Here is a 144179-nt window from a genome sequence, read left to right as displayed (position 1 = left end):
TGCAGTCAGGGCACAGACAACAACCACTACACAGCAGCAAGATAGGAAATCAGCCAAAAACGATTGGTGTGTACTGTGTTGAAGGTACACAGAACACCCACTGCTTCAGATGCTAAGTAACACACTACACGAAGCCGCCTCAAAGGCGGCCTTATATAGTGTGGGGCGTGCACTACACAGCCTGAGCTATGATTGGCCACAGGCAGGATGCCTGTGGCCAATCATGGCTCTCCTCGCTGCGATTGGCCAAGCATGCGGGGTCACAGCGCATGCTTGGCCAATCATGGGGCAGCAATGCACTGCGCCACCGCAGTGCATTGTGGTCCGCGCGCGCGTCACTCGAATTTTGACGCGAACGGCCCAAACGTTCGGAATTCGCCGAACGCCCGAACAGCCAATGTTCGAGTCGAACGTGCGTTCGACTCGAACACGAAGCTCATCCCTAGTTCCCATAAATTAGACTTTGCATGCCTTTAGGTATCTTGCTAAAGGCTGTAGCTGCACACAGGATCAGCAGGAATCTCCAGTTGTAGTGCATTCTCTATTATTGGAATTTATGGCAGAGTGTTGGATAAACAGGTACCATGAGTCTTTCCCATGGAGGTGGGTGGCACTGAGTCTAAAGTCTCTATTCCACAGATATTCCATCCCCCAGTGCACCCTTCTAATGAGAAAGACAAATTTTTAATCCATTTATATAATATACACTCACCTGCCACTTCATTAAGTATAGCTGTTCAATTGCTTGGTAACCTAAATTGCTAATTAGCCAATCACATAGCAGCAACTCAATGCCTTTAGGGTCGGTTCACACAGGGGCAACACGACTTTTAACATGACTTTTGGAGGCAACTTGGAAACGACTTCAACACAACTTGCACGCGACTTACAACACGACTTTAAGTCTCCCCATGCCAGGCGACTTTTGCCGTGGCCAATCAGAGAATGAGCTCTCAAGGGGGATTTCCACGCCAAATAAAAAAATAAATAAAATGGCGTGGGTTCCCCCTCCGAGAGCATACCAGGCCCTTAGGTCTGGTATGGATTCTAAGGGGAACCCCCTACGCCAAAAAAACGGCATGGGGGTCCTCCCCAGATCCATACCAGACCCTTATTTGAGCATGCTACCTGGCTGGCCAGGAAAGGGGGTGGGGACGAGCGAGCGCCCGCCCCCCCTCCTGAGCCGTACAAGGCCGCGTGCCCTCAACATGGGGGGTGCCTTGGGGAAGGGGGGGGCGCGCGGCCCCCCACCCCAAAGCACCTTGTCCCCATGTTGATGAGGACAAGGATAAGCCCCCCGCCCGCAGACCCCGACAACAAACGGCCAGGGTTGTCGGGAAGAGGCCCTTGTCCTCATCAACATAGGGACAACATGGGGACAAGGTGCTTTGGGGTGGGGGGGCCGCGCGGCCCCCCCTTCCCCAAGGCACCCCCCATGTTGAGGGCACGCGGCCTGGTACGGCTCAGGAGGGGGGGCGCTCGCTCGTCCCCACCCCCATTCCTGGCTGGCCGGGTAGCGTGCTCGGATAAGGGTCTGGTATGGATCTGGGAAGGACCCCCACACCATTTTTTTCGGCGTATGGGGTTCCCCTTAAAATCCATACCAGACCTAAGGGCCTGGTATGCTCTCGGAGGGGGAACCCACGCCAATTTTTTTAAAATAAATTTGGTGTGGAGTTCCCTCTTGAGAGCTGATAATTCTGTGAGAGTCGCCTCCGTATAGATGGAGATCCGACTTGTAGGCGACCTCCATTGAAATCAATGGGTCGCCTACAAGTCGGATTGAAGTAGGAGCGACTTCAGTAGTGTACATTAAGACGGTTCTCATTCTCTTACATTGATTTTTACATGTTGTCCGACCTGAGGCAACTAGGGGCGACCTGAAGTCGGATCTGAGTCGCCCCTGTGTGAACCGGCTCTTAGGCATCTAAACATGGTGAAGTTGATTTGCTGAAGTGCAAACTGAGCATCAGAATGGGGAGGAAAGGGGATTTAAGTGTCTTTAATTGTGGCATGGTTGTTGGTGTCAGACGGGCTGGTCTGAGTGTTTATAAAACTGCTGATTTACTGGGATTTTCACACACAACCATCTCTCGGGTTTACAGAGAATGGTCCGAAATATATAAAATATTCAGTGAGCGGCAGTTGTGTGGAGGAAAATGCCTTGTTGAGGTCAGGGGTCAGAGGAGAATGGGCAGACAGGTTCAATATGATAGAAAGGCAACAGTAACTCAAATAACCACAATACATCGAAACTTAAAGCAGATGGGCTACAGCAGCAGAAGATCTCCCCTGTGCAACCTCTGTCAGCGAAGAACAGGAAACCGAGGCTACAATTTGCACAGGCTCACCAAAATTGGACAATAGAAGATTGAAAAAATGTTGCCTGATCTGATGAGTCTCGATTTCAGCTGAGACATTCAGATGGTAAGGTCGGAATTTAGCATAACAACATGAAAGCATGTATCCTTCCTTAGTCCCCTTAGTACCAATTGAGCATCACTTAAATGCCATGGCCTACCTGAATATTTTTGCTGACCATGTCCATCCCCTTATGATGACAATGTTCCCATCTACTTCCAGCAGGATAATGCACCATATCACATGAAAATTAGGTCTATGTACTCCAATGGCCTCCACAGTCACCAGATCTCAATCAAATAGAACACGTTTGGGATGTGGTGGAACGGGAGATTTGCATCATGGATGTGCAGGCGAAAAATCGACAGCAACTGCGTGATGCTATCATGTCGAAGTAGCACCCTGCTGTTTAGGCAGGGTTGCTAGTATTTGCCAAGTGATAGTTGCCTTGGCCAATTGATAGGAGGTCAATTGATTTCCCCCCAATTCTGAAACTGCTGCACTTCTCTCTTCTGTCACTAGGTGGCCGGTTATCTGGTGGCATTAGATAAGACAAGGGTGTTGCAAGGACAGATTAGGGATGAATGCGGTGTCTCAGCCAATGGGCAGGGATTTTCTTAGGTCCCTTGGCCTGCTGGGAGAGCCTATTTATTTGGGTGAAGTCAGTTGATCGGGTTCTGTGCCACCTGGACGGCTGTCTGGGTGGACATGTCTTGTGCTGCCCGGGCTGCAGTGGCGGCCCCTGCATTAAGGGCGCGGCCCCCTCTCTCCTGCCACCCACCTCTAGCACCAATAGATTGCCACCCCCACTGCCACCCCCTATTCAGGTGCCCGGCCCCTTTTTGGGCACCTGAATTCCAGCAGCAGGGGATGGTTTTGAATCACCTGATTAGAGCCATAGGCTATAATAGGCATCAGAAAAGCAAGTGAATATTCACTTTCCTGACACTAAACCGCCTCTCCGCCAATCAGGTGCTCGGATCTGTTACCCATCACCTGAATGGCTGAAACGACAGGCACTGTGATTGGACACCAGGCATCCAATCATAGCAGAGGACGGGTGTAGAGGATGGAAGAAGACATCAACGAGCATTGAGGAGCTGTCCAATCGAGAAAAGTAAATGCAGACATCGGGCCGGTGGGCGGCACACTGGCAACATTGATATGGCACAGTGGCAGAAATTGATGGGCACAGTGGCTGCGTTTGATGGGCACAGTGAGGCTGCAATTGATGGGGTCTTTTCAGAATTTTTCAGTTTGTTTGCACTCCCCCAAAACAATTTTGAGTACCAGTCGCCACTGCTAGGCTGCTAGGCCAGAGCCTGAGGCCTATCCTAGGGACATCTAGCTGCTAAGCTGTTAGGCCTATCCAGAAGTAGGGAACGGTTCGGCCTGAGCATAAGTTTGGGTCCAACTTTGGTTTTTCAACGAACATTATGCGGTTTTTGCTGCAAATGCGAAAGCTGTGGAACATTGTTAAAGTTTATGGGAAGCTAAGATGAAAAAACAAAAGTGCTAATTTTAAAGGCTTATATGCAAGTTATGGTCATAAAAAGTGTTTGGGGAGCTGGGTCTTGCCCAGGGGACATTCAAATAAAAAAAATGATGTTTTTTCGGGATTCGTGATTTTTTTAATGCTTACAGTGAAGCAATAAAAATTAAATATTCCTTTAAATATCATGCCTTGGGGGGTGTCTATAGTATGCCTGTAAAGTGGCGCATTTTTCCCCCGTGTTTAGAACAGCAACGCAGCAAAATGAAATTTCTAAAGGAAAAAATTGTCATTTAAAACTGATGGCAGCTGTAATGAATTGTCAGGTCTCGGCAATATAGATTAAACTAATTGAAAAAAAAACGGCATGGGTAAGCCCCCCCCCCCCCCCCCCCCCCCAGTTAATTACCAGGCCCTTTGGGTCTGGTATGAATATTAAGGGAAACCCCGAACCAAAAATGTAGAAAAAAAATTGCGTGGAAGTACCCCCAAAATCCAAAATGTCTTGATGGGGACAAGGGCCTCATCCCCACAACCATTGCCCGGTGGTTGTGGGAGTATGCGGGAGGGGGCTTATCGGAATCTGGAAGCCCCCTTTAACAAGGGGATCCCCAGATTCTGGCACCCCCCTATGTGGATTGGTAACGGGGTACATTGTACCCCTACCATTTCACCCAAAAAAAAATTGTCAAGAATGGTAAAAAAAAAAAAAAAAAAAAAAGACAAGAGACAGCTTGGAACAAGTCCCTTATTAAAAAATAAAAAATATCCAGCGATGTAAATTCACATCACCCGACGGACCGAAAACGAAAAAAAAATCGACAACAATTCCGCCTCCATAGGAGGCTCCCGCCGAGTGACGCTTCTTTTTGGTGACAGCTGTTATATAGCTGAGGGTGGGGCCACCCGGTGACGTAAACGGGTGTCCCCGCCCCTCTGACGCCACAGGGAACCCAGTTACCAATTCACATGGGGGGTATGGATCTTGAATGGGAACCCCACGCCAAAATAATAAAAAAAAAAACAACAGCATGGAGTCCCCTCAAAACCTCATACCAGACTCTTATCCGAGCATGCAGCCTGGCAGGTCAGGAAAGGGGGGGTCAAGCGAGTGCCCATCCGTCATGAACCATATCAGGCCATATGTCCTCAACATGGGGGGGTTTGACGACAAGGGCCTCTTCGCCACAACCTGAACTGTAGTTGTGGGTGTCTGTGGGTGGGGGGCTTATCAGAATCTGGTTCCCCCCCAGGTGAATGAGTATGGGGTATATGGTACTAGCAGCAGAAGACATCGTGATTGACATTGGATCTATATCAGGGACATTAGTCATTTTTAATTCACATGGGGGGGGGGCGGGCTCGCTCACCCCCTCCTTTCGTGGCCTGCCAGGCTGCATACTCAGATAAGCGTCTGTTAAGGATTTTGGGGGGGAACCCCTGTGCTGTTTTTTTTGGCAAAGGCAAAGCATAATGGACTACTATGCATCGCATAGTAGTCCATTATGTGTCACTTACCTGACACAGGAGCCAGCGATGTCACTGCTGTCCCCTGTAGTCCGGCGCATCCATCTTTTCGGTGGGGGTCTCGCAGCTCCGCAGCTGTCATTCGGCGGAGTCGCGATGACGTCACTCCCGCGCATGCGCACGGGAGCCGACACGCGCGGCAGCTCCATTGTTGGAAATGCCGCGCTCAGTGCGCCTGCGTGCCGCTGTCTACGGCGCATGCGCCGTAGATAGCGGTGCCTGTCTTCGGGCAAATATCTCCTAAACCGTATAGGTTTAGGAGATATTTCTTGGACCAACAGGTAAGCCTTAAACTAGGCTTACCTGTAGGTCAAAGTGGTTTGTAAGGGTTTACAACCACTTTAAGCTTTGACAATAAAACATAGAAGCTGATTGGTTACTATGCACAGCTGCACTAGATTCTATGTGCACCAGTTTTAGTAAATCTCCCCCATTATGTTTCAAGCTCATAAAAAATGTGCAGTAGTTGCATGACAACTAAAGCTTGATCTCTACTTATAAAATACCTTTTTTCCCCGTAAAATCAGGGGAAAATCGTGGGTGCGTGTTATAAGCTGATCCCCCGATTGTGAGCCTCTCGGCCGTTCTTGGCGGCTTTCGGCTGCTCTCGCAGTCCCGCGTGAGCCACCGAAAGCTGCAGAGAGCAGCTGAGTGTGGCCAAAAGGCGCTGAGAGAACCCGAGAGCCTGCAAGAATGGCTGAAAGCTGCCGAGATGAGGCGAGAGCCATCGAGATCGGCCGAGAGCCGCTGAGAGAGTCCGAGAGCCGCCAAGAATGGCCGAAAGCCACCAAGAATGGGCGAAAGCTGCCGCGATCGGTCAAGAGCCGTCAAGATCAGCCAAGAGCCGATGAAAGAGGCCGAGAGCGCCAAGATCGATCAAGAGCCGCCAAGATTGGTCGAGAGCTACCAAGCTCTGCACAGATACACAGGACATCTGGCTCTTTATCTAGGCGGCACCATTTTTAAATGGCAAAGCTGGAAATGACACTGACAAGGCTGCAGATGGACACTGACAAGGCTGCATTGATGGGCATTTAAATAAAGGAAAATGTATTGTCAAATACTTACCGTAATTTTCCTTTCCTGATGGACTCCATGGCAGCCTACGTGTGGGTTGACCCCGCCTCCACTCCAATGCTATAGGACCCCATTCAAATAAAAGAGCACTCACCACGCCACACGGTGTTCCGTAACTAGCCTCCTCATAAGACTTATGGGTGGGAACTCCGCCTGCCATGGAGTCCATCAGGAATGGAAAATTACGGTAAGTATTTGACAATAAATTTTCCTTTTTCCCCTGACAGACTGCATGGCAGCCTATGTGTGGGAAATAACTAGCCGACCACACGGGTGGGTATGCTTTAAACAGAAAACATTTAATTTGCTTTATCAACCGATAAAATCTTTAAACCAAAATTTACAGAGGATAGAGAAGCAGGCTCAACACAGTAATGTGATATGAACGTATTAATAGAAGACCAAGAGGCCGCCTTGCAGATTGTGTCAGGAGCCACATGCCGAGCCGCTGCCCATGAGGCTGCCATTCCCCTGGTAGAGTGAGCCCTCACCGTCTCTGGAGGAGCCAAGCCCTTCGCCCTATATGCCCGTTGTATAGTTCTTACAATCCAGCTGGCCAGCATCCTAGTTGAAGCTTTCTTGCCCTTGTTGCTACCTGAAGGTAGGATAAAGAGATGCTCCGAGCGTCTGAAGTGGGAAGTGATAAGAAGATATTCTTTCAAGGCTTCTCCAACATCCAAAGGGTGAACGTCATTAGAATCTGAAGTCCTAAAAGTAGGCAAGACGATTTCCTGGTTCTGGCGAAACACAGAAGTAACCTTTGGATTAGATCCCAACATGGGAATAAGGACTACTCGGTCCGGAAAGAACGTCAAAAAAGGCTCTTTGAAGCCCAAGGATCCAATTTCCCAAACCCTTTTGGCTGCGGTGACTGCAACTAAGAAAACAACTTTTGCTGAGAAATCCTTAATAGAGAGCGGGGATGGCCCCGTCATACTTAGACCTGAGATTGAGTCCAGGACCAGAGGAAGATCCCACTTGGGGAATCTAGGCTTTCTTTGGGGTTTGAGTCTTGAAGCTCCCCGGAAGAACTGACGAATCAGTGGATGCACTGCCCAAGATGTACCTGAGAAAGCCGATAGAGCCGACACCTGCACCCTGAGGGAGCTTACCGATAAAGGAAGATCGAGGCCGGACTGCAAGAAGCTAAGAATGTCCTGTACTCCTGGATGTTCAAAAGGTCTATTCGAAGAAGAGCAGAACTTAACTAATTTGTCCCAGATTCTGCCATACACTTTGTTTGTACTTGATCTCCTTGTACTCATCAGAGTGGAAAATCACACTTGATGCACAACCAATGGATTCCAGCCTCTTCCTCTCAAGAACCAGACCATCAGTCCCAGAACTGCTGGGCAAGGGTGCAGAACTGTACCCTGAGAAAGAAGGTCCTGCCTGAGAGGGAGAGGTATGGGATCTCGAACACTGAGTTGGACCAGGAGGGGAAACCAAGGCCTGTTGGGCCAATAGGGAGCTATCATCACAACTTCTACTGCTTCCACTCATGGGAAGTGGAGGGAAAGCATATGCCCTCCTGAACCTCCACTGGTCCGTCAGAGCGTCCGTCCCGCAGGCCTGACTGCAACGACTTCGCGTGTAAAATCTCTTTATTTTGAAATTGCAGGGAGAGGCAAAAAGATCCACTTCTGGACTGACCCCTAATGACAGGATCCACTTGAAGGTTTGAACATGAAGAGACCATTCGTTGTTGTCCAGTAGAGACCGGGATAGAAAATCCGCCTGAGAGTTCTGAACTCCTGGCACAAAGACCGCTGAGATGTTCATCAGGTTTTTCTGTGCCCATGATAGGATGGGTTCGACCTCCCTTAGAAGAGTAGAGCTCCGAGTACCCCCATGCCTTTTTACGTAAAAGACACTGCCGTGTTGTTATCCATCCGTAATAACACTGACTTCCCCTTCAGAAGGTGAGAGAATTGCTGGAGAGCACACCAGGCTGCCCGAAGTTCCAGGACATTCGACCCTGGTAAGGGGAGATGAGCGTCCCACTTGCCTTGTGCAAGATTTGATCCGTAGAGAGCCCCCCAACCTGTCCCACTGGCGTCGGTCGTGACCGTGACCCAGGAGATGGAATGACAGTTCAGCAGATTCTTGCGCTGTAGCCACCAAAAGAGGCTCTCTCTCATGGTTGAGGTTATACGAATACTCTGATTTTTGTCCCCTGACTTCCACTGCTTGAGAAAACCTGCTTGGAAGGGGCAAAGCCTCCACAAAGCCCATTTCACCATCGGGGCTGTCGAGACCATCGTACCAATGATCTTGAGACACTGAGAAGCTTTTAGGTGCTGAGTGTATAGGGCCCGAGAGACTCTCTCGTATTGTCTTTTTTCGTCCGGGAGAGAGATAGTACTCTGCAGAGTGTCGAATTGGGCTCCTAGATATATTAGCCGTTGGACCGGCTCTAGATGACTTTTTGCCAGATTTAGAAGCCACCCGAAGCTGGACAGAGAAGAGATTACTTGTTCCCGGTGATTCAGCAGTTCTCTGCTTTGGGACAGAACCAGCAGGTCGTCCAGGTAATGGTACAGTCGAATACCTTTTAACCTGATAAAGGCCACTACAGCCAGGAGGACCTTTGAAAAAACTCGGGGAGAGGTCGTCAACCCGAAGGGGAGGCAAATAAATTGGAGATGGTCTTGACCTACGTGAAATCTTAGGAATTTTTGAAAATCCTTTTCTACTGGGACATGGAAATAGGCGTCCTTTAAGTCGATCGAAATCAACCAGTCTCCCGTCTGTACGGCTTGTTGAATGGTCAAAAGAGTTTCCATCTTGAATTTCCCATACTCTATGTATTTGTTTAGATAGGTGAGATCTATCACTGGGCGCCAGGAACCGCTTTTCTTTCGAACCAGGAAAAGAGGAGAATAGACTCCTTGAAACCACTCTTCCTTTGGCACCTGAATTACCGCTCCTTGAGCCTTCAGCAGATCCACATAAGAAGACAGTACTTGACTTTGTTCCTCCGAGCGAGGGAGGAGGGTGGGCACGAATCTGGGAGGAGGGGAGCTGGAGAAGGTCCATCTGTGGCCCACCGAGACCGTTCTGACTACCCAGTAATCTGAGATCGAGGCCACCCAAACGTGCCGAAAGAGGGATAGCCGAGCCCCCACCCGACCTGTCTGGGCGGGCGCAACCTCAGAAAGACTTAGCCTGCTCGCGGCCACTGGATGACTGGTTCTTGCTGGGCTTACGAAAGGAAGTCTGACCTCTGTACCAATTCCTTCTGAAGTCCCGACCCGGTTTGTAGGAACGTGCGTCCCTTGTCCACTCTGGGCTGCGTTTTTTATACTGTGGTCTCTTCCGACCTAAAAGTCTTCTGACCTGGGGAAGGAAGCCAGACTTGCCACCTGTAGCACGTGTAATGGCGTCATCCAACTTGTTACCAAATAACGTAGAGCCCTCGAAGGGGATCTTACTCCACGCCTGCTTAGAAACCGGGTCCGCTTGCCAGGGACGAAACCACAAGGCCCGCTTAGCCGTAACCGAAGACAGCATCACGCGTGCCAACAGACGGATTAGATCAATGGACGCCTCCCCCAGAAAGACTGCCGCCAGCTTCAGTTCTGCTGCTGCTGAATTCTTAGCCAGATCCTCGGAAACGCCCTTAAGGAAGGATTCCACATTTTCAGACCAAGCTTCCATGGCCTTAGACATAGCTGCTAGTGCCAGGGCAGGTTTGCAGGCCATCCCAGCCAGACCATAAATCTTCTTAAGGTCTTGGTCAACTTTCCTCTCCAGGCTGTCCTTAAAGGACACTGAATCCTCCAATGGGAGGGTAACGTGTTTGGCCAAACGCATCAAAGCCGCATCCACAAGGGGGGCATTTTCCAGATGCTTTACATCTTCTAATTTGAAGGGATACAACCTGGAAGTTTTATTAGTCATAGAGGACTTCCTGTCCACTTTACTCCACTCTTCCTCAAAAATATCTTTGAGTTCAGTAAGAAAAGGAAAGTTTGGACGTTCCTTCCCCAGCTGTTTGAAGAATTTCTTCTGCTTGGCTGGAGGAGTAGATGAGTCTTCCCACTTAAGGGCTTCCTTAACTGCCTTAATCAGAGGGGAGACCATAGAAAAGTCGAAACCCCCGATATCTTCCTCACCTAGGAACTCGTCTTCCAAAGTCGCATCAGATGCTGCATAAAGCTGGGAAGTGCCCGGATCATCACGGGCCTCATCAGCCTGAGGACCAGACAAGGAAGTAGATTGACTCAGCGTGTGAGAGGTGTCCATGTCTCTCAGAGACTGCTGCACCACACGTTTCACCAGGGATTCCATACGCTGGCTTTCTGATTCTTTTTCTCCAACCGCCTGGGCATAGCATTGATTACACAGCGATTTGCCCTCCGGGACTCGAGTCCCACATCCCCAGCAGGCTCTGCGATCAGAGCGACTATCATGGCGGTGAGAGCGGTGTCTGGAGGAGGAATGTGAACTTCTCCTCTGATGATGAGATCCATGCGGGGATTCCCTTCTGGATCTAGACGAATGGTGATGTGGCCTGGCAAGTTCTTTATCCTGAGGATCCAACCTGAAAGGGCTAACACAAGACAGGAAAGGGGGAAAAAAATGGCATCAAAAAGAAAACGCAAACAAATGCGACTGTTAATTCCACCCCTCTCCTTATCAGCACATACCTAGTGCGTAAGGGCTGGCCACTTAAAGACGGTGATTTGTCCATAATTTTAGGACAAAGAGCGTCACGATACAAGATAGTCTGCAAAGAAAAGATGAGGTCCCAAGGGAAAGCACATAAATATATCTCACTTAACCACTTGCCGACCGCCGCACGACGATATACGTCGGCAGAATGGCACGGGCAGGCATAAGGGCGTATATGCAAGTCCCTGCCTTCCCGCGGGTGGGGGGCCCGACCGAGGAGAGAGCATCGGTGAGTTGCACCAACACACCACACATACAGTAGAACATGCCAGGCACACTCACACCCCCCCTTTACCCCCCCAATTACCCCTGCCCCCCCAGTCACAGTGACACCAATTGCATTTTTTTTTTTTTTTTTTTTTTGCATTGGTGTCATTTGTGACTGTAATAACTGTTAGGGCAGTTAGGGTTAGCCCCCTTTAGTTCTAATGTGCCACCCTAACCCCCCCAATAAAGGTTTAACCCCGTGATCACCCCCCGTCGCCAGTGTCACTAAGGCTGGGTTCACATTGCAGCGGTTTATGAGAACGGATGTGATTCGCACCGCACTGCAGTGCAAATCACATCCGATCTCTGTGCGATTCGAGTTCAGCCATACAGATAGTATGGCTGAATTCGCATCACACCCGCCGCACATTCGCACGGGACCCTTTTTTTGGTCCGCAGCAGAATCGGATCGCATGGGTGTTCACACCATGCGATCCGAGTTTGCAGATTGCACTGCGATATGCGAACTGATCTGGGGGTGTCATTAACATTTCACTGACACTCCCAGCAGTTCGCATAGGGCAGTGTGAACTGCCGCCGGGAGGCATGCGATGTGGGAACCCGCCGCGGATTCGTGGCGTTCCCGCATCGCTCCAGTGTGAACCCAGCCTAATAAGCGGTCATTTTTCTGATCGCTGTATTAGTGTCAGAGGTGACGCTAGTTAGGCAGGTAGGTATTTAGGTTCGCCGCAACTTTTTATAGCGCCAGGGACCCCCATATACTACTACCCCTGATTGTCCCCTAGTTAACCCTTTCACCAGTGATCACCATATAACTGTTACAGGTGACGCTGGTTGGTTAGTTATTTTTTTATAGTTTCAGGGCACCCGCCATTTATTACCTAATAAAGGTTTAACCCCTTGATCACCCGGCGGGTGTCATTTGTGACTGTAATAACTGTTAGGGCAGTTAGGGTTAGCCCCCTTTAGTTCTAAGGTACCCCCCTAACCCCCCCAATAAAGGTTTAACCCCGTGATCACCCCCCGTCGCCAGTGTCACGAAGGCTGGGTTCACATTGCAGCGGTTTGAGAACGGATGTGATTCGCACCGCACTGCAGTGCAAATCACATCCGATCTCTGTGCGATTCGAGTTCAGCCATACAGATAGTATGGCTGAATTTGTGTCGCACCCGCCGCAAACTCGCACGGGACCCTTTTTTTGGTCCGCAGCAGAATCGGATCGCATGGGTGTTCACACCATGCGATCCGAGTTTGCAGATCGCACTGCGATATGCGAACTGATCTGGGGGTGTCATTAACATTTTACTGACACTCCCAGCAGTTCGCATAGGGCAGTGTGAACTGCCGCCGGGAGGCATGCGATGCGGGAACCCGCCGTGGATTCGTGGCGTTCCTGCATCGCTCCAGTGTGAACCCAGCCTAATAAGCGATCATTTTTCTGATCGCTGTATTAGTGTCACAGGTGACGCTAGTTAGGCAGGTAGGTATTTAGGTTCGCCGCAGCTTTTTATAGCGCCAGGGACCCCCATATACTACCGCATAAAGCCCCCTGATTGCCCCCTAGTTAACCCTTTCACCAGTGATCACCATATAACGGTTACAGGTGACGCTGGTTGGTTAGTTATTTTTTTATAGTTTCAGGGCACCCGCCATTTATTACCTAGTCCCACTAGTGTACCCCTAAATTTAGGGGTGTCTACTTTCCAAAATGGGGTCATTTGGGGGGGGGTTTGTGCCATCTTGGCATTTTATGGCCTTCAAAACTGTAACGCCCTTAGAAAGCCTGAAGGCGGTGCTTGGTTTTCGGGGCCCCGTATGCGGCTAGGCTCCCAAAAAGTCCCACATATGTGGTATCCCCGTACTCAGGAGAAGCAGCAGAATTTATTTTGGGGTGTCATTTCACATATGCCCATGGCATGCGTGAGCAATATATCATTTAGTGACAACTTTGTGAAAAAAATAAATAAAAAAAAAAAGTTTGTAATTTTCCCGCAACTTGGGGCAAAATATAAAATATTCCATGGACTCAACATGCCTCTCAGCAAATAGCTTGGGGTGTCTACTTTCTAAAATGGGGTCATTTGTGGGGGTTTTGTGCCATCTTGGCATTTTATGGCCTTCAAAACTGTAATAGGTAGTGAGGAGTGAAGTCAAATATTTACGCCCTTAGAAAACCTGAAGGCGGTTCTTGGCTTTCGGGGCCCCGTACGCGGCTAGGCTCCCAAAAAATCCCACACATGTGGTATCCCCGTACTCAGGAGAAGCAGCAGAATTTATTTTGGGGTGTCATTTCACATATGCCCATGGCATGTGTGAGCAATATATCATTTAGTGACAACTTTGTGAAAAAAAAAATAATAATTTTTTTTTTGTCATTATTCAATCGCTTAAGGCAAAAAAAAAAAAATATTCAATGGGCTCAACATGCCACTTATCAATTTCCTTAGGGGGTCTACTTTCCAAAATGGGGTCATTTGGGGGGGTTTTGTACTGCCCTGCCATTTTAGCACCTCAAGAAATGAGATAGGCAGTCGTAAACTAAAAGCTGCGTAAATTCCAGAAAACGTACCTTAGTTTGTAGATGTGACAACTTTTGCGCAAACCAATAAATATACAGTTATTGACTTTTTTTTTACCAAAGACATGTGGCTGAATACATTTTGGCCTAAATGTATGACTAAAATTGAGTTTATTGGATTTTCTAATAACAAAAAGTAGAAAATATCATTTTTTTTTCAAAATTTGCGGTCTTTTTCCATTTATATCGCAAAAAATAAAAATCGCAGAGGCAATCAAATACCATCAAAAGAAAGCTCTATTTCTGGGAAGAAAAGGACGCAAATTTTGTTTGGGTACAACATTGCATGACCGCGCAATTACCAGTTAAAGCAGCGCAGTGCCAAATTGTAAAAAGACCTCTGGTCATTTACCAGCAAAATGGTCCGGTCTGAAAGTCGTTAATAATATTTAGAAAGAATTCATTAAATATATATTATATATATTTTTTTATTTTTATTTTTTTAAACAAGATTACCAAATTAAAACTCTCTTTTTTTTTTTTTAAATACATGTATTCCAACATGCACACACTGCATCTAATTATCCATAGTAACGATGCTCACCTTTGCAGACTGGGGCTGGAGAAAACAGGCTTGCTGCTTCCGATGCACTGACATACCCAGTGAGACTGAGGCAGCAGTCTGGTTTTTAAAATCCCCGCCCATGACGTCACCGCCCCCTCACCTCGCACTTGCATAGTAGAGGGATGGCCAAACTGCGCCTGTGCGGCCGCTTTAGCTCGGTCGAACTGCGCACACGCACACCAAGCCTCCATATCGAAAGAGGCTACTGCGCAGGCGCGTCCAGAACGCGGAAGACAATGCGGTGACCTGGAATGCAAAGCGCTCCAGCCGCCATACAGGGGGAATAAACAAATGCCAGGGAATAGCCACAAACATATACAAATATATGACTGCCATGGAGAAAGAAAAAAATCTTCAGACCTTGCCAGCCGTAGTGATTCCTCCTGAACGTTTGTCCGGGGCATACCGAGGCAACCACCCTCATACAGGGGACCGTCCAGCCTCAAAGCTACTCGCCCGCCCATGGCTGGGTACTGAGCTTGCACCGCATAGGTATGCAAAGAGAGAAATCCGAAATCCAACAGAACAGCAAGTGTAGGTCCAAATGGAGGAGGACAAAAAAAAAAAAAAGGAATACCGTGTGGAGTGGTGAGTGCTCTTTTATTTGAATGGGGTCCTATAGCATTGGAGTGGAGGCGGGGTCAACCCACACGTAGGCTGCCATGGAGTCTGTCAGGGAAATATGTTTTTTTCCTTAAACTTCCCTCCTAAAAGTTTTTTTCCTTAAAATTCCCTCCTAAACTTGGGAGGCGTGTTATATACGCCAGCGCATGTTATATGCCGATAAATACGGTAAATTAAAAGCTTGTATTACTTATATGAACACAAATTGTATTATTTCCACAAAATTCCTTATTGTAAGTTTAGGATTACTCTACTTCTTACAAATAATGGTAGCATTTCAAGAAGTTCTGGTCACTTTGGTTTCCTCCTATGTTAGCTAAACACTTGATGGTTCCCATAAATTATACTTTGCATGCCTTTAGGTATCTTGCTAAAGGCTGTAGCTGCACACAGGATCAGCAGGAATCTCCAGTTGTAGTGCATTCTCTATTATTGGAATTTATGGCAGAGTGTTGGATGGCACTGAGTCTATAGTGTCTATTCCACAGATATTCCATCCCCAGTGCATGTTTAAACCCTTCTAACAAGAAAGAAATTTATATATATATATATATATATATATATATATATATATATATATATATATATATATATACCACTTCATTAAGTACACCTGATCAAGTGCTTGGTAACCCAAATTGCTAATCAGCCAATCACATAGCAGCAACTCAATGCCTTTAGGCATCTAGACATGGTGAAGTTGACTTGCTGAAGTACAAACTGAGCATCAGAATGGGGAGGAAAGGGGATTTAAGTGTCTTTAATTGTGGCATGGTTGTTGGTGCCAGACGGGCTGGTCTGAGTATTTAAAAAACTGCTGATTTACTGGGATTTTCACACACAACCATCTCTCGGGTTTACAGAGAATGGTCCGAAAGAGATAAAATATTCAGTGGGCGGCAGTTGTGTGGAGGAAAATGCCTTGTTGAGGTCAGGGGTCAGAGGAGAATGGGCAGACTGGTTCAAGATGATAGAAAGGCAACAGTAACTCAAATAACCACTCGTCACAACCACAATACATTTAAACTTAAAGCAGATGGGCTACAGCAGCAGAAGACCACACCTGTGCAACCTCTGTCACTGAAAATTGTACAATAGATGATTGGAAAAATGTTGCCTGACCTGATGAGTCTTGAGACATTCAGATGGTAGGGTCGAAATTTGGCATAACTACATGAAAGCATGTATCCTTCCTTAGTCCCCTTAGTACCAATTGAGCATCACTTAAATGCCACGGCCTACCTAAATAGTTTTACTGACCATGTCCATCCCTTTATGACTACAGTGTACCCATCTACTTCCAGCAGGATAATGCACCATGTCACAAAGCTCAGATCATCTCACCACTGATTTCTTGAACATGACAATGAGATCACTGTACTCCAATGGCTTCCGCAGTCACCAGATCTCAATCCAATAGAGCACGTTTTGGATGTGGTGGAACGGGAGATTCGCATCATGGATGTGCAGCCGAAAAATCTACAGCAACTACATGATGCTATCATGTCGATGTATCACCCTGATGTTTAGGCAGTGTTGCTAGTATTTGCCAAGTGATAGTTGCCTTGGCCAATTGATAGGAGGTCAATTGATTTACCCCTAATTCTGAAACTGCTGCACTTCTCTCTTCTGTCACTAGGTGGCCGGGTATCTGGTGGCATTAGATAAGACAAGGGTGTTGCAAGGACAGAGTAGGAATGAATGGGGTGTCTCAGCCAATGGGCAGGAATTTTCTTAGGTCCCTTGGCCTGCTGGGAGAGCCTATTTATTTGGGTGAAGTCAGGTGATCGGGGTTCTGTGCCACCTAGACGGCTGTCTGGGTGGACATGTGTTGTGCTGCCCGGGCTGCAGTGGCAGCCCCTGCATTAAGGGCGCCACCCCCTCTCTCCTGCCACCTCCCTCTAGCACCAATAGATAGATTGCCACCCCCTATTCAGGTGCCCGGCCCCTTTTTGGGCGCCGGGCACCTGAATTCCAGCGGCGGGGGGTGGTTTTGAATCACCCATAGGCTATAATAGGCATAAAAAAGTGACCTGCTAGCGCCACGTCACTCAGTTGTGTTAGAAAAGCGAGTGAATATTCGCTTTCCTGACACTAAACCGCCTCTCCGCCAATCAGGTGCTCGGATCTGTTACCCATCACCTGATTGGCTGAAACGACAGGCGCTGTGATTGGACACCAGGCGTCCAATCACAGCAGAGGACGGGTGGAGAGGACGGAAGAAGACATCAAGGAGCATGGAGGAGCTGTCCCATCGTACAAGCAAGTGCAGATGGCGGGCGGGCTGGCAACATTGATATGACACAGTGGCGGCAATTGATGGGGGCACAGTGGCAGCAATTGATCGGCACAGTGGCTGCATTTGATGGCACAGTGGTGGCAATTGATGGAACAGTGGCTGCATTTGATGGGCACATTGGCGGCAATTGATGGGCACAGTGGTGGCAATTGAGGGGCACAGTGGCGGCAATTTATAGCAATGGGGCTGAATTTGATGGGCACAGTGGCTGCGTTTGATGGCACAGTGGCTGCGTCTGATGGCACAGTGGCTGCGTTTGGTGGCACAGTGGCTGCGTTTGATGGGCACAGTGGCTGCATTTGATGGCACAGTGGCTGCGTTTGATGGCACAGTGGCTGCGTTTGATGGGCACAGTGGCTGCGTTTGATGGGCACAGTGGCCGCGTTTGATGGGCACAGTGGCCGCGTTTGATGGGCACAGTGGCCGCGATTGATAGGCACAGTGGCCGCGATTGATAGGCACAGTGGCAGCGTTTGATAAGCACAGTGGCTGCGTTTGATGGGCACAGTGGCTGCGTTTGATGGGCACAGTGATTGCGTTTGATGGGCACAGTGATTGCGTTTGATGGGTACAGTGACTGCGATTGATGGCACAGTAGCTGCGATTGATGGCACAGTGGCTGCGATTGATGGCACAGTGGCTGCGATTGATGGCACAGTGAGGCTGCAATTGATGGGGTTTTTTCTGAATTTTTCAGTTTGTTTGCACTCCCCCAACAATTTTGAGCACCAGTCCCCACTGCTAGGCTGCTAGGCCGCTTCCATCGGTGAGTCGGTGACAGGATCCGCCGGCCCCCGCCAGTTACCATAGAGATTTCCGGCAGTCTCTATGATCGTTCGGAGGCCGGGCACGATGTTATGACGTCACGCCCGGCCTCGGTATTCAAATTAATGGCGCCGATTTGGCAGGGAAGCCAGGATAGTTTTTTTTTATTTTTTTATTATTCTTCCCAGCCTACAGGTGAGATATGGGGTCTTATTGACCCCATATCTCACTGTAAATATGTCCGATCGTGCCATATTCCTATTACAAGGGATGTTTACATTCCTTGTAATAGGAATAAATGTCATCAATTTTTTTTTTTTAAGTGTCAAACTAAAAAATAAAAAATTAAATTAACAATAAAAAAAAAAAAAGTAAAGCGCCCCTGTCCCCGTGAGCTCGCACACAGAAGCGAACACATACGTAAGTCCCGCCCACATATGAAAACGGTGTTCAAACCACACATGTGAGGTATCGCCGCGAACGTTAGAGCGAGAGCAATAATTCTAGCTCTAGACCGCCTCTGTACCCCAAAACATGTAACCAGTAAAATAATTGAAAGCGTCACCTATGGGGATTTTTAAATACCAAAGTTTGGCGCCATTCCACGAGCGCGTGCAATTTTGAAGCGTGACATGTTGGCTATCTATTTACTCGGCGTATCCTCCTCTTTCACATTATGCAAAAAAATTGGGCTAACTTTACTGTTTTTTTTTTTTAAGCATGAAACATTTTTTTTTCTGAAAAAAACGTGTTCGAAAAATTGCTGCGCAAATACCGTGTGAGATAAAAAGTTGCAATGACCGCCATTGTATTTTATAGGGTCTTTGCTAAAAAAAAAACAAATATAATGTTTGGGGGTTCTATGTAATTTTCTATCAAAAAAAATTATGAATTTACATGTAGGAGAGAAATGTCAGAATTGGCCTGGGCGCGAAGTGGTTAAATTACACTTCACACTAGTCAAATATGTTTTTGTTATCTCAGCTTTACTGGAGTAAACAGGGAGATATACAGTATCTCACAAAAGTGAGTACACCCCTCACATTTTTGTAAATATTTTAGTTTATCTTTTTATGTCACAACACTGAAGAAATGACACTTTGCTACAATGTAAAGTAGTGAGTGTACAGCTTGTATAAGTGCCCGTTCACACAGGGGCGACGTGACTTGCAGCGCGTCTCACAGACGCGACCTGCACACGATTTCAGCGGCGACTTGCAAAATGACTTCTGTATAGAAGTCAATGCAAGTCGCCTGAAGTCGCCCCGAAAATACTACAGGAACCTTTTTCTAAGTCGAAGCGACTTGAGTCGCTCCTATTAGAACGGTTCCGTAGTACAGAACGGAGCGCGACTTGTCAGGCGGCTAAGTCGCCTGACAAGTCGCGGTAATGTGAACGGGCACTAACAGTGTAAATTTGCTGTCCCCTCAAAACAACACACAGCCATTAAAGAAGAAGTAAACCCTCGCTACAAAGCATACAATACTACCTCATTATGAATTACTTACCTGAGACCGAAGCGACCCTCATTCACCTCCTCCGTCGCCGCCATGATACCCAGAGTGACTTCCGGGTATCGCTGCTCCAGTGCTGGGACTGGTCGGACATATTTACAGTGATATATAGGGTCAGTAAGACCCCATATCTCACCTCTAGGCTGGGAAGAATAAAATAAAAAAAATAAAAAACGATCCTGGCTTCCCTGCCAAATCGGCGCTGTTAATTTGAATACCGAGGCCGGGCCTGACGTCATAACATCGCGCCCAGCCTCCGAACGATCATAGAGACTCCGGGGACGGTCTGGTCCGCCGGAAATCTCTATGGTAACTGGCGGGGGCCGGCAGATCCTGTCACTGACTCACCGATGGAAGCAGTGAGTCGGTACAAGCAACGGAGGGGGGGCCCGTAAGAACGATCAAGCGGTGGAACAGCCGCTATGATTGTTCTTATGGTGCAGGGAATCGCCGGCTGAAAAGGCCGATATCTGAATGATGTCTGTGGCCTCAAGCATCATTCAGATATAACCACCGAAAGCCCATGACGTCAATAGACGTAGTATGGGCGCCAAGTTTTAATGATGCTATTGCAGATTTATTATTTTTTCTTTAAACTCTGCCCTAACATAAAGAATAAGTTAACCTTTGGAACATATTATTGTAGCACAGCCCCCTTGAGGGTTGCTTGGATTTACCTGTTTGCATCGTCCTGACCCTGTGAACATTCCAACCCACCTGGCACTCTGGGTTCAGACATCTTTTGCAAGCACCTTTAACCACAATTGTACACATTGCTTGTGTGATTTATTTTTTTACTCTAACTATGGTTATTGACAATGGCTTGATTACTTTTTTTTGTTATACCACATGCTGACCGGGCCATAGCCAAAAAACGGCTACAGCCCGATCGGCTTATACTGGGAGGGCGTCCATGGACATCCTCACAGAATCCTGCTCTTGGGGTGTGCACCCGGGAACATGCGTTGATAGCGGCTGCTTACCACGTGATCACTCTGTCAAATGACGGAGCATGACTTATAAACAAACCGGCATCATGTCATGATGCCGGTTCCTCCCCTCTTTGTACCGATCTGTACAATGAGAGAGGGAGAGATTGTTTGCAGCGTTGTGGGCACTACAGATCCAGCCCACAGCGCTGCTCAGTGCCCATATTCTGCCACTGCCAGTACTGCCATACTCTGCAGTACTCTGCAGCAATACTCTGCAATACTCTGCCAACACTATGCAATAATCTACCAACACTCTGCCAATACTCTGCCAATACTCGCCAATACTCTGCAATAAATTTTAACAGAAACAAAAAATGTATATTTTTATTTTTTTTACATAATTTTCATTGATAGCGCAAAAAATAAAAAACCCAGCGGTTATTAAATACCACCAAAAGAAAGCTCAATTTGTGTGAAAAAAGGACAAACATTTCATATAGGTACAGTGTTGCATGACTGAGTAATTGTCATTCAAAGTGTGAGAGCAGCGAAAGCTGAAAATTGGTCTGGTTAGGAAGGGGGTTTAAGTGCCCAGTGGGTAAGTGGTTAAAGCTAAATGCTGTTGTCCTTTACAGTGTTGATCATTTTCTGTGATGCACCCCCAAAACAATCTACATTTGTCAGGATGGTAAACTGTTCCTCTCTTACCATGGGATGTGATGAATGGTAATGACTCTCCAGCATATGAAGGGTAAATAATAGCTACACCAAATATGCAAGTCTTCTCATTACACTATTGTAGGAGGGAGGGTGTCAGCATCGGGTTTCACTGTAAATTCACTTATAACCTCCACAGTAATTCACAGGTACAGTAGGACGCCTTCAGCTGAGCAGTGGGCACCAAATTGAGGTAAGGAAGCCATTGTGGAGCCAACATCAAAGGAAATTGTTTAGAATCCTATCAGCATCTGAATTGCATCAGTCCACCCAGAAATTGCACTTGCTTTACTGTTTACAGTTTTGCAACATTTACCTTATTAAGTGGTAACTGATGCATCTGTAGTGATGGGTTGTGATTTATTTTTTTGTAATGCAGACTTAAAGTAGAACTATAGGCAAAACGTTTTTTTTTTTACATTTTGGATAGAGCAAGGGAGGGTCAGATTTTTTGTCCACCATCTGTGTCCCATTTCAGAGATTTCCCTTTATTTCCTGTCCCATAGCCAACCAGGAAGTGAGAGGGAATTCCTTGGTGATCCCCAGGTCACCAGAACTAGTGTCCCCATTGGAAGACAATTATTACTTTTCTGGGGGAAGCCCAAAATTTGGGATTTTCTTTTACTTTCACTTTCAATGAAATTGTCTCCTCTGTCCTTGTTGGAAGCGGAGATGTGACATTTGAGTGGAGATCGCTGATCGATTCATCCCACCATAAGGAGATCCTTAGGAAATCCGTGTTGGTTTACCATTTTCACACCCCGTGGGGGAAGGTGTGATAGACCCTCTATAATTAAAGGGTCCATTCGGTGAGGTGAGCCGCCATCTTTACCATTGGTGGAGGTTGAATTTTCCACAAAGTCACCTGCATGCAATTATGCAATATGTGTAGTTCATCACTGAAGACACCATGGGTTGTTTTTAATTGATTTATGGATTTTTATAGTTTTCATATATTTCTTTCTTCTGCACTTTTCTTTATATGTTTTCTGCTTAGAGATTTGAATTTTTACCTTTGGTGTTCAGCAGCTATATCTTAAAGTGGAAGTAAACCCCCCTATCGTTTTCATCCAAGGAAGCTGCCATCTTGGCCTCTGTTTCATCTACAACTGCCATGATGCTGCATCTGTGATCAGCTATGACACCAGCCATTGGATGATTGACAGTTTGGTTGAGAGAACAACCAATGGGAGTGTTACATTCCCGGAAATGTAACTGTTTTTTGTTAAATGGATGAGTTTACTTTCACTTTAAATATGTTTATATTATTGCACTGATTTGTCCTCTATACAGCTCTAGAGGAGATCATGTACTAACTATCTGATGTTAGTACAGCAATCTCCCCACTGAGCTATTGTGTTCTGACAGGGGTTTGCCCCCCCACCGTCAGCACTCGCAGCCACATAGGCCAAATGTCGAACGATTTCTGTTGAACTGGCCAAAACCAATATGTGTCCTGTGTGTAATAGGTTTAAAAGAGAAGTATGTTTTTTTTTTCTTTTGTTTTTTGCCCATTAATACTTACCTAGGTGGATGCTGCATCTGTCCCCGGCACCTCTGCACTGAGAACCAAGCGATCGAACACCACCGATGGCTCAGTTCTCACAGCTCGCCGAGCAGAGAGCCGCTGCCTGTCAATCAGCAGCTCTCCTCTCTGCTCCTCCACGCTCATTGGAGTGCTGAGCTGTGGAGGGGCGGGGAGCATCCATCTCAGGCTCCCAGTGGCTCGCTGAGAGGCTGAGACAGGTATCAATCCTGGTGGATCCTGACATTATTGTTGCGATGACGTGGTGCCTGGATCGATTCCTGTGACGTCAGCAGAGAGCAAAACGAATTGCACTCCTGTGACCCATAGGAGAAGCCCAGCCAAACGAGCTCAGGCTGGACTTCTCCTTTAAGGCAGCCATACATGATTTATTTTCTTTTTTTCAACCAGCGAGTTTAATAAAAGAAAATGAATCAATTCCACTTGATCTGGATGGGGGGGATCACTCCTGTTGAGCCCTTATATTCTGACAGCAGGGAGATTCCCTAAACAGCACCACCAGCTATAGCAGGTGACACTGAGGCTGGGTTTACATTGCAGCACGCTTGGCTCACAGCAAGAGTCCCGTCCGTCCCCATTCACTATCCAAAACAAAAAAAAAGTTTTGCCTTTGGTTATAGTTTAAGTTATCACCAGGCTTTTTACTCTATCATAAGAAAATACAAAAATGAACATTTTAGGAGCAGAAGTTGCAATCCTAACGTATCTGCAAACAGACACAGATTCACAGCCTGATTTTAAAGTGGTTGTAATTGATAACCTTGTAAAACAACCCATTCAGTTTAAAACAGAAATGAAAGAGAAAACATTTGTGTATAGATTAAAAAAAAAACATTATAAATACTTTTTTCCCCCCTTTTTTAAGTGATCACATTCCCTCTGTGCTCAGCTACATAAGAGCTGGGGGAGGAGAAACAGCAGCACACTGAGATTTCCAGTGAAAGGCTGTGCAGAGGAGGCATCAGGACAAGTCTGATCATTGGAAGAGAGCAGGCTGAGTTCTCGGCATAGCTAGAGAACTGACCACGGTGTGCTCTCCTGCATTGTGTGGTCAGTTATTAATAGGAAAGCATAAGCACTGGCAGGAACACCAGGGATTTCACACAAAGGAAGGAATACAAAGCGAACAGGATACTTTCTCATACAAGTACATGGTACAGCAGGCACATATCAGGAATATGAAATGTTGGGGTAACTGTTTGCCGCCTGCCCACAGTAGTTGTGCTGTGAGCTGGCAGCAGCTACAGGCCGGGCGACGTACTGGTACATCGCAGCCTTTCTTCTGGGTTTAGGCACGCACAGGCATGTTCCCCCTGCCAACCGATGTTGTGTTTTGACACAGCATGAGTTTGGCAGCTGATTTCAGCCAGCTGATTGGCTTTGGTCCATCACACACAGAGTTCTGTTTACCAAAAAGCAAAGAAGTGAGAAAAAATAAAATAAAACAGACAGTAAAGTATAAGCAGCACATATTACACACATTACACGTTGTTAGGCACACAATTAACCCTTTGATTGCCCCTAGATGTTAACCCCTTCCCAGCCAGTGTCATTAGTACAGTGACCGTGTATAGTATTATCACTGATTATTGTATTAGAGTCACTATTGATGTCAGTGTCAGTTAGTTAGTGTACCCCCAGCCAGCATCATCTAATGCCAGATTGTCTGCCACACTATCTCAGTCCCACTATAAGTCACTGATCACTGACATTAAAGCGGGATTCCACCCTAAAGTGGAACCTCCGCTGATCGGACCCCCCCCTCCGGTGTCACAATTGACACCTTTCAGGGGGGAGGGGGGTGGAGATACCTGTCAGGTATTTTCACCCACTTCTGGGCATAGACTCCCACGGGAGTCTACGCCATTTCCTGCCCTGCCACGCTGTCTGCTGGGACACACACGGTTTCCAGTGACAGTGCAGAGATTTCCTATTGCGCGGCACGGCTCGCGCATGCGCAGTAGGGAACCGGGAAGTGAAGCCGATTCGCTTCACTTCCTGATTCCCTCACCTAGAATGGCGGCGGCAGCAGCCGAGGCCCGAGCGGTCGATCGGCCTCGGCTGCCGGCATCGCTGGAACCCGGGACAGGTGAGTGTCCATTTATTAAAAGTCAGCAGCTGTAGTATTTATAGCTGCTGGCTTTTAATATTTTTTTTTTTGGCGGAATCCCTCTTTAACAGTATAGTGTCATAGCTGCATAAATTCCAGTATATATACCATAGTTTGTAGATGCTATAACATTCGCATAAACCAATTAATATACACCTATTGGGATTTCTTTTCTTTACCAAAGACATGTAGCAGAAAACATTTTGGCCTAAATATATAAAGAAATTAGATTTTTTCAGTTTTTTTTATTGGATATGTTTTATAACAGAAAGTAGAAAATATTGGGTTTTTTCAAAATATTTTTTTTTTTCATTTATATAGCAAAAAATAATAAAAAATACCAAATAAAATACCACCAAATGCAATCTCTATTTGTGTGAAAAAATGAAAAATATACAGTGTTGCATGGCCATGCAATTGGCAGTTAAAATAGTGCAGAGCTGAATAGCAAACAATGCTTTGCTCATGAAGGAGGTAAAACCTTCTGGAACTTAAAGTGGTGTTGCCGCCAAAAAATAAAAAATTGTTTAAAATTCTTAAAAAAAATAAAAAATAAATAATTGGAAAAAAAAAATTACTCAGCTCTAAATACCTGTTGCTAGGGGGTCCCTCGTAGTCTGCCTTCTTCCTTGCCCGGGCTGGTGACATTACTTCCCCTCTCGCCGCACAGTCACCTGGGAACTGTCACGTGTCCCGGATGACTGTGCGGCGTATCACGGCGCCCTGCTCCGCTCGCGCATGCGCAGTGGGTGCCCAGCTGTGAAGCCACAGCCGGGTGCCCGCAGTACGAATGACGGTGCAGCGAGCGGAGCGGGGAACGAGGGGGGGCTTCGTTCCCCCGCATCGTTGGACCCTGTGACAGGTAAGTGTCCGATTTATTAAAAGTATTTCTAGCTGCTGACTTTTAATTTTTTTTTTTAGGGGGCACTCCACTTTAAGTGGTTAATCTAAAGATACCTTATAATGCATATTGCATTAAAGTGGACATGAAAAAAATAATAATCTTAAAAAAAAAAAAAATTCACTTGCCTTCTGGGACATGTGTGGGTCCCAGAAAACAATGGGGCCATTCACAAAGTGTCGCGCATGCGGAGTAGGAAATGGGCAGTGAAGCCGCAAGGCTCAACTGCCCATTTCCCTTCGTTAAGATGGAGGCGCCATCAGCTGATCCGATGGATCCGACATCGCGGGAATCGCTGGACAGGCAAGTGTCCTTATTAAAAGTCAGCAGCTACAGTGTTTGTAGCTGCTGACTTAAAAAAAAAAAAAAATGTATTGGTCGGAACGCCCCTTTAAGTATGTATACACTAAGGGGGGATTTACCAAAACTGGTTTCACACAGAATCTGCTGCAGGAGTGCATAGTAACCAATCAGCTTCTAACTTCTGCTTGTTCAATTAAGGTTTGACAACGATTTAGAGCCCTTTCACACTGAAAGCACCCGCGCATCGGCGTTAAAGCGGCGCTTTTTTTAGTGCCGCTTTACTGTTGTTTTAGCGGAGCTATTCGGTTAAAACTGCCCCATTAAAAAAGGGTTAAAATGCCCGCAAAATGGCCCCGCATCGGTGGTTTGCCGGCAGTATGGCGGCGCTGCCCATTGATTTCAATGGGCAGGGGCACTATAGGTGTATTCACTGCTCCTATAGTACTGCAAAGAAGCTGCTTGCAGGACTTTTGTGAAGCCCTGCCAGCACAGCGCCCCAGTTTCACACTGGATTTGCAGCTGAGGCTTTTTTCCAGGCCCTATTTTTAACACTAAAGAGCCTGAAAAATGCCTCCAGTGTGAAAGGGATCTTAGGCTACTTTCAAGGTGTTTTTCAAGGGTTTTAGCGCTAAAAATAGCGCATGTAAAGCTCCCATGCCACCCCAGTGTGAAAGCTTGAGTGCTTTCACACTGGAGCGGTGCACTTGCGGGACAGGAAAAAAAGTCCTGCAAGCAGCATCTGTGGGGCAGTGTAGGAGCGCTGTATACAGCGCTCCTACACCACCCCTGCCCATTGGAATGCATGGGCAGTGGTTCCGAAGCACCTGAAAAGTGATTTGGAAACGCTGCAACACTGGCGGTTTTAACCCTTTCTTTGGCCGCTAGCGGGGGTTAAAAGCCCCCCGCTAGCGGCCAAAAAGCGGCACTAAAACGATGGTAAAACACAGTTAAACTAGCTCGCTTTATCGCTTGCTGTATAGCACCACCTCCTGTTACAGGTGGAGTGATACCAAATGCACTGCAACAGCAACAACTGGTGATACCCGAATTGAAGACTGTTATTAACCAGTTGCCGACCGCCGCACGCCGATGTACGTCGGTAGAATGGCACGGGCAGGCATAAGGACATACATGTACGTCCCTTGCCTCCCGCGGGTCGGGGGCCCGATCGGGCCCCCGCCCGGTGCCTGCGGCGGTCGGTATTCGTTCGGGAGCGATCCCGGACGAGGGGACGGCCATTCATTCATGGCCACCCCCTCGCGATCGCTCCCGACGAATACAAATCCCCGGTGACATCACTTCCTCTCCTGTAATGTAAACACAGGAGAGGAAGTGATGTATTCTCTCCTCCGTGTCGGTATTTTTCGTTCCGACACGGAGGAGAGCGGATCAGTGAGTTGCACCAACACTCTACACACACAGTAGAACATGCCAGGCACACTCACACCCCCCCTTTACCCCCCGATCACCCCCCCAATTACCCCTGCCCCCCAGTCACAGTGACACCAATGTCATTTTTTTTTTTTTTTTTTTTGCATTGGTGTCATTTGTGACTGTAATAACTGTTAGGGCAGTTAGAGTTAGCCCCCTTTAGTTCTAATGTACCCCCCTAACCCCCCCAATAAAGGTTTAACCCCGTGCAGTGCAAATCACATCCGATCTCTGTGCGATTCGAGTTCAGCCATTCGCCGCACCCGCCGCACCCGCCACACCCGCCGCACCCGCCGCAAATTCGCACGGGACCCTTTTTTTGGCCCGCAGCAGAATCGGATCGCATGGGTGTTCACACCATGCGATCCGAGTTTGCAGATCGCACTGCGATATGCGAACTGATCTGGGGGTGTCAGTAACATTTCACTGACACTCCCAGCAGTTCGCATAGGGCAGTGTGAACTGCCGCCGGGAGGCATGCGATGCGGGAACCCGCCGCGGATTCGCAGCGTTTCCGCATCGCTCCAGTGTGAACCCAGCCTAATAAGCGATCATTTTTCTGATCGCCGTATTAGTGTCACAGGTGACGCTAGTTAGGCAGGTAGGTATTTAGGTTCGCCGCAGCTTTTTATAGCGCCAGGGACCCCCATATACTACCGCATAAAGCCCCCTGATTGCCCCCTAGTTAACCCTTTCACCAGTGATCACCATATAACTGTTACAGGTGACGCTGGTTGGTTAGTTATTTTTTTATAGTTTCAGGGCACCCGCCATTTATTACCTAATAAAGGTTTAACCCCCTGATCACCCGGCGGGTGTCATTTGTGACTAATAACTGTTAGGGCAGTTAGGGTTAGCCCCCTTTAGTTCTAAGGTACCCCCCTAACCCCCCCAATAAAGGTTTAACCCCGTGATCACCCCCCGTCGCCAGTGTCACTAAGGCTGGGTTCACATTGCAGCGGTTTATGAGAACGGATGTGATTCGCACCGCACTGCAGTGCAAATCACATCCGATCTCTGTGCGATTCGAGTTCAGCCATTCGCCGCACCCGCCGCAAATTCGCACGGGACCCTTTTTTTGGCCCGCAGCAGAATCGGATCGCATGGGTGTTCACACCATGCGATCCGAGTTTGCAGATCGCACTGCGATATGCGAACTGATCTGGGGGTGTCAGTAACATTTCACTGACACTCCCAGCAGTTCGCATAGGGCAGTGTGAACTGCCGCCGGGAGGCATGCGATGCGGGAACCCGCCGCGCATTCGTGGCGTTCCCGCATCGCTCCAGTGTGAACCCAGCCTAATAAGCGATCGTTTTTCTGATCGCTGTATTAGTGTCACAGGTGACGCTAGTTAGGCAGGTAGGTATTTAGGTTCGCTGCAGCTTTTTATAGCGCCAGGGACCCCCATATACTACCGCATAAAGCCCCCTAATTGCCCCCTAGTTAACCCTTTCACCAGTGATCACCATATAACTGTTACAGGTGACGCTGGTTGGTTAGTTATTTTTTTATAGTTTCAGGGCACCCGCCATTTATTACCTAGTCTCACTAGTGTACCCCTAAATTTAGGGGTGTCTACTTTCCAAAATGGGGTCATTTGGGGGGGGTTTGTGCCATCTTGGCATTTTATGGCCTTCAAAACTGTAACGCCCTTAGAAAGCCTGAAGGCGGTGCTTGGTTTTCGGGGCCCCGTACGCGGCTAGGCTCCCAAAAAGTCCCACATATGTGGTATCCCCATACTCAGGAGAAGCAGCAGAATTTATTTTGGGGTGTCATTTCACATATGCCCATGGCATGCGTGAGCAATATATCATTTAGTGACAACTTTGTGAAAAAAAAAAAAAAAAAGTTTGTAATTTTCCCGCAACTTGTGGCAAAATATAAAATATTCCATGGACTCAACATGCCTCTCAGCAAATAGCTTGGGGTGTCTACTTTCTAAAATGGGGTCATTTGTGGGGGTTTTGTGCCATCTTGGCATTTTATGGCCTTCAAAACTGTAATAGGTAGTGAGAAGTGAACTCAAAAATTTACGCCCTTAGAAAGCCTGAAGGCGGTGCTTGGTTTTCGGGGCCCCGTACGCGGCTAGGCTCCCAAAAAGTCCCACATATGTGGTATCCCCATACTCAGGAGAAGCAGCAGAATTTATTTTGGGGTGTCATTTCACATACGCCCATAGCATGTGTGAGCAATATATCATTTAGTGACAACTTTGTGTAAAAAAAAAAAAAAAATTTTTTTTTTTGTCATTATTCAATCGCTTGAGGCAAAAAAATAAAATATTCAATGGGCTCAACATGCCTCTTATCAATTTCCTTAGGGGGTCTACTTTCCAAAATGGGGTCATTTGGGGGGGTTTTGTACTGCCCTGCCATTTTAGCACCTCAAGAAATGAGATAGGCAGTCGTAAACTAAAAGCTGCGTAAATTCCAGAAAACGTACCTTAGTTTGTAGATGTGACAACTTTTGCGCAAACCAATAAATATACAATTATTGACTTTTTTTTTACCAAAGACATGTGGCTGAATACATTTTGGCCTAAATGTATGACTAAAATTGAGTTTATTGGATTTTTCTAATAACAAAAAGTAGAAAATATCATTTTTTTTCAAAATTTGCGGTCTTTTTACGTTTATATCGCAAAAAATAAAAATCGCAGAGGCAATCAAATACCATCAAAAGAAAGCTCTATTTGTGGGAAGAAAAGGACGCAAATTTTGTTTGGGTACAACATTGCATGACCGCGCAATTACCAGTTAAAGCAGCGCAGTGCCAAAGTGTAAAAAGACCTCTGGTCATTTACCAGCAAAATGGTCCGGTCTGAAAGTGGTTAAAGGTATATTTAATACTATAATCACAGTGTATATATGGGTATATCTGTTCTGCAGTGATTACCAGGCTGCTTTCAAACTGCACTGAGCCATAAACTGTTATTACCTACGGGTTTGGGTGCGCTTTCAGAAAGTACAACCTGCAAGATATAATAGAATTCTATGGCAACGTGCAGCTAACCCACAGAAAAGCCAGAGGTGCACTGCTCTAAGTAGACCACAGCTCATCAGTGTAAAAGCAGCCTTAGGCCCTTTTCACATGATTGGTCCCACCCAATCAGACCCTCCATTCACCTCTATGGAGCAGCAAATGTGTCCGTTTACACCTGCATACCTTCAATCCGATCCACTAAAAGAAAAAAAACAGAGGAGGATCTGTCCCCTTCCACCTGGGCGGATCGGAGGGCCCATAGAGTAGAGTGGACTGTGTCTGTGTCTGCTCTGCATATGCGGAGTGTACACGGATCTGTCATTCGCCCACTCCGCTCATTGTGGCCCGTGACTGGTTACTAAGTCACTTAAGAGGCCTTTGCTCTTCAAAGGGTTGGGCACCCCTGCTTTACACATTAGAGAATTGGCAAAGTTTGGCATATTTGTTACTTGGGTGTAATTTAAAGCAAATTTGATACATGATATATGTATGTAGCATTACAGAAGGTTAAGATACAGCATAAATCTTTTACTTTTTAGATTTAGGCTGCATTCACCCTTCAGCCTTTTGAATTGCGCACAGATTGGCCACAATTCTACCCGTGATTTGAAAGCGCCGATGTGTGAATGACGCGGGACTCGTATTTGAGAGTGCATTCATTTGAATGACACCTAAAATCGCTGTGTCATAGTTACATAGTTAGTCAGGTTGAAAAAAGACAAATCCATCCAGTTCAACCAAAAAAAAAAAAAAAATTATATAATAAATATCATACCAACCCATATACCCAATTCTATACCCACAGTTGATCCAGAGGAAGGCAAAAAAAAACCAGCAGAGCATGATCTAATTTGCTAAAGCAGGGGAAAAAATTCCTTCCTGATCCCCCGAGAGGCAATCGGACTTTCCCCGGATCAACTTTACCTATAAATTTTAGTACCCAGTTATATTACGTACACTTAGGAAATAATCCAGGCCTTTCTTAAAGCAATCCACTGAGCTGGTCAGAACCACCTCTGCAGGGAGTCTATTCCACATTTTCACAGCTCTTACTGTGATGAAACCTTTCCGTATTTGGAGATGAAATCTCTTCTCCTCTAGACGTAAAGAGTGCCCCCTTGTCCTCTTTGTTGACTGTAAAGTGAATAACTCGACATCAAGTTCCCTATATGGACCCCTTATATATTTGTACATGTTGATCAAATCCCCCCTTAATCTCCTCTTATCAAGAGTGAATAAATTCAGTTCCTCTAATCTTTCCTCATAGCTGAGTTCCTCCATGCCTCTTATCAGTTTGGTTGCCCTTCTCTGCACTTTCTCCAGTTCCCCGATATCCTTTTTGAGAACTGGTGCCCAAAACTGAACGGCATATTCCAGATGAGTTCTTACTAATGATTTGTACAGGGGCAAAATGATATCTCTCTCTCTGGAGTCCATACCTCTCTTAATACAGGAAAGGACTTTGCTCGCTTTGGAAACCGCAGCTTGGCATTGCATGCCATTATTGAGCTTATGATCTACCAAAACCCCCAGATCCTTCTCCACTATGGATTCCCCCAGTTGTACTCCCCCTAGCATGTATGATGCATGCATATTCTTAGCCCCCAAGTGCATAACCTTACATTTCTCAACATTAAACCTCATTTGTCACATAGTCGCCCAATTAGACAGAGCATTGAGGTCGGCTTGTAAATTGGTGACATCCTGTAAGGACGTTACTGCACTGCATAGCTTGGTGTCATCTGCAAAGACGGAAATGTTACTTTTGATCCCAGACCCAATATCATTTATTTTATAAAGATATTAAAAAGCAAAGGTCCCAGCACTGAACCTTGGGGTACACCACTGATAACCTTAGACCATTCAGAGTAAGAATCATTAACCACTACTCTCTGAATTCTGTCTTTTAGCCAGTTTTCTATCCATTTACAAACTGATATTCCTAAGCCTGTAGACTTTACCTTACACATGAGCCGTGTGTGCGGAACTGTATCGAACGCTTTTGCAAAATCCAAATATATCACGTCCACCGCCACCCCTCTGTCCAAGGTTTTACTTACCACCTCATAAAAAGAAATCAGGTTTGTCTGACAACTTCTGTCTTTCATGAATCCATGCTGTCTGTTGCTCAAAATATTTTTTTCCTGCAAGAACTCGTCTATGTGGTCTTTTATTAACCTCCAGTATCTTCCCAACTATAGAAGTTAAACTAACGGGTCTATAATTACTTGGTAAAGACTTTGTTCCCTTTTTAAATATAGGCAACACATTGGCCCTGCGCCAATCCAGTGGTACTATTCCCGTCATTAATGAGTCCCTAAAAATTAGATACAATGGCTTTGAAATTACAGAGCTCAATTCTTTTAGGATCCGTGGGTGGATGCCATCAGGTCCAGGTGCTTTATCCACCTTTATTCTGTCCAAATATTTCTGGACCATATCACTTATGTCGCGAGAAGCATGTTGCCCAAAAGTAGCTCCTGAACATTTTTCAGGAGTAATGCAATGTGGGTTGCAGCTATTGCAGCGAGATTTATCGCGGCAGACCTGCACTGCGATTTTAAGTGTCATTCAAATGAATAGAATCTTAAATGCGAGTCCCGCAATTTGTCATTAACACATTGGTGCTTTCAAGTCGTGGGCAGAAACGCAGCAAATCTACCTGCGATTTAAAACACCGAAGTGTGAATGCAACCTTAGATTGTCACTTCCGAGTATTTATTAGAAACTCTTTTCTAATAAAAGATAAATGTGCAACACTTTTCTTCTGCCGATCACTGCAAATAATTCTTGAACATTGCTGCACCCTGGGTGAACTTGTTGCACTGATAGAACCTGATGTACTAACACATAATGTGAGTGTTTACATTGAATTCAATGAAGGTATGTGTTGTGACAGGGCTGTTTTTATGCTTAAAACCCCTATGCGGGTACACCTGTGTGAGTTTTTGAACTTTACTTATAAATAAGTGCTCATGCACATGGACAGGGCCGGTGCTACCACTAGGCGGACTAGGCAACCGCCTAGGGCGCACTGCCGCCTAGGGCGCAGCCAGGACCGCTGGTTTCCCTACTTTGTGCTGGGAGCTTGTCAGTGCCTCGTTCTCCATAGTCCAGCATGCAGAGGGCGTGCACAATGACAGCACAATAGCAAAGCCGGCCGCATCAGCTCCACTCACACACACAGAGAGCGGCATGTTTGTGGGCTCTCCGCTCCCCCTCCCGCCTGCCTTCTCTTCGGGCCGTTTCTCATTGTTTACTGAATGGGAGGAGCGTGAGAAGTGTGGGAATCCCATCCCAATAACGGGGAAGGCCGTCCTGTCCCGCCCCGGGGCAGGAACCCTTAACAGGTGATAATACATTCGCCGCCACCCTCCTGCCTCTACTCGACGCTGACTTGAGCCCTGGGACAGAAAAGTACACTGGTAGCTATTGGCCACGCCCACCACCACACGGAACGCCCGCCCCTGCTATCGATTGGTTGTGTATTCACAAGCATATGACTCCATGATTGGCTGCTCTGACGGGCTGTTTATTGCTGAGCTAGGATTCCATGCAACGTGACTGCCTCTTGAGAAGCTGGCACTAACATCCAATACAGTGAGTGAAGTTCTTGTACCTGTCACACTGCCCTCCACCATCACCTGTCACACTGCCCTCCACCATCACCTGTCACACTGCCCTCCACCATCACCTGTCACACTGCCCTCCACCATCACCTGTCACATTGCCCTCCACCATCACCTGTCACACTGCCCTCCACCATCACCTGTCACACTGCCCCCCACCATCACCTGTCACACTGCCCCCCACCACCATCACCTGTCACACTGCCCCCCACCACCATCACCTGTCACACTGCCCCCCACCATCACCTGTCACACTGCCCTCCACCACCACCATCACCTGTCACACTGCCCTCCACCATCACCTGTCACACTGCCCTCCACCATCACCTGTCACACTGCCCCCCACCATCACCTGTCACACTGCCCCCCACCATCACCTGTCACACTGCCCCCCACCACCACCTGTCACACTGCCCTCCACCACCACCTGTCACACTGCCCTCCACCATCACCTGTCACTCTGCCCCCCACCACCACCTGTCACTCTGCCCCCCACCACCACCTGTCACACTGCCCCCCACCACCACCTGTCACACTGCCCCCCACCACCACCTGTCACACTGCCCCCCACCACCACCTGTCACACTGCCCCCCACCACCACCTGTCACACTGCCCCCCACCATCACCTGTCACACTGCCCTCCACCATCACCTGTCACACTGCCCCCCACCACCACCTGTCACACTGCCCTCCACCACCACCTGTCACACTGCCCCCCACCACCACCTGTCTTACTGCCCCCCACCACCACCTGTCACACTGCCCCCCACCACCACCTGTCACACTGCCCCCCACCACCACCTGTCACACTGCCCTCCACCATCACCTGTCACACGAACCCCCCCCACCACCTGTCACACGAGCCCCCCCCCACCACCTGTCACACGGCCCCCCTCACCACCTGTCACACGGCCCCCCCCACCACCTGTCACATGAGCCCCCCCACCACCACCTGTCACACAGGCCCCCCACCATTGGGCTGTCTGAATGAAAAAAAGTAGCAGTTTTATATTTAGATGTTTTAATATTTTCTACTGTTTTTAAAATTGTAGTTTTCATTTTTTATATTTGGAGTGTGGGGGGGGGGGGGGCGCAAGTAGCTGGTCTTGCCTAGGGTGCAAAATAGCCCAGCACCGGCCCTGCACACGGACGTTTTAAAAAACTGGCTGCAAAGCTAGCTCTGACACCTGGAAAAATCGGCGTTAAAAATTAGATTTTTACCGTGTTTTGCATTGGCGTTTTTGCACGTTAGCGTTAAGTAACGTTTTTTAAAGAAACACATCTCTTGGCTATAGCACTCCCAAATTTCCCACAATGCCACAGAAAACAAAGAAAATATGTTACACGTTTATGCGTGTTTTTGCGCGGTTCGCATTTTTACAGCTCTAGCCACGGAACGCACTGGTTTTTTACAGCTTAGAAACACCTATGCCATTTGCAGCTCAAAAACGCCTAGGTGGGCATGAAGCCATAGACTAACATGGACAGCCATTTTTAAGCTGCAAAAAAAGCTCAAAAAAGCGGCTGTGAAAATGTCCGTGTGCATGAGGCCTTAAAGTGGGGAAAAAGTCCTGAAATTTACTTCACTGACTGGACTGAAGTTGATAAAGTGCTACATATAAGTGAACTCCCCACAGTATATAATGTTCTCTGGTTATAGAGGTGCTACATAATCCATGGTGAGCAGTTGCCTATGTTCTGTGGTACACACCTTTTCCACTTGGGATGATAAGCTATCCAAAATGCTTACCTAAAATCTACCGTATGTGTACATTTTTTTGTTGGGAGGTCAGAATGGAGTTTAGGCCTTGTACACAGGCAGGGGCATTGCTAGGACTGTGAAAAATCTGCTCCGCTCTTGAGCATTATAGCGAAAGCACTCTTACGATGTGTAAGTGTACTGCAGAGTAAGGTGGGTGTGGCCATAATGAACTAACAGTAGGAGGAGGGGCCTAAATTGGGGCAGTGGTTAACCAGTACCAGCTAGCCTTTCGTCATTCTGGGTGGACGTCATATGACATCCTCCTGGGACCTGCTGCGATGCGTTTTGTCACTGGCTGTATCCAATGGATGATGACTGATCAGTGTACCAGCTCACTGCCAGTACCATCTGACCGCTGTGACCAATCACAGCAGGTCACATGACAGCTGTAAACAATAGATGGCTTCCTTTCATGCCATTCATTGTGCACAATTGTGTTAGCTGTGATTATTCAGTGTGATCACATGGCACAGACAGGGCCAATCACAAGCTAATAAAGACAAAACAAACTGAATCAGTTTAATTTACTAAAATGCTTGCTTATAGCAATGAAATACACTGCTATAATCGATCATAATGTGTAAAAAAAAAAGAATCCTAATCACCTCCCCAGAGTAGTACACTAATCACCTCCCCAGAGTAGTACACTAATCAGTTCCCCAGAGTAGTACACTAATCAGTTCCCCAGAGTAGTACACTCTTACTACAGCAACATTTTATTGCTCTAGTCACAGTTTTTAAAAAAAAATCAAAAAAAAAAAAAAAGAAAACATGACTGTCACCAGTCAGTGTCCCTGATCACCGGCACACCAGTTATATGATGATGCTGTACTGCACTGGTGACAGTATGTATAAAAAAAAATGTTGAAAAAATTTATGGGGGTTATTTTCACCAAAGAAATGTAGCATAATACATTTGGCCTAAATTTATTAAGAACAATTATTTATTTCAAAATTTTACAGCAGAAACGAAGAAAAATGCATTTTTTTTTTCAATATTTTCAGTCTATTTTGTTCATTTAGCCAAATATAAAAAAACACAGTGGTGATTAAATGCCATCAAAATAAAGCTCTAGCTGTGTGAACAAAATGATAAAAAGTTAGTTAGGGTACAGCGTTGTATGACTGGCAATTGCCATTTAAAATGTGACAGCGCTGAAAGCTGAAAATTGGCCTGGGTGGGAAGGGGGGTAAAAGTGCCCAGTATTGAACCTTGGCCTGCTTACTGTATACATGGCACACATTTTTCACAGTCCTTTTACTTAAGATTGGACAGTAAAGGAACGGCATCACCCTTTTCAGATCACTGCTTATATTTGCCATGTCAGGATGTTGGTTGCATTTTAATGCACATTTTATAATGACAACATAACTCCATTAAATAGTGTTTTTATGTGAATTTGGATTTCAACTTGAGAGTTAAGAATCAAGCCATGCAGGGAATTTTTATTTTTCATATTTTCTAGTACTGATACCCCCAGGCTGAATATTACTGGTTACTACTACTTTTGGCACTGGAAGGTATTCGTCTGCAAAAAACTGACCCACAAAACTACAATAAAGACCCATACATGGTACATATTGACTCATTTTCACTTTTGTACACACAGGGTGGTTGACGGATACCATGGAGATTTCATCAGTGGCAGAAAATCATGCAATTTACGATAATTTTGACCCAAAAAAATACCTAGATACGTTTTATGCAATAGATGAAGGCGAGGAGATGACAAAAGAGTCAAGTTTCCTGCTCACATTTCTGAAAAATGTGTTTTCATCAGGTATGTAATACTGTTGATGCCAATATATTCCCCTGGCGTCTATTCAGCTCTGGGTGGGAATGAATAAGCACTACAGCTAGTGCAAAACGTCAGCAATTTTTCCTTGTTCGCTGTGTTTGTTGAGCTGTGATGTGATTTTCTAATAAAAGAAAGTCTTCTGAAGAGTGCGGCAGTACAAAGCTTGTTCTTCGTCTGTTGCTAGTAGTAATAGCCAGTACCTGTGGCTTCCCAGCCAAAGAGACATTTAACAGCCTGTATGTGTGCCCTGGAGCGGTGAGATCCCTTCCCCTTCCCTGTTCTGTCTATGACAGGTGCGGGATCAGGAGGAGGCAGGGCTGTGTATGACGGTGAGCAGAGCAGAAGCAATTGTAATGTAAGCTGTTACAGCAGGCTTTCCGCGCTCTGCCACCCATTCAGCTCTCCTCTTCCTCCATGCTCTCTTCCCCCGGACGATCCCTGGGAGAATGGCTCCCGATCAACCCCACCTGCCGGCAGTGCTCGCCCCACCGCTCTCAGGAAGCCCAGCTCCTCGCCAGCCCTCATTTTCCACTCGCAAAATGTGAGTGGAAAATTTGAGGGCTGTCTTGCAATATACCTGCCTACACTAAGTGCACAGGAACTTACACAAGACCATTTTTATAGCATGTTTCTTTGTCCAAAATTATAAGAATAAAGCAGAGGCAGAGAGCACAGAAAGTTATCAGCTGACATACATATACCTACATACATATACATACATATAGATGTGGCAACCTGGGGTTTAAGCAGGGTTGCTCCTCACAAATTTACTTGCCAGGAGTAGTTATCCTGGTTGATTGCTAGAGATTCGTTGATTTCTCCCTAAGTTTTTTTTTTTCTGCACTTTTCTCTTCTACCACTAAGTGGCCAGGTACTTGGTGGTGCTAGATATGAGAAGGGTAACCCAGGGTCAGGTTATGGGTATATGGGGTATCTCAGCCAATGGGCAGGGGTATTCTTGAATCCCTTGGCCTGCTGGGAGAGACCATATATTCGGGTGAGGTCAGATGATCTATGTTCTGTGCCACCTAGACGGCCGTCTGGGTGGATGTGTGTCCTATTGACCGGGCTGCTAGGCCAGAGTTTGGGCCTATCCCCAACACATCTGGCTGCTAGGCTGTCTGAGGGCCTATCCAGAAGCAGGAGAGTACCGCAGGGTTGAGATTGCGGGTTGCAGTGCAACCAGAAGTGACGGTTCTGCCGGTCGGAGAACCTATCCTGATCAGAGGTAGAGGGGAAGCTGTCGCCAGGAAGGGACTATCCGCCTTATTACCAGAGACTACAGTAAGTAACTGAAGCAAGTACCGGAGCAGAATTCTCACCAACCGGGCACCGTGAAGAATCGGGAAACTTCAGTGGGCATCAAGCCAGGGACCCAGCCAGTGCAGGTGATGCTTGCAGAGCTGCCCTGTGTGTCAAGCCAGGGACCAAGCAGGCCAGTGTGGGTGAAGCTTGAGAGGTATCTAGAGTGCTAAGCTAGGGACCCAGCAGAGAAGCAGGCGTGAAGCTTGAGGAAGATACCACCGTGAAGATTGGAGGAGCTCAAGGGATTCAGTGATAGTGAATGAGTGGGTCTAGTGAGAAACTGGGAGCTCAGTGTATTGGAAAAATAAAAGGAGCGATTGTAGTGAAAGCGAAGGAACTGTTAATTCTTGTGTTTGGAACTGTTATAGACTGTTGCCATAGGAGACAGCATTCCTGCACATGCAGATGTGTCTTGCTGGATGACTTTCCCTGCATGGCTGTCCTCCTATTGAAGTCTTAAAGTTTGCCAAATAATCTTACAACTACCTAAGGGTGTCCTGGCCCTAACCCCCCAAAAATACAAAAAAGAACTGTTAAGAGAAATAAAAACTCTTTTGCATCCAAGAAGTGTCTGGTGCCCAATAACTTTAAGCATCTTACACCCACTATGCTTCACAACCCATCATATACAGAAGGATGTCGGCTATCCCTGACCCTAGAGGTTCTCATCAGACCAAAGGAGTCCTGGGACCCTGCTACACATACATTGTACATTTATTTTATTTTTCTCTTAGGAGCCTGCATAGCAGGGCACCTGTAATCAGCAGATCGCGGATGTAATGCCAAGCTCCAGCAGATTCTCAGTAAAGCTGTCTGCCCATACCTCTCATTTGGATAGACAGTTAATGGAGAGCAAGAAGAACAATTACCTACGAGAGTGCTCATCAGCATCCTTGCAGTTCATTGGGAACTACAAGCCACCTGGAAGACGGAACTTGTTGTTCAGTCATTCACAGAACTCTTTGAATGAATGACACGGCCTTGTGGGTGGAGCCCCGTAATTGCTGTGCTGTTTTCAAATTGTGACAGCAGGTGCAGGGAGAGGATCCCCTGTCCACTGTCACAATGGGGGGGGGGAGTTGCTGAACATGTTACATGTTACACCCTAACATGTTCAGAAAGGTGAACTTAACCTTTATTGGTACATTTAGCAGACCAAAATTAACCAAATAAGATAAGTTCATTGTTGACTTTTACATGCCCTTTAAAACTGTGAACATATTTAATTTTTTTTTAGGTCGTGTGGAAGGCAATAGTCTTATAGATATTGGTTCTGGTCCCTCCATTTATAATATTCTGTCCGCCTGTGAAAATTTCAAGCAGATATACCTTACTGATTATTCTGAAGGCAACCTGCGGGAAGTAGAAAAATGGCTAAAAGGTGATAGTGAGGCCTATGATTGGTCCCGATATATAAAATATATCTGTAAAATTGAAAACCACAGGTATGTACTAAACATCTATTATTGTGCTTTGAATATGGAAGAGTTCATGTGAGTTGTTCATTTCTGCTAAATTGCTGAAAAATTTAGAAAAATGTATTTGTGTTAAAATAATTTAAAAATATTCCCTCAAAAGGCATTTTCTTTTTTCCTTACAATAGAAATCAAGGGCTCTCCAATCCTATCCTGCTGCTCCCTCTTTATTTTGCCTACATACATTTTATCACATGGATGGCTGGTATAATAAATTATATACTGTACATTGTGGTACAATTAATCACCTAACTACAGTAATATCATACATTTTACCAGCTGAGGCAGCAGTATTTAAGCATACATGGACTAGGTTTTCATGATTTTAACTTGTTTTGGAAATAGTAATGAATCCTGAATCAGAAATATGTCACAACAACAAATACCATAAAATTAGCAGCGTTAAAATATTCTAAACATTTAGGATTTGTTAAAAGTTCACTAAAATAGTGAAGTATAAAGTCCACTTTATATATAAATTGAGGCAGATGTAAATGTAGGATTGTCCATCACAGGAAAAACATTGCAGATAATAATTCATAACAATCGCCTCCTCCACACTGCACGTGTCACAATCCCCCTGGGAAATACACTCACCAGATAATACTGGGTTATATGCCTATCTGTCCATGGATGATGTCTGCTCACTGCATACACGCTGTCAGAATACTGGGTTATACTTTTGACTTGCAATGGGTGTTGTCAGCTCTCTGCATGTAATCCATCTAGATGTTTGCTCATCACAAGCAGAGAACAAAGATACACATAAGCATAATCCAGTACTAAAAAGGTATTTATTATAGGTTTCCTTAAGATTGCACACGTACAATGTTATTCAAAATAAAGAGCATGTAACAACAATGTATCACAAGTCGATATCACCTGACTACCTCTCACCGCTCCTGCGGTGTTCCCAGGTAAGGCAAGCAGGAAAGCTGACAATGTAGGTTACTGCGTGTTCAAGCACTGAGTAATGAATCCTGCTTTTTTTTTAATTTTTTTATGGTTTTTCATGACATACACTATATTAATAAAAAAGTTTGGGACGCCTGCCTTTACACGCTCATGAACTTTAATGGCATCCCAGTCTTAGTCCTCCACCATAAGATTTTGAGTACTCACTCACAAATCTTAGCATTAAATGGGTCATTCTTATTATACAATGCTGCTGTAATCAGCTATTCTTCCAGCAATCCACACTAGTATCAATCAATGGGTAGTTCATCCTCTCTAGCATGTAACGGGTTACACCAGTGCTTCACAAATCTCCATCGCCATACATGAAAGAGCTGCATAAAATCCCTAAACATTTATTCAGCCTACAATAGTATAATACTTACATAATCCTGTGTCATACTAAAGCCTCGTACACACGATCAGACTTTCCGACAACAAAACCATGGAATTTTGTTTGAAGGGTGTTGGCTCCAACTTGTCTTGCATACACACGGTCACACACATGTTGATCAACAATTACAAACATAGTGACGTAAAAGACTTGTCCTTGATTCCGAGCATGCGTGTTTGTACTTTGGACTTTTGTCCAACGGACTTGTGTACACACGATTAGAAAGTCGAACAACACACATTTGTTGGCAGAAAATTTGAGAGCATGCAAGCCAACATTTGTTGGCGGAAATTCTGCCAACAAATGTTCGATGGAGCATACAAACGGTCGGACTTTCCGCCAACAAGCTCACATCCAATAGTTCCTGTCAGAAAATCCAATCATGTGTACGCAGCATAAGGATGACAGTGCATTTGTTTGTTAGCATCGCTGGTTCCAGCTGCAAACAATGACTGCGAGTGGATGGGCTTGTGTGGGTGATGTCACTCAACGTAGCTCCGCTCTACATGTTTCAAAGCGATGTCGTCATCAGGAGCAGCATCCATTAGATTAAAATACATTTTAAAAAAAATGAACCAGACTTGAAGAACCGATTGATCTATTTTTCTGACGTCACTTTTCCTCTTTCTATGTTTACTTTATACTAATATATATGTATGTGTGTATGCTGTTTTCAGATTAATTAGACCTCTTACAAAAAATATTTCCTGTATATATATATATATATATATATATATATATATATATATATATATAAATAAATACATATGAAAAAAAAAAATATATATAGACATATATAGACCCCCAGATCCTGGCCCCCCCCCCCGTGTGAAATGGTAAGGGGGGTACAAAACTACCCTTACCATTTCGCAGAAAAAGTGTCAAAAATTGTAAAAATGACAAGAGCCAGTTTTTGACAATTCTTTTATTAAAGTCTTCTTCTTTCCATCTTCTTCGGGTCTTCTTCCTTCATCCTTCGGTTTCTTCCTCCATCTTCTTCTTCCTCTGCTTCTTGCTCTGGTGTTCTCGTCCGGCATCTTACTCCACGGCTCCTGCTGTGTGATGCTTCTCTTCTTCTGACAGTTCTTATATAACCAACCCAGTGACCCCGCCCCCCTCTGATGCACAGTTCCGTTATATAAGTGTCAGAAGAAGAGAAGCGTCACACAGCGGGAGCCTCCCATTGAGCGGAGCGGCCCGAGAACGAAGTGGGGAAGAAGAGACGCCATGGAGGAAGATGCCGGATGAGAATACCGGAGCAAGAAGCAGAGGAAGAAGAAGATGGAGGAAGAAACCGAAGGATGAAGGAAGGAAGAAGGAAAAAGACCCGAAGAAGATGGAAAGAAGAAGACTTTAATAAAGGAATTGTCAAAAACTGTCTCTTGTAATTTTTAACATTTTTGACACTTTTTTGTACCCCCTTACCATTTCACACAGGGGGGCCTGGGATCTGGGGTCCTGGAGTCCCCTTGTTAAAGGGGGCTTCCAGATTCCGATAAGCCCCCCGCCCACAGACCCCCACAACCAATGGCCAGGGTTGTGGGGATGAGGCCCTTGTTCTCATCAACATGGGGGCAAGGTGCTTTGGGGGGCTACCCCCAAAGCACCCTCCCAATGTTGAGGGCATGTGGCCTGGTACGGTTCAGGGGGGGTGCTCTCTCGTCCCCCCTCTTTTCCTGCGGCCTGCCAGGTTGCATGCTCAGATAAAGGTCTGGTATGGATTTTGAGGGGGACCCTCACGTCATTTTTTTGGTGCGGGGTCCCCTTAAAATCCATACCAGACCTGAAGGGCCTGGTATGGATTTTGAGGGGGACCCCCCATCCCCTTTTTTGGCGCGAGGTACCCCTTAAAATCCATACCTGACCTGAAGGGCCTGGTATGGATTTTGAGGGGGACCTCCATGCCATTTTTGTTTTTTTTTTGGCACGGAGTTCCCCTTAATATCCATACCAGACCTGAAGGGACTGGTATGCTCTTGGAGGGGAACCCATGGCGTTTTTTATTTACTTAAAGTCGTGTTGTAAGTCGCCCCAAGTCGCACTGTGATTCATACTCAAGTTGTGTCCAAGTTGCCTCCCAAAGTCGCGCTGGAAGTCGTGTTGCCCCTGAGTGAATGGACTGTTGCTGGCATATTATCATCTGTTGCGCTTATGCTTGCTCTGTTTCACACGCTAAATTAATAATTTATCTGGCACTCAAATTAAGGTAGGAACCGGCGCAGCACATTCATCTTAGTAAATGACCCCCATTGTGTCTGAACTGAGCTGTCCAATGATGGTTCGGTTCACAGCCATTAACTGGCCCAGTGGTGGTCAGTGGGATATTTCTGGAGTGACATTTATGAACCTATGGTGTTACTATAATTCACAATGCTTTCCCATTATCGGTGTTGGATTTAGTGCACAAATCTGTCATTAAAAAACTGAATTTCTATTGTATCTAGTTACTTTGATAAAATATTTTTTTTTTAGCATGGTCATTTTTTTTTGAATACCTGTAATGATTTTGATATTCTCAATTCTAGGTCCACAGAGGAGGAGAAGGCAGAGAAGATACGCAGGAAAGTCTCGCTCATGAAGTGTGATATCACCAAATCCAATCCCTTAGAGCCAAATTCCCTTCCTCTGGCAGACTGTGTGATCATTGCCGGGTGTTTCTCCTGTGTTTGCAAGAAAGTTGAAGATTTTAAAACTGTCCTAAAGAATGTTGTATCTCTGATCAGACCCGGGGGTTATCTAGTTATCACCGATTACTTAAAGACCTCATATTACATGGTCGGCGAGACAAAGTTGCCCATTCTGACACTTGATGAAAACATTGTGCGAGAGGTGGTGGCTGAGAGCGGATGTGAGATTCAGGAGTTTACAACGTTTTCTGATTTAAATTATCCAGAAGAGCTGTTTGATTGTAAGATTGTTTTCTGTCTTCTAGCCCGCAAACAGTGAAGCCATAGAGGGAAAATAAAAAAAAAGTGTCAAGAGTAATGTCAATGTCCTTTTTATGTCGCCTTTATGGTAGACCAAGCCAGATCTTTAGTGATATTTAGTTGTTTCATTAACATTCATTAGCAGATTACAGGCAGAAGCAGATTTAAATTGGTGGGTTTCATTTATGATACTGGGACTGTTTTTTTAACCTTGCATTGGGCAACACCACGAGGGCACTGGTATGAACTGGCCCTTAATCTAGGTTTGTGAACATACTTGTAAAGATCCCCTCACATTTACATCTTTAAATTCTCTGACATGTAGTCACTATGCCCTGTGGGTAGGCCCTGCTGTGTCACACATTTCACAGAACCTGCATTCTGAACTACAGAGGTGATAAGGGGAGGAGTTTCAGGAGGCGGCATCAGTACAGGAATCCCTGCTTGCTGGCGGCTAGGTACTATGGGCAGTGCTGGATTTTTCACTAGGTGCAGCAGGCATTTGCTTACAGGTGCCCTTCCTAAAGGGGTGCCCATCAATGTGAGTTTTTTTTTTCTTTTTCAGACTCCTGCCTAATAGGTAGAAGCATTTGGCAGCTGTGCTGCCACCTGATTGCTTCCACACAGCCCCGATACCCCCATCTGCGTGCCCGGAACCAACATGGCGGGTGCCAGCGGGTGGAGGGGAGGGAGAACAGCGGACACACGTCCTCTCTCTTCTTGTTGGTGACCCAGAAGCGTTGTGCATGACATCACTTTCGGGTCACCCTGTCACTTTCCCCAGCTTGCAGAGCCGGGAAGGGATGTATTGCAATGTGATGTGCATTGCAATACATTCATTGAGACCCACAGAAAACATGCAGGGTCTTTTAGACCCTGTATGTCTCATTAAAGAGAACCTATTACCTAAAAATCATCACATAGGGAACTTTTTGTTCTCTATGTGATGGGAAAAAAATAAAGTTATACCCAAGCACATAAAATCCCCATCCCCAATTTTTTTTGAAGCCCCCCCACCCCCACATATACACACAAATGAACATAAACGCATGCGTTGGGGGCACCTACAAGTGAAAACGTTGATTGGGATACACATGTTGTATATCACCACGCACATGAGTGAGAGCAATAATTCTAGCACAAGACCTACTCTGTAACATGAAACTGATGACCTATAGAAAATATAGGGTACTGAAGTATGTTGCCATTTCACACACATTTAAGATCTGACATGTTGGGTGTCTATTTACTTGGTGCAACCTCGGCTTTTGGCGCAGCCATCTCAGGGCTCACTGAGAGGCTGAGATAGCCATCAGTCCATGCACCTTGTAGATCCAGACTCCCAGAGTCGGGATGAAGTGGTGCCTGGACTGATCTGTGTGACGTCAGCAGAGAGCGGACTTCAGACCGTTCTCTGCTGAAAACGGGTCACAGGAGTACAAAATGGATTGCACTACTGTGACCCTTAGGAGAAGCCCAGCCTAACGAGCTCAGGCTGGTCTTCTCCTTTAACCACTTCACCCCCATGCTATAGCCAAAAGACGGCTACAGCGCGGACGCTAACTGACGGGGGGCGTCCCTGGACATCCTCCTGTTTACTTGCCCTCTGCGCGCCGCCGCGGGCGCGCATCGGGGAAGTTCTGTGTTGGCCGTGTCCTTTGGACACAGCCCATCACAGATCGTGCTAAATGGCCAATCACAGCGGCCATTTAGCACTCGATTGGCATGTCCAATGAGAGGTGATCTCATATGTAAACATATGAGATCATCTCTCATCGCCGGCTCCCCTCCTCACACAGAGACAGCGTGTGAGGAGGGAGAGCTTCCTGCTGCTGCTGCAGCTGCAGCATCAGTGAACAGTAAGATAACATTCACACAATGAAACACACACACACAGTGAAACACACACACATGCCCACCTGTCCCCAGTGCCACCTATTTGTGCCACCTGTCCCCAGTGCCACCTATCAGTGCCACCTGTCCCCAGTGCCACCTGTCAGTGTCACATGTCATCAATGCCACGTATCAGTGCCATCTGTCAGTGGCAGGTGTCATCAGTGCCATGTATTAGTGCCATCTGTCATCAGTGCCATGTATTAGTGCCATCTGTCTCTGTCATCAGTGCCACGTATAAGTGCCATCTGCCATCAGTGCCACGTATTAGTGCCATCTGTCATCAGTGGCACATCAGTGTTACGTGTCATCAGTGCCACATATTAGTTCCATCTGTCATTGGTGTCACGTGTCATCAGTGCCATGTATTAGTGCCATCTGTCATCAGTGTTACATCAGTGTCACATCCCATCAGTGCCACGTATCAGTGCCACCTGCCATCAGTGCCACGTCAGTGTCACGTGTCATTGTCCTGGTGCTCCAGGGCTTTCAAAAGTGTAATAGGTAGTCAACAAGTTAGATGTGTAATTTATGCTCCTAGAACACGTGCATGTTTGGCCTCTCTAAGTGGCTAGTCTGTGAAAAAGTCCCACACATGTGGTATTATAGTACTCAGGAGGAGGAGCAGAATGTATTTTGGGACATTATTTGTGGTATACACATGTCATGTGAGAGAAATAACCTATTACAATGAAAATTTTGTGGGACAAAAATAAAAAATAAAAAAATCTTCATTTTACAAAGGATTGTGGGAAAAAATTACAACACCAAAAACCTCACCATGCCTCTTACTAAATACTTTGGAATGTCTACTTTCCACAAAGGGGTCATTTGGAGGATATTTGTACTTTCCTGGCTTGTTCGGGTCGCAAAAAATGAGATAGGCCACCAGTACATCAGATTTGATAAATTTTTTATGATTTGCACCACAGCTTGTAGACTCTCTAAATTTCACAAAGACCAACTAATATCCACTAATTTGGGTTATTTGTACCAAAGATATGTAGCAGTATAAATTGTTGCCAAAATTAATGAAAAAAAATATATTTTTTTCATTTATAGCGCAAAAAATAAAAAACCCAGAGGTGATCAAATACCACCAAAAGAAAGCGCTATTTGTATGGAAAAAAAAGGACAAAAAATTAATTTGGGTACAGTGTTACATGACTGAGTAATTGTCATTCAAAGTGTGAGAGCACTGAAAGCTGAAAATTGGTCTGGGCAGGAGGGGGGTTTAAGTGTCCAGTAGGCAAGTGGTTAATAATTTGTTTCTCCATCCTAGAGTGTTTACACTGTGATTGGCCAGCACAAGGAACACAAGGTGTAGAGCCACTCTGCTTGGCTCTTTACATTGTGTTTGTGATCTAAACTTTCTAATTACATACACGTTTTCAGTTGGTGCACTGGTTGTCTGTTTTCTGCACTGCTGTTTAAAAACGGTACTCCAGAAATAAAGGTCCACCTTTCACTGGGTGGTTAATTTTACCTACACCCAAGTTCTGGCCCTCTTTTTAATATTTTCCAAGACCTCTTAAATATCTGAATGGTCAGTTTTTGTTTACGTTATTCCAGGAAACACTGACCAGTCACAATGGACTTATTGTATCTGATCAACCAAGCTATTGTAACAGTTTTCACCAGTCATAGTGCCACCTATCAGTGTCATTTCTCCCCAGTACCACCTGTCCCCAGTGCCACCTATCAGTGCCACCTGTCCCCAGTGCCACCTGTCAGTGTCACATGTCATCAATGCCACTTACGAGTGCCATCTGTCAGTGGCAGGTGTCATAAGTGCCACGTATTAGTGCCATCTGTCATGTATGATGTATGTGTATGATGTAATATCATTGGACTGTACTCAGCTGTGTCCAAGTAGGAGATCTTATTTTGCTGCACCATGAGGACACTATTAGAGGATTAACTTTTAAAGCTTGAATTATGATACCCTTACAGTTGTATTATGTCATTTGTTATAAATTGCAGTTTCTTTATGTTGTATGCACAGGCCCATATTTTACAGTATTCACTGTTCATATGACCATTACCAGTAACCATTACTATTACCATTACCATAATAACCTTGTTATTATAAAGTAGACCCTGTGAATAGCCATCAGGAAGCATCTCTGATTTTAAATTGACCAAAAGATGGAAACAATTTTAAAGCAAGCCAGTGCTTGGAGAAATATGTTGGTAGCCATTACTGACTTTGCCTTTTGAAAATGCTATGTACTGGGAATGAGTCGAAAAACCTGGTTTAGGTCAGAGGTTTGGCCAAACATTTTAAAGGATTGGTAGTATTACCACTAATATACATGATGTTCAGCATTTTTACAGAAGCACATGTTTTGTTTTAACATAACATCCAGGCAACCTGCATTTTTACTTGAAGATCAGCAATGACATCAACCCTTTCAATGAATGCATACTCACAGCCTGTAAATAAAATAAAATACATGTCAAATCAATAAAACAATTGATACAGTATATAACAGTGATAAAAACACAAGTTAATTCAGTGACTATTATCCACTTCAATACCGGGCACTTATACACCTTCCTGCCCAGACGAATTTTGAGCTTTCAGCGCTGTCGCATTTTGAATGACAATTGCGCGGTCATGCTACACTGTACCCCAACTAAATTTTTATCATTTTGTTCCCACAAGTAAAGCTTTCTTTTGGTGGTATTTGATCGCCTCTGGGATTTTTATTTTCTGGTAAACAAATAAAAAAAGACCAAAAATTTTGAAAAAAACATGTCTTTTTTTTGTTTAAGTTACAAAATAAGTATGTTTTCTCCTTCACTGATGGGCACTGATGGGCATCGATGATGTGGCACCAATGAAGTGACACTGATAGACAGCACTGATAGGTGGCACTGATATGCGACACAGATAGACACTGATAGGTTGCACAAATAGGCACTGATAGGTGGCACGGATTGGCATGGATGGGCAGCATGGATATGTGGCACGGATGGGCATGGATCGGCGGCATGGATGGGCACTGATAGGTGGCACGGATGGGCACTGATAGACAGCACGGATGGGCACTGATAGGCGGCATGGATAGGCACTGATAGGCAGCACGAATGGGCACTGATAGGCAGCATGGATGGGCACTGATAGGCAGCATGGATGGGCACTGATAGGCAGCATTGTAGTGTATAGTATTGTAGGGATGGATGCCAATCAGTGCCAAACAATAATGCATGGCAATCAGTGATGCCCATTGTGGGCACTAATTGACATCCATTGTAGGTATTGACTGGCATCCCTGGTGGTCTAGGGGGGCATACCTGGTGCTGGGCATCCTTGGTGGTCTGGTGGTGGTCCAGTGTGGGCATCCTCGGGGGAGCTGCGCTGATAATCGATCAGCACAGACCCCCCTGTCAGAAGAGCAGCCAATCGGCTCTCCTCTACTCGCGTCTGACAGACGCGAGTGAGAAAAAGTCGATCACCAGCTCTTCCTATTTACATGTGATCAGCCGTGATTGGACACGGCTGATCACATGGCAAAGAGTCTCCGTCAGAGACTCTTTACCGAGATCATAGTTGCGGTGTGTCAGACTGACACACCGCAACAACGATCGCCACGATGCGCACCCCCGGGGGCGCGCAGCTGCTTAATATGCTGATCACGTCATATGACGTCCAGTCAGGATATTAAAACCACTTTGCCACCGTCATTTTGCTATATGGCAAGCGACAAGTGGTTAAAGGATAAGTTCACCTAATGGACACTTTTTTTCTAAATTCCAGGTCCCCTGTGCACCAATATAGCATTCGTGTACTTTTTTGCAAAAATATCAAAGCTTTACATTAAGTCTACAGTCACCTATTTTGGGATTGCATGCTACACCCCTCCCAAAAACGCTTATTTGCCCAGATACAATATATAAAATAACTCAAGATACAAAATGTTTTGGCAAATAAAATGGCTGCAGCACTTTATTGTTTTTTCACATAAATTATCCTTCAATACTCTTTTATAATCAACCAAATGACATCATGAATTAAAATAAATCTCAATTCTTGCTGCTCAGTTTTTGGAACTCGAGCAGCAGTACCACATATATTTTTACATAGAACATAAACAGTCCTCCCCAGATGCCAGGGTGACCCAACCACATAAATGCAAACGACTTGGGTGGGAGGGAGGGATCTTTTTTCTTCCTGTCTTGCCGCCGGGAAAGAGGGAGAACTCTATGTCCCCAGCCCTTAAATAAACTCTCCCAAGTTTTCCAGAAGAGTCCCTCGCTTCCCATTGGTCCACTAACCTGGTCCTGAAAATACCTTGCTGGTCTGAATGCTGTAATCCCAAAATAAATATATGAAATAATGGGACGGGGTAGCCACAATCTCAAGCAAGTGGGCCCATATTGTGCCCCCTTTATACACTGTTGTCCTAATCCACGTTTCCATTAGTAATGTCTTTCTTCCTGATCAGACTTTAGGTCATGACACAGGATGTAGTTGACCAGCTGACCTCATTAACACACACCCTGCATCATCCACCCACCCATTCCCAGGTGCACATTTTTTAAATTAAATGCAATCAATCAGTGATCACCCTTCTCACTTAATGTACAATTAGATTGCATAGTGTATGGCCATGTTGTTTATACATCTAAAATTACTATTTGTGCTTTCAGTGCCATTAATTCTTAATGACACACCAAACACAGAAGCAAATACACATTTTGCCATGTGAAAAAATTAGGGGAAAATGCTGCAAAACACACAGTAGAACACCAAAACGTCCTATTAACCACATGTAGTGCAGCCAATTGAAATCGACAGGCGGCCCTATGCCTGTCACAGGAAAAACGAGACACAAAATGTGGGATCCTACTATGCTAGATGTGAATGGGGCCTGAAAGGGAAATTGGTGTGGTAACACAAGAACAATGAGGCTCCATTCACACCTGTGCATTTCCTTTAATTTCAGAAATGCGCTGCACAAAAATAACAGTAAAAAATGCACCAAGCGGGAGCGTGGCCTAACGCCGCATGGAGTAGGACACTTTCATGAGGAGCTCTATCCATTAATCCTCCTTTATCACACTCCTGTGACCCATAGAGGACCCTCCAGATCCTGACTTACCTCTCACATTTCTCGAGACATCTAGCAACATGTCTCCATGGAAGGGGCAGAAATCCGCAGCCGCTGCAAAGCTAGCTCAATACCGCCAACAGGCGGGAGAGGAGACAGAGGATGAGGGCATTGTGGTGATACGGGGAGAGCAAACGGCGGGAGACACAGACCAGCTCCTGGAGGCGATCACATTCTGCCGAACCTCACTCACGGCCCAAATTGAGGAGGTCAAGGTGGACATATCCCTTATCAGACAGGACCTGTACAAGCTTTTTGACCGAGTCAAAACAGCAGAGAGAACAGACTCAGGAGATGCAACCTGCGATTCATTGGCCAGCCGGAGAGAGCAGAGGGTAAAGATCCCACCACGTTCCCGGAGCAGCTGCTCATTACCACTTATGGTAGGGAGGCTTTTTCCCCCATGCTGGCAGTGGAGAGGGCGCACCGCATGCTCGCCAAGCCACCCGGGCAGGGTGCTCCCCCTCACACCTTCATAGCCAAGCTCCACAACTATAAGGATCGAGAAGTGACCCTGAGAATGGCCAGAGAAAAGGGCAATATCCCATTGGGGAATATTAAAGTTGCCATTTACCCTGATTACTCTGCTGCGAACCCACCACATCAAGTATGCCATGCTATTTCCAGCCCACCTCAGGGGACGGCAGAGCATTCATTTTTGAGGACCCTGAAGAGGTGATTACCTGACGCCATTGTGAGTACACTTACTTACACACCTCCATATACATTGCAGTGTGCTCTGCCCCTTTATCATTACACGGCTGATTATGGCCTTTTGCGCTAGGTTTTGGGGCAGTCAGTTACACACTCACTGTTCCCAATTTTTGTCCAGGAGTACCCTGCACCTTGGCCTACTGTACTATAGGAACCACTGTTAGCGCTGGAGCAGGTGAGAGCCTGAGAGATGATTACTCTTGCTACGAGAGTGAAGTAAGAACCTTATTTTTTTTTCTTTCCTGGGGTCCTATGTGACCCGGTATGTTGCACCAGACGCCAGAGCCTTGGGATCGCAGTAGTCCTACCCGCAAAGTTCAGCAAGACTTTCCCACACTCAGCACTAGGGAACACAATCATGATGCTGGGAACTGCTGTAAAGCATTTCTATGTGACATTCACTCATGAAGGGGCATGCTCCAACATTGCTCCGCACTCCAGCAGCTCCATCTGTTTAACCTTTTTTGTACTTACCAAGTAACTTTTCTTTTCTCTTGTTTGAGTTTTTCAACTTGTTTAGGGATGATGGCCACACCGGTTGGAAGGGGTGTAGGGTGGGGTAGGGGAGAGCACCATGATAGAGAGCACTGACATCAGCAGCGTGACATACAGCAATGACACCTGCACCGTGATAGAGTGATCTGACACCAGCACCGTGATAGAGAGCAATGACATCAGCAGCGTGACATACAGCAATGACACCTGCACCGTGATAGAGTGATCTGACACCAGCACCGTGATAGAGAGCACTGACATCAGCAGCGTGACATACAGCAATGACACCTGCACCGTGATAGAGTGATCTGACACCAGCACCGTGATAGAGAGCACTGACATCAGCAGCATGACCTACAGCAATGACACCTGCACCGTGATAGAGTGATCTGACACCAGCACCATGATAGAGAGCACTGACATCAGCAGCGTGACATACAGCAATGACACCTGCACCGTGATAGAGTGATCTGACACCAGCACCGTGATATAGAGCACTGACATCAGCAGCGTGACATACAGCAATGACACCTGCACCATAATAGAGTGATCTGACACCAGCACCGTGATAGAGAGCACTGACATCAGCAGCGTGACATACAACAATGACACCTGCACCGTGATAGAGTGATCTGACACCAGCACCGTGATAGAGAGCACTGACATCAGCAGCGTGACATACAGCAATGACACCTGCACCGTGATAGAGTGATCTGACACCAGCACCGCGATAGAGAGCACTGACATCAGCAGCGTGACATACAGCAATGACACCTGCACCGTGATAGAGTGATCTGACACCAGCACCGTGATAGAGAGCAATGACATCAGCAGCGTGACATACAGCAATGACACCTGCACCGTGATAGAGTGATCTGACACCAGCACCGTGATAGAGAGCACTGACATCAGCAGCGTGACATACAGCAATGACACCTGCACCGTGATAGAGTGATCTGACACCAGCACCGTGATAGAGAGCACTGACATCAGCAGCGTGACATACAGCAATGACACCTGCACCGTGATAGAGTGATCTGACACCAGCACCGTGATAGAGAGCACTGACATCAGCAGCATGACATACAGCAATGACACCTGCACCGTGATAGAGTGATCTGACACCAGCACCATGATAGAGAGCACTGACATCAGCAGCGTGACATACAGCAATGACACCTGCACCGTGATAGAGTGATCTGACACCAGCACCGTGATATAGAGCACTGATATCAGCAGCGTGACATACAGCAATGACACCTGCACCGTAATAGAGTGATCTGACACCAGCATCGTGATAGAGAGCACTGACATTAGCAGCGTGACATACAACAATGATACCTGCACCGTGATAGAGTGATCTGACACCAGCACTGTGATAGAGAGCACTGACATTAGCAGCGTGACATACAGCAATGACACCTGCACCGTGATAGAGTGATCTGACACCAGCACCGTGATAGAGAGCACTGACATCAGCAGCGTGACATAAAGCACTGACACCAGCAACGTGATATACAGCAGTGACACCAGCACCGTGATATACAGCACTGACACCTGCACCGTAAGCAGCCCCAGGAGGAAGTCAGCATAGCACAGGGATGGTGGGAGCCCCTCATAATATGCACAGCAGAGGTACAGCCCCAGGAAGAAGTCAGCACAGCACAGGGATGGTGGGAGCCCCTCATAATAAGCAGCCCCAGGAGGAAGTCAGCACAGCACAGGGATGGTGGGAGCCCCTCATAATGAGCATAGCACAGGGATGGTGGGAGCCCCTCATAATATGCACAGCAGAGGTACAGCCCCAGGAGGAAGTCAGCACAGCACAGGGATGGTGGGAGCCCCTCATAATAAGCAGCCCCAGGAGGAAGTCAGCACAGCACAGGGATGGTGGGAGCCCCTCATAATAAGCAGCCCCAGGAGAAATATGACACCGCTCAACCTCTTCAAACAGGAGGGTACGGGCATATAGTACGGTGTGCTTTTTTTGTACAAGGAAGTGAGCCAAATGAAGAAAGAAGGTCTGTGTGCTCGATTAAAAAAATCGTTTCTAGACATATACATGGTCTACTGGTCACATGTGTTGAATTCCTCCGAGATCCATGCCTCATTCATTTTTAGGAATGTGAGGTAGTTAACACTGTCGTGAGCCAGGCGAGTACGCTTATCGGTCACGATCCCCCTGCTGCGCTGAACGCTGAAAGGACACTGGATGAGGGGCAAGCCAACAGTTCGATTGCAAATTGGGCAAGCTCTGGCCAGAGGTCAAGCCTGCCCACCCAGTAATCCAGGGGTTCATCACTCCTCAGAGCGTCCACATCGGCCGTTAACCCGATGTAGTCGGACCCCTGACGGTCTAGGCCAGGGGTGTCCAAACTTTTTTCAAAGAGGGCCAGAATTGATGAAGTGAACATGCCTGAGGGCCGACCATTTTGCCTGACATTCTTTGAACCATTGAAAATTCGGTCTAAGTGTGTCCATCCGAGCGCCAATACACCACCCAACAAGAATTCTCTTGCCTTTGTCGCACTCGTTCCCAACACACAGACGAATGCTCTGCACTTTAGGGGGCACCGTTAATTCTTAATGGTACCCCACACATTGGAAAATGTAGGGTGCTTTTGGTGCAGTGCAATAAAAAAAAAAACACACACAGACACATGTGCGCACACGCGCACACACACATACAGACACATGTGCACACAAACACACACACGCACACACACACATGTGCACACGCACACATACAGACACATGTGCACACACACACATACAGACACATGTGCACACACACACACATGTGCACACGCACACATACAGACACATGTGCACACGCACACATACAGACACATGTGCACACATACAGACACATGTGCACACACACACACCTACAGACACATGTGCACACACACACACACACATACAGACATGTGCGCACACACACACACATACAGACACGTGCGCACACACACACACATACAGACACATGTGCACACACACATACAGACACATGTGCACAGAGACACATGTGCACACACACACATACAGACACATGTGCACACACACACATACAGACACATGTGCGCACACACACATACAGACACATGTGCACAGAGACACATGTGCACACACACACATACAGACACATGTGCACACACACATACAGACACATGTGCGCACACACACATACAGACACATGTGCACACACACACACACAGACACATGTGCACACACACAGACACATGTGCGCACACACACACATACAGACACATGTGCACACACACACACATACAGACACATGTGCGCACACACACATACAGACACATGTGCGCACACACACATACAGACACATGTGCGCACACACAGACACATGTGCGCACACACACACACAGACACATGTGCACACACACAGACAGACACATGTGCGCACACACACACACAGACACATGTGCACACACACACACACAGACACATGTGCACACACACACATACAGACACATGTGCACACACACATACAGACACATGTGCACACACACATACAGACACATGTGCACACACACACATACAGACACATGTGCACACACACATACAGACACATGTGCACAGACACATGTGCACAGACACATACAGACACATGTGCGCACACACACACACATACAGACACATGTGCGCACACACACACATACAGACACATGTGCACACACACATACAGACACATGTGCACAGAGACACATGTGCACACACACACATACAGACACATGTGCGCACACACACATACAGACACATGTGCGCACACACATACAGACACATGTGCGCACACACATACAGACACATGTGCGCACACACATACAGACACATGTGCGCACACACATACAGACACATGTGCGCACACACATACAGACACATGTGCGTGTGAGGATCAAAGTATAAGAAACCAAGATGGTTGACAGTATGCTTCACTAAATGCTTATCTTGTCTGTTTCATTCTTAGTATCTTAAAGACATCTCATCCTTAAGTCCGGGTGGGTGCAGTCACGTACACATAAGAGGAAACCTTATCTTAAGGACCATCTGCCACATCAGCTCTAAAAGCAGAAGACGCCTAGAGAATTGCCTTTTATGGAAATTGTTGTTGTTTTTCAACATTCCTGAAGCCTGTCTTTTGTGTATATAAGACCTGTGTTAATAAAGAGTCTCAGAGTTGGGTGCAGTCTTCTGAGCAGAAATACTGAGAACTTCTTTCCGTGTCTCTTTGCTTAGATAAGAACTCTAATAATAATTGGGAAACGGTAACATAACTTGATGAGTAGGTGACTTGCTGTAGTCACACCTAACATTTTGGCGCCCGAACAGGGACTCGCTGAAGAAACTACAAGAGGCGAACGAACATAAGGACGGAACGAAGAGGTCGGGCACATCAGGAACCACAGACAAAACCTGCGCAGGTAAGAAAAGCTTTATTTTCTTATAAACTCTGTGCTTCTTAGATTTGTGCCCACCCGATCTGTCTGTATTGTTCTTCAGGTAAAACCAACCTCTGTAGTAAGCGAGTCTTGAATTTAATATTTGACTTATGTTACCGTTGTTTCTTGTCTGTCTCCTTGTCATCTGTCTGTTGTGACTGAGATAAGCCCTGTTTGTATGGTGTGAATTGAAACATATATCATCCCAATGAGTAACGGAATGCGCCTTTAACTCGTAAGAGTACTTTGGGGGTCCGACACTTAAGTTTGATATACGCTTTTTGATTCATGAGCCTAAAAACGGGTTGAAAGTATAAGTCCTGACTGCCACGATAAAGCAGGAATAAGAAACGAATGCTGAGAGATTCCATGGTAATGGGAAGGGAATAAGGTCTCCACAAAGTCCGGAGATCTAGTTATATGTGTTTGGCCACCAAAAGGAATGCTTGTATATGTTGTAGCCGTCAGTCTGGTCATAATATTTGTCAGTTGGCTAGCATATAAAGTAATTCGATTTCAGAAATCTCATCTAGGAGAGGTTTTTAGTATTTTGGCACCCTAGGAGGAGAAGGCAACGAGACACTTAGTAAGTGATCCAAACGTCACCTAGGCAAGACTGTCAAAATGGGCCAGACACATGGTAAACCCCAGGAGGAATCTCAGAAATGTTATGCTGTTAAAGACATAATTACAATGTTGTATGGGAAGGACAAGGCACAGGGCACGAATAGAGTTCTCAAGAAATTTGGAATGGATGGAGAAAATGGGCTAAGTGTAGAAGGTTGGGAGAATATAAAGAGAGACAGACAGGGAGAGGTCCTGCAGAACAGATGGGTATCACAAATACAATGTTTAATTAAGGTTTCCAACAGGGCTAAAGAGGAGGGATGGAAGTATTGTCATGAACAGGGTGGATGGGATATGAAGGTCCGACGCAAGAGTCTCCCTTCAGCTCCCGAGGATGGAGTAGAAACGGAAGGTACTCCACCTCCTTATAGCACTACCAAACCGGGTAACGAAAGACCAAAACTGTATCCTTCCTTAAAAGGAAGAGGATGGGTATGCCGAGTATGCGGTACCCAGAATACAGACTGGGCACAGGAATGTGTACATTGCGGAGCTCAAAGACCAGAGCCCGTAGCTCCAGTCCACAGTCGGACTAGGGTAATACAAGTAAATAATCCAAATGCGGGTCAAGCAGGACAGCCACCTACAGTGACTCGACAAGTCGTTCTGAGGACATGGACACCTTGGTCGGCTGACACTCTTATGGCATTAATACAGAATGCTCCTGATCCCGTAGCAAAACCTGCCGCATTCTGTAGATTCGTGACACAATTACTAGACACACATGAAGCAGCTTGGCAAGATGGGGAAGATTTGTGTAGACATAAAATGACACTGACGATGTTTAATCAATTTATGAATGAAATTGCTCCACATAGACCACAAGGGGATCCAGCGGCAGATCCACCAGGAATACACCCCCGTCACATAGACTCTAGACCCCTGTTTATTAATCAGTTACGAGAATTTTGCCAAGGGAAACAGCAGGAAAGGGGTTCGACAGCGCCCATAAAACAGGCCCCAGGTCAGACTGTTACAGAATTTTACCTCAACATGGAAAGCATGATGGCTGACGAAGGTCTAGATTTAGCCTTACCCGTCACCATTAGGGCTTTCAATCGACAGTTTATGGAAGGACTAGTACCCCAAATAGGTGACAAATTGAAGGCATGTACTCCCGAATGGAGAGCCATACAGGACAGAGGAACATTGTTGCAGAAAGCACAAGGCATAGAGGCTGATTTAGCAGAAGCTAAACACAGAAGGACACCGGGAGTTAACACTGTTGCCCGGGTCAATGAAGGAGGGAATTCCTCCCGTAAACCTCTTACCTGTTATTACTGCAACAAGGTGGGACATATAAAAAGAAACTGTAGGAAAAGAATAAAGGACGAACAGGAAGGAAATACGGACAGAGACACGAGGGACAACAGACAGAGGCGTACCAACGATAGGGACGATCCGACAGCATGACTTGCCCCAGTCCTAGCTGAATCAGAGAATAAAATGCTCCACATGTTGATGAAGGTGGAAGGTAAACATATTCCTTGTTTAGTTGACACAGGAGCATCACGCAGCTTATTATCTGATTCAGTAGTCCCTCCACACATGACCTCCCGTGACACCATACCCATAAGTGGTTATGACGGTCTTTTGTCCGATGCCCCACTGACTAAACCTTTAAAAGTAAAAATAGGGAATGGCAACCACCTGACACTTGTGTATTGTTGCAATATGTAGATGACCTATTGTTATGTTGTCCGGATAACGATACTTGTTTAAAAGCCACTCTATCATTGTTACAATTCCTGGCTGAAAAAGGGTGCAAAGTGAATAGAACTAAGTTACAGGTATGCCAGAAAAAGGTTGTCTTTTTGGGCCACTGTATATCCCAGGGGACTCGACACCTCACTGAAGAACGAGTCCAGGCCATAAGACAAATGAATGTCCCACGCAACTTTAAGCAACTTCGTATGTTTCTGGGAATAGTGTCATATTGTAGACAATGGATACCACATGCCAGTTCTCTGATGCAGCCATTATATGATTGCTTGAAAATAGTACCCTATGTACTCACAGAAGCAGGTCATAAATCTTTTAGCACCTTAAAAAAGTTACTAATTTCGGCACCTGCGATCGGGATTCCTGACTATACCAAAACATTTCATTTATACATTGCTGAAATCACGGGACACGCAACAGGGGTGTTGACACAACAACACATCAAACAAAGGCCGGTAGCATACTTCTCAGCGGCTCTCGATCCTGTCTCTAGAGGATCACCGTCCTGTGTACGAGCAGTCGCAGCAGTGTCAATTATCATTGACAAATCCTCAGAAATTGACAATCCTGTAGTGGTACATACCACACATGACATACACGCCATCTTGTCACAGGTTCAGCCAAAACACATATCAATGGCGAGGCAGCTGCGTCTGCAATGCACCTTGCTCCTACCCCCCAATGTTACCTTTCAGCGATGCACTTCTTTTAACTTAGCACAGCTTTTACCATTACAGACAGATTTGACAGGGGGGAGTAATGATGATAATGGTGTAGACACAGCACAAGAAACTCAGGATTCTGACACACTTTCATTTCATGACATAACATCTGATGAACACGATTGTTTTCAACTTATGGAACAAGAGACCACGGGGTTCCCACATGTCACAGACACACCCATTGCAAATGCAGAACACACACTGTACATAGATGGTAGTAGATTTGCCGATGACAAAGGTAAATATCACACAGGTTATGCTGTGGTAAAGGACACACAGGTAATTGAGGCAAAGTCACTACCAGCACACATGTCTGCACAAGAAGCGGAACTAACAGCTTTAGAAAAAGCCTTAGAACACTTAGAGGGACAAGAAGGGAACGTTTACACTGATTCTGCATACGCCTACGGTGTGGCACATGATTATGGCCACATATGGAAAGCTAGAGGTTACCTTACAGCAGCAGGCACACCTGTTAAACATGGTGAAGGAATCAAAAGAGTCCTGAACAATCTTCAAAAAGTTAGAAGAGTAGCCATTATGAAGATAGCGGCACACACGAGCGCAAAAACAACTGAGGCAAAAGGAAACGCATTTGCAGATTTAGCTGCAAAGAAGGAAGCTCTAGGGGAAGTAAGCCCTGAGACCTTAGCCACGGTACAGGTGAGTATGCCCGAAACCACATGGCAGCAGCTGATCGAACTACAGGAACAAGCAGGGACTACAGAGAAGGACCGTTGGGTTAAGGAGGGAGCTGCACCAGGCCTTGACAATGTATGGAGAGAGGGAGAAAAAAATATGTCTACCCGCTTCTCTATACCCCGCAATGGCAGCGGCTGTCCACTTGCCCACTCATGTCAGTTCCAATTCTATGTATAGGATTGTAAGCCAAGGATGGCTAGCCCCTGGATTCAGTAGTACTGCAAGGAACTACTGTGCTGCATGCCAAATCTGTCTGTTAAATAACCCAGGACAGAGAGTGAAAACCCCACGTAAACATCAGGTCCGGGCCCAATATCCCTTTCAGAGACTGCAAATTGACTACATACAAATGCCTAAGAGCGGCCCTTTTGAATTTGTTCTCGTGTGCATCTGCCTATTTTCAGGCTGGCCAGAAAGTTATCCTGTGAAATCAGCTACGGCAAAAGACATCGCCAAGAAACTGATTACTGAACTGATACCTAGGTTTGGTCTCCCAGAAACAATAGAATCGGATAGGGGGACACATTTCACGGGAGAAATAATGCAAAATGTGATGGCAATGTTAGGGGTTCAACAAAGTTTTCACACCCCTTACCACCCACAGAGTTCAGGATCAGTAGAAAGAGTAAATGGGACAATAAAGCTAAAAATACAAAAAGCCATGCAAGAGTTAAATAAACCATGGCCTGAGTGTCTACCCTTAGCTTTGTTCTCTATTAGGTACACTCCAACAGGAAAAACCGGGTTATCCCCATATGAAATACTTTTTGGGAGTGTACCCAGATTAGGTTTATATTTTCCTCAAAGTATGCAATTGCAATGTGATAGTTTAACTACATATGTGATACAATTGCAACAGCGTCTAACTAAAATCCACAAGAGTGTGTATTCTTCTCTTCCAGACCCTAATTCTGTCACAGGTACTCACGACTTACAACCGGGAGACTATGTGTATGTAAAGAAACATACCAGGAAGACACTGGAACCAAGGTTCGAGGGTCCTTTCCAGGTGCTATTGACTACAGCAACCTCAGTGAAATTGGAAGGGAAACCTACCTGGATCCACGCTTCACACTGTAAAAAGGAGCCAGTTGGCAAATGACAACATGTATCTTTTTATTCTTTTTGTTTCAGTAATCCTGACCAATAGTTTGGTTACCTCACAGAATGAAATTCACAAGGATGAAGGATTTTCTAAAAAAATGTTATTACTGAAGTTTAAATATGCTTATGCTCGGAAGTCAGGATATGAGAAATGTTGGGTTTGCAGTAAATTACACCCCAGCACGGCTAAAATACCACTGATGGCAGTTCCTATAAATTATACTGATCTTGCTAACAGTAGCATTAACATAATTGGAACAAATACCAGCAAGACAGTAATGTTTAAATCAAATGGCCTCGCCTTTCCCCCTGATTGGTGTTTCAACCTAGGGAACACAACGGGAGGAAATAGAGAATGCCAAGACAGCAAGTTTAACTTGTCCATTGTCGTATTAAATGGAAGCTTCTACCCCAGTAATACCAGTACACACCAGACATTATCTGACTTCCTCACTAACATTGTGGATAATAAGGTTAGGTGGTTAGTGTCCAACCTTTCCCTCTATGGATACACCTCTCGTTATAGACGTAATATCAGTTCAAGTCCAGTAGCCTTAGGAAACAATATATACATCTGTTGTAGGGATAAGTGTTATACCTGGATACCTAGAAGGGCTCAGGGATGGTGCTACCTCGCAAGTTTGGTACCAGTAATGGGAGTAGTGGGTGATGAACGAGGTGATCACCTACTAGAAGCTAGTATGCACCCCAGATATCCCCTCAGATATCGTAGCAAAAGAGAAATATTTTTAGAGCAGGACATGGCATGGCCTTGGTTCCCGTCCTGGACAGGATGGGGTATAGACTTAATGAAGCGACTAAATAACTATACTGGAATAATTAATGATATTTTGGAGAAAAACTCTGATGACATTACTAAGTTAAATCTAGAGACCAGAGCCATCACAAAACAAATAGAATTACATGAGTTAGCGATTGAAAGTATGAGTGCAGCATTAACAGGACTCTGTGAGACCACAGAAGACTATGAATGTTGTACTTGGATACATAACACCAGCATCGAAGTACCCGATTATTATGACATCATTGCACGACACCGCACAGAAGTAAAGGATCTACAGGAGAAGGCCCGTAATATTGGCCGTGACTGGGATCCTTTTGGTGGAACTTTTAGTTTCTCAGGGTTATTTTCTTGGTTCAAGAAGGCAGCAATGATGATTATAGTAGTGCTTATATTCATATTTCTCATTTATTTGTGTTTTAAGTTGTTTATGTGTTTTTGCAAGAAAGCCAAGGTAAATGCTGTAGAAAAGATGGAACTTTTGTAAGTTGATAAGTTGGATGAGATAGGTGGATTTAGTTTCTTGACATCACGCATCTTTCAGAAAGGCCACTCTTCCTGAATTTTAGATGTTGGTACTATCCAGGGGGATGGGTGTATACCCCTCTGACAACTCGCGGTCAGGGAGAGTACTTTGGACATAGGCCGACTAGAACTTGTTCAGGTGGACCCAGGGTAAGAGGGAAGGGTGATGTCAAAGGGGGAAATTGTGAGGATCAAAGTATAAGAAACCAAGATGGTTGACAGTATGCTTCACTAAATGCTTATCTTGTCTGTTTCATTCTTAGTATCTTAAAGACACCTCATCCTTAAGTCCGGGTGGGTGCAGTCACGTACACATAAGAGGAAACCTTATCTTAAGGACCATCTGCCACATCAGCTCTAAAAGCAGAAGACGCCTAGAGAATTGCCTTTTATGGAAATTGTTGTTGTTTTTTAACATTCCTGAAGCCTGTCTTTTGTGTATATAAGACCTGTGTTAATAAAGAGTCTCAGAGTTGGGTGCAGTCTTCTGAGCAGAAATACTGAGAACTTCTTTCCGTGTCTCTTTGCTTAGATAAGAACTCTAATAATAATTGGGAAACGGTAACATAACTTGATGAGTAGGTGACTTGCTGTAGTCACACCTAACATGCGCACACACACACAGACACATGTGCGCACACACACACAGACACATGTGCGCGCACACACACACATACAGACACATGTGCACACACACACACATACAGACACATGTGCGCACACACATACACACACACATACAGACACATGTGCAGACACATGTGCACACACACATACACACACACATACAGACACATGTGCACACACACAGGCACATGTGCATACACACATACAGACACATGTGCACAGACACACATACAGACACATGTGCACACACACATACAGACACATGTGCACACACACATACAGACACATGTGCACACACACATACAGACACATGTGCACACACACATACAGACACATGTGCGCACACATACACATACAGACACATGTGCACACACACATACAGACACATGTGCACAGAGACACATGTGCACAGAGACACATGTGCACAGAGACACATGTGCACACACACACATACAGACACATGTGCACACACACATACAGACACATGTGCACACACACACATACAGACACATGTGCACACACACACATACAGACACATGTGCACACACACACATACAGACACATGTGCACACACACACATACAGACACATGTGCACAGAGACACATGTGCACAGAGACACATTTGCACAGAGACACATGTGCACACACACACATACAGACACATGTGCACACACACATACAGACACATGTGCACACACACATACAGACACATGTGCACACACACACATACAGACACATGTGCACACACACACATACAGACACATGTGCACACACATACAGACACATGTGCACACACATAGAGACACATGTGCACACACACACATACAGACACACACATACAGACACATGTGCACACACACACATACAGACACATGTGCACACACACACACATACAGACACATGTGCACACACACAGACACACAGACACATGTGCACACACACACATACAGACACATGTGCACACACACACACATACAGACACATGTGCACACATACAGACACATGTGCACACACACAGACACATGTGCACACACACACATACAGACACATGTGCACACACACACATACAGACACATGTGCACACACACACACACATGTGCACACACACACATACAGACACATGTGCGCACACACACATACAGACACATGTGCGCACACACACATACAGACACATGTGCACACACACAGACACATGTGCACACACACAGACACATGTGCACACAGACACATGTGCACACACACACACAGACACATGTGCACACACACACACAGACACATGTGCACACACACACACAGACAGACATACATGCATGCACACAAATACAGACACATGCATACACATACATACATACATACACACACATGAATAAAGGCCTTTTTAACACGAATCTAGCTTGTAGCATAGTACAGTACCTTTGCAGCTTCCTCATTCAGCCGGGTACTGCACTGTAGGGGGAAGCAGAGAGCACAGCACAATCCTCTGCACTTTACTTTCACTTTTGAAGCTCACGGAGCTTCTCACAGTGCTGGGGATCGGCTGATCTGACAGCCCTGATCTCGCAGCACAATACATTGAGAAAGAGCAGGCGGGCCGTTCAAAACCGGACCGCAGGCCGCAACTGGCCCGCGGGCCGGACTTTGGACATGCCTGGTCTAGGCGTTCCCTGATGCTGGATCCGGATGACACCTGTCGATGGGTCGGCTAAAAGAATGACCTCATATCAGAAGTCACCAACACATCTTCAAACCGGCCTCTTCTTGCAGGCGCTGTTGGATTGGTACCCACAACTCCTTCTCTGGGAGTGGGAATTGTTCCTCTGCCAGCACACGCAAAAGCAGAATGCAGCATTTCTGGAAGCAAGGCCTGGAAGTGCTCCATTCTGACAGCCCTCTGTGACGGCGGTAACATTTCCGCCATTTTGTGTTTGTACCGGGGGTCTAAGTGCGTTGCCACTCAGTACTGGTCCTTGACCCTTATGCTTTTTATACGGGGGTCCCTATTAAAACACTGGAGCATGAAGGCCCCCATTTGCACTAAACTGGAAGTAGTGTGGTGGCCTGGCTCCTGCTCATCATCCAGGATAATGTTGTCCTCTTCATTCTCCTCTTCCCATCCACGCACAACAACAGGGATCCCAGAAAGGTTTAAAGCATGCTCTTCTTGCTCCTCCTCATCCGCCCTGGCACCATCCTCCTCTGACTCCTCTTCAGACTCCTGTTGTTCACTTGTCTCAACAGGAGACATTGCGACTTCCTCATCTTCCTGCTCTTGCTCCTCCACAGCTTGATCAATGACATGACGCAATGCACGCTCCATAAAGAAGGCATAAGGTACCATGTCACTGATGGCGCCATGGCTGCGACTGACCAGTTTGGTGATCTCCTCAAATGGCTTCAGAAGTCTGCATGCATCGCGCATGAGCAGCCAGTGGCGCGGTGAAAAAAAAAACAGCTCCCCAGAACCTGTTCTGCCGCAGAGTTCATACAGGTAGACGTTAACTGCACGTTTCTGCTGCAGCAGCCTATCAAGCATATAGAAGGTTGAGTTCCATTGCGTCGGGCAATCGCAAATAAGACGTCTGACCAGCAGATTGTGTCACCGCTGAATGTCAGCAAGGCGAGCCATGGCCATGTAAGATCTTCTGAAATGGGCCGAGATTTTCCTTGCCTGCCGCAAGATGTCCTGGACCCCAGGGTATTTGACAATGAATCGCTGCACGACCAAGTTTAAGACGTGTGCCATGCATGGCACGTGCGTAATTTTGCCCTGTTTCAATGCGCTAAGCAGATTGGCACCGTTGTCACACACCACTTTACCAACTGTCAAATTGAGCGGTGTTAGCCACTGATCTGCCTGTGAACGCAAAGCTGAAAGGAGTGCCGGGCCAGTGTGGCTCTTGGCTTCCAGGCACAACAGACCCAGCACGGCATGGCAACGTCTCACCTGGCATGTCGAATAGGTTCTGGGGAGCTTGGGCGGCGCAGCGGAAGAGATGCTAGCAGCGGAAAAGGAGGAGTCAGCCGAGGAGGAGAGGGAGGAGGATGGAGTAGGAGGAGGAGGAGGAAAAGAAGAGCCAGGCCTGCATGCAATCCGTGGCGGTAAAACCAAATCTACACGGGTGCCACGGGTTAAATGCTTGACGGCCGTCAGAAGGTTCACCCAGTGGGCAGTAAAAGTGATATACCTTCCCTGCCCGTGTTTGCTAGACCACGTGTCTGTGGTCAGATGTATCTTGGCACCGACACTGTGTGCCAGAATTACATTCACTTGCCGCTGAACGTGGCCATATAGCTCTGGGATGCCCTTCTCTGAGAAATACTTCCTTCCTGGGACCTTCCATTGTGGTGTTCCAATGGCCACAAATTTGCGAAAGGCCTCCGAGTCCACCAGTTTATATGGCAGTAGTTGGCGGGCTAGAGGGTTATCCGGCGTCATCATTTTTTTACGCTCGAACATTAGGTCCACGGACAGGGGCGGACTGACCATTAGGGCACTCGGGCACCGACCGAGGGCCCCATGGCAAGTAGGGGGCCCCATCTGCAGGGACAGTCACACTCTGTAAATAGGTGTTCCATTACAGCTCAATCCCGGGATTTGTTAGTAGCAGTGTCATTGCTTCTAAATACATACACTGCCTGGTGGTTTATGTATTTAGAAGTTCTGAGTTCTTTCTGTCTCACCCCTCAGTGATCTCCTGCACACTCGCTCTGCATTCCCTCAGTCAGATCTCCCCTTCAGTGCAGTGTAATGGGAGAACCCGGAGGAGCGGTGTAGCTACTGCCGACTACTGCACACTGTATGTAGAGAGGAAGCGGAGCTGAGCGAGTGAGGAAAGTTTCATGGAGGTAAGCTGCTGCGGTCCACACAATAGAAGGTTTCATGTCAGGACTCAGGAGGAAATGTTTATGGCAACATGTGAAGGGTTCAGTAAGGTGTTAAGGAGGGTTTAATTTGGCAGGGAACTGTGTGTGTGTGTGTGTCTGAGCTGGCAGAGTTTGCAGCCCCTCCACCCCCTCCCCATAGCTGACAGTCATCGGGACAGACTCCTCACTATCTATCTACATAAACATCCCCCCATCACTCTGTATGTCCCAGATAAGGGGAAGTTAAATTATGACCTTTCCATTTACTCCTGTGTTATGCACACCCTGTATAATGAAGTGTACACTCACCACATAAACTATACACACTATATAGAAAACCACATTCATCAATAAACATACCAGAGCACAATGTTCATGGCTATTTGCATGGTACGACAACTGTATGAACACTGATCATTTAGAGAATCATGTATGTTTAAGGAGGATTGATTTTTTTTTTATGCACTAAGGCCCCTTTCACACGGGCTTTCCGATCAGGTCCACCTGTCAGTTTTTCAGGTGGTACTGATTGGACCCTCCAGTCTCCCATATGGAGCGGCGGATGTCAGCGGTGACATGTCCGCTTACACTCGCTGCTATCCAATCTGATCTTGTCCATCAAATCAGATGGATGGTGGACAGTGGTCCTATTTTCCATCCATCTGGCGGATCAGATGAAACCGGACAGGCAGTCCCGTTTTCATCCAATCTCCCCATAGAGGAGAGCGGGGCTCTGACAGGTCCGTCTCTGCACAGTGAGTGGAGAATGATCTGTCATCCACCTGTTCAGTGGGGATCAGCAGATCAATCCCCCGCTGAGCAAAGCAGAGCCCGTTAAAACAAATGTGCCCCATGTGAAAGAGGCTTAACAGTTTTGGTTCACACCTGCAGGTGCAACCAAGCATGGGCATGTTTTTCACATGTCACGTGTAGGGCAGCCCATTCATTTCAATGGGCTGCCCTACACGCAAGCAACATGGAAAAGTCATGAAAGAGTCCAGTTTGATGGGCACGTTTGCAGATGCATGGTGGTGCCATTAACAATATTAGAACTGCTGTACATCTGCTAAAGGGCAGCTCATTTCTGTGCATGTTGGGAAAGCATACACTTTTGCATGCATTCCCCACATGCATAGATGCAAACTTAATCATGGAGTGTTTAGTTTGTGTTGAGTTTACACTTTTGATTGTACAGGGTTTGGATAACACAGGGTTAAATAGAATGGTCAAAAAAAAAAAAAACATTATCTAGATATACACAGAGTGATTGGGGTTGCATATATCTCTTCTAACAGAAGGTTGTTCTCTTTGAGCAGTACCATTGTATTATTTATTGTTTTACCTATTAGCAGATGAGCACATTTTTTTGATTATAGACGTCTTTATCTGAGTACTTCTCACCCCCTGCCTCCCCCCAGCTTGCATCACCCACAGGCCACATAATCATGTTAATCATACATCCAGCTGACAGACATCACTTTGAGATACTTCCTACCCCCCAGGGACATTATTCCATGGTCACTTTTCATTCTCTACCTTCCTAACATCGCTTCCTGGTCACCCCACAGACACTGAAATAAATCCCTCCACATCTAACTCACCCCCACCAACTGTATCACAACCCCATCCCACTGGTGCTTGGGAGCACCCCTACACCCGCAGTTATTCCCACTAGGAGGATCATGTGTGGATAGAGCAGGTAATCACTGCAGCAAAGGGGGGGGGGGGGGGGATAACTGAAACTGATCTTTTGTGGCTCTCACTGCAGCAGCTGAAAGATGGATTTCTCTCACTACCTGAACCCTGCCACCCACAGCACTGCCTACTTCCCTCCTTTTCTCTCCCATCAGCAGCAGTTGCAGGCACATAGGGGTATCTGTCAGGATGGAGAGTGGGGGAGGGGCCTGTAAATATGTAATTTACCAGCCCCTTTCTTTTCTAAGTGAACACAGTGAGTGATGGATACTGTATTCATTCATAACTGAGCATAGTAAACTATGTTTATTATTCTTCAGTTTATGAATGGGCAATAGCCTCTGTCTCCTGATCATTCATTTTCAGTGCAACTGAGGCTGCAGAGAAAGGGACTGTGGAATCTATGTCCTCAATACCTATCTCTGTCTCAAAAGTGAGACTTCAGGGGGTCTGTTTAGACCCCTGATATCTCACCAATCCACCCTCCCCCCAACAGAGTTGTGAAAAAAAATTGAATTAAAAAAAACTATTGTAAAAAATCTTACTTAAAGTGGTAGTAAACTCTGTACTACCACTTGTACCTACAGTTAGGCCTATACCAGTCTCCTGCCACTCTGCATGTCGCCAAGCTAGGTGCCCCTCCATGAGGCCCTTCCGCATTAATGTTGCATCAGAAAGATGGCTGCCGTGTGGTGGTCATCTTTAAACCTGGGGCCCCATGATTCCCTAGTGCCCGGGGGCCCCATGAGTTGTCAGTCCGCCCCTGTCCACGGAAGACTGCCTTTTTGCAGAAAAACGTCAGCTTGGCGTGATGGAAGGTGCAGTGGAGGACAATTGTGAGGAGAGAGGAGAAGGAGAAGTAGAAGACGAGGCTGGACGGTGAGAGCCTGGAGTGTGGCTTTGTGTGTTCCGTTGCTCCCACTGGGCTCGGTGATGGCAGCTCATGTGCCTTCTTAAGGCGGTCGTCCCTAGGTCAGTGTTGGGCTTACCACGACTAATGCGTTGACTGCAAAGATTGCAGATGGCAACACTATTGTCAGCAGCGGACACGTTAAAAAAAGCCCACACTGCGGAGCCATGTGCCGGCATCCTGGGAGCACCAGATGTGACCGTAAATGGTCGATGACTCGCTCCTGATACATTAGCAGTCTGCTTTGTCCCTCCTGTGCAATGTAAGTTATTCCTGCTTCTCCTCCCTATCTACTGGTCCATATCTCCCTCTGAACTCCCCTCCTCTTCCTCTCTTGTGGGCACCCACGTGACATCACTAGACACGTCATCATCAACGTCATCTTCCCCACCGCTATAATTAGAGATCTTGGAGTAGGCAGCAACACCGGTGACCAACCTCCTCCTTGGGCTGATCTGGGTACTGTCGTCAGACTGCTGAGTTGTTGCTACCTCCTCTTCCTGATCCAATGCCAAGAGTGGCTGCGCATCAGAAATGTCTTGATATGGATCGGAAAATAATTCCTGTGACTCAAGCGGAAGGTATGTGGTGGTGGTGGTGTTGTTGGTGGTAGTGTCTTTGGGGGTGCACATAGCAGAGAGTGAAGAAGAGGGTGCAGATCGAGAGGATGAGGAGGGTGCAGAAGAGTAAGACTGAGTGAGCCAGTCAACCAATTCTGGTGCTTCCTTTGACGTAATTGCACGCACCTTCTGCAATTTCCTACTTTGGCTCAAGCCTGTTGCTCCTGCCCTACCCCTACCACCCCTGCGGTAGGGCCTGCCTCTTCCTCTGCCTGTCATTTTTTAAACGACCTTGTGACAAAACTCTCAGTCCCTATACTGATAAAGGACTGCTGCAGAATAGGGCAGCAGTCAGCAGTAGTGCACCTCAACCCTATATATTGTGGACCTATACCAGTCCTTAAAGATTAGCAGACTGTACCTCACTCAACCCTATATACTCTAATACGCTATACCTTACCAGTCCTTAGAAGGACCTTTGTGGAACTAGTAGTTTGTGATTAGCAGACTGTACCTCACTCAACCCTATATACTCTAGTACGCTATACTTTACCAGTCCTTAGAAGGACCTTTGTGGAACTAGTAGGTTGTGATTAGCAGACTGTACCTCACTCAACCCTATATACTCTAGTACGCTATACCTTACCAGTCCTTAGAAGGACCTTTGTGGAACTAGTAGGTTGTGATTAGCAGACTGTACCTCAGTCCCTATACTCATAAAGGACTACTGCAGCAGAAGAGCAGCAGTCAAGTATAATATTCTTTCTATATTTGGAAGAAAGAATATTATACGTGTACAACCCTATTACCATACCAGTCCTGAAAAGGACTTTTGTGGACCTAATAGTAACAGCTAATGATTAAACTGACTGTCCCTCTCTGCAACACACAGCGTCCTATCTGTCCCTCTCTCAACACTGACAAAAGACAATCTGCTGCAACAATGACTTGAATAGCAGTGCTTCAAACCTATATCCTGAACTACATCTATAGCATACCAGTCCTTAAAATAACTTTTGTGGACCTAATAGCTAGTGATTTGGGTCACTGCAGTCTCTCCCTGCTACACACAGCAACCTCTCCCTATAGTTACAGTAGAAAGAATGCAAAATGGCCGCCGGATCGGGTCTATTTATAAGTTAGGGGGAATGTCCAAGTGTCCATGTGCTGTAATGTCTCAATTGGCTGTCCTGTACCACGTGATGGATGTGTCATCATAGGTCAAAGTTTTTTTACACAGTAAACACGTAAGTCCGCCAGGCGAACAGCGGCAATAGTCCGCCGATCGGGCGGACCGCGAACAGCCGAAATTCGCCGCAAACCAAACGTCGGGCGAACCGTTCGGCCATCCCTACTGTAGAGACAGACACCTGAATTCCTTTTTAGAAATTTTTATTTGCATAAAACAATTGAACAAAATCAGTCTCTAAGTTGGGGATAGAGGGCATGAGGATAAGATTTAGCTCAGGTGCTTGTAACTGCTGACTTCAAATAAAGTCTCTCTTTGTACATAATCCAGGGAATAGCAGCTGGATTCTTTAACTCTTGGATAAATCCTTGAGCTTTGATCTAGCAGCCAACAAGTAATTCTAACTTTGCAAAGTCTCTCACACAGACTTGGTTGAAGAACTTAGTTGTAACCAGAAATGTAGAGGTAGAAACATTTCTTACTGTACCAAAATCTTTCAGCTGGTCCGGCGATACCGTAAGAATTGTGGATTCAATTAATATCCATGGCAGCTCTGCTTCCAGCTCTTACCGAGCAGCAAGCCTAGTGCATGGCCCCCCTATTGAAGAGTCCTCCCCTGGTTGCATGTAGAGTTGCTGGCCCTCTCCAAAGTTGAGACGGCACAGGAACAGCTTAGAATCCCCCTTTTTTTCACATTTTTTTAATATATTTTTTTTTTTTTTCCAATATTTTTATTCAAATTTTCAACAAAAGAAAATAACAAGTTCAGTATCTGACAATAAAGATACTTTAAAGTACAAGAAAACAATACGAAACAATTCAAGTAGAGAGACGGAAAAGGATAAACTGGCATTACATGTGTAAAGTTGCGAGGGCACTTCAAATAGTTACTGGCCCACCCCCTCCAGGTAATCGCCCTGGATCTTGCTTCATTTAGGGGTCAAGAGGCACACATCTGAGCGCTGATTATCCAACCCTCCCTTTTGACTTCAGTACTAAAATAAATCCTAAATGAATGATAATAAAAAGGTACTGGCGCATTTGTTTTCAGGTGTACTCCAATAAAGAAGGAAAAGAAGAAAAGTAACTCTAGTAAGATGGGATAAAGAAATAGAGGATAAAAAGCAAAGAAAGAGGAAAAGAGGAAGAAGGAGAAGAAGAGGAAGAAAAAGGGGGATGCACTCCAGATCCCGGGGACCACCCCCCAGCCACTCACCAGAAAAACCCTCTTACCCAGTTACGAGATCTTTAATCCAAGGTTCCCACACTCTGTTGAACCAAGCCATTCTATCAGCAAGTATTGCCGATAAACGTTCATTCACCATTATCCAGGACAATTTTGTTTTAAGTAAATAAAACGGGACAATTGGTGATCTCCACGATTTGGCTATGGAAATCCTTGCTGCCACAAAGATAAAAGCTATAAGCTTGCTCATTGGCTTTGAAGCCCCTTCTACGGGGCGACCCAGAAGCGCATGCAGGGGCGATTTGCGGAGGTTCACACGGGTCAAAGAATATATAAAGTTGTAGGTACGGATCCAAAACCGTCGCACCTTCGGGCACGACCACCATGTATGATACATGGTACCATCCGCATTACAGCCCCTAAAACACCTCGGGGACGCCCCAGGGGCGAAGGTGGCCAATCGAGCTGGAACCATATACCACCTCATCAGTACCTTATAGTTTGCTTCAATCAAGGAAGTGTTAATAAAAGATTTAGAGGCACCTTGTATTATTTTGTTCCACTCTTCCATCTTCAAAGTGGTATGCATATCCCCTTCCCATTTCTCCATATAAGGCAATTTCTGAGAAGGAGGGAATAAAATATTGTATAGCAGAGATATGTGGCCCGTGAGGTTGTCGTGTGTCTTACAAATAGTTTCCATCGGGGTGTATGTAGTGAGTGCAGAAATGCGACTTAATGTCGCCAAAAAGTGCGCTATTTGAGTGTAGCGGTAGAGTTCCGACCTCGGGAGCTGATACCTTTCTTGTAGGGATGTTCGCGACAGAGCCCCCCTATGGTCACATAAGTCTGCTATACGTAGTAAACCTTTGTTGGTCCACCATGAAAAATCTTGGGGGCGGAGACCCGGGGCGAACATGGGATTGTTAAGCAAAGGGGCTAGTGGAACATGTCCGGATCTGACGTTGTGGGTAGCAGCTAGCCTATCCCACAAATTTAGAGAGAGGGACAAAGTCGGGCACATCACCTTAGGCCTATCTTTTGCCCTCAACCACATTAAGTGACTAATTTCTTTTCCTGGAAATTGAGAGGATTCCAACAGCATCCAGAGCGGCCTGTCGCGATAGGTATGGAACCGAATTAATTGGGAAATTAGTGCCGCCTGGTGGTATTTAAGCAGATCCGGCATGCCCAGGCCACCCCTCGCCTTTGGAGTAAACATCGTCTGTCTATTCACCCTGGGTCTTCCGTGCTCCCATATATAGTCCAACAGTTTACTCTGGAACCTCTGGAGTTCTCGCCTATCAATAGAGATCGGTAGAGACCTGAATAGGTAGAGTACCTTAGGCAAGACTGTCATCTTGATTGAACACAACCTGCCAAACCATGACGGAGGGTTATTCGACCATCTTTTGAGATCTGCAGAGATTTTCTTAAACAGTGGGGGGAAATTATGTTTATACAATGATGTAAGAGTAGGGGTCAGTGTGATACCTAAGTATTGTAAGGCCTTGTCTTGCCATTGGAAGGGAAAAGAGCTCCGTAATGCTCGGACTATGTGTGGTTGTAGGGATACATTAAGTGCCTGAGATTTGGAATGGTTTACCTTTAACCCTGAGAATGTTGTAAAATGTTGCAATACCCCGTGCAAAGTAGGTAAAGAGGTGACTGGGGAGGAGAGGAGCAGTAAGATATCGTCTGCGAACAATGCGCATTTATGTTCCCGTCCGCCGCTTTGAATACCCAGTATATCTGGATGTTCACGAATTTTAATTGCCAATGGCTCCAAAGCTAGTATAAACAATAGGGGGGACAGGGGGCACCCTTGACGGGTCCCCCTGCGTATGTAGATGTTCGGTGATTGGTAACCTTTGATCATTAAATTCGCCGTGGGGGTGTCATAAATCATTTTAAGCGTGGCCAAGAAACTCGGTCCGAATCCATATTTACCCAAAATAAAGAATAAATAATTCCAGGACAAAGAATCGAACGCTTTATGTAGGTCAAGAGAGACCAGTAGTGCTCCTCTCTGTCCCCCGCCATCCCAGCCTGAATTTAATGCAGAGATAAGATCAATGACGCGTCTGGTCTGATCCGGGGCCTGTCTAGCAGGGACAAACCCCGACTGGTCCGGATGAATATAGTGTGCTAGGAACCCATTCAAACGCGTAGCCAATATCTTGGTCATTAATTTAAGGTCCACGTTGATTAGAGAAATGGGCCTATAGTTTGTGCAATCACCGTGGTCTTTGTTTGGCTTGGGAATTACGTGTATGTAAGCCCTGTTCTCGTGTGGAGGCAAAGGGCAGCCCCTGCGTAGCTCATTGTAGAATGAGCAGAGATGAGGAGTCAGAATCTCGCTATATTTGCGGTAATAGTGGCCCGAAAGACCATCCGGGCCCGGCGATTTTGACGGGTGCAGGGATTTGATGGCCGCCGCTATTTCCCGCTCTGTAAACTCTGACTCCATTATTTCCGCATGGTCTCTAGATCACATTTTTTTAATATTTTAATGTAATTTTTTATTTTAGGGTGGACCTCCGCTTTAAGCCCCTCACTTTCCAGCAAATGCACATATCCTTTCTTCCTTTTGCCACTCCCACAATTCACTTATCATTTTTACTTTGGTTTACAAACCTAATTCATAGGCCGCGTACACACGGGCGGACTGTCTGTCCAACTTAGTCCGCTGAAATGTGTTTCAGCGGACAGTCCGCTCGTGTGTGGGCTTCAGCGGACTTTTTCAGCGGACAGTCTGGCGGACTAAGTCTTTTGGAATTTCCGTAATATTGTCCGTCCAACTTTGGTTTCAGCGGACAGTCCGCTCGTGAGTAGGCAAGTTGGACGGACTAAGTATGGCGCATGCTCAGAAAGGATTTACACGGCGGAAGGTTGCATTGCAGTGTATTGGACGTCGTATTTCTAGTCCCGTCGTACGTGCTGTACACGTCATCGCGCAAGCTTTCAATGGACTGTCTGTTCATCGTGTGTGGTCAAGTCCGTTCATTCAAAAGTAGGACGGACTGTCTGTCGGATTGTCTGACGGACTTAGTTGGCCAGACAGTCCGCCCGTGTGTACGCGGCTTTACACATCATCACCTTACTCACGATAGTATAATATATCATCTTATTTCCAGGGCTTATTATTCAACCCAGGGGTAAACTTAAATAGTTTCCTCTGTCCAAAATAAATAATAAAGGAGCACTTAATTAAACATTGAACACTTTACAATAGAGAGCCACTCTAATTGGTTGACACTCAGTGGGACTTATAGCCAGGAGCCACTATTAGCACCTCTATGAAAATGATCTTTTCTTATCCTAATCTGACCCCCTAAATTACAAATTGCAGGTGCCCCCACTCTTACTCCCCCCCCCCGGGTCATAACACATGACTCCTTGCAAGCCCTGCGGATTGGAGACTCACCTGGAGGGACACTGAGGAGGCATGTGGAGATCCTGGATCACTTGAATACAACCGTTTTTAAGTCGTCTCTGGTTATGCGAGGTCCACTACTTGAGGAGTAAATATACCATCATAGATACAAAGCAATGTATGTTTTAACATGATAATATAAATTAAGTAGTCTTCCTCTCTTGCTGTAAATGTCAAAATGTAACAATTGTAAAAACCATTCTATGATGTATCTTCTAGAATGCTAAAAAACCCTGAAGAAGACCACGAATGTAGAGGTCGAAATGCATTGTCCCTATGATGTACAATGTCAACATAATTTTTGGCTACCCCGCCTTATGTGTATTGACGAGAGCTTATATTTTAAACTCTTTGTACAATTTAATTTATTCTAAATAAAATAATAAATTTTTTACAATAGATATTTGTCTGTTTTCAGTCTTTTGGGGTCTGCAACTCCCCTGAATCTCGCATATGTGTTTTTCCATGATATATTCTTTTTTTCTCCTCAATAAAACATTTTTATGGTAATGCAAAGGCTGGAGCACCCTCTCATTTGTTTTTGTTTTAGCTATTCTGTTGAAGGATTACCCCAATTTGAAGAGGGCAGCAAGGCCTACACATTACCAGGTTTTGGATGGATGAACTGCTTTTTGGGGTAACATTTAAAGAGTCCTACCACCTACAATTTAATTTACTGTTCATGCGGGACTTATGTTTTCTTTTGTCCTTTAGCGCTGATGTTTTTCTTTTAGTGACGTTTATGACATTAAGACACTGCCGACTGCCTGTTTGCCAAGGGGAATGATCACACAGGTTTTTAAAAAGTTTTATTTTTCACTTTATTTCTCTACAGTCTAATTCCATAGACATCAGAATAATCCACAGTTGAACAAAGTTAATATAAAATATTTATAATATAATATAAAATATTGGATAGGATTATTTTTATTTCCTATATACAGGCAGCAGATGGAGCTCTGGTATCCACTTCATATGATTAGCTGTGCATTCTTACCTGCTTAAACTATACAAAAGTGTAGCTCTAAATATACTAAACTCAGGCACCATATAGGTGTATACAAACGAATACTGATTGAAAGTGCTGTAAACACAAATGAGTGAACAAAACAATTATGTGTAATAACTGTAACATATATATATATATATATATATATATATATATATATATATATATATATATATATATGTACTGGGTGAAGCAGTGTAAGTGAACTTCATAGGGCATGTGTCCAATGAGAAGACTGTGATTAATTCCTCGGTAGCAAATAATGGAATGGTGCAAACAAACTAGTAGCTGTATGGCACATTCAGAACCGGATAAACCTTCGTCTGATGGAAAATTGTAGATAAATACTTCTTACCAGACAAAGTGGACCCACCTGTCATACGACAGTGGGTCAATCAGGTTTGTATTGGCCGATGGCCAGGTGGTCATCGGAGGTACCAACTCTGATATGGATAGAACCTGTACAGGAATCGCTCTAGATGCAGATGTTCAATCAATCAACAGGAGTAAATCACAGTGTGGCACAAGCAAATATCCAGAGCATGAATGGATCCTCAAAACAGGTGGACAATGGATCTCAAATGCAGGCAGCAGTGACCAGCAACAAAATGGTACATTATTGCATTGGAACAAACCATCAAGCAATCTTGTCTCTTTTCAGGGCAAGACCTTGCCCTGACCTTGGCAGCCCCCTGGCAGCCCTGTCCTCTCCATCTAGTCACTGAACACAGAAGGCGGTAGAGGAGGTTTTTGCACTACTTGATTCCTCCACCGGCTTCTGTGTCCTTGTCAGGACATGTGTATATGTCAGTCAGTGCCCAAGTCCCCACGCCACGACCTCTGCATTTTCTTACTTTTTCTGGAGCTTTGGGAGTTGTGGCTCCCTTCCTGCCCAGCCTCGTGACTCCCATCCCGCCCATCCCTGCCCTGCCTCCCTCCCTCCCTTTCAGACATGTGTAACTCAGAGCCGAGTGTAGTGTTCAGCTGGAACTGCACTGTGTTGGAAAAAAGCCTGCATGCTCTAAACAGACAAATGATAGCTGCACTGCAAGCTATGGAGGGGAGGTGAGTGGACTAAAAACTATGGAGGGAAAGGGGGGGGGGGCGAGTGGCATCTGCAGGGGAGATGATAGCTGTGGACCGCATTGGGGGTGAATTTGTGAAGAGGGGGGTGAAGTTGTTAGAGCTGGAAAGGGGGAGAGGTTGTGCAAAGTGAGAGCTGAGTAATGGTAGTGGGGAGGGGGGGCAGGTGGTACGGTGGCAAGAGCTGGTAAGGGGGGTTGGCAGGTTGTTTGAAGGTGACAGGGAATGAAGAGGTGAAAGTTGGAGAGCTGAAGAGATAAAAGCTGTGGATTGGGGTAATCTGTAGATGGGGGTGCAGTAGTGAAATGTGGAAGGGGGGAGAGACAAGCTGCAGTTGTGGCATGGGAGTGTAAGTTGTAGATGTTGGGCTGCAGAGATGAGTTGTTGACAGGGGGTACAAAGGTGAGTTGTGGGGGGTGCTAAAATGACATGTAGCACTGGCTGATGAAGAGCACACACTATGTTTTTGAAATTTAAGGTTACACCTGAACTTCAGTTTGGTTTGGGTACAATTGTTTCAAATTTGGAACTCAGCATCAGTCTGACTGGACTATAGGATGTTCAGCCTGGCCACAGGGGGTACTGTCTCTTCTGACAGGCATGGAACCACAGTCTGGTTGGGTGGTTCAAGATTACTCTCTCTCTCTCTGAGCTCGCCCAGTGGGAGTGGCGCTCTTGCTGTGCTTTCTGGGAGGGGGTACTTAAGATGCATATGTCACGTATGTCATCAGAAGGATGTTCTGACTCCATGGTCCTGGTCCTCCTGACCAGCCCCCAGGAAGGCTATGGCCTGGGGTGCAGATCCACACGACTTGTTGTCTCGGGGCTGGCTAGCCCGAGGCAAGAAAACGAAAGAGGGATTCTGAGGTGTTTGGGTGCTGTCTCCGGTCTGGGAGAGACCCAGTAACTTCATAGCCATCCAGGGGAGGACTCTTCAGAAGAAGGCCACGTACGGGTTGATTTCTTAGCAAGAGCCTGGAGGGACTGAAGTACCTAAGATAATCCAGTCTCGTGGGTATTGCCGAACTGGCTGAAAGATCCAGGTATCACACTAGTGTTCTACAAGTTTAGTTTCCTACGTGCTCTACAACAACGTCTGTGGCAGTGATTTATTCTTGTATGTTCTACAACAACGTTTGTGGCAGAGACTTGTTCCTGAGTTAAGCACCTTGTTGGCTGCTAGGCCTTATGAGATAGGGACTATCCAACTTGAGTGGACATCCAGTTGTGAATGGCTATTCTCTGGATTTAGTCAAAGTAAGCAAGTCCTTCATTATTAACTTTACAAGGGTACTTTCTTCCTGACCCTCTGATCCTAATTTAAGAGACTGTTTGTTGTCAAAGTGTTTTGCAAATAAAATCCCTTTATGCGAATCTGTCGTCAGTCTCTCAAGTTACTGGGTCATCTACCATGGGAAACCCTAGACGCGAATTGAGGAGAAGAAGGTAACGGTAAGCCAAATCAAACCAGCAGCTCCTTCGGGGGTCAGTGCTACAGACATGTGGACAGGGCTGCATAATTATGGAGGGACAGGGGAAAGAAGAGGTGTGTTGTGGATGGAGGGAAGAAGTGGTGAGTAGCGAATGGGGGGGAAAGAAGTGGTAAGCTGCAGACGGGGGGGGGGGGGGGGCAGAAGTGGTAAGCTGCAGACAGGAGGGAGAGAAGTGGTGAGCTGTGAGGGAAGAAGAGGTGAGCTGTGAGTTGACGGAAAAAAAGGTGAGCTACGAGGCAGGAAGAGGTGAGCTGAAGACCGAGGGAAGAAGAGGTGAGCTGTGGATTGAGGGAAGAAGAGGTGAGCCACGGGAGGAAGAAGAGGTGAGCTGTGGACAGGAAGGAAGAAGAGGTGAGCTGTGGACTGCGGGTAGAGGAGGTGAGCTACGGGGGAAAGAAGAGGTGAGCTGAGGACTGAAGGAAGAAGAGGTGAGCTACGGGGGAAAGAAGAGGTGAGCTACGGGGGAAAGAAGAGGTGAGCTACTGGGGAAAGAAGAGGTGAGCTGTGGACTGAGGCAAGAAGAGGTAGGCTATGGGGGGAAGAGAGGTGAGCTGTGGACTGAGGGAAGCAGAGGTGAGCTACGGGAGGAATAAGAGGTGAGCTGTGGACAGGAGGGAAGAAGAGGTGAGCCATGGACAGGAGGGAAGAAGAGGTGAGCTGTGGACTAAGGGAAGAAGAGGTGAGCTACGGGGGAAGAAGAGGTGAGCCGTGGACAGGAGGGAAGAAGAGGTGAGCCGTGGACAGGAGGGAAGAAGAGGTGAGCTGTGGACAGGAGGGAAAAAGAGGTGAGCTGTGGACTGAGAGAAGAAGAGGTGAGCTCCAGGGGAAAGAAGAGGTGAGCTGTTGACAGAGGGAAGAAGAGGTGAGCTATGGGGGGAAGAATATGTGAGCCGTGGACAGGAGGGAAGAAGAGGTGAGCTGTGGACAAGAGGGAAGAAGAGGTATGCTGTGGACTGAGGGAAGAAGAGGTGAGCTACGGGGGGAAGAAGGGGTGAGCCATGGACAGGAGGGAAGAAGAGGTAAGCTGTGGACAGAAGGGAAGAAGAGGTGAGCTGTGACCTGAGGGAAGAAGAGGTGAGCTGTGGATAGCAGGGAAGAAGGGGTGAGCTGTGGACAGAAGGGAAGAAGAGGTGAGCTGTGGACAGGAGGGAAGAAGAGGTGAGCTGTGGACAATGAGGGAAGAAGAGGTAAGCTGTGGACAGGAGGGAAGAAGAGGTGAGCTGTGGACAGGGGAAAAACAGGTGAGTTGTGGAAGGGGGGCATAAATCAGCTGTGGACAAGGTTTGCAGAAGTGAGGTTTGAATGGAGGGCACAGAGGTCAGCAATAGATGGTTACATTGGAGAAGATAAGTAAGTACTGTCCACTGATTCATTTTTTTTTCTGTGCCCTGTGTGATACACCTCATCACTGCAGAGTAGACTTTCCTGATCCCTGTGTGTTATGCACTTCTAAGTGCCGCACTCTGTGCCTTTTGGGCCTATGCGGATGTGGTGCCGCTTTACCCCTCTCCCCGTGGAGAGTTGGCAGGGGATGGTGAGTTTCTGCGCCTATTTTCTGAGAAAAAAGTCATATATATATATATATATATATATATTAGGGCTGTGGAAATTAAATATTAATTTCTTGATTAATCGATTAATTTTCTCTGCTGGCTTCCGGGTCTTCAGGGAGTTCCGTCTGAGATCCGGTGAACATTGATGTCACTGGACTCCTCCCCCCTTCCCCAAGTGCCTCTGTCTGCTAATGAAGGGAAGAGGGGAGGAGTCTACTGACGTTGAAGTTCTGATTGAACCTAACACGTATGGGAGAGGAGCTACGCATGACGCCATCCGCTGCTCCCCTACGGAACTAACACGATTGTCGGCTTTACATGCTGTGTTTTTATCATCTTTATGTGAGTAGATTGTGTTTGAACACAAAAATTAAATCTTATACTTAAGTGGTGAGCACTTTTCTTTCTACCCATGACCTGGCGTCCTTGCTGAGATCTAAGGAGATGTGAGAGAAGTTTACGATCTGTGTTAACCCTTTTGATACCCGCTTGCATGACCATCTGTTTGCACAGGGGTCCATGCCATAAGGTGAGAGTGATTAGTAAGACGGAAGGTGGAGGAATTGTCACGCTAATGTGGGGAAAAAAAAAGTCAGTGCAATGTATTTGTGTGAACTGTGAAGTTAAGTCATGGATTGTGAAAACAAACTAGTGTCGGGTGATTGTATAGTATATACAACATTTACCACTGACTAATGCAGAGTTGCAATGCAAGAAGATCAGCTAAAAGTAGTTGGATCTGTATGTGCATTATAATTAATCAAAATTAGTCGATTAAGCGATTAAAAAAAGTTGATTCATCGAACACGAAAATTCTAATCAGTAACAGCCCTAATATATATATATATATATATATATATATATATATATATATATATATATATATATATATATATATATATATATATATATATACAGTGCCTTGAAAAAGTATTCATACCACTTGACATTTTCCACATTTTGTAATGTTACAACCAAAAACGTAAGTGTATTTTATTGAGGTTTTATGTGATAGACCAACTCAAAGTGGTACATAATTGTGAAGTGGAAGTAAAATTATGTTTTTCAAATTTTTTTACAAATATATATGTGAAAAGTGTGGAGTGCATTTGTATTCAGCCCCTTTGGGTCAATACTTTTCAGAACCATTTTTTACTGCAATTACAGCTGCAAGTCTTTTTTGGTAGGTCTCTACCAGCTTTGCCCATCTAGAGTGGCATTTTGCCCTTTCTTCTTTGAAAAATAGTCTTGCCACAGATTCTCAATTGTATTTGGGTCTGGACTGTGACTGGGTCATTCTAACACATGACTATGCTTTAATCTAAACCATTCCATTGTAGCTCTGGCTGTATGTTTAGGGTCATTGTCCTGCTGGAAGGTGAACCTCCACCCCAGTCTCAAGCCTTTTGCAGACTCTAACAGGTTTTCTTCAAAGATTGGTATGTATTTGTATCCATCCATCTTACCACCAACTCTGGCCAGCTTCCCTGTCCCTGCTGAAGAAAAGCTTTCCTGCACCACATTTTCACAGTGGGGATAATGTGTGTTCAGAGTGATGTGCAGTGTTCATTTTCCGCCACACATAGCGTTTTGCTTTTAGGCTAAAAAGTTAAACTTTGGTCTCATCTGACCAGAGCACCTTCTTCCACATGTTTTCTTGTGACCCCTACATGGCTTCTCACAAACTGAAAACAGCAGTCTTCTTATGGCTTTCTTTCAACAATGGCTTTCTTCTTGCCACTCTTCCATAAAGGCCAGATTTGTTGAGCGACAAGGTGGCACTGCTGTGCCATGATCCAACACTTCCGGGTCTAGGGCGCACATGTGCTCTGCCAGCGACCAGCCCCCACTGTGCTTATACACAGCGGGAGCTGATCTGCAGGTAATGTGGACTCTATGTCCGCCGGCACAGAGGCAGAACGCCGATCTGCCTAATTAAAAAAGGCAGATCACCGTTCTGTCAGTAGGGAAGTCAAGCATCCTGTGTTCCTGCAAAGCAGGGACATGGATCCATGCTTCCCCCTAGTAAAAACACCTCCCACAGTACACAAACTCACTAGCTAGGAACGCAATTTACCCTTTGATCGTCCCTGATATGTAACCACTTCCCAGCCAATATCATTAGTGCAGTGACAGTGCATGTGCACTGGTCCCCAAAAAAGTGTCAGTTAGTGTCCGACGGTCTGCCACAAAATAGCAGTCCTGCTATAAGTCGCTGAACGCTGCCATTAATAGTAAAAACAGCTTCTACGCGTTTCGCAGTTTTGCGTCCTCAGGAAGCCAGTAACAGGTTGGCCGAGTGGAGGGAGGAGAGTACCACCTGCGGAACATCATTGGCTTGCCCGATTCCATGCTGTTCTCGTATGGCTGGATAAGCTTGGTGTCAGCTTATAGACATACTGAAATGTGAGTGCAATATGTTTTAAAAGAATTTCTTAATTAAAGGTGAAATGGTTTTACACTATGTTGGTCTTATTTACCTTTGTAGGAGCATACGGAAATTGAGGAATTGCTAACGGGAGAGTTGATTGAGGATTGGTTATCCTTTGAATGAACCGAAGGCTTACTGTATGGTGAAGTCTGGTGAGTGGCCATTCTTTAAGGTGGTGGTGGCACGATTTTGTCTTTCCTTTGGTGACACGTGGGAAATATTCCCCAGAAGATTTACGTGAATTGAATTGAAACAGCTGGATCCGATTGAAAGAACCATTGCATAAAAAGGACTATGATTTAATGAGATATAAATTTACACATGATTTTTTTTTGTATATTCTAGGGGGTTAACTTGGGGTGATAACTTTTTGAGGTAACAGAGTGAGTGATTATAAGTGAGTTTGGTACATATTTGGTTAAAGTATTTTTTATAATTTGGGGGGAATATTAGAAGGAGGCGCAACCCCCAAGTATATATTATGTACAGTATAGACTTGGACCGAGTGATGAAGGATTAGAACCTCTGTTGGATTTTTATTGTCTCTGTCCTCATTAGGTAGATCTCCTTTAAATTTACCAAAACTATGTTATAGGAGGACAACAAGAACAATCCACTCACCTTGTATCCAATATGCAGGAGCTAACATTACATATTCTGCAGTAGATCTAAAGGGGATTGTACCATCAGATTACATTCTGTATGGTAAGCTCAAGAGATACTTCTCCTCCCATTTCCTGTTGTGTCTCAGGAACAGAAAATAGAAGGAAATCTCCCCAACAGGCCACAAACAGCTATAAAATAAACTGCCAGGGGTTTTAAAGTGACACTAAACTCTAGTTTAAAAAAATATATTCTATTCAAGAATGTATTCTTAATACAAAAAAGTACCTTCTATTGGTCTCAGCCTCCTCCAAGTCCCCTTTTTTTTTCTGCTGTGATCCTTCTTAGAGGGTGGCTATGCTCATTCTCCATGGTCCCACTGTATGTGGGAATGTAGCCGCTGTACAGGACACCAGGGATAGGTCCCAGATGGGAGGTACGTGCCCCCTTTGCTTGGGTTGTGATCCTTTTAAAAGAGAAGTATGGGATTCGCTTTTTTGTGTGAATCATACTTACCTAGGTGGATGCAGCATTGGTCCGATGAGATATCTGTCCCCCGTCAGCTCTAACACTGAGAACCGAATGATCAAACAACATTGATTGCTCGGTTCTCACAGGTTCGTGAGCAAAGAGTTGGTGACTCACTGGAGCGCTGGGCTGTGGAGGGGGGGGGGGGTGGGAGTGGCTGGCTCAGGCTCTCATCAGCTGGCTGGGAGGCTGAGCCGGTTTCCAATCCAGGCATTTGGGTAGATCCAGACCATATGGTCATGACCCTTCCTGAGCCTGGACAGTTTTTGTGACATCAGCTTCAGCCCACTGTCTGCTGAAAATGGGTCACAGGAGTGCAAAAGGAACTGTACTTCTCCTTTAGGCCCCTTTCACACTAACGTCCCGTTCAGGCCCGCCTGTCAGTTTTTCAGGCGGACCTGAACGGGTGCTCCATAGAGCTCTATGGAGCGTCGGATGTCAGCGGTGACATGTCCGCTGACATCCGACCCGCTCCGATCCGAAAAAGTGTGACGGAGGAAAAAGCTATTTTTCCATCCGTCTGCGGATCGGATCGGGTGACGACGGGCACTGCGGTCCGTCGTCATCCGATCTCCCATAGGGGAGAGCGGCGCTGTGACAGGTCCGTCCCTGCACAGTGTGCGGAGACAGACCTGTCATCTCCCTGCTCAGCGGGGATCGGCGGAGTGATCCCCGCTGAGCAAACGGACATCCACGGGGCGGATCAGAACTGATCCACCCCGTGTGAAAGGACCCTTAAGGAGATGACAGTTAGCAAGATTAAGTATTGTACATACTAATTCACAAGATGACGTACTGATGGTTTACCACATATGTAGGGTGAGGAACTCTGGTGTGAGCTGGCTAAATGGGAAAAGTGACTTGCAGTTACCCCAGGAAAAACAGGGAGGGGGTCAACCCCAGTGTAGTATTAAAATGATAACTTTAATAGGATAACATTAAAAACACTTACAAGATGATAGAAGATGCAAAGTGACAAGCAGTTTGATGAGCACGCATCTTCTATTATCTTGTAAGCATTTTTAATCTTATCCTATTAAAGTCATAATTTTAATACTACACTCAGGTCAGCGCCTGTTTTTTCCTTACATGTCTTGTAGAGTTCTGGACACACTCTGAAGGATGGCTGCCTTCCTTTTTAACCCTTAATACCCCTTTCCATGGATACATCACCATCCAGCTATTACAGCCACAGACTATACCCCTAATTACTCCATCTGGAGCGGCAGATAAACACTGACTATACTGCAGTTACCCCAGGATTGTAAAGTCCTGGTATGGGGCTTGGAATTCAGAGACTCTGAGAGGTTTTGGGTGGGAAAGGGTCTCCAACACTGAATACTGGTAATATGATCCTGAAGAGATGAATCTGTCTGTGAGGGAGGACTAAAAAAGGCCATTAAGCAGTCAGCAGGTCTCTGCATGGTGTTAAGTGGAGCAGGACATATTTGTGAGAGGACTGAGGACCACCTTGTTACTGAGACGCTGCTACTGACCTCCTGCAACATTTCTGGACCCCTGAAACAGAAAAACTTAAAAAACCCTTTGGTGAGGCAGGTTTGGGATGGCTGTGAGACATTGTTTCCTTTTTCCATGCTGAAGTAAGCCCTTTTGTTTAACTTTTGAGAAAAAAAAGCTGTTACTTTTTCCAATATGGATGGCTGGTGATCCCGGACTCCCCCAAATATTACACCACCCTCCTTTGCTCACTCCTGAGATGGATTAGGGACAATGGACTATGGGATTTGTAGTGTACATAGAGCAATGCACAAGCCTGCAACTAATGTACACTGGTCGTTCCAAACAGATGGAAGTGAAGGAATAAAGGAGAGGTTGGGGAATTCACTGAGGAGGTTACAAGGAGACAGAAAAACACAGTAATGCCCTGTACACACGGTCGGACTTTCTGACGTCAAAATCTGTCAGATTTTTTCAGACGGTTTTTGGCCCAAACTTGTCTTGCATACACATGGTCACACAAAGTTGTCAGAAAATCCGATCGTTCTGAACGCGGTGACGTAGAACGTGTATGACGGGACTATAAACGGGCCAGTAGCCAATAGCTTTTGTCTCGTAATTTCCAACGGAAAAAGTCCTATGGAGCCCACACATGATCGGATATTCTGACAACACGATTCGATCGCACATTTTCCATCGGAAAGTCCGATCGTGTGTACAGGGCATAGGAAACAAATTCATGAAAAATAGATTACAGATCCATTAGGGCACTTTTTCACTGGGGCGTTGGGGGCATCAGAGGTAAAGTGCCACTATTTTTAGTGGCGCTTTACCATCGTTTTAGCAGCACTTTACCGTAGTTTTAGCGGTGCTTTCCGATTTTAAGCCCCGCTAGCGGCCGAAAAAGGATTAAAAAAATGATTTGGCTGAACTGCCCATTGATTTCAATGGGCAGGGGCAATGGAGGAGCTCAAAGAAGCTGCTTGCAGGACTTTTTTTACGCCCTGCCATCGGTCCAGTGTGAAAGCCCTTAAACTCCTTTAGTTTGCATAGATTTCCTCTCACTTCCTGTTTGGTTATGCGGCAGGAAGTGAAGGGAAATCTCTGCAATGGGACAGGAGTGGCAACAAATAAACTGACAGGAGTTATAACCCTCCCTTACTCTATCCAAAATGAAAAAAAAAAAGTGTTGCCCTCTAGTTCTACTTTAAGCACAAATTTCTGATAATTTTATGGAGAGGACTAAGAAGATATAACCATGGTGCAGCAGAAAACATATGGCACAGTGTGGAAGGTTTGTGGTCCAGGATGAGAGGACAGTCAAAATTAGAAGCGGCACCCCCCCCTCCCGACAGTTGCGGAATGCCAGCTGCCCGCATACAGGAAGCAGTGAGGCCACTTTATGGGGGCACTAGACTAATTTGCTTCTCAGCCCCATAAGACTGGTAGGGGCTCTTTCCATGATGCCCCCCTGCAAAGTACTGCCCTAGACCTGGGCCTTGTCAGCCTAGGCCAGGATACAGCGTTGCCTGGGAGTCCCAAGGGATTTCCCTTAATTTGCAGAGGATTCTTGTCACTTCCTGTTTGGCTGTGGAGCAGGAAGTGAAGGTAAATCTCTACAATGGGACACAGATGGTGAAAAAAAAAAATCCTTGCTATATCCAAAATAAAAAAAAAAAGATTTGCTCCTTTAATTGATCAAGCCAGACTGGTGCCAAAGGAATGTATGTGTCTGAAGATTGACCTATTTACAGAATTACATGGAATGCCAGAAGTCTGTTGATTACACTACATTGGTGGTTTACATGCATGCAGCTGGATTCAGATGGTTCTGTTTTGTAAATGTATATCAAGCCTTGTAGATTCATCTACTACATCAGTAGGGCAGAGTTTAAGGTAAAGTATCCGTTTACCATTTTCTTCTTTGATAGCCAAATAGTGGTTTTTGTGTAGTGATGACTCAAATTTGTAGGCATCGTGACCCACACTGAACTGTTTTGCAAAAAAAATAATATCACTCTTGTTTCCTTCTATAAAAGTTGGGCTTTGTCCAGCCTAAAAAACAAAACAAAAAAACAAAAAAAAAAAATGAATTCCTTCATTAAATACATTTTCCTTTATGTAAAATGTTTGTTTACAGTTACAATTTTGATTGCTCTCATATAATTTTGCCCCTTTACACATTACCATAATGGTAATATTGCTTGCAACCACCTCTCTACTCATGCACTTTATATGTCGTTCATGTTTTTCTATGATATACATCACAAGATATGAAATGATTATGATTTGCTGATGCACTTAAATACTTTAGCGTTTGCGCAATGCCAGTTTTTGTATACAAAATCACCTCTCTACTAAATAACTAAAAAATAAATCCCTTGTCATCACTCACATTGACTATTCCAACTCCATTCTCATTGGCCTGACTCTCCATAGGCTGTCTTCTCTGCAGTGTATCATGAATACTGCTGCCAGGTTTATTCACCTTACCCACCGTTCAGCATTTGCCAACCCTCTCCTCCAAACCCTACACTGGCTCCCAATCACCCAGTGAATTCAATTCAAAATACTAACCACAACATATAAAGCCATTCACAACTCTGCCCCGAGCTACATCACCAATCTTGTCTCCAAATATCACCCAAATTATCCTGTCCGCTCTTTCCAACACCTCCTATCCTCTGGAACTCGCTAGCTCAACCTGTCCGGCTATCCCTTACTCTTACTACCGTCAGGCGATCCCTGAAAACTCAACTCTTCAGGGAAGCCTATCACGCCTCCAGCTAATCTTTTACCACTTCCATCAGCTCATTCCCCACAGTTACAACCTTTTGTACCACCTTCCCCACCCTATTAGATTGTAAACTCTTCTGAGCAGGACCCTCTTAATCCTCTTGTATTTTATTGTATTATAACTGTAGCGGATGACATTTGGGATCAAATGTCGCATGCATTGTAAATTTAGTTTTTGCCTCAGGACACTAAGGTTCTGAGGGTTAATTGAGTAGGTAGGCCTTAACACCAGTCTGGCCAGGCTGTGTTTGAAAGTTCTGCCTGGTCATGTGAATGGTGAGGTGCACATGACATCCTAGAACCAAGTCTGGTTGGATGTTTGGGTATGGCCCTCTCGAAACCAATCAGTGGGAGTGCCAGGGCCCGCTGAGGAGTCTGGGAGGGGGTACTTAAACAGGTGTGGGTCATGTGTTCGGGGTTCCGGAGTTCTTTGAGAGTCCCGTGTGGTCTGTTCTGGTTTCAGGACCGGGGTAGCCCCGTGAGGGGTCCCGGTCACGGGGTGTTCGACATCCCGCAGCATGTCCCTGTCAGTGGCCCCTGATAGACCTGTCTGGACTGGGGTAGGGATCTGTCTGTTCCCGAGTCTCGGAGCCGGCTGTTTCGAGGCGCAGTAACGGAGGGAGGATTCACAGTGTCCGGGTGTGCTCTCGGCTTGGAGGGACACCGCAGCTCGTGGAAGTGACCGGGGGAAGACTTTTCGGAGGAGGGCCGGCCAGGGGCGTACCTAGAGCATTTGGCACCCGGGGCGGATCCTATGCCTGGCCCCCCCCCCCCCACCTTAAAATGTAAAAACACCTCACTTTGCCCCCTGCATACCTCTGCATCCTTCAATATCTTTTTGTCACTACTTTGTACCCCCCCTCTCCACAACTGCACCTCTGGACCCCTTTACATTACACAGCACCCTGCACCTCAGCATCCCTTTACATTACACAGCCCCTCACAGCTCTGGACCCCCTGCATGTTACACAGACCCCCTACAGTACAGACCCCCCTCCCTACCGTACAGACCCCCCATCTTCAGTGTAGACCCCACCAAATAAGAGGACTACATATCCCAGCATGCAAGGCTGCAATGCATTACAGAGGAGGGCTACAAGTCCCAGCACGCACTGTACTACAGAGGAGGGCCACAAATCCCAGCATGCAAGGCAGCACTGCACTATAGAGGACTACAAATCCCAGCATGCAAGGCTGCACTGCATTACCAAGGAGGACCACAAGTCCCAGCATGCAAGGCTACTCTGCACTATAGAGAACCACAGGTCCCAGCATGCAAGGCTGCACTGCACTATAGATGACTACGTGTCCCAGCATGCAAGGCCTCCACTGGATTACAGAGGAGGACCACAGGTCCCAGCATGCAAGGCTACTCTGCACTATAGAGGGCCACAGGTCCCAGCATGCAAGGCTGCACTGCACTATAGAAGGGGACTACAAGTCCCAGTATGCAAGGCTGCACTGCATTACAGAGGAGGACTACAAGTCCCAGCATGCACTGTACTACTGAGGAGGACCACACCTCCCAGCATGTAAGGCTGCACTGCACTACAGAAGAGGACTACAAGTCCCAGCATGCAGAGCTGCACTGCGCTACAGAAGAGGACTACAAGTCCCAGCAAGCAAGGCTGCACTGCATTACAGAGGACTACAAGTCCCAGCATGCAAGGCTGCACTGTACTACAGAGGAGGCCTACAAGTCCCAGCATGCAAGGCTGCACTATGGAGGACTATAAGTCCAAGCATACAAAGCTGCTATGCTCAGCAGAGGAGAACTGTAAGCCCACACAGCCCGGTATGTTGGGACTTGTAGTCCTCCTCAGCTGCATCTTGCGGTTACATAATAAGAGCTGCAGAGAATCTCTTCACAACCCCCCCCTCCCCCTCCCCCTACTTGGTCTCTCTCTGTATGACCAGCACTGACCTGTACCGGGAGGACACAGAGCCAGTGACACCTGTCGGCAGTGATCCGGGACCTGGCGCAATAATCCCCTTCTCTGTGGTTGCGTTGCGCCGTTCTGATCAGTCTCGGGCAGCGGCTGTCACTCACAGCCGAGCAGAGTGAAGCCGCCTCCCCCTCCTCTTGTATGGCTACACAGTGCTGTGTATGGAGGAGGAGGAGGAGGGGGAGGCGGCTTCAGTGAAGCCGCCTTCCCCTCCTTCTCCTCCTCCATGGACAGCACTGTGTAGCCATACAAGAGGAGGGGGAGGCGGCTTCACTCTGCTCGGCTGTGAGTGACAGCCGCTGCCCGAGACTGATCAGAACGGCGCTGTCTCTTCAGTCGGAGGGGGAGGGCGCTGGCCTGGCACCCCCCCCAGGGTGTGGCACCCGGGGCGGCTCGCACCCCCCGCCCCACTCTTAGTACGCCACTGGGGCCGGCAAGTGGCATCCTGAGAAGTGCCTGGTTACTGAGTTGAGAAGGACATTGACAAATTCACAATTTTCCAGTACCATAGAGGAATCAGGAAATGTTCCAGGTACGGTGGAAAAGGGTTCCTGTTCACCTTCAGTTGATTGTTTAAGTTTGAGTCAACGTGCTGACTGCCATGATCTCTGGCTAGAGATCTGTTCAGCCTTGAAGTGCCCAGCTGCGAGTGGCTACTCTCTGGGTGGACATAGAGACTTTGTTAGACCTGCAGTTTGAGGTACCTGAGTTCTTCACCCGTGCCCTCTGTTCCCTAAGAGACTGTGTTTGTGAAAGTTCTACTGCAAAATAAAATCTTTTGAAAGGACTTTATCTGTGTCATTGTACAAGTCGTTGGGTATCAACCCCGGGAACCCCTAGACGTGGAAGAGCAGGCCAAGAGAAGGTAAGCCCATAAAGTCAAGGCCGCACAGCAAAGGTTGTGGCCACTACATAACTGTATTGTCTCCATTTTATATTGTAAAGTGCTGCGTAAACTGTATATAAATCCTGAATAATAATAACAATAATAACAATAATAACAATAATAAATAAATAATACATGTTTTTATGGTAATAGGATCACCTCAATGTTTATATCCTCAAACTATAATGGAGAATTATACCAGTCTCTCATCTGCTGTGTTGATCACCTCTAAAAATATGCACACAATTCTCATTTTAAAATATCAAGGTAGTCAAGCTTTTCAACATCAGCAGAAAAAAAAAAAACTCAATAAAAAAAAATGAATAATTTTATCTGTACAGAAGGTTTACTGAGGGTGTTAGGGCATCCCAGTAGCTGAAAAATAGCACTTATGTCTACAACTACAATAGGAGTGTAACAACACAACCTCATATGGGTGTATCAGATGACATCTATACCAATAATACAACACATAATGGGAACCAGCATGATACACTAGTAATTAGACATGTGCATTTGTTTACGTCCGAATGCATTTTCGTCCGAATTTCGGGTATTTTAACAAACGATAGCGAATGTGCAGAATCCGAAAGATCCGACATAAACAAATGCTTTATTTTAGTTTCAGTTCAGTTCGATCTAGAGAGGAGATTCGACATGACGCTGACAATAGCAATCTGTGTCCATCGAACCTGTGGTCAAATGTGCCTAACCTTAGCTCTATTAGTCCAAGATTATTCTACATAGAGAGAAAAGACTCTACATAGAGAGAAAACATTCGACATAGAGAGAAAAAGATTCAACATTATAGAGACAATAGCAAAAACGGTTGATTGTGCCTAACCTAACTCTATTAGTCCAAGATTATTCGTCATAGAGAGAAAAGATTCGACATGAAGATTCGACATGAAGATTCGACGAAGCAGTTGCTGCGAGTGGACATTTATGGTCAAATAGGCTATAGAAGAAGAATTGTAATGTTGGTTGACTGATTAATACCGTATTTATCGGTGTATAACACACACTTTTCCCCCCTGAAATAGCCGAAAATAGCCGAGAACACCCGAGTGCGGCCGAAAATATCCGAAAGCCGCCGAGAACGGCCGAGAACGAGCGCCGCCGAGATACACAGGACATCCGCTCTGTATCTCGGCGGCGCCATTTTTAAAATGACACTGACAAGCCTGCATATGACTGACAAGGCTGAAATGCAAGGCTGCAATAGAAGGCTGCAATGCAAGCCTGCAAATGACTGACAAGCCTGCAAATGACTGATAAGACTGCAATACAAGGCTGCAAATGACACTGATAAGGCTGCATTGATGGGCATTTAAATGTAAGTTTTTTTCCTTAAACTTCCCTCCTAAAAGTTTTTTTCTTTTAAATTCCCCCCTAAACTTGGGGTGCGTGTTATACGCCGATAAATACGGTAAATATAATTACTAGTGTCATACAACATTAGAATTCTACTATAGCTTGTAGACGGAACATTTAACCGGAAATGTGCGATTGCGGCGTTGTACAGTTTAGCTGCTCCATCAAATCTTCTGCCTACAAGCTATTCTGTCGAATCTTCTTAGCCCTTGTACACACGGTCGGAGGTTCCGACGGAATGTTTCCTATCGGACCGTTTTGTCGGATATTCTGACTGTGTGTGGTCTGCATCAGACTGTTTCCGTCGGAATATCCGGCGGACCAAGTTTTCCAACTTGCCGGTAAAATTTTTCCAACAAAATGCTCCTATCGGACATACTCCGATCATGTGTAGCCTACTCCGACGGACAAAGTGCCACGCATGCTCAGATCAAATTCCTAGACCAAAGCTATTGGCTACTAGCCTGAACGTAGTCCCGTCCTAACGAAATAACGTCATCACGTTATGTACAATCGGATTTTCCGACAACTTAGTCCGACCGTGTGTATGCAACATCACTTCCGGACCTCTTCCGGAATTAATAAGTCGGAATTACTCCAACGGATTTGGTTGTCGGAATCTCCGACCGTGTGTACAAGGGCTTAGAACATTTGACAGACACCATGAGCCTTCAATGACAGATTCAACCTTAATGATTTCGGATTTTCGGACAAATGCATTTTTTAACGAAACAAATCAAATAAAAAAGAATTTCGGGAGTAACTAAATAAATACATTTTTCGGAAGAAAACGAAATTCCGAAACAAAATATTTCAGTGTGCACATGTCTACTAGTAATCATAACAGACCAGTGTTTCTTCTGTCATGCTGAGCCAGTTTTTTTTTTCTCTACAAGCCAAAAGAGAGTTGGTTTTAATTAGCTTCACTTTTACATTTGGCGCACTCAACATGACACAATGTATCTGAATTTGGTGCATGAGTCGTTGTCCGAACCAAAAGTGTTGCAAATGCTTCAAGAATTTGGCGCAATATATTAACAAGAGGGATTAACACCAGAAAAATGGTGCAACAGGTTTATTGAATTCCCCTATATATTTTCTTATTTCTCACTGTCTATAAACATATTTAATTAACCTCTATATAATAAAGTGCCTACATAAGTATAATCAATATCATAGTATTAATTAACAATGTAAAGTGCTCAGTGCAATTTTAGTGCAAAACAAATAAAGTGCACTAAAATTGCACTGAGCACTTTACATTCTCAATTAACCGCTTCAGCCCCTAAAGATTTTACCCCCTTCCTGACCAGAGCACTTTTTGCGATTCGCCACTGCGTCACTTTAACCACTTCCCGACCAGCGCACGACGATGTACGTCGACAGAATGGCACGGGCAGGCATATTGGCGTACAGGTACGTCCAATATTCGATGCCGCTCCCGCGCTGGTCGGGACCCCCGTGAGTCCGGTCGCGGGACCCACGGACTCGATCGCCGCGGGCATCCCCGCGATCATCTCACGGAGCAGCCGAATAGAGCAAATGCTGTGTAAACAACATTTGTCTATTCTGCCTAGCAACTAGTGATGCTGATCTCTGCTCCATGTGATTGGAGCAGAGATCAGTGTACACTAAATGAAAGCCCAACCCCCCCACAGTTAGTAACACTCCCCTAGGAACACTTAACCCCTACACTGCCACCCACTGGTTAACCCCTTCACTGCCAGTGTCATTTACACAGGAATAAGTGCATTTGTATAGCACTGATTGCTGTATAAATGACAATGGTCCCAAAAATGTGTCAAAAATGTCCGATGGGTCCCCCACAATGTCGCAGTCACAATAAAAATCGCTGATCGCCGCCATTACTAGTAAAAAAAAAAATAATAAAAAATTATTAATAAAAATGCTATAAAACTATCCCTATTTTGTAAACGCTATAACTTTTGCGCAAACCAATCAATAATCGCTTATTGCGATTTTTTTTACCAAAAATATATAGAAGAATACGTATCGGCCTAAACTGAGGGAAAAAAATGTTTTTTTTATATATTTTTGGGGGATATTTATTATAACAAAAAGTAAAAAATAATGCGTTTTTTTCAAAATTGTCGCTCTATTTTTGTTTATAGCGCAAAAAATAAAAACCGCAGGGGTGATCAAATACCACCAAAAGAAAGCTGTATTTGTGGGAAAAAAAGGACGTCAATTTTGTTTGGGAGCCACGTCGCACGACCGCGCAATTGTCAGTTAAAGCGACGCAGTGCCAAATCGCAAAAAGTGGTCTGGTCTTTGACCAGCAAATTGGTCCGGTCTGAAAGTGGTTAACTGACAATTGTGCGTTTGTGCGACGTGGCTCCCAAACAAAATTGACATCCTTTTTTTCCCACAAATATGGTTTTCTTTTGGTGGTATTTGATTACCCCTGCGGTTTTTATCTTTTGCGCTATAAACAAAAAAAGAGCGACAATTTTGAAAACAATTTTTTACATTTTGCTATAATAAATATCCTACAAAAATATATATAAAAAAAAACATTTTTTTCCTCAGTTTAGGTACGTATTCTTCTACATATTTTTGGTAAAAAAAAAATCGCAATAAGTGTATATTGATTGGTTTTCACAAAAGTTATAGCTTTTACAAAATAGGGGATAGTTTTATGGCATTTTCATTAATAATATTTTTTTAATAGTAATAGCCGCGATCTGCCATTTTTATTGTGACTGCCACATTATGGTGGACACATCGGATATCTTTGACACATTTCTGGGACCACTGTCATTTATACAGCAATCAGTGCTATACAAATGCACCGATTCCTGTGTAAATGACACTGGCAGTGATGGGATTAACCACTAGGGGGCAGGGTAAGGTATAAGTGTGTCCTGGGGTGTGTTTCTAACTGTGGGAGGGTGTGGTTACATGTGACACATCACTGATCTCTGCTTCCAATCACAGGTAGCAGACACTAGTGACACGGTTAGTAGGCAGAACGGGGAGATGCTTGTTTACATTAGCAAGCATCTCCCCGGCAGCGCGCGCACGCCACCGGCAGTGTGCACGTGATGGCACGGCAGCAAATTTAAAGGGACATACCTGTACGCCCATTTGCCTGTCCGTGCCATTTTGCCAACGTACGGGTGTGTGCCAGTCGGGAACCGGTTAATACTATGATATTGATTATACTTATGTAGGCACTTTATTATACATTGTTTATTGTTTATTATTGATTGGAACAGCACTGAATATAATTTTCACATTTCATTCACTTGGGATTTTTTTTTTATCTTGCACTACAGCAGCAGCCCAAAGTACACATTTGTATTGTTATTCAATTTTATTTACATTTTCTCTATAGCGTGGGTTCTTTCAAATGTATTCATATTTAACCAGCACAGTGCTGTAGTGGTTAGCACTCTCACCTAGCAGTAAGAAGGGTCGCTGGTTCAAATCCCAACCATGACACTACCTGCCTGGAGTTTGCATGTTCTCCCTGTGCCTGCATGGGTTTCCTCCCAAAATCCAAAGACATGCAGGTAGGTTAATTGGCTTCTGTCCAAAATTGGCCCTAGTATATGAATGAGGACCTTGGATTGTGGGCTCCTTGAGGGTAGGGACTGATGTGAGTGTGCAATGTACAGGGATAGGGACAATTGTAGATACTCACTCAGGTTGAACTGGATGGACTGGTGTCTTTATTCAACCTCACTAACTATGAAACTATGAAACCTCTGGCCGCCCATGTAATGCATATGTGCGGAAGCAAAGAAGGTGGGCTTTAACACCCACATGCCACACATCCTCATCCACTGGAAGTAGAGGTTTCTGTACCAAGAGTGTGCTCACTGCATGTTCCTAGCACAGGGACTGCGGTGTCAAAGACAGCTATTGGCCTTTACTATTGACCAGGAGCCACAAACTAAACTGTCAAAGGCAGCTCCTGGTCCCAAGTAATGATCAGGAGCCAGTTTGACTGACGCCCGATCATGTGACCACTGTGACAATCCAATTACAGTGGTCACATGAGCAGGTTGACCTTCCCACACTCCCCCAGCCACAATAGCCTAATTAAAGGGATGTCGAGGCCAGGTGAGAGGGGGTTAAGCAGTGCCCCTTCACAGTCAGAGCCCTTTTTGCAATTTTTGGCAAACATTAAAATGTAAGTTTTAGGCCTGAAGATTAGTTAAAACTCAAAAAATATACAATATCTCACAAAAGTGAGTACACCCTTCACATTTTTGTAAATATTTTATATCTTTTCATGTGACAACACCGTAGAAATGACACTTTCCTACAATGTAAAGTAGTAGTGTACAGCTTGTATAACAGTGTAAATTTGCTGTCCCCTCAAAATAACTCAACAGACAGCCAAGACAACCTCTGTATATGACGCTGAGCACGTGCACTCAACTTCTTTGGTTGACCATGGTGATGCCAGTTTTGAGTGGAACCTGTCCCGGTGAACCACTGTATGGTCCAGGCCACTGTGCTGCAGCTCAGTTTCAGGGTCTTGGCAATCTTCTTATAGCCTAGGCCATCTTTATATAGAGCAACAATTCTTTTTTTCAGATCCTCAAAGAGTTCTTTGCCATGAGGTGCCATGTTGAACTTCCAGTGACCAGTATGAGAGAGTGAGAGCGATAACACCAAATTTAACACACCTGCTCCCCAATCACACCTGAGACCTTGTAACACTAACGAGTCACATGAAATTGAGGAGGGAAAATGGCTAATTGGGCCCAATTTGGACATTTTCACTTAGGGATGTACTCACTTTTATTGCCAGTGGTTTAGACATTAATGGCTGTGTGTTGAGTTATTTTGAAGGGAAAGCTAATTTACACTGTTATACAAGCTGTACATTCACTACTTAACATTGTAGCAAAGTGTTATTTCTTCAGTGTTGTCACATGAAAAGATATAATAAAATATTTACAAAAATGTGAGGGGAGCAGGGCTGGTGCAAGGATTTATGACACCCTAGGCGAAAACTAATTTCGCCCCCCCCGCCCCCCGGACTGCACCCCTGACCCCAACCCCTTTTCCCTGCCCATGTGCAGCCCACCAAGGCCCATCAAATGCAGCCTCACCAGCGCCCATCAAATGAAGCCTCACCAGTGCCTACCAAATGACGCCTACCAGCGCTCATCACTGCAGCCTACCAGTGCCCATCAATGAATTTTTCCTTGCTTCCATTCATTCGAGAGTTGGGACACAGACATAGTGGGAAATACACTGTGATTGTGTGTGATTGTCTGTACGATAAATTTTTTTTTGTATTTTGTCCTGAAAACAGCTGTGCAAATATCATGCAGCAGAAAAAAAATTGCAACATTCCCCAGGTCTCTGCTTTTAGAAAATATATAATTATTTGTACATTTTATGTAAGTTTTTAGCAAAAAAATAAATAAATCAGATTTTATCATATTTAAAAAAATAAAAAAATGTTCCAGTGGTTAAAACTGGCTTTATATCAGGCCTTGCACACATTCAAACATATTGTTTTGTCTTACCTTAAAGTTAATCTCCTTTTCTAATGTGCAATGCAAGTGGAATTTTCTCTCTTTAAAGGAGACGGTGAATACCACGGAAAGCCCTTGCGGTGGAGCTAATTCTTTGTACTTTACAAGCGCAAAGATTTGTTGATCTGGTAAAAAAGAAAAACGGTTAACATAAAGCATAGTTACATAGTTAGTCAGGTTGAAAAAAAACACAAGTCAATCTAGTTCAATCAATAAAAAAATTATATATATATATATATATATATATATATATATATATATATATATATATATATATATATATATATATATATATAAATATATATACAGCCATTAATGTCTAAACCGCTGGCAACAAAAGTGAGTACAACCCTAATTGGGCGACCAGGTGTGTTAAATTTGGTGTTATCGCTCTCACTCTCTCATACTGGTCACTGGAAGTTCAACATGGCACCTCATGCTAAAGAACTTTCTGAGGATCTGAAAAAATGAATTTATTTATTGCTCTACATAAAGATGGTCTAGACTATAAGAAGACTGCCAAGACCCTGAAACTGAGCTGCAGCACAGTGGCCAAAACCGTACAGCAGTTTAATAGGACAGGTTCCACTCAGAACAGGCCTCGCCATGGTCGACCAAAGAAGTTGAGTGCACATGCTCAGAGTCATATCCAGAGGTTGTCTTTGGCAAATCGATGTATGAGCGCTGCCAGCATTGCTTCAGAGGTTGAAAGGGTGGGGGTCAGGGTGTGGGTCACCCTGTCAGTGCTTAAACTATACACCGCACACTGCATCAAATTGGTCTGCATGACTGTCACTCAGAAGGAAGCCTCTTCTAAAGATCATGCCCAAGAAAGACCGCAAACAGTTTGCTGAAGACAAGCAGACTTTGGACATGGATTACTGGAATTATGTCCTGTGGTCTGATGACACCAAGATAAATGTATTTGGTTCAGATGGTATCAAGCGTATGTCGCGGCAACCAGGTGAGGAGTACAAAGACAAATATGTCTTGTCTACAACAAGCATGGTGGTGAGAGTGTCATGGTCTGGGGCTACATGAGTGCTGCCGGCATTGGGGAGCTACAGTTCATTGAGGGAACAATGAATGGCAACATGTACTGTGTCATACTGAAGCAGAACATGGTCTCCTCCTTTCAGAGACTGGACAGCAGGGCAGTATTCCAACATGATAACAACCCAAAACACACCTCCAAGACGACCACTGCCTTTTTGAAGAAGCTGAGGATAAAGGTGATGGACTGGCCAAGCATGTCTCCAGACCTAAACCCTATTGATCATCTGTAGGGCATCTTCAAATGGAAGGTGGAGGAGAGCAAGGTCTCTAACATCCATCAGCTCTGTGATATTGTCATGGAGGAGTGGAAGAGGACTCCAGTGGCAAACTGTGAAGCTCTGGTGAACTCCATGCCCAAGAGAGTTAAGGCAGTGCTGGAAAATAATGGTGGCCACACAAAATATTGACAGTTTGGGCTCAATTTGGACATTTTCACTTAGTGGTGTACTCACATTTGTTGACAGCAGTTTAGACATTATTGGCTGTATGTTGAGTTATTTTGAGGGACAGATTGACACTGTTAGCCCTTGTACACACGGTCGAAGATTCCGACAAACCAAATTAATTCCGGAAGTCCAGAAGTGATGTTGCATACACATGGTCGGACTAAGTTGTTTCGGAAAATCCGATTGTACATAACGTGATGACGTTATTTCGTTAGGACGGGACTACGTTCAGGCTAGTAGCCTATAGCTTTGGTCTAGGAATTTGATCTGGGCATGAGTGGCACTTTGTCCGTCGGAGTAGGCTACACATGATCGGAGTATGTCCGATCGGAGCATTTTGTCGGAAAATTTTACCGGCAAGTTGGAAAAGTTGGTCCGTCGGATATTCCGAAGGAAACAGTCCGATGCAGACCACACACAGTTGGAATATCCGACAAGACGGTCCAATAGGAAACATTCCGTCGGAATCTCCGACCGTGTGTGCAAGGGCTTATACAAGTTGTACACTCACTACTTAACATTGTAGCAAAGTGTAATTTCTTCAGTGTTGTGACATGAAAAGATATAATAAGCTATTTACAAAAATGTGAGTTGGTGTACTCACTTTTGTTAGATACTGTATATCTGTTTGATTAGAGCAAAAAAAAAAAACTGCTTATCTTAAAGTTCAGAACTATCTCGTTGTCTTGTGCATCCGTGTTATTTTGGGTTTAATTAACCTGCCTAATTCATATCTTGGGACTACAGATCAAGACAGGAACAGGCGTCTCTCTGGGATAAGGCATTGTAGGTGACATGTATTGAACTTAGAATATTGCTACTCTCAGCACACGGTTCCCTGTGATATCCAAGAATGCTTTTATGCCTATTATGCCTATACATATCATAGCTCTTTTGACATTTTTGTGTTTTGAGTGCTTTTGCAGCCCTAGCACCTACCCAACATATATGTGTGTATATGTATATATATATATATATATATATATATATATATATATATATATGTGTGTGTGTGTGTATATATATATATACATATGTATATATTCCTTTGAGCTTGATGAGCCTTGCTACGTACCACACCCTTGTAGTTGCCATCAGGATCCAGAGCGTGAAGAAGTGCGTCCAGAGCATGAAACCAGTCGAGCCATTTGAGCACTTTTTTATTTAATACATTTTCTGAGCATTGGAGTTGAAGTGACCCACTTTGGTTTGACCTTACCTAACCCTCTATATGTTACTATTTGATATATGATGAAATGATCGTGTATGAACATACATGGGTATTTCCCCATTAAGGGTTTATTAGTCAAGCCGTAGGAACTAGTCACAATTCATCAACCTGATTCAGTAGGTTCAGTTTGAACCCTGGATTATATGGTTGGTCACAGACATGTTTTAAACCACCTTCACTTTGTATGTGTTTTTTATCTTTGTTATAGTTTTTTCCATTGATGTTTTTGTCAACCAATAAAATTTTTATATTTTTTTATATAATGAAAAATATGCTTGCAAAGTCCATTTTTTCTACTCTTTATTTTTGTATAACCAATTAGGACATGGTATGGCATACCATTAATTGTACTGTCCACTGTGCCACTATGTGGTGACAGTACCAAATTATATATTTATGTCATCTACAAATAGTCTCAAAGTTGTGGACAATAGAGTAGGAAGAGGGTTTGAGTAGTTTAGCCAAATACATTGTGCAGTTCACAAAAATGCTTTGTGATGTGTTAGAGCACAACAGGAGCTGAGTGCATTTCTGGTAAATCAATTGGTATTTTTCTGTACTCCCAATATCTTTAGATCAAACATGGAGAAATGTGCATGCATTGCTAAGAAGTACTGCGTGCAGCAGTATTACTACATGAAAATTCTGTACTACCCAGTATTCTTGAAAACATGCTGTTTTGGAGGACTAAGGGCCAGAATTACAAGACAATAGGCTAAATTCACAAAACTAACAAACCAGGATAAATACCTTTTATAAAAAATAAAAAACAGTTAAACTGAAACTAATGAGATTTGAATAATTACACGCACGCAAAAATAAAGACTGAAAATGAAAAAGATCCTTGTTTGTCCTTATTTTTGACTCATCAGACTGCAATGACACTTAAAGGATAACTTTAGCTTTTGGGGGGAAAAAAATAAATGCACATATTTTTGCAGGAAAAAAAATGTGCAATCTTAAGGAGCCCCGAAAGCATTTTAGCCATGATCAGTGGATCAGGGGTGCAATGCCAGACTCCTGCAGACAAGCCCTGCACCTTTCAGGCAGTACCTCCATATGGGCTGACTGTTTACAAGCTGCAGGGCTTGTGAATGAACTACGAGGCCACGCATCAGCAATTAGCCCCCTGTCTGCAGACCCCCACTACTACCGGACACAGTTGTGGGGAAGAGGCCCTTGTTCCCATCAACATGGGAACAAGGTGCTTTGAGGTGGGACAGGGCTGAGCCCCCTCGGCCCCAAAGCAACCACCCCCCCCATGTTGAGGGCATGTGGCCTGGTATGGTTCAGAAGGCGGGAGGGGTGCTCACTCGCCCCCCCACCTTTCCTAACCTGCTGGGCTGCATGCTTTAAAAAAAAATTGGCGTGGGGTTCCCCTTAAAACCCATAGCAGACCCGAAGGGCCTGGTATGGCCTGGGGGAGGACACCACTGCGTTTTTTTTTTATCATTTTTAATTGTCTGCTTTTTTTTTTTTTTTACAATCAGCATTGAGTGGGGAAGCCCACTGACAGCTGATGAGTCATCAGTTGTTAAGGACGCAGCAGCCGGCTTCCCGGCCAGCTCCTTAGCAACCAGCTCAATGCGGTAAATTGTCACTAAACCAATGCAGTAAATTGCCACTAAACCAAACAAATATTGCATTTGTATTTAACTCTAAATTCTTAGTGAATTGAACACTTGCACAATTGTTACCAGATGCAGTATTTTACCACATAATATTAGCCATTAATTAACTCTTATGCTGTGTACGGAATTTTGGTCGGAAAAAGCTCTGATGGTTTTCCTGACGGAATTCCGACGGGATTTCGCTCAAGCTGTCTTGCAAACACACGGTCACACCAAATTCCGACCGTCAAGAACGCGGTGACGTACAACATGTACCAACGGACTAGAAAAAGGAAGTTTAATACCCAGTAGCCAATAGCTTCCATCTCGTAGTTGAATCTGAGCATGCGTGAGTTTTTGCGCATCAGAATTGCATACACACGATCGAAAATTCCGTCAGGAAAATTAGGAACATGCTCTCAAATTTTTGCTGGCGGGAATTCGGCCAGCTAAATTCCGATGGAGCATACACAGGGTCGCATTTTCTGATGAAAAGCTCTCATCGGTCTTTTGCTGGCTGAAATCGCTATCGTGTGTATGCGGCATTAGTGAACTGACACCAAAGCCCCTCTGACCCTCGTTCCTCCTCATTTGTCCCTCATTTTGGTCTAAGCTATATTGTTGTATATAAAATGCACTATTTATTTTTTTTTAAACGTTTCTCGTGCTAAACCTTTCATCCAAAATTAAAATTTTCTGCATTTGTAAATTCTAAAAGCCTGTATAAAGGAGTACTGGTAAAAAAAAAAAAAAATCACATGTGTGTTTAGCTAATAATTTAATGTGTGCTTTCTTTAAGTGAGCAAAAATTCTTCTACATGGTTTGTGTTGCAATGAATGAAATACTTGTATAGCGCACAATGCGAACTGAATCGCCTCTAGGCGCTGTGGCGCAATAATCAAAAAGGTTCTACCTATGCTTTCATCTTCGAGAGAATTTCCTGTTTTCTTAAACTCCACATTTACATTGTTAGGATCTTTGTACTCAGCTGTCAAGCATTCATTAAAGTAGTTCTTAATAATGCACACGATAGGGTCTGTTCCTATTTTCCAGGAGTCCACTTCACCATCTATAAAAGAGATATTAGACATTATTTGACTAATCGTATGATCACAGATTCCACCTCACCCCCCAAAAAATAACTATTCAAATACAAGCAACTTGTGTTACTAACAGTAAATGCTTAAATAAAATGGGATCCTATAAATCACCTTCAAAGAATACTATAAACATAAAAATACACTTAAAAAAAGTATTTCAATGGAGCTGCAACCGCTCACAGATATTATGTCTGTTTGTACGCTTTAGGCTTTATTCATCAGTAGAACACATTTCAGTAAATTTACATTTATCCACTGTGTTATAAAATAACATTATTGTTAAAGTGGAATTGCCAGAAAAATACTTTGATGCTGCAGTCTGTTAATAACATTTAGGGCTGATTCACACTTGTGTGAATTAAAAATGCAAGCCATTTTTATATATTCCAATTATATTATTCTTTATAATTTAATTTTATTAAATATTGTTAAATTTTTTTTTTTTTTAAACAGCCCTGGTGACGGGCTTCGAAAAAATATTAGGGGTCTAAAAAGACTCCTGAAGTCTCAATTTTGAGACAGAGAAACGGACTGAGAGAACGATCCCCGGCCCCTTGCTGTGTAGCCCCAGCTGCACTGAAGATGAATGAACGGAAGACAGAGGCTCCTGTTCATTCATAAACTGAAACATAGTTAACACAATTTATTGTGCTTAAAAGGAGTTGTAAAAGCAAAAAAAGCAAAAGTTTTTTTTTTATCTTAATGCATATGCATTAACCACTTGCCGACCGCCGCACGACGATGTACGTCGACAGAATGGCACGGGCAGGCATATGGGCGTACCTGTACGTCCCTGCTTTCCCCCGGTGCCTGTGGTGGTCGGTATCCGTTCAGGAGCGATCCGGGATGAGGGGGCGGCCATTCATTCATGGCCACCCCCTCGCGATCGCTCCTGACGAATGGAAATGCTGTGTGACATCACTTCCTCTCCTGTAATGTAAACACAGGCAGAGGAAGTGATGTAATCTCTCCTCGTGTCGGTCTTTTTCGTTCCGACACCGAGGAGAGAGGATCGGTGAGTTGCACCTAACACTACACTAACAGTAGAACACGCCAGGCACACTTTTCACCCCCCCTTCACCCCCCGATCACCCCCCCAATCACCCCTACACCCCCAGTCATAGTGACACCAATTGCATTATTTTTTATTTTTTTTTGCATTGGTGTCATTTGTGACTGTAATAACTGTTAGGGCAGTTAGGGTTAGCCCCCTTTAGCTCTAGGGTACCCCCCTAACCCCCCCAATAAAGGTTTAACCCCGTGATCACCCCCCGTCGCCAGTGTCACTAATAAGCGATCGTTTTTCTGATCGCTGTATTAGTGTCACAGGTGACGCTAGTTAGGCAGGTAAGTATTTAGGTTCGCTGCAGCTTTTTATAGCGTCAGGGACCCCCATATACTACCGCATAAAGCCCCCTGATTGCCCCCTAGTTAACCCTTTCACCAGTGATCACCATATAACTGTTACAGGTGACGCTGGTTGGTTAGTTATTTTTTTTTGTTTCAGGGCACCCGCCATTTATTACCTAATAAAGGTTTAACCCCCTGATCACCCGGCGGGTGATATAAGTTTGAGGGTTAGATAAGGTCTGCGTCGCCCCAGCGTCAGGTTAGTGCCAGTACCGCTAACACCTACGCGCAAAGCATACACCTCCCTTAGTAATATAGTATCTGATCAGATCTATATTAGCGTTGCCAGCATTTTAGGTTTCCCAAAACGCATTGTTAGCGGGATCAGCCCAGATACCTGCTAGCACCTGCGTTTAGCCCCTCCGCCAAGCCCAGCCCAGCCCACCCAAGTGCAGTATCGATCGATCACTGTCACTTACAAAACACAACACACATAACTGCAGCGTTCGCAGAGTCAGGCTTGATCCCTGCGATCGCTAACAGTTTTTTTTGTAGCGTTTTGAAACAGTCGCTGACAGGCTAGGTGCTTTTTTACCTGTGAGTCTCACTAGTGTACCCCTAAATTTAGAGCCCAAAATGGCAAAGCGAAGGTACACTAGTGAAGAGGCCTACACGTTTCTGAGCATGACAGATAGTGAAGAGGACGTCACTCATCTGTCAGATTCAGGCTCAGAATACGATCCTGTAGAGGACAGCGGCTCCATGACAGATAGCTCTGACGACGGAGATGAGGTCCCTGTTAAGGACAGATGTGCCCGATCCCGAATGTATTCTGTTGTTCAGGTGCAGGAACCGCAGGTCACTCGTATGGAGCAGAGACGTACTAGAGCCGCTCATCCTTCTGGTGAACTGGCAAGCACCAGCGGCCTAGTACACCCTGGACGTACATCCTAATTGGGTGCCCACCACTTCTGCAGAACCCGTACTTCCCCCATTCACTGGCCAACCTGGCATTAACGTGGAAACAGTTGATTTTACGACACTTGACTTTTACTCACTGTTTTTCACCGAAGATCTCTATAGATCTATTGTGGACCAAACCAATTTGTACGCTGGTCAACACATCGCCACTATTCCCCAGTCCGCCCTTGCCAGACAATGGAAACCAGTTACGGTTTCCGAATTTAAAATCTTTCTGGGCCTCTCCCTCAACATGGGCATAACCAAAAAGAGTGAGTTGCGGTCATATTGGTCCACTGACCCAATTCACCATATGCGCGTGTTCTCTGCCTCCATGTCCAGGGCACGATACGAGCAGATTTTGCGGTTCTTGCACTTCAGCGACAATGAACTCTGTCGTCCTCGTGGAGACCCGGAATACGATCGGCTCTACAAAATTCGGCCCCTCATAAACCACTTCAACCAACGTTTTGCAGACTTGTTTACTCCCCATCAAGTTGTCTGCGTTGATGAGTCCCTGATTACGTTTTCTGGTCGCTTGTCATTCAAACAATACGTCCCCAACAAGCGTTCCAGATACGGGGTCAAGATGTATAAGCTCTGTGACAGGGCCACAGGCTATACACGTAGTTTTATGGTTTATGAGGGTAAAGATAGTCACGTAGAGCCGGAGAACTGCCCTGACTACATAGGAAGCGCTGGCAAGATAGTGTGGGACATGGTGTCACCCTTATTCGGAAAGGGGTACCACTTGTACGTGGACAATTATTACACAAGCGTGCCACTGTTTAGTCACTTGTTTGATCAGCAGATTGGAGCATGTGGCACCGTGCGACCAGCGGCTTGTAGAGTCCCGTCTTAGGCTGGGGGAGAGAGCCTGCTTGCGCAGTAATAATTTGCTCGCTATGAAGTGGAGGGATAATAAGAATGTTTTCGTTCTTACCTCCCTTCATGCAGACACGACGGTCCAAATTCCTACGGTGACTGGTATTGTGGAGAAACCCCTCTGTGTCCACAAATATAACCTTAATATGGGAGGGGTGGACCTCAATGACCAGTTGTTGGCACCGTATCTAGTTGCCCGTAAGGCCAGACGCTGGTACAAAAAAGTGTCTGTTTATTTATTCCAATTGGCTATACTGAATGCTTATGTACTACACAAAGCTTCAGGACAGACTGGATCCTTCCTTAAATTCCAGGAGGATATCGTCAGAGCCCTTCTGTATCCAGGCGGTGCTCTACCTCACGTTCCCCAACCAGATGCAGTAAGCCGGCTGCATGAGAGGCATTATCCTTACAGTGGTGTGAAAAAGTGTTTGCCCCCCTCCTCATTTCCTGTTCCTTTGCATGTTTGTCACACTTAAGTGTTTCGGAACATCAAACCAATTTAAACAATAGTCAAGGACAACACAAGTAAACACAAAATGCAATTTGTAAATGAAGGTGTTTATTATTAAAGGTGAAAAAAAATCCAAACCATCATGGCCCTGTGTGAAAAAGTGATTGCCCCCCTTGTTAAAACATACTATAACTGTGGTTGTCCACACCTGAGTTCAATTTCTCTAGCCACACCCAGGCCTGATTATTGCCACACCTGTTCACAATCAAGGCATCACTTAAATAGGAGCTGCTTGACACAGTAAGGTCCACCAGAAGATCCTTAAAAGCTACACATAATGCCGAGACCCAAAGAAATTCAGGAACAATTAAGAAAGAAAGTAATTGAGATCTATCAGTCTGGAAAGGGTTATAAAGCCATTTCCAAAGCTTTGGGAATCCAGCGAACCACAGTGAGAGCCATTATCCACAAATGGCGAAGACATGGAACAGTGGTGAACCTTCCCAGGAGTGGCCGGCCGCCCAAAATTACCCCAAGAGCGCAGCGACGACTCATCCAAGAGGTCACAAAAGACCCCACAACAACGTCCAAGGAACTGCAGGCCTCACTTGCCTCAGTTAAGGTCAGCGTTCATGCCTCCACCATCAGGAAAAGACTGGGCAAAAATGGCCTGCATGGCAGAGTTCCAAGGAGAAAACCACTGCTGAGCAAAAAGAACATCAAAGCTCGTCTCAATTTCTCCACAACACATCTTGATGATCCCCAAGACTTTTGGGACAACATTCTGTGGACCGATGAGACAAAAGTGGAACTCTTTGGAAGGTGTGTGTCCAAGTATATCTGGCGTAGAAGGAACACTGCATTTCATAAAAAGAACATTATACCAACAGTAAAATATGGTGGTGGTAGTGTGATGGTCTGGGGCTGTTTTGCTGCTTCAGGACCTGGAAGACTTGCCGTGATAAAAGGAACTATGAATTCTGCTGTCTACCAAGAGATCCTGAAGGAGAATGTCCGACCATCTGTTCGTGTACTCAAGCTGAAACGAACTTGGGTTCTGCAGCAGGACAATAATCCTAAACACACCAGCAAGTCCACCACAGAATGGCTGAAGAAAAACAAAATGAAGACTTTGGAGTGGCCTAGCCAAAGTCCTGACCTGAATCCTATTGAGATGTTGTGGTATGACCTTAAAAAGGCCGTTCATGCTCGAAAACCCTCTAATGTAACTGAATTAGGACAATTCTGCAAAGATGAGTGGGCCACAATTCCTCCAGGACGCTGTAAAAGCCTCATTGCACGTTATCGCAAACGCTTGGTTGCAGTTGTTGCTGCTAAGGGTGGCCCAACCAGTTATTAGGTTTAGGGGGCAATCACTTTTTCACACATGATGGTTTGGATTTTTTTTCACCTTTAATAATAAACACCTTCATTTACAAATTGCATTTTGTGTTTACTTGTGTTGTCCTTGACTATTGTTTAAATTGGTTTTATGTTCCGAAACACTTAAGTGTGACAAACATGCAAAGGAACAGGAAATGAGGAAGGGGGCAAACACTTTTTCACACCACTGTATGTCCTCCCGAGTACCCCTACCCAACGAGCCCCCCAAAGAAAATGTTTTGAGGACAGAGGAGAGATCTAGGGTCTGATAGACCCAAATTTTTTCAAAAAAGAGTACCTGTCACTACCTATTGCAATCATAGGGGATATTTACATTCCCTGAGATAACAATAAAAATCATAAAAAAAAAAATATATAAATGAAAGGAACAGTTTAAAAATAAAATAGAAAAGCAAAATAAATAATAAAAACAAAAACAAAAAAAAACACCCCTGTCCCCTCCTGCTAAGGCGCAACGTCGAACGCAAGCGTTGGTCTGGTGTCATATGTAAACAGCAATTGCACCATGCATGTGAGGTATCACCACGAAGGTCAGATCGAGGGTACTAATTTTAGCAGTAGACCTCCTCCATAAATCTAAAGTGGTCATCTCTAAAGGCATTTAAAGGCTTTTAAAAATGTACGTAGTTTGTCGCCGCTGCACGTTTCTGCGCAATTTTAAAGCATGTCGTGTTTGGTATCCATGTACTCGGCCTACGATCATATTTTTTATTTCATCAAATATTTGGGCAATATAGTGATTTTTAGTGCATTAAAATAAAAAAAGTGTGTTTTTTCCCCAAAAAATGCGTTTGAAAAATCGCTGCGCAAATACCGTGTGAAAAAAAAATGAAACACCCACCATTTTAATCGGTAGGGCTTTTGCTTTAAAAAAAACACTTCATGTTTGGGGGTTCAAAGTAATTTTCTTGCAAAAAAAATATTTTTTCATGTAAACAAAAAGTGTCAGGCCGCGTACACACGGGCGGATTGTCTGCCCAACTAAGTTCGTCAGACAATCCGACAGACAGTCCGTCCAAATTTTGAATGAACGGACTTGACCACATACGATGAACAGACAGTCCGCTGAAAGCGCGCGCGATGACGTGTACAGCACGTACGACGGGACTAGAAAAACGACGTCCAATACACTGCAATGCAACCTTCGGCCGTGTAAATCCTTTCTGAGCATGCGCCATACTTAGTCCGTCCAACTTGCCTACACACGAGCGGACTGTCCGCTGAAACCAAGTTTGGACGGACAAAACCAAGTTTGAACGGACTGTATTACGGAAATTCCGTAAGACTTTGTTCGTCAGACAGTCCGCTGAAAAAGTCAGCTGAAGCCCACACACGAGCGGATTGTCCGCTGAAACACGGTTCAGCGGACTAAGTTGGACAGACAATCCGCCCGTGTGTACGCGGCCTCAGAAAGGGCTTTTTCTTCAAGTGGTTAGAAGAGTGGGTGATGTGTGACATAAGCTTCTAAATGTTGTGTATAAAATGCCAGGACAGTTCAAAACCTCCCCAAATGACCCCATTTTAGAAAGTAGACACCCCAAGCTATTTGCTGAGAGGCATGTCGAGTCCATGGAATATTTTATATTTTGACAAAAGTTGTGGAAAAAATACATTATTATTATTTTTTTTTTGCACAAAGTTGTCATTAAATGATATATTGCTCAAACATGCCATGGTTATATGTAAAATTACACCCCAAAATACATTCTGTTGCTTCTCCTGAGTACGGGGATACCACAAGTGTGAGACCTTTTGGGAGCCTAACCGCGTACGGTACCCCAAAATCCAAGCACCACCTTCAGGATTTCTAAGGGTGTAAATTTTTGATTTCATTCCTCACTGCCTATCACAGTTTCGGAGGCCATGGAATTCCCAGATAGCACAAAATCCCCCCAAGTGACCCCATTTTGGAAAGGAGACACCCCAAGCTATTTGCCGAGAGGTATGGTGAGTATTTTGCAGACCTTCATTTTTGTCACAAAGTTTTGAAAATTGAAAAAAAGAAAAAAAATATACATTATTTTTTTTTTCTTCATTTTCAAAAACAAATGAGAGCTGCAAAATACTCACCATGCCTCTCGCCAAATAGCTTGGGGTGTCTACTTTCCAAAATGGGGTCATTTTGGGGGGTTTTGTGCTATTTTGGCATTTTATGGCCTTCAAAACTGTGATAGGTAGTGAGGTGTGAAATCAAAAATTTACACCCTTAGAAATCCTGAAGGCGGTTCTTGGTTTTCAGGGCCCGTACGCGAATAGGCTCCCAAAAAGTCCCACACATGTGGTATCCCCGTACTCAGGAGAAGCAGCAGAATTTATTTTGGGGTGTCATTTCACATATGCCCCTGGCATGTGTGAGCAATATATCATTTAGTGACAACTTTGTGAAAAAATAAATAAATAAATAAAAGTTTGTAATTTTCCCGCAACTTGTGGCAAAATATAAAATATTCCATGGACTCAACATGCCTCTCAGCAAATAGCTTGGGGCGTCTACTTTCTAAAATGGGGTCATTTGTGGGGGTTTTGTGCCATCTTGGCATTTTATGGCCTTCAAAACTGTAATAGGTAGTGAGGCATGAAATCAAAAATTTACGCCCTTAGAAAGCCTGAAGGCGGTTCTTGGCTTTCGGGGCCCCGTACGCAGCTAGGCTCCCAAAAAATCCCACACATGTGGTATCCCCGTACTCAGGAGAAGCAGCAAAATTTATTTTGGGGTGTCATTTCACATATGCCCATGGCATGCGTGAGCAATATATCATTTAGTGACAACTTTGTGAAAAATTAATAAAGTTTGTAATTTTCCCGCAACTTGTGGCAAAATATAAAATATTCCATGGACTCAACATGCCTCTCAGCAAATAGCTTGGGGTGTCTACTTTCTAAAATGGGGTAGTTTGTGGGGGTTTTGTGCCATCTTGGCATTTTATGGCCTTCAAAACTGTGATAGGTAGTGAGGAGTAAAATGACATATGTATGCCCTTAGAAATCCTGAAGGCGGTGCTTGGCTTTTGGGGCCCCGTACGCGGCTAGGCTTCCAAAAAGTCGACCACATGTGGTATCCCCTTACTCAAGAGAAGCAGCAGAATGTATTTTGGGGTACAATTCCACATATAACCATGGCATGTGTGAGCAATATATCATTTAGTGACAACTTTGTGTAAAAAAAAAAAAATCGCTTGCGGCAAAAAAATAAAATATTCAATGGGCTCAACATGCCTCTTATCAATTTCCTTAGGGTGTCTACTTTCCAAAATGGGGTCATTTGGGGGGGGGGGTTGTACTGCCCTGCCATTTTAGCACTACAAGAAATGAGATAGGCAGTCATAAACTAAAAGCTGCGTAAATTCCAGAAAATGTACCTTAGTTTGTAGATGTGACAACTTTTGCGCAAACCAATAAATATACAGTTATTGACTTTTTTTTTTACCAAAGACATGTGGCTGAATACATTTTGGCCTAAATGTATGACTAAAATTGAGTTTATTGGATATTTCTAATAACAAAAAGTAGAAAATATCATTTTTTTTCAAAATTTGCGGTCTTTTTACGTTTATATCGCAAAAAATAAAAATCGCAGAGTCAGTCAAATACCTTTAAAAGAAAGCTCTATTTGTGGGAAAAAAAGGACGCAAATTTCGTTTGGGTACAACATTGCATGACCGCGCAATTACCAGTTAAAGCAGCGCAGTGCCAAATTGTAAAAAGACCTCTGGTCATTGACCAGCAAAATGGTCCGGTCTGAAAGTGGTTAAGATAGAAAACCTTCTGTGTGTAGCAGCCCCCAGCACCCCCTAAGTGTCGGTTCACACTGAGGCAGCACGACTTGCAGCTTGACTGCCTTAGGTGACCTGGACATGACCGCTGCGGTGACTTGTAAAACAACTTCTCTATAGAAGTCAATGCAAGTCGCCTTAAGTCGCCCCCAAAGTCATACAGGAATCTTTTTCTAAGTCAGAGTGACTTTTGTTGCTCCGATTAGAATGGTTCCATTGTACAGAATGGGACGTGACTTGTCAGGCGGCTAAGTCGCCTGACAAGTCGTCCCAGTGTGAACTGGCCCTAATACTTACCTGAGCCCCTTCTCTCTCCACACGATGTACACGATTCCCTCAGCCATCCAGGGCCCTTCTCTTGATTGGCTGGGGCACAGCCGTGGCACCATTGGCTCCCACGACTGTCAATCAAAATCAGTTAACCAATCAGGAGAGTGAGGGAGCAGGGCCGAACGGCAGCTGCGTGTCTAAATAGACACACGGAGCCGCAGCTCGGCTTGGGTGCCCCCATAGAAAGCTTCTGGGCTGTGGGGGGCACTCATCAGGAGGGAAGGGACAGGAGCAGCGAAAAGGGACACAAGAAGTGGAGGATCAGGGCTGTTCTGTGCAAATCCACTGCAACAGAGCAGGTAAGTATAACATGTTTGTTATTAAAAAAAAATAAAAAACTAGACTTCTACAATCACTTTAAGTTATGAATGGACAAAATAACTTTTACCAGCCCCTTCACCCACTTTTTATCTTAAAAAGCATCCCCCACAGCAGCCGGCGGGAGAGGAGGGAAGCTGGCAGTGGTGTGTGTGTGTGTGTGTGTGGGGGGGGGGGGGGGGGCGGGCAATGGGGGCCAAGTGTGCACACAGATGGACCTAGACAGAAGCAGGAATCTGATGGACAGTAGGGGGTGATCAGTGCGACGGGTGTGTGTGTGTGTGTGTGTGTGGGGGGGGGGGGGGCAATTACAATAACTAGTCTCCATGTATGGCTCTCCATGAAGCAGCTGAAGGCTGCATGTGGGAACAAAGGAGAAGCTGGCTTTCAGCTGCCTTATGAAGAGCCATACAAGGCTCTACTTTGAAGTTACTGCAACTTTAAGTCACGCATATATGAATGGTTATCATTGGAAAACATGGGGAACAACTTGTCATGCAACTTTGGACATCAAAGTTGCATGACAAGTTGTTCCCCATGTTTTCCAATGATAACCATTCATATAATACAAGTCGCACAAGTGTGAATGAAGCCTTAGTGTCCCCAGAATTATAAAAAAAAAAAAGTCTCTTGGACCCCTTTCACACTGGGGCACTTTGCAGACACTACAGCGCTAAAAATAGCGCCTGCAAAGTGCCCTGAAAGAGCCACTGCAGTGTCTCCTGTGTGAAAGCCCCAAGGGTTTTCACACTGGAGCGCTGGCAGGATGGTAAAAAAAGTCATGCTAGCAGCATCTTTGGAGCAGTGAAGGAGCGGTGTATACATCACTCCTGCCCAGTGAAATCAGCGCGACTATACCGCTGGTAGAGCGATTTGCGGTGGTTTTAACCCTTTCTTGGCTGCTAGCAAGGAGGTAAAATCGCCCCCACTAGCAGCCGAATACCGCCGCTAAAACAACGGTAAAGCTGCACTAAAAATAGCGCCGTTTTACCACCAACGCTACTCCCGCCCCAGTGTGAAAGAGGCCTTGGATTATTGAAGACAAGTTCCTCGCCACAGCATTTACCAGCTAACAAATACTGTTTACTTCAACTTACTGTATGTCTTTTTTTTTTTTTTTAAAGTTAGTTTTATTGAACATTATCCAAGGTTTGCACAAAATGAGTACAAGCAAAATAGAAATGAGCAATCATCAAAAATAATCTTTGAAAAAGGTCATTGTGTGCATGTCTTCATAATATATCTGCTATGTTATTCCCCCGATATTGCAAAAGCAGTGAAAGCTCAGATTTCTAACCTTCAGTCATATGGTACAAACTAAAAAATAGAGAACAGCTCAGGAAAGAGAAACAAGCGGAAGTTATGTGACACGTAGACAAGGGAAAAATCTGAAAGAAACAGGATATAAAGAAGGAGAAAACTAGGATGGGGTGGGTGAAGGGGGAGTTCCTGTCTGGCTGATGGCCCCAGAGCTATCCATCTATGTGTTCCATTAGGTATTGACTGCATGTCTGACAAAAGTGTAACGACCGGCTTTTTTTGAATGGGCATGCTGGAAAAATCAGCATCCAGTCAGCGCTTGCAGCCAGTGGGTGTAAGCACTGATCAGTGGGTTCTGGCGGGGGGGAGGGGGGGAGTACACAATAGCTCAGCAGGGGAGATCGCTGTACTAATATTGCTTGTGTTAGTACAGTGATCTGTCATTTGTTTTTTTCATTCAGCCCGCTGGGTTGAACGAATAAAAAAACTCCCCGTGTGTACTTAACATAGGGTTCAAGAGTCTCACAAAGGACTGTAGCGTGTCAGATCCTCAGAACTCAATCCAGGCACACCAAAGTTCTACAAATATGGGGTACCATTCCTGCAAACCTATGGTGAACTCCTTCATTCTCATTAAATGGTTAAGTTTGGCCACCCATTCTCCAATACTGGGCATACCAGGTGAATTACAGTGTCAGGGGGTTAAGGTTCGTACTGAAAAAAAAAAGGAAATGGAATAGGCCCTTTTTGGTAGATAATGAAGAGCCTACGAGGACAGAAAACAAAGCGACTTAGGTAGTTCCTGGTAGGTCCTACCTGTAATGTGAGAGCGCAATTCAAAATAGCTTCCCAAAATGGCTTAGGTATGGGACAAGTCCTTTGCCACACCCACAGCACCAACAGAGGTTGGGTAGCGATGGCAGCATCCTGTGTAGCCTGGCAGGGCATCTATACCACCTAGATATTATTTTGTAATTTCTCTACTGCATTTGGGTGGATAGGCTTGAATTGAATGTTCAGTAGACAGATTTTTCCCGGCCATATATGGGGAACGGACAGTCTAGCTCTTTCTCTCTCAGCCTATGATGAAGTATGGATTACTGGGGAACGCATGCAAAAGGAGTATATTCTAGATTTTTTGAAATTTTGTAGGGACAGTCAGATTGGTGAAGACAAATGGGCTCAAAGAGTGTTAGAGCTCTATGCAACAGTCTACACCTAAATAGGTATGTGTAGAAATATTTGAACTGAAAGTAGTGAAACCACCTACCTGGGTGTATGGAATCTTAAGGAGTCAAGTAACTATAGGGTTTAAGGCCTGTGTAACTAATAACCTGCCAAATCGGCGAGAGTGCTATAGACGACCATCGATTCAAGGAAGAAATGTTAGGGGGGGCATTACACAAGTGTTGTTCCATGGAAAACAATCTTTTTGATTTATGGAAAAACCAATCAGTTATATGAGTCAGAACCACCTCCCTAAATTAAAAAAAAAAATGTTTATGATAAATGCAGAATTCATCTTCCTTGTAAATGTTACATAAATTATTTTCTTAAATCTTTTCTAGCTGTCTTCTTCAAATAAGGCATTAAAGTACAGTATCCCAGAGTAACAGGGGTGATGCTTACCGCTAAAAGAAATTACGCCATCTTCAAGGTTAAAATGACCACAGAGTATTTCTGTAATAAAAAAAATCACAATCATAATACATACTGAAAAGAAAAATTATGTTACACGGGTAAGCTATGCTGACTAATGCCCCATACACACGATCAGACTATCTGGTGGACTTGGCCCCCCTTCCCCAAAGCACTAACCATGTTGAGGGCACGCGTCCTGGTACGGTTCAGGAGGGGGGATGCTTGCTTGTCCCCACCCCCTTTCCTGACCGACCGGGCTGCGTGCTCGGATAAGGGTCTGATATGGACTTTGGGTGGACCATATAGATAGTCTGATCATGTGTACGCGGCATAAGTGGTATTAAATATACGAGTCAAGCCCAGTTCTTGACAAAGTCGAAACGAGGCTGGGCTAGAATAGGCTGGATAGAAAGCTGAATGGTTTAGAAAAGAAAGGAGTGGACTGCGAGGGGACATGAGCTTAAATGAACAGCAGAGTTTGTCCCAAAGTAAGCGAATGCTGCATTACTGGGTTGGTTTTAGACCCACGATCTGTACGTGTCATCCAAAGCATATTAGTTACTGATATCGGATAGAGATCAATCGCCTCAAGGGCAACCCATAGTGGCATTTCGGATGTAGTGTGATAGAGTGTAATTTGGGTCAGTTGAACAGCTTGAAAGTATCTGAGAAAATTAGGGACCCTCAAGCCTCCATGTAATTTTTTCCGCAGTAATACTGCTCTAGGGACTCTAGGTTTAGTTGTATCCCAGACGTATATATATCCTCGACCCTGTAGAGCCCGAAAGAAATAAGAGGGGATTGAGACCAGGAGGACCCTAAAGGGCTATAATATTTTAGGAAATAAGGTTATTTTAACTGCTGTGATAGGGCCTAACCAGGAGATGCAGTGTGGTTGCCAAGAGGCTAGTAGAGAAGATAGATGCGACAGCATCAGAAGATAATTTGCCCAACATAGGAGAGAGGGACAGCTTGTTAATTTGATTCCCAGATATGGTATTGAGGATGTGGACCACTGAATTTGGAATGTTTCTTGAAGAAAAGAGAGCTCCCCTGGGGGCAGGGACACATTGAGGGCCTTGGATTTAGACAGGTTGACCTCTAATACAGAAATCGAAGCAAAATAATTCAGTAGTTTAAATACATTTGGGAAAGTTGTACCATGAGAGTGAAGATATTTGCCAGCACACCATGGAACGAAATAGGACCTGCCTGATGAAGGGGACTCTGAAAAGTTGCACTCTCCTTGTGTTGTGATCATGCAATAAATCAGCCGTTTGGACGCTATCTATGTCGTTCCATGGTGTGCTTGCAAATATCTTCACTGTGACCTGAACCAGTATCCAGCTGGTTGTTGCTACAGCACCCAAACTCGAGAGCTCATCCAGGAATGTGTGCGATGGGAATATGAAGTATTACTTGTATATGGAGAGGTGACTAACAGTAAAGCGTCATTAGCAAATAAACTCAGCTTATGGTGAGTCGAGGCAATTTCTAGACCCTTAATGTCTGGGTTAGTTTGAATCAAGAGCGCAAGGGGTTCAATTGCAAGGGCAAAAAGTAAGGGGGATAGTGGGCAGCCCTGTCTAGTACCACGCAAAATAGGGAACCATTCTGAGCTAAATCCTGAGTACTTTACATATGCCTGTAGGTGGTCATATAAAGAAGCAATCCATCCCAGAAAGTTGGGGGCTAAGTCTCATCTCTGGAGAGTGTGTTGCTACTCTTAATAGTTGTGTGCTCATACAATATAACTGCTAAAACTAACTTCTATTCTTTTTGGCCAAACTGTATTCCTAAAACTCTGCAGAGTATTAGCTTTCTACTCCCTTGTTTTTTTGTTCTTTTTTTGCTAGGTAATTAAAAGAAGCTGTCCCATAAAATAGGAGCATTAGTCAAGAACTATCATTTTGCAGTGCTCAAGTGTGTATTTATACTATGTAAGTAGTTGATACAGAAGGAAGGAACTATTGTATTAGTGCATAAACATTCCAAGTACAATGAGATACCCATAACATAACAAAACGGAAATAGCAGAAGTGACGAGGTCAGACTGGATTGCATAATCTGTGACTTCTACACATCTTGATATTGCATCATGTCACACTGACAGCTGAGAGGTAGCAAACACAGGAGACCACAATGTTTTATTTGTAGTGCTTGAAAACACACATCAATTGGTCTCTGTAAGTGCTGGGGACTTGGGCTGATTTACCATACCAGGGGTATTCCTACAAGGTTTGCAGTACCCATTATACGGTTAAAAAGCAATCCATAGCCACATATAAAAATTGGCCAGACACTATCACTGAGACAGGAGTGTTTTACTCCACATGGTATACATGCTCTACAGAGGCCAATGTAGCCAATTTTTAATCATGGCTAAAAAGCGGTTTAACAAACTTGTGTGTTCTTTTATCTACTGGGATTTTTTATGAATTCTTACAGATTGCTTTTTAACCTTATATTAACCTTATATTGGGTACCACAAACCTTGTAGGAATACCCCTGGTATGGTGAATCAGCCCAAGTCCCCGGCGCTTACAGAGACCAATCGGTATGTGTTTTCTCTTGCTACCCCTTCCAAGGTTTTTTTTCTCTAGCAGCTATGGACTTGTTCTAAAAAGATATCTCCGGCCCCATTTTCATTTATCTTGGCGCCTAATCCTTTTGGTGTGTTGCTATTTGTAAATTCTTAATACTTACCAAGCTAGTCTATGCAGGGCCGCTAATAAATCAGTACAACTAGCCCCCCCTGTACTGGGCCTGGACCACATCAGTTCCAAAGGGGGCTTATGCACCTGCTGAGCAGCATTACCAGCTGTAATGTCTTATTACTGATCCTCTTCTGTTCCCCACTGCAGCGCTGCCAGTTTCCCCTCCTCTCTCTCCCTCCAGCTGCAATGCAAGGGGATTGGTTCTAGCACATGCTCCCTTCCCATCAGCTGTCTGGGCCTCCCTGTGTGCCCATTACCCCTGCAGCACTGCTGGCTTCCTCTCCCACAGACAGCTGCTGCAGGCACACAGGGGGATGTCATTTATTGGCCTATTCCTTTCCTGAATGAACAAGTCAGTGATAGGTACCAATCCCTCCTGTGTCCATTAATCACTGAAACATTTACAAACACAGTTTGTAAATTAACAGGAAGCCTCAGAGTGTTTCCTATTCATTCTTCTGTGCAGCCGAGGCTGTAGAGAAAGGAAATGATAAATCTATGTCCTTAGTCACTTTCAGCCAGGGAGGGGGGGGGGGGGGGTCCTATCAGATAGGCTGTATGGGATCACGTGGTTTCTAACAGTAGCCCTGAGTCTATGGCTTATCCAACACACATTTCAAGCTATTGCACAGATAGACAAGAGTCTCCGATAGTTTAAAGCATGACTCTGGGTTTACTGTCCCTTTACCTAGTTAATATGGGCCAAGCTGTCCCAAACAATTTGCTACAGGTGTGCCTACTGGGTGCGCTGTACAAACTGCATGTAACATCAGTTACATACAGCATTCACCCCTGTGCTCCGGCAGGGGGGTGAGAACTAGTGATGGCCGAACGGTTCGCCCGGCGGTCGTTTCGCGGCGAATTTCCGACTTTCGCCGTCCGCGGGTTCGAACGCCTTTTTCCGTCGTTCGCCCCGGCGGACTTACGTGTTTAATGTATACAAGAACTTTAACCTTTCGTGACACGTTTATCATGTGTTACAGGACAACCAATTGAGACATGACAGCTCATGGACACTTGGACATTCCCCCTAACCTATAAATACACCCGATCCGGTGGCCATTTTACATTCTTTCTTCTGTCACTGTAGGGAAAGGATCCTGTGTGGAGTAGGGACAGAGAAAACGCTAGCTATTTGGTACACAAAAGTTCTTTTCAGGACTGGTATAGGTGTTAGGTCAGCAGCCTGAGTTTCTTTTGTCAGTTTAGATAAAGGGACAGAGCGCTGTATGCTGCTATTTTAGGGACAGCTCAGCCAGATTAGTCTTTCTTCATCATCATCATCATCATCATCATTAGCTGTTACTATCAGGTCCACAAAAGAGCTGTTCCAGCTAATCGTTCCAGCCTACTCTTTTTTGCCAATTTGTATAGGGACAGGCAGGAAGCAGTGTTGTCAGGCAGTGAGGATAATTTTAAAGACTTGCTGTTACTATTAGTTCCACAAAGGTTCTTTTCAGGACTGGTATCAGTGGTACGGTAATAGGCTTGTACACGTATAATATTCTTTCTTCCAAATATAGAAAGGATATTATACTTGACTGCTGCCCTTCTGCTGCAGTCTGCTAATCATTCACAACTCACTTGTTCCACAAAAGTTCTTATAAGGACTGGTAACTTGGTCTGTCTAGGGTGCTACGGTACATAGGCTTGGGTGCGGTACAGTCTGCTGTTCTGTAAGGACCGCTATCGGTCCACAATAGATAGGGTTGCCGTGCACTACTGCTGACCGCTGCCCTATACTGCAGCAGTCCTTCAGCGGTATAGGGACTGACGCACAGTCTGCTAAACACTAATACACAACCTGCTTGGTCCACAAAAGTTCTTATAAGGACTGGTAACTTGGTATAGGGTGCTACGGTACATAGGCCTGAGTGCGTTACAGTCTGCTGTTCTGTAAGGACCGCTATCGGTCCACAATACATAGGGTTGCCGTGCACTACTGCTGACCGCTGCCCTATACTGCAGCAGTCCTTCATTGGTATAGGGACTGACGTACAGTCTGCTAATCACTAACACACAACCTGCTTGGTCCACAAAAGTTCTTATAAGGACTGGTAACTTGGTATAGGGTGCTACGGTACATAGGCCTGAGTGCGTTACAGTCTGCTGTTCTGTAAGGACCGCTATCGGTCCACAATACATAGGGTTGCCGTGCACTACTGCTGACCGCTGCCCTATACTGCAGCAGTCCTTCAGCGGTATAGGGACTGACGCACAGTCTGCTAAACACTAACACACAACCTGCTTGGTCCACAAAAGTTCTTATAAGGACTGGTAACTTGGTATAGGGTGCTACGGTACATAGGCCTGAGTGCGTTACAGTCTGCTGTTCTGTAAGGACCGCTATCGGTCCACAATACATAGGGTTGCCGTGCACTACTGCTGACCGCTGCCCTATACTGCAGCAGTCCTTCATTGGTATAGGGACTGACGTACAGTCTGCTAATCACTAACACACAACCTGCTTGGTCCACAAAAGTTCTTATAAGGACTGGTAACTTGGTATAGGGTGCTACGGTACATAGGCCTGAGTGCGTTACAGTCTGCTGTTCTGTAAGGACCGCTATCGGTCCACAATACATAGGGTTGCCGTGCACTACTGCTGACCGCTGCCCTATACTGCAGCAGTCCTTCATTGGTATAGGGACTGACGTACAGTCTGCTAATCACTAACACACAACCTGCTTGGTCCACAAAAGTTCTTATAAGGACTGGTAACTTGGTATAGGGTGCTACGGTACATAGGCCTGAGTGCGTTACAGTCTGCTGTTCTGTAAGGACCGCTATCGGTCCACAATACATAGGGTTGCCGTGCACTACTGCTGACCGCTGCCCTATACTGCAGCAGTCCTTCAGCGGTATAGGGACTGACGCACAGTCTGCTAAACACTAACACACAACCTGCTTGGTCCACAAAAGTTCTTATAAGGACTGGTAACTTGGTATAGGGTGCTACGGTACATAGGCCTGAGTGCGTTACAGTCTGCTGTTCTGTAAGGACCGCTATCGGTCCACAATACATAGGGTTGCCGTGCACTACTGCTGACCGCTGCCCTATACTGCAGCAGTCCTTCATTGGTATAGGGACTGACGTACAGTCTGCTAATCACTAACACACAACCTGCTTGGTCCACAAAAGTTCTTATAAGGACTGGTAACTTGGTATAGGGTGCTACGGTACATAGGCCTGAGTGCGTTACAGTCTGCTGTTCTGTAAGGACCGCTATCGGTCCACAATACATAGGGTTGCCGTGCACTACTGCTGACCGCTGCCCTATACTGCAGCAGTCCTTCATTGGTATAGGGACTGACGTACAGTCTGCTAATCACTAACACACAACCTGCTTGGTCCACAAAAGTTCTTATAAGGACTGGTAACTTGGTATAGGGTGCTACGGTACATAGGCCTGAGTGCGTTACAGTCTGCTGTTCTGTAAGGACCGCTATCGGTCCACAATACATAGGGTTGCCGTGCACTACTGCTGACCGCTGCCCTATACTGCAGCAGTCCTTCAGCGGTATAGGGACTGACGCACAGTCTGCTAAACACTAACACACAACCTGCTTGGTCCACAAAAGTTCTTATAAGGACTGGTAACTTGGTATAGGGTGCTACGGTACATAGGCCTGAGTGCGTTACAGTCTGCTGTTCTGTAAGGACCGCTATCGGTCCACAATACATAGGGTTGCCGTGCACTACTGCTGACCGCTGCCCTATACTGCAGCAGTCCTTCATTGGTATAGGGACTGACGTACAGTCTGCTAATCACTAACACACAACCTGCTTGGTCCACAAAAGTTCTTATAAGGACTGGTAACTTGGTATAGGGTGCTACGGTACATAGGCCTGAGTGCGTTACAGTCTGCTGTTCTGTAAGGACCACTATCGGTCCACAATACATAGGGTTGCCGTGCACTACTGCTGACCGCTGCCCTATACTGCAGCAGTCCTTCATTGGTATAGGGACTGACGTACAGTCTGCTAATCACTAACACACAACCTGCTTGGTCCACAAAAGTTCTTATAAGGACTGGTAACTTGGTATAGGGTGCTACGGTACATAGGCCTGAGTGCGTTACAGTCTGCTGTTCTGTAAGGACCGCTATCGGTCCACAATACATAGGGTTGCCGTGCACTACTGCTGACCGCTGCCCTATACTGCAGCAGTCCTTCAGCGGTATAGGGACTGACGCACAGTCTGCTAAACACTAACACACAACCTGCTTGGTCCACAAAAGTTCTTATAAGGACTGGTAACTTGGTATAGGGTGCTACGGTACATAGGCCTGAGTGCGTTACAGTCTGCTGTTCTGTAAGGACCGCTATCGGTCCACAATACATAGGGTTGCCGTGCACTACTGCTGACCGCTGCCCTATACTGCAGCAGTCCTTCATTGGTATAGGGACTGACGTACAGTCTGCTAATCACTAACACACAACCTGCTTGGTCCACAAAAGTTCTTATAAGGACTGGTAACTTGGTATAGGGTGCTACGGTACATAGGCCTGAGTGCGTTACAGTCTGCTGTTCTGTAAGGACCGCTATCGGTCCACAATACATAGGGTTGCCGTGCACTACTGCTGACCGCTGCCCTATACTGCAGCAGTCCTTCATTGGTATAGGGACTGACGTACAGTCTGCTAATCACTAACACACAACCTGCTTGGTCCACAAAAGTTCTTATAAGGACTGGTAACTTGGTATAGGGTGCTACGGTACATAGGCCTGAGTGCGTTACAGTCTGCTGTTCTGTAAGGACCGCTATCGGTCCACAATACATAGGGTTGCCGTGCACTACTGCTGACCGCTGCCCTATACTGCAGCAGTCCTTCAGCGGTATAGGGACTGACGCACAGTCTGCTAAACACTAACACACAACCTGCTTGGTCCACAAAAGTTCTTATAAGGACTGGTAACTTGGTATAGGGTGCTACGGTACATAGGCCTGAGTGCGTTACAGTCTGCTGTTCTGTAAGGACCGCTATCGGTCCACAATACATAGGGTTGCCGTGCACTACTGCTGACCGCTGCCCTATACTGCAGCAGTCCTTCATTGGTATAGGGACTGACGTACAGTCTGCTAATCACTAACACACAACCTGCTTGGTCCACAAAAGTTCTTATAAGGACTGGTAACTTGGTATAGGGTGCTACGGTACATAGGCCTGAGTGCGTTACAGTCTGCTGTTCTGTAAGGACCGCTATCGGTCCACAATACATAGGGTTGCCGTGCACTACTGCTGACCGCTGCCCTATACTGCAGCAGTCCTTCATTGGTATAGGGACTGACGTACAGTCTGCTAATCACTAACACACAACCTGCTTGGTCCACAAAAGTTCTTATAAGGACTGGTAACTTGGTATAGGGTGCTACGGTACATAGGCCTGAGTGCGTTACAGTCTGCTGTTCTGTAAGGACCGCTATCGGTCCACAATACATAGGGTTGCCGTGCACTACTGCTGACCGCTGCCCTATACTGCAGCAGTCCTTCAGCGGTATAGGGACTGACGCACAGTCTGCTAAACACTAACACACAACCTGCTTGGTCCACAAAAGTTCTTATAAGGACTGGTAACTTGGTATAGGGTGCTACGGTACATAGGCCTGAGTGCGTTACAGTCTGCTGTTCTGTAAGGACCGCTATCGGTCCACAATACATAGGGTTGCCGTGCACTACTGCTGACCGCTGCCCTATACTGCAGCAGTCCTTCATTGGTATAGGGACTGACGTACAGTCTGCTAATCACTAACACACAACCTGCTTGGTCCACAAAAGTTCTTATAAGGACTGGTAACTTGGTATAGGGTGCTACGGTACATAGGCCTGAGTGCGTTACAGTCTGCTGTTCTGTAAGGACCGCTATCGGTCCACAATACATAGGGTTGCCGTGCACTACTGCTGACCGCTGCCCTATACTGCAGCAGTCCTTCATTGGTATAGGGACTGACGTACAGTCTGCTAATCACTAACACACAACCTGCTTGGTCCACAAAAGTTCTTATAAGGACTGGTAACTTGGTATAGGGTGCTACGGTACATAGGCCTGAGTGCGTTACAGTCTGCTGTTCTGTAAGGACCGCTATCGGTCCACAATACATAGGGTTGCCGTGCACTACTGCTGACCGCTGCCCTATACTGCAGCAGTCCTTCAGCGGTATAGGGACTGACGCACAGTCTGCTAAACACTAACACACAACCTGCTTGGTCCACAAAAGTTCTTATAAGGACTGGTAACTTGGTATAGGGTGCTACGGTACATAGGCCTGAGTGCAGTACAGTCTGCTGTTCTGTAAGGACCGCTATCGGTCCACAATACATAGGGTTGCCGTGCACTACTGCTGACCGCTGCCCTATACTGCAGCAGTCCTTCATTGGTATAGGGACTGACGTACAGTCTGCTAATCACTAACACACAACCTGCTTGGTCCACAAAAGTTCTTATAAGGACTGGTAACTTGGTATAGGGTGCTACGGTACATAGGCCTGAGTGCGTTACAGTCTGCTGTTCTGTAAGGACCGCTATCGGTCCACAATACATAGGGTTGCCGTGCACTACTGCTGACCGCTGCCCTATACTGCAGCAGTCCTTCAGCGGTATAGGGACTGACGCACAGTCTGCTAAACACTAACACACAACCTGCTTGGTCCACAAAAGTTCTTATAAGGACTGGTAACTTGGTATAGGGTGCTACGGTACATAGGCCTGAGTGCAGTACAGTCTGCTGTTCTGTAAGGACCGCTATCGGTCCACAATACATAGGGTTGCCGTGCACTACTGCTGACCGCTGCCCTATACTGCAGCAGTCCTTCATTGGTATAGGGACTGACGTACAGTCTGCTAATCACTAACACACAACCTGCTTGGTCCACAAAAGTTCTTATAAGGACTGGTAACTTGGTATAGGGTGCTACGGTACATAGGCCTGAGTGCGTTACAGTCTGCTGTTCTGTAAGGACCGCTATCGGTCCACAATACATAGGGTTGCCGTGCACTACTGCTGACCGCTGCCCTATACTGCAGCAGTCCTTCATTGGTATAGGGACTGACGTACAGTCTGCTAATCACTAACACACAACCTGCTTGGTCCACAAAAGTTCTTATAAGGACTGGTAACTTGGTATAGGGTGCTACGGTACATAGGCCTGAGTGCGTTACAGTCTGCTGTTCTGTAAGGACCGCTATCGGTCCACAATACATAGGGTTGCCGTGCACTACTGCTGACCGCTGCCCTATACTGCAGCAGTCCTTCATTGGTATAGGGACTGACGTACAGTCTGCTAATCACTAACACACAACCTGCTTGGTCCACAAAAGTTCTTATAAGGACTGGTAACTTGGTATAGGGTGCTACGGTACATAGGCCTGAGTGCAGTACAGTCTGCTGTTCTGTAAGGACCGCTATCGGTCCACAATACATAGGGTTGCCGTGCACTACTGCTGACCGCTGCCCTATACTGCAGCAGTCCTTCATTGGTATAGGGACTGACGTACAGTCTGCTAATCACTAACACACAACCTGCTTGGTCCACAAAAGTTTTTATAAGGACTGGTAACTTGGTATAGGGTGCTACGGTACATAGGCCTGAGTGCAGTACAGTCTGCTGTTCTGTAAGGACCGCTATCGGTCCACAATACATAGGGTTGACGTGCACTACTGCTGACCGCTGCCCTATACTGCAGCAGTCCTTCAGCGGTATAGGGACTAAGAGTTTTGTCACAGGGTGATTTAAAAAATGACAGGCAGAGGAAGAGGCAGGCCCTTCCGCAGGGGTGGTAGGGGTAGGGCAGGAGCAACAGCCTTGAGCCAAAGTGGGAAGTTGCAGAAGGTGCGTTCAATTACTTTAAAGGACGCACCAGACTTGGTTGAGTGGCTCACTCAGCCTTATTCTTCTGCACCCTCCTCATCCTCTCGATCTGCACCCTCTTCTTCACTCTCTGCTATGTGCACCCCCAAAGACACTACCACCAACAACACGACCACCACCACCACCACCACATACCTTCCGCTTGAGTCACTGGAATTATTTTCCGATCCATATCAAGAGGACATTTCTGATGCGCAGCCACTCTTGGTATTGGATCAGGAAGAGGAGGCAGCAACAAGCGCTACTCAGCAGTCTGACGCCAGTACCCAGATCAGCCCAAGGAGGAGGTTGGTCCCCGGTGTTGCTGCCTACTCTACTTATAGCGGTGGGGAAGGTGACGTTGATGATGACGTGTCTAGTGATGTCACGTGGGTGCCCACAAGAGAGGAAGAGGAGGGGAGTTCAGAGGGAGATATGGACCAGCAGATAGGGAGGAGAAGCAGCAATGACTTACATTGCACAGCAGGGACAAAGCAGACTGCAAATGTATCAGGAGCGAGTCATCGACCATGTACGGTCACATCTGGCGCTCCCAGGACACCGGCACATGGCTCCGCAGTGTGGGCTTTTTTTAACGTGTCCGCTGCTGACAATAGCGTTGCCATCTGCAATCTTTGCAGTCAACGCGTTAGTCGCGGTAAGCCCAATACTCACCTAGGGACGACCGCCTTAAGAAGGCACATGAGCAGCCATCACCGAGCCCAGTGGGAGCAACGGAACACACAAAGCCACACTGCAGGCTCTCACCGTCCAGCCTCGTCTTCTACTTCTCCTTCTCCTCTCTCCTCACAATTGTCCTCCACTCCACCTTCCATCACGCCAAGCTCACATTTTTCTGCAAAAAGGCAGGCTTCCGTGGGCCTAATGTTTGAGCGTAAAAAAATGATGACGCCGGATAACCCTCTTGCCCAACGGTTGGCGGCTGGCTTGTCAGAACTCATAGCCCGCCAACTACTGCCATATAAACTGGTGGACTCGGAGGCCTTTCGCAAATTTGTGGCCATTGGAACACCACAATGGAAGGTCCCAGGAAGGAAGTATTTCTCAGAGAAGGGCATCCCAGAGCTATATGGCCATGTTCAGCGGCAAGTGAATGTATCTCTGGCACACAGTGTCGGTGCCAAGATACATCTGACCACAGACACGTGGTCTAGCAAACACGGGCAGGGAAGGTATATCAGTTTTACTGCCCACTGGGTGAACCTTCTGACGGCCGTCAAGCATGTAACCCGTGGCACCCGTGTAGATTTGGTTTTACCGCCACGGATTGCATGCAGGCCTGACTCTTCTTCTCCTCCTCCTACTCCATCCTCCTCCCTCTCCTCCTCAGCTGCCTCCTCCTTTTCCGCTGCTAGCGTCTCTTCCACTGCACCGCCCAAGCTCCCCAGAACCTATTCCACATGCCAGGTGAGACGTTGCCATGCCGTGCTGCGTCTGTTGTGCCTGGAAGCAAAGAGCCACACTGGCCCGGCACTCCTTTCAGCTTTGCGTTCACAGGCAGATGAGTGGCTAACACCGCTCAATTTGACAGTTGGTAAAGTGGTGTGTGACAACGGTGCCAATCTGCTTAGCGCATTGAAACAGGGCAAAATCACGCACGTGCCGTGCATGGCACACGTCTTAAACTTGGTCGTGCAGCGATTCCTTGTCAAATACCCTGGGGTCCAGGACATCTTGCGGCAGGCAAGGAAAATCTCGGCCCATTTCAGAAGATCTTACACGGCCATGGCTCGCCTTGCTGACATTCAGCGGCGACACCATCTGCCGGTCAGACGTCTTATTTGCGATTGCCCGACGCGATGGAACTCAACCTTCTATATGCTTGATAGGCTGCTCCAGCAGAAACGTGCAGTTAACGTCTACCTGTATGAACTCTGCGAAAGAAACGGTTCTGGGGAGCTGGGTTTTTTTTCACCGCGCCAGTGGCTGCTCATGCGCGACACATGCAGACTTCTGCGGCCATTTGAGGAGATCACCAAACTGGTCAGTCGCAGCCATGGCGCCATCAGTGACATGGTACCTTATGCCTTCTTTCTGGAGCGTGCATTGCGTCGTGTCATTGATCAGGCTGTGGAGGAGCAGGAGCGGGAAGATGAGGAAGTCGCAATGCTGGATGAATTCCCAGGGGGGGCTACTCTATCTGAGACAAGTCAACAACAGGAGTCTGATGAGGAGTCAGAGGAGGATGGTGCCGGGGCGGATGAGCAGGAGCAAGAAGAGCATGCTTTAAACCTTTCTGGGATCCCTGTTGTGCGAGGATGGGGAGAGGAGAATGAAGAGGACGACATTATCCTGGATGATGAGCAGGAGCCAGGCCACCACACCGCTTCCACTTTAGTGCAAATGGGGGCCTTCATGCTCCAGTGTTTTAATAGGGACCCCCGTATAAAAAGCATGAGGGTCAAGGACCAGTACTGGGTGGCAACGTACTTAGACCCCCGGTACAAACACAAAATGGCGGAAATGTTACCGCCGTCGCAGAGGGCTGTCAGAATGCAGCACTTCCAGGCCTTGCTTCGAGAAATGCTGCATTCTGCTTTTGCGTGCGCTGGCAGAGGAGCAATTCCCACTCCCAGAGAAGGATTTGCGGGTACCAATCCAACAGCGCCTGCAAGAAGAGGCCGGTTTGAAGATGTGTTGGTGACTTCGGATATGAGGTCATTCTTTCAGCCGACCCATCGACAGGTGTCATCCGGATCCAGCATCAGGGAACGCCTAGACCGTCAGGTGTCCGACTACATTGGGTTAACGGCCGATGTGGACGCTCTGAGGAGTGATGAACCCCTAGACTACTGGGTGGGCAGGCTTGACCTCTGGCCAGAGCTTGCCCAATTTGCAATCGAACTGTTGGCTTGCCCCTCATCCAGTGTCCTGTCCGAAAGGACGTTCAGCGCAGCAGGGGGGATTGTGACCGATAAGCGTACTCGCCTAGCTCACCACAGTGTTAACTACCTCACATTTCTAAAAATGAATGAGGCATGGATCTCGGAGGAATTCAACACATGTGATCAGTAGACCATGTATATGTCTATAAACAATTTTTGGAATCAAGCACACAGACCTTCTTAATTCATTTGGCTCACTTCCCTGACCCAAAAAAGCACACCGTACTATATGCCCCTACCCTCCTCTTTGAAGAGGTTGAGCGGTGTCATATTTCTACTGGGGCTGCTTATTATGAGGGGTTCCCACCATCCCTGTGCTGTGCTGACTTCCTCCTGGGTGTTCTTATTATGAGGGGCTCCCACCATCCCTGTGCTGTGCTGACTTCCTCCTGGGGGTTCTTATTATGAGGGGATCACACCATCCCTGTGCTGTGCTGACTTCCTCCTGGGGGTTCTTATTATGAGGGGATCACACCATCCCTGTGCTGTGCTGACTTCCTCCTGGGGCTGCTTACGGTGCTGCTGTCAGCGCTGTATGTCACGGAGCTGCTGTCAGCGCTGTATGTCACGGAGCTGCTGTCAGCGCTGTATGTCACGGAGCTGCTGTCAGCGCTGTATGTCACGGAGCTGCTGTCAGCGCTGTATGTCACGGAGCTGCTGTCAGCGCTGTATGTCACGGAGCTGCTGTCAGCGCTGTATGTCACGGAGCTGCTGTCAGCGCTGTATGTCACGGAGCTGCTGTCAGCGCTGTATGTCACGGTGCTGCTGTCAGCGCTGTATGTCACGGAGCTGCTGTCAGCGCTGTATGTCACGGAGCTGCTGTCAGCGCTGTATGTCACGGAGCTGCTGTCAGCGCTGTATGTCACGGAGCTGCTGTCAGCGCTGTATGTCACGGAGCTGCTGTCAGCGCTGTATGTCACGGTGCTGCTGTCAGCGCTGTATGTCACGGAGCTGCTGTCAGCGCTGTATGTCACGGAGCTGCTGTCAGCGCTGTATGTCACGGAGCTGCTGTCAGCGCTGTATGTCACGGAGCTGCTGTCAGCGCTGTATGTCACGGAGCTGCTGTCAGCGCTGTATGTCACGGTGCTGCTGTCAGCGCTGTATGTCACGGTGCTGCTGTCAGCGCTGTATGTCACGGAGCTGCTGTCAGCGCTGTATGTCACGGTGCTGCTGTCAGCGCTGTATGTCACGGAGCTGCTGTCAGCGCTGTATGTCACGGTGCTGATGTCAGTGCTCTGTATTACGGTGCTGCTGTCAGTGCTCTGTATCTCCTGCACCCTCTTGTTTGCCTACCCTGGTCCCTGACCTTCCCTCTCCTCCATTGCCTTCATTAGCTCCATAGTCCTGAATTGTCAGAACAATTTCCCAAATAAAAAAAAAATGCTTGTAGTTATCGATCCCAAATTCACCTCATACATGTATTATGCTATTGTCCAGGTGGTGGGACTACGTGCTACCCCCTAATAATTACCACGTGGCCGCAAATTCGACCTAAAGGTTTGCGAAATTCGCCTCCCATTGAAGTCAATGGAGCCCGCGGCGAACGGTCGTTTTCGCGAACGTTTGTGCCCGTTCGCGTTTCGCGTTCGCGAAACGTCCCGTCGGAAGTTCGTCCATCACTAGTGAGAACTTCCCATCCCACTCCCAGAACAAAACTGAGTCGGGCTGAGGGCTGCTTAGTCATTTATAGACAGCTTTGTATCCTCTGAATAAAGACAAAGCTTCCTCTGATTGGCTGTGGTGGGTGAGGCAGTAAGATGACATCATAATTTCTGCCTCAGCCAATCAGAAGAACCTAAGCAGTGATCAACCCCACTCAGTTTTGTTCTGGGAGTGGGATAGGAAGTTCTCATCCCAGTGCTGGCACACAGCGCTGTATAAGGACCCTTTGGCCCCTTTCACACGGGTATCTCCGCCTAACAGAACCCCTTTGCTTAGCGGGGGATCGTTCTGCTCATCCTCACTGAGCAGGAGGATAACAGGTCCTGTCTGCCCCACTCTGCAGAGCGGAGTCAGACACAGTCCCGCTCTCCTCTATGGGGAAATTGGGTGAAAATGGACCGCCTGTCTGTTTTCATCTGATCATATCTGATCTGATCCGCCAGACAAATAGAAAATAGGACCACCATCCATCTGGATTTTGTGGACAGGATAGGATCAGATGGTGGCAGATGTCAGAGGACATCAGCCTCTCCATAGGGGAGACTGCAAGGTCCCCAATCAGGTCCACCTGAAAAACTGAGCATTATGTTTGTCCATTTTTCTTCCATCCGTTGACAGATTAAAAAACGGACATCAATGCATCTCTATAAAAAACGGATATAAACTGATGATCATCTAGTTACATCCTTTTTTTGGAACGGCTCAAAGCCCTATTTTTTTTTAATGAAACAAGAAAAGCTGTTCCGGGCAAGTGAATCTCTGGTTAATCCCCACACACACTAGTCAGGTGCTAGCTCAGCTCACATGCTGTGTAACATAAGAAAATCATTCTGGATGGCTGCACTTCCAAAAATCCTTTTATTGAAGCTTCATATGACAAGTAGTTGACTTGTCATATGAAGGAGCAGGGGACAAAAACTTGTAGGAGCAGGGGACAAAAAGGTAGACACTTTTCATGCAAATGTTAGCGCTTAGTCATTAAATCATTTTTTTTTTCAATTAAAAAAATGTAACAGATAAAAAACTTAAGTAAATGGATAAACAGTCTGTTTTTTCGTTGGTAGTGGATGTAAAAAAAAAAAAAAGACGACGTATAACTGATGAGAAACTGATGCAATACTGATGTAAACTGATGTTTTTTCTTTGGAAAAAACGTGACTGAACTGATGAAACAAACTTAAGCCTCATGTGAAAGGACTCTGATGTATGTAGCCAATGGCACATACAGCTAATACAGCACACCTAGCGGGCACACCTGTTATGCCCTGTACACGCGATCGAATTTTCCGACAACAAAAGGATTTTTTTCCGAAAGATGTTGGCTCAAACTTGTCTTGCATACACATAGTCACACAAATGAACATGCTTCAATTTCAATAGCCAGTGTGGCACTTCTGCTTGATTCCGGGCATGTGTGGACTTTTGCGCGTCGGAATTGTGTACACACGTTCGGAAATTTCAGACAAGTTATGTTGTCGGAAAATTTGAGAACCTGCTCGCAAACATTTGTTGGAGGAAATTCCGACAACAAATGTTCTACGGAGCATGCACACGGTCTGTTACTTCCCTCACATGGTATTTAACACACGGCCGCGAGTGGCTTCACACAGCGCCGGCTGGACCGTGCTCATGTCTTACAGCAAACAAAGTGGGGCATGAGTAGGAAGTGGAGTCTGCTCTATATATCCCCCATTTACATCACTCATTTTTGGGAGCCAACTCCTTCTAGTAGGCCAGAGGAGACATTCACCTTGCTGTACATGCGACTTTCAGATCCATGAAAGCACCTAGAGCAAGGAGAACTTTTTATATAGACTTTTATACAGACTGTTACATTTTGTGTGTTTTTGTGTGTTGGGGACAGCACTGGTTTGGTGTTTTTGTGCTTTCTGGAATTTCCAACAATAAGCTCACATCGAACATTTGTTGTCGGAAATTCCGATTGTGTCTACGTGGCATAAGAGTAGCAAATAGTTTGTTTAGGCCAGCTTACCTCCCCCCCCCCAACCCCCTGTTTTACTTACCTGTACCCCCTCTATCTCATCCCAGGGATGAGCACACCAGCAAAAGCCGACGTCTCGGGTCCTGATTGGGTGGACTGATTGCAGTGTAGCCATTTGCTCCTGCTGGTGTCAATCAAATCCAATGACGCGGGCGCCGGGGGGTGGGGCCGAGTCATACATCCGGCTTCTATGGACGCCGAATGAATGATGCAGGAGTGCGCCTGCAAGGTAACCTTCAAAGAGAACGCTTCTCCCAGGGGGAGGAGCCGTCAGATCCGCTGAGCGACCCTAGAAGAAGATGTTCGGGGCCACTCTGTGCAAAACAAGCTGTACAGTGGAGGTAAGTATGACATGTTTGTTATTTTAAAAAAAACAAAGCTTTAGTGTCACTTTAAGACCCCATTCACACCTGAGAGTTTTGTAGCTTGAAGCCTGAAGCTACAAAACGCTACAGGGGAAAAAATCTATTATTCTCAATGGAGATGGTTCACATTTCCACTCCATGTCGCCTGAAGCCGAACGCCTGAAGCTCAAACAAGTTCCGGACCCTTTTTTGTCGCTCGAATTGAGCAGATTTGGGCGTTTTTCTTGTTTTAACATTGGTGACCTTTTGCCCTGCACAAAATCGTGGCAAATCGCAGTAAAAAATTTCGCAAATCACGGTAAAAAACACTGCAAAATCGCAGTAAATTTGCCGCAATTTTCTGCTTGAAAACGCTACGCTCACTTGTGAATGCAGCCTAAGGCCTCATGTACACTGCTGCTGGTAAACAAATGTTTAGGAGCAGTTGGGCATTTTATTCAGCTGCCCCTGAACTCTCCTCTATGTTATCTTATCCGTACATGTACACAGAGTCGTTTATAGTCGTTTCTAGGCAGTTGAGTTTAGAAGCATTTTTTGGAATGCAAAAAAAAAATGCGTTCAGGGTGGATGTTCAGAGGCATTTAAAACACCAAATGCCTGTAACAGTTTGTAAAAGCTACTAAACACGGAAACTCGCGTTTAGCAGCGTTTAGTTTACAGACTTTTTCATTTTAACAAAAAAAACACTTCTAGGTGCAAACGCGGCTAAATGCAGCACGTAAACGCAGCTAAACGGACGTTTTTAGACGTCGGTTTCTAGATGTCAAGTTGAATCGTTCAGGGGAGATTAATCAACATCCCATGTACAAGAAGCCTAATGCCCTGTACACACGACGGTTTTCCCGTCGGAATAAACTCTGAAGGTTTTTCTGATGGAGTTCCGCTGAAACTGTCTTGCGTACACACGATCACATCAAAGTCCATTCGTCAAGAACACAGTGACGTACAACACGTACGACGGGACTAGAAAAAGGAAGTTCAATAGCCAGTAGCCAATAGCTTCCGTCTCATACTTGCTTCAGAGCATATGTCGTTTTTGGTCCGTTGGAACAGAATACAGACAAGTGGTTTTCCCGATAGGAATTTGTTAGTCGAAAAAATATAGAACATGTTCTATTTCTAGGTCCGTCAGAATTTTCATAAAGAAAAGTTTGATGAGGCATACACACGGTCGGAATATACGATGAAAAGCTTCCGTCTGACTTTTTCTGTCGGATATTCTGCTCGTGTGTACACGGCATAAGGGGCCTTTTACATTTTTGCATTGCAGTAATGTACAGTAAAACACGCATTTTATCACATTACAGCATTATGCCCTGTACACACGGTCGGACTTTCCGACGACAAAATCCGTCGAAAATTTTTTTTTGGCCCAAACTTGTCTTGCATACACATGGTCGCACAAAGTTGTCCGAAAATCCGATCATTCTGAACGCGGCGACGTAACACACATACAACAGGACTATAAATGGGCCAGTAGCCAATAGCTTTCGTCTCGTAATTTATTCTGCGCATGCGTGGCACTTTGTCCATCGGAATTGCCTACATGCGATCGGAATGCGACGGAGCCCACACACGATCCGATTTTCCGACAACACGATCCGATAGCACATTTTCCGTCGGAAAGTCTGACCGTGTGTGCGGGGCATTATTGGTAATACCGTGTTGCTGTGCCATACATTTTGAATTGCACCTCAGTGTATTACTACAGTAGCGGACAAATATACCTTGGGTTATCATGTGCTGCATTGCAAAAAAAGAAGCAGGTGCATTTTTTTTTTTAATTCGTTGCCAGATGTAAGATATGATGTCTAGGGGCCATAAAAGTAAATTGAAATATGCTGCCCCAAACTACTTGTACTACTTACATTGGTACTGTCAAATCACCTATTTTTTTTTTGCAGCCTTGCTTTTTTGTATTTTGAAGCAGGCAATCTCCTCTGGCCTCTTTCAGACACTTCCTGTCAACTTGCTCAAGCATTGGTTACATCATTGCTCTGGAACAATATACTGATAGTGACAACTGTTCACCGTGTGTAGATAATGTGTTTTAGCATAGCCACCTGCCATTTCACCTAGACGTGCATGTGAAAGCTGTCACCTTATGCATAGCTCCCAACTGCACCTGATTTGGAACAAAGTCCCTCTGTCCCTCATTCCCGGTCTGATCTATGGGTTTAACTAATCTTTTTTTAAAGTGGGGTACCCCCTAAAAAAAAAAAATTCAAAGTCAGCAGCTACAAATACTGCAGCTGCTGGCTTTTAATAATCGGACACTTACCTGCCCCAGGGTCCAGCGATGCGGGGGAACGAAGCCCCCCCCTCGCTCCCCGCTCCGCTCGCGGCGCCGTCATGCATACTGTGGGCACCCGGCTGTGGCTTCACAGCCGGGCACCCACTGCACATGCGCGAGCGGCGCAGGGCGCCGTGATACGCCGTACAGTCACCTGGGACACATGACAGGTCCCAGGTGAATGTGCGGCGTGAGGGGAAGTGATGTCACCAGCCCGGGCAATGAGGAAGGCAGATTACGAGGGACCCCCTAGCAACCGGTATTTAGAGGTGAGTAAAAAAATTTTTTTTTGCCAATTATTTTTTTTTTATTTTTTTTACTAATTTTAAGCAGTTTTAATTTTTTGGTGGCAACACCACTTTAAGATTAATTCTCCTTTAAGGGGCATAGCAAGGGGTGTGTCCTATGCCTACATACCTTTATTAATAGATGTCCCTCATTCCCATCTCATAAAGTTGGGAGATATGTCTTATAACAAGAAATTACTGAACAAAGGACTTTCATGACAGTATCACTGGGATTTTTTTGAGAACCCATTTAGATTTTTGCAGTGTGTTAACACACAAGCACGTGCAATGAGTAAAGGCTGCAACTTTCAGAATGGGCTGCCAACGCACTTCGACCTGCCAAAAATCAAATTTTTTTGTAACCCAATGCAAATGCAATCTATAAGGAGGTGTGTAACAAAGGGTTAAGTGGAGTATTTCTGGTGAGTGGAAAGTCACAGGAGGGTTGGGTTCTGTGCCAGGGGTTTCCCCTCTGCACACCAAACACATGAGGTTACTTCTCTCTGCCATTCATAGAACCTCTTGGATTTTTTTGTGTATACAGGGCGTTCTCCGGTTTAATTAGATGACAATTATAACATCTGCCCCTCCTCATCTAATAAAAGAATGCCTTGTATTCAGTTTTTAAAAATACAAGACATTCTACGAATAGCTAAGGTGCCGATCAAGTGACCACCAGTGGTCAGTGTGTAGTGGGGTAGTCACTGGCACAGAACCCACAAGATCATGGCCCTCACTGTATGCAGTATAGACTACTATAGTGATTTTCAACTCCACAAGTGGCTCGCTGAATATGCATTCTTTTTCGAGTCAAGTTGTAATATGCAAAAAAAATAAAAAAAATTCCTGCAGGCTTTAAAATCCAACTAAAAAAATGTTGAAAAAAAGACAAACAAACAGTTAAATGCTCTGGAATGTATATTTCATCAGAGGATACACTACTATTGTTTTCTAATACCACATACACACAATCAGAATTTTGGTCTGAAAAAGCTCTGATGGTTTTCCAGACAGAATTCCGACGGGATTTCACTCAAGCTGTCCTGCCTACACGCGGTCACACCAAATTCCGACCGTCACGAACGCTGTGACATACAACACGTATGACGGGACTAGAAAATAGACATGTGCGATTAGTTTCATAGGAAAAGAAAATTTGTAAGAATTTGCGAATATTCGTACATTTGTACGAATCCGAAATACAAATTTTTATGCATACGAATTCCGTACGAAATACGAAAAATTTTGTTTACGAATTTTTGGATCCAAATTCATAACGATAATTAGTAATTAACGAAAAGTTAACAAACCTAAGCCCTTGTACACACGGTCGGACATTCCGACAACAAAATCCGTCGTCAACTTGTGTTGCATACACACGGTCGGACAAAGTTGTCGGAAAATCCGATCGTACGTAACGTGACGACGTTATTTCGTTACGACGGAACTACGTTCAGGCTAGTAGCCAATAGCTTTGGTCTAGGAATTTGATCTGAGCATGCGTGGCACTTTGTCCGATCGCAATTCTCTACATACAATCAGACAAAGTCCGAACGGATCATGTTGTCGGAAAGTTTTATAGCCCAGCTCTAGTCCGATGGAGCCCACACACAGTCGGAATGTCCGACCGTGTGTACAAGGGCTAAAAGTTAAAAACCCAGGAAGTCATCACAGCACAGAGATGGTGGGAACCCCTCATAATGATAAATTCATCATAACGAAAATTCGTAATTGTTACGAAAATGTAATGAACCTAAAAGTTAAAACCCCAGGAAGTCAGCACAGGGATAGTGGGAACCCTATGGGAATTTCTATGCTTATGCATTTCATACGAAACTTCGGATCCAAATCAACAGAAACGCGACTGGTGTTTTGTTCACCAATGAGAGGAAGTCAGCACAGCACAAGGATGGTGGGAACCCCTCATAATGGGCACACAGTAAGTGTACAGACCTGGGAACTCAGCACAGGGATGGTGGGAACCCTATGGGAATTTCTGTGCTTACGAATTTCATACAACATACGGAATTTCGTTAACGAATTTCGGATCCAAATGAACAGAATCATGACTTTTGTTTTGTTCACCAATCAGAGGAAGTCAGCACAACACAGGGATGGTGGGAACCCCTCATACTGATAAATTCATCATAACAAACTTGTTATTTTTACGAAAAGTTCATGAAACTAAAAGGTTAAAAACCCAGGGAGTCAGCACAGCACAGGGATGGTGGGAGCCTCTCATAATGATAAATTCATCATAACGTACTTTTGTTAATTTAGCGAAAAGTTTACGAAACTACCGAAAATTCATATTTCGTACGAATCCGAATTGAATTTCATACACGAATTATGAAATACGATTTTTTTCGTACGGAACGAAACGAAACACATTTTTTAACGGCGCAAACGTCCGATTGGAGCATACACACGATTGCATTTTCCGAACAAAAGCTCTCATCAGTCTTTTGCTGGCTGAATTTTTCAGATTTTGTGTACGCGCCATTACAGTTGCTTCCAATCATGTCCTAGTGTGCAATGTGGTCATGGTAAAAAGCAAGAACAATCACATGCTACATTAAAGGAATCTTCTTTGCAAGGAATGTACAATGTCAACAGTGAAACATTTTACTGTGAGCAGCTTCTCAATGACTCTATTTAGTATCACTACAAAATTAACATTTAAATAACGTAAAAACTCACCAGACTTGCAGAATTCCCCGCAATGATCCCACGACATGATGTATTTCAGCAACTGAGATAGAGAAAAAAGAATAACATAAGGATATAATTCCTTAACTCATGTGGAAGTTACGATTGCTCTTCTGTGGAGTAAACAGGCTGAATAGTTTCTATAGTATAGGCTCGGGCTGCACCACCCTCTTGTGGGCGTAGAAACACTATCCTCTAGCATACTGCATTCCCAGCCCTCCAAATGCATATTAGACACAACATGGAATATAAAAAAAAATGTCAGGTTCCTGCATGAATGCCTTCTAAGCACATTATTTAAGAAGTGCCCCATTCTAAAATGTAAAAACTATTCTAATAGGAACCAAGAGGAAAGAGGATAGAGATTAGAGTGGGACTTTAGATGAGGCGTGTCAAAGAATAATTAATTTGTTTTTAATCCAGTAAGTAGATTTCGATTTTTGCACATAGCACCAAATCAATAATACAATTAATACAGAGATAAATGCATAGAAAAGTAAAATGCATAGAAAAATAAAAGCAAATTGAAATTTCAAAGTTTAAACATTGAAATTCCAATTGCTTTAATTTTTCTATGCATTTTACTTTTCTATGCATTTATCTCTGTATTAATTGTACCAATCGTGTACACTGATTGATTTGTTATGTATCGACTGTACCATCATGCCCAGTTACTAAGTATATTAAATGTTTTTTATATGAATATTATGTAAATCTTGTGATTACGCTATTCTGTATATTATTGAATATTGATCTAATTGTGACACCATGGACTATTTGGTGTTATGATATTACAAAAATCAAATTAAATCTACTTACTTGATTAAAAACTAGTTAATTATTCTTTGACATGCCTCATCTAAGGTTCCACTCCAATCTCTACCCTCTTTTTTCACACAAATTAGGGATGGAGGCATGTCATTGTTAGACTAAGGCTGGGATAGGTCATAACTCCCTTAACCACTTCCTGACCGCCGCACGATGATGTACGTCGACAGAATGGCACGGGCAGGCATTAGGGCTTACATGTACGTCCTTGCCTGCCCGCGGGTCGGGGGCCCGATGGGGCCCCCGCCCGGTGCCTGCGGCGGTCGGTATTCGTTCGGGAGCGATCCCGGACGAGGGGACGGCCATTCATTCATGGCCACCCCCTCGCTCCCGACGAATGAAAATGCTCCGTGACATCACTTCCTCTCCTGTAATGTAAACACAGGAGAGGAAGTGATGTAATCTCTCCTCCGTGTCGGTATTTTTCGTTCCGACACCGAGGAGAGAGGATCGGTGAGTTGCACCAACACGACACTACACAGTAGAACATGCCAGGCACACTCACACCCCCCCGATCACCCCCCCAATTACCCCTGCCCCCCCAGTCACAGTGACACCAATGTCATTTTTTTTTTTTTTTGCATTGGTGTCATTTGTGACTGTAATAACTGTTAGGGCAGTTAGGGTTAGCCCCCTTTAGTTCTAATGTACCCCCCTAACCCCCCCAATAAAGGTTTAACCCCGTGATCACCCCCCGTCGCCAGTGTCACTAAGGCTGGGTTCACATTGCAGCGGTTTATGAGAACGAATGTGATTCGCACCGCACTGCAGTGCAAATCACATCCGATCTCTGTGCGATTCGAGTTCAGCCATACAGATAGTATGGCTGAATTCGCATCGCACCCGCCGCACCCGCCGCAAATTCGCACGGGACCCTTTTTTTGGCCCGCAGCAGAATCGGATCGCATGGGTGTTCACACCATGCGATCCGAGTTTGCAGATCGCACTGCGATATGCGAACTGATCTGGGGGTGTCATTAACATTTCACTGACACTCCCAGCAGTTCGCATAGGGCAGTGTGAACTGCCGCCGGGAGGCATGCGATGCGGGAACCCGCCGCGGATTCGTGGCGTTCCCGCATCGCTCCAGTGTGAACCCAGCCTAATAAGCGATCGTTTTTCTGATCGCTGTATTAGTGTCACAGGTGACGCTAGTTAGGCAGGTAGGTATTTAGGTTCGCCACAGCTTTTTATAGCGCCAGGGACCCCCATATACTACCGCATAAAGCCCCCTGATTGCCCCCTAGTTAACCCTTTCACCAGTGATCACCATATAACTGTTACAGGTGACGCTGGTTGGTTAGTTATTTTTTTATAGTTTCAGGGCACCCGCCATTTATTACCTAATAAAGGTTTAACCCCCTGATCACCCGGCGGGTGTCATTTGTGACTGTAATAACTGTTAGGGCAGTTAGGGTTAGCCCCCTTTAGTTCTAAGGTACCCCCATAACCCCCCCAATAAAGGTTTAACCCCGTGATCACCCCCCGTCGCCAGTGTCACTAAGGCTGGGTTCACATTGCAGCGGTTTATGAGAACGGATGTGATTCGCACCGCACTGCAGTGCAAATCACATCCGATCTCTGTGCGATTCGAGTTCAGCCATACAGATAGTATGGCTGAATTCGTGTCGCACCCGCCGCAAACTCGCACGGGACCCTTTTTTTGGTCCGCAGCAGAATCGGATCGCATGGGTGTTCACACCATGCGATCCGAGTTTGCAGATCGCACTGCGATATGCGAACTGATCTGGGGGTGTCATTAACATTTCACTGACACTCCCAGCAGTTCACATAGGGCAGTGTGAACTGCCGCCGGGAGGCATGTGATGCGGGAACCCGCCGCGGATTCGTGGCGTTCCCGCATCGCTCCAGTGTGAACCCAGCCTAATAAGCAATCGTTTTTCTGATCGCTGTATTAGTGTCACAGGTGATGCTAGTTAGGCAGGTAGGTATTTAGGTTCGCCGCAGCTTTTTATAGCGCCAGGGACCCCCATATACTACCGCATAAAGCCCCCTGATTGCCCCCTAGTTAACCCTTTCACCAGTGATCACCATATAACTGTTACAGGTGACGCTGGTTGGTTAGTTATTTTTTTATAGTTTCAGGGCACCCGCCATTTATTACCTAGTCTCACTAGTGTACCCCTAAATTTAGGGGTGTCTACTTTCCAAAATGGGGTCATTTGGGGGGGGGTTTGTGCCATCTTGGCATTTTATGGCCTTCAAAACTGTAACGCCCTTAGAAAGCCTGAAGGCGGTGCTTGGTTTTCGGGGCCCCGTACGCGGCTAGGCTTCCAAAAAGTCCCACATATGTGGTATCCCGTACTCAGGAGAAGCAGCAGAATTTATTTTGGGGTGTCATTTCACATATGCCCATGGCATGCGTGAGCAATATATCATTTAGTGACAACTTTGTGAAAAAAAAATAAATAAATAAGTTTGTAATTTTCCCGCAACTTGTGGCAAAATATAAAATATTCCATGGACTCAACATGCCTCTCAGCAAATAGCTTGGGGTGTCTACTTTCTAAAATGGGGTCATTTGTGGGGGTTTTGTGCCATCTTGGCATTTTATGGCCTTCAAAACTGTAATAGGTAGTGAGGAGTGAAGTCAAATATTTACGCCCTTAGAAAACCTGAAGGCGGTTCTTGGTTTTCGGGGCCCCGTAGGTGGCTAGGCTCCCAAAAAGTCCCACATATGTGGTATCCCCGTACTCAGGAGAAGCAGCAGAATTTATTTTGGGGTGTCATTTCACATATGCCCATAGCATGTGTGAGCAATATATCATTTAGTGACAACTTTGTGAAAAAAAAAAAAAAATTAAA

General features: G+C 45.6%; 2 protein-coding genes across 2 annotated transcripts; one reads left to right on the top strand and one right to left on the bottom strand.

The window, feature by feature from the left end:
* Window positions 1–21481: 21481 nt before the first annotated feature.
* LOC143933236 (nicotinamide N-methyltransferase-like) lies at window positions 21482–44936 on the top strand. The gene is made up of 4 exons (XM_077456126.1): window positions 21482–21551; window positions 37635–37805; window positions 40366–40573; window positions 44477–44936. The coding sequence occupies exons 2-4, from the start codon at window positions 37652–37654 to the stop codon at window positions 44895–44897; spliced, it is 783 nt and encodes a 260-aa protein (XP_077312252.1). The 5' UTR covers window positions 21482–21551; window positions 37635–37651; the 3' UTR covers window positions 44898–44936.
* A 44124-nt stretch (window positions 44937–89060) lies between these two features.
* IL18 (interleukin 18) lies at window positions 89061–140679 on the bottom strand. Its single transcript, XM_077457702.1, has 5 exons — window positions 140517–140679; window positions 117721–117771; window positions 105171–105326; window positions 99905–100038; window positions 89061–89444 (listed from the first exon to the last, which is right to left on the bottom strand). Exons 1-5 carry the CDS (start codon window positions 140551–140553, stop codon window positions 89211–89213), a joined length of 612 nt encoding a protein of 203 aa, XP_077313828.1. The 5' UTR covers window positions 140554–140679; the 3' UTR covers window positions 89061–89210.
* Between the last annotated feature and the right edge of the window lie 3500 nt (window positions 140680–144179).

Source organism: Lithobates pipiens, unplaced genomic scaffold, assembly GCF_037356315.1.
Source record: "Lithobates pipiens isolate NorthernLeopardFrog02 unplaced genomic scaffold, aLitPip1_a1.2 Scaffold_27, whole genome shotgun sequence".
Lineage (NCBI taxonomy): Eukaryota > Metazoa > Chordata > Amphibia > Anura > Ranidae > Lithobates > Lithobates pipiens.
Note: the sequence above shows the minus strand (reverse complement) of the source record. Positions and strands in the feature narration are given on the sequence as shown.

What these genes read in the sequence shown, in the direction of transcription:
- LOC143933236 (XM_077456126.1), top strand. Translation starts at nt 37,652, where the DNA reads ATGGAGATTTCATCAGTGGCAGAAAATCATGCAATTTACGATAATTTT. An exon ending in GAAAAATGTGTTTTCATCAG is followed by an intron (nt 37,806 to 40,365) that starts GTATGTAATACT and finishes ATTTTTTTTTAG; the next exon opens with GTCGTGTGGAAGGCAATAGT. An exon ending in TGTAAAATTGAAAACCACAG is followed by an intron (nt 40,574 to 44,476) that starts GTATGTACTAAA and finishes TCTCAATTCTAG; the next exon opens with GTCCACAGAGGAGGAGAAGG.
- IL18 (XM_077457702.1), bottom strand. Translation starts at nt 140,553, where the DNA reads ATGTCGTGGGATCATTGCGGGGAATTCTGCAAGTCTG. An exon ending in TGGCGTAATTTCTTTTAGCG is followed by an intron (nt 105,327 to 117,720) that starts GTAAGCATCACC and finishes TCTCTTTTATAG; the next exon opens with ATGGTGAAGTGGACTCCTGG. An exon ending in TCTCGAAGATGAAAGCATAG is followed by an intron (nt 100,039 to 105,170) that starts GTAGAACCTTTT and finishes CTTTTTTACCAG; the next exon opens with ATCAACAAATCTTTGCGCTT.